At 42.0% G+C, this 144,179-nt stretch overlaps 1 protein-coding gene across 1 annotated transcript; it reads left to right on the forward strand.

Moving 5' to 3' along the window:
• The first annotated feature begins 1,845 nt into the window (after nucleotides 1-1,845).
• Nucleotides 1,846-86,072, forward strand: LOC134612543 (3'-5' RNA helicase YTHDC2-like). The gene is made up of 30 exons (XM_063456925.1): nucleotides 1,846-1,909; nucleotides 3,831-3,921; nucleotides 13,309-13,505; nucleotides 14,594-14,793; nucleotides 15,788-15,954; nucleotides 16,489-16,591; nucleotides 18,824-18,980; nucleotides 21,036-21,143; nucleotides 22,118-22,266; nucleotides 32,513-32,666; nucleotides 34,297-34,423; nucleotides 38,515-38,580; nucleotides 43,148-43,326; nucleotides 43,808-43,904; nucleotides 49,450-49,537; nucleotides 49,621-49,701; nucleotides 50,029-50,111; nucleotides 52,335-52,440; nucleotides 52,976-53,095; nucleotides 55,221-55,493; nucleotides 58,872-58,998; nucleotides 60,084-60,289; nucleotides 62,126-62,337; nucleotides 63,762-63,870; nucleotides 69,254-69,543; nucleotides 71,914-72,082; nucleotides 76,694-76,897; nucleotides 81,529-81,711; nucleotides 82,022-82,121; nucleotides 86,013-86,072. The coding sequence occupies exons 1-29, from the start codon at nucleotides 1,861-1,863 to the stop codon at nucleotides 82,106-82,108; spliced, it is 4,182 nt and encodes a 1,393-aa protein (XP_063312995.1). The 5' UTR covers nucleotides 1,846-1,860; the 3' UTR covers nucleotides 82,109-82,121; nucleotides 86,013-86,072.
• Nucleotides 86,073-144,179: the final 58,107 nt, after the last annotated feature.

The following is a 144,179-nucleotide window of genomic DNA, read 5'->3' on the forward strand; positions in this document are numbered from 1 at the left end:
GCCTACTCATGGTCTGAGAGAAAATGGGAGTATTGCATACTGGGTTTTTGGACCAGTACATTCGGATGCTGGGCTTTTTTATAATTCCCATCAGCATGGTTAGTGCCCAGAACTGTTTTAACTCTGGCACACTAGTGGGGTACCAGCTCCCTTTTTTGGCAAGGTGACTTGTTGCATTTTGTGCCAGATACTGCGCTGCATAAATATTTGTTTGTGTAACTATCTGCCCTAAAAAATCATCCCCAAGGAACAGCTCCATAAAATCCTGGGAGTTATAGCTGGTCACGTCTCCCTGAATACCAGGAGTCGCAGTGAACAGAGGGATGTCGGGGACAAAATTGTTAGGGGGCACCCAAATATCAGCGCCAGGAGCAGTGCCAGGGGTATCTTCACTCTCTTCATCTGTGTCTGGCACATAGTCACCCTCTACACTCTCTGAGGCAGTGTCGGTTGCCTCTGAGTCGGCTGCTAATATATTATATGCCTCCTCGGCACTAAACCTTCTAAGCATGGTCAAAGCTTAAAATTAACTTTAACTAAATAATGTATTTTTTTTTGTTTTTTTTAACTTTTTTTTTATACTTTTTTTGTTTTCTGAACTTTTTTTAATACTTTTTTTTAACTTTTTTAAAACTCTTAAAAACTTCTAAAAACTTAAAAAAAAATTAACCCCTGTGGGTAAAAACAGAAATCAGATCACCGCTAAACACAGTGCTTACACCTAGCAAAGCAGAAATGCTTTGACTTAAAATAAACTACTTTTTTTTCCTCTTTTTTCCTTTTTTCACTTTTTTTTATGATTTTATAAACTTTTACAAACTTTTACAAACTTTTAATAACTTTTAATAACTTTCTAAAACTTTTCAGCTTCCTAGCTACACTAATGCTAGATTCCCCAATTCCCCCTAGCTTCAATCCACCCCAGCTGACTAATTAACTGAAAATAATAGTACAAAAAATAAATTAAATATATTTAACCCCTGAGGGTTTAAAATAAAATAAAGTTAACCCCTGAGGGTTACAAAAAAAAAACTGATCTCAGTAAAGTACTGTGATCAGTATTGTGATCACTGCTGCCAGTGATCAAAGGGTTAAACCCTTGTTAATTTTTACAGGGAAAGGAAGTAAAGGGATTTTTTAAACTTTTAAATACTTTGTGTCTGTCAGGGACACAAAATTTCAACCGATCCGTCTCTCTCCACTTCTAAACACACACAGAGGTGGAGGGAGGAGGATCAGGAAATCCCAGCAGCACTGTGATCGCTGTGACTGGCTGTCACAGCGATCACATGTGCTGGGACAGCGCTATTGGCTGATGCTGGGCTTCCTCAAACGCCGAGGCACCCAGCAACAGCGTTAACCCCACGATCGCCGCGATTGCGGCGATCTGGCGTTAACTTTAGTAAATGACGGAAATTTTCCGTCAAGCGTCCTTAAGGGTAGGTCTGCCTTGACGGAAAATTTCCGTCCAGCGTCGTTAAGGGGTTAAATCTGTCAGGAGTTGTATACACCTTGAGCTGAGTAGTTTGGGAGATCTCTCAAAATATCTTTGTAAGTATACCAGGTGCCGAGTTATTCTGTGTTTAGTACTTGCTTTACAGTGCTGTGGGTTGTGTTGGTGCCCTGTACATAGCAATAATTGTAAAACAATAAACTGTAAATAATATTAATTCATTTTATTTGTTTTTAATGTGAACTCTAGTACACTGTGAATGTTTGTATTAAAGTGAGTTTGTTTTTGTTAAGAAAAAAATGGCTTACAGTATGTCAGCATTAGCTCGTGCTGTACACCAGTCAGGATCGTCGAAGTCTGGTCGAACAAAGAGATTAGAAGACATGCAAGTAGTTAAAGAAGTCAAAATGGGTATTAACGCTGCTTTGGAGAGATTTCGCTATAGTGATGAAAAAGGTGAGATATTTTTGAAAATTCACAAAATTAACCCCTGTACTCAAACTCCCATTACTCTTTGGTAGCGGCAATGACTATAGTATTCAAGAGCCCAAACACCGTACAAAACTAAAAACAAACAAAAAAAAGTTACCTGCACACTATCCCAAATGCTTATAAACATTTCCAGAACTGGAAGCTTCTTAGTATCACTCCAGTGCCCATTCAAGTGTCAGCTTGCCTGCCTTCTCAAGGGGAAACCTCTTAGCTGAGTCCTAAACTAACAATTCACATTGCTACTTCCAGCTAAAAGGCCATATCTGTGAGACAGAAAAGCATATTCTTATGAACCCCTATGCACATGTTAACCCATAAAAGGATGCTCATAGGGTGGGAAATAGCACATGTGTAGTATCATGACTGTGTACTACAGAAACAAAAAATACAAACACACAAAATTAAGCCCTGTGTTCAAACTCCGACTAATCTTGGTTGGCAGCAATTCATCAACCAAAAGACATAGTAAAAATGTTACTTGCACACTACCCCAAATCCCTATTCACAATGAAGCCTTTTGCTCAAACTCCCACGACTCTTGGACAGCAGAGTAGTGAGAGTTTGAATGCAGAGCTTAATTTTGCGTTTCAATGCATCAAGGTAAATTGTTAGTGTTAAACTCATCTAAGTGGTATGCCTTGACAGGGCAGGTGAGCTTACACTTTAATGACTATTAAAGTGGTACAAAATAAGCACCTGTTATTTAAATGTGCATAGGGATAGTGGGCAGGTAACTTTTTTTTTGCTTGTATTTTTGAAATAGATTGTGTGGTAGATGTGGAACAAGCTCCGCTAGTGGTGTGATTGCACCCTGGATATAGAGATCTTTTACCCTGCATGGGGTCGGTAGATCTATACTTTCATCATGTGGGCCCAACCATTACTGGCCACTACATGTAAAACGTAGGCTGGAATGTATGTTTTTATATCTGATTGTCACAATTACAACGATTAGATCCTGTGAAATTTTGAGTCATTCGTAACATATAAAATATAAAAATTGAGGATTTACTTGTCCCATATTCAGTGGACAAAGATTAATGGTCTATCAACCACATTAACAGTATGCAAATGTATATTGTACTTTCTAATATCTAAAATGTACATAAAGTATTTATGTATTTATATATAAAGTAGTCATTTGTATGCTGCAGAGAATTTCACACACCATGATGACATCAATTAGGTGGAAAGAAAGGAGGTTGCATTATTTTGAGCACTTACAGAATGCACAAGGAAGAAATTGATTTGATAGGTCAGCTTTAATTAAACCTGAAGCCAAGTTTATAAACAGGACATAAGTGTTAATCACACTGGAATAAATAAATCCGAGTCATAGATTGTAGAAAGATTACACTGCGCATAAATACAGCCTTGTACACATTAAAATATAACTTTTATTATAGTTGCCTTAAAAAGGGGGGGGGGGGGGGGGGCATCTAATCCAATATCATAGATAGGATATCTAGCCTTTATAATCTAAATAAATATATGAAGATAAATCATAATGTACAATATTTCAAGTTTAAACATATTAAGTTTAAACTTGAAATATTTTATTTTATGATTTATCTTCATCTTTTTATTTAGATTATAAAGGCTACATATCCTATCTATGATATTGGATTATATCCCCCCTTTTTAAGGCAATTATAATAAAAGTTATATTTTAATGTTTACAAGGCTGTATTTTTGCACTGTTTAATCTTTCTACACTCTATCCACTGGGTTCGTACCCTGTTGTTTTCAGCCTCTTTTTAAATGAATATCTCCCCTTCAAATGTATCTTTCTAATCGAGTCATAGATTGCCTTCATATCGATTAATTGCATGTTGGATATACATATTTGTGGAATTTGTCTGAAGTTTATGTTTCCTTATTGTAGAGATGGAATTTCCTTCTTCCTTTACTGGTACTGAAAGAGCTTTCATTCACCTGCTAGCCCAGTCACTTGGGCTAATGACAAAGAGCACAGGGTGAGTCAGTCTTGTTCTATAGTTATACTTTGATGGAAGTTATTTACAGTAAGCCAAAATTGAAAAAGCAGATTCGTTTGACCCCATATTCAGTGGACAGAGGGTTACTATATGCCTAACCAATTGTACTATTGAATTAAAGATGTATTCATTAAATGGCATCACAGAACAAGCATTGAAGACAACCTTCAGGACTCCAGATGTTGTGGACTATGTATCCCATAATCCTTTGTCTGCATTATGCCTATAAGAACCTTATGGGAGATGTAATCTGCAACATCTGAAATGCCTATCCATAAACTAGTAATTGCAGTCAAGAGTGATTCCTAACACCATATACCTCATTGCACATTGGTGATTAAGGTAAGGGAAGAGCTTATGCTGTTCTTTGTGTAGTGGGAGATATGAATGGTCCTCCCAAAAACCTCAAAGCAGAGATCAGGGCCTAGATTGTGTGGGTAAAACTACATTAGATTCATTTTGTAGTATTAAAGGAACACACCAATCCCTGCCATTATAGTCTGAGCACTGAGGATTCACCTTCACTGATTCTTAAAAGCCCGTTTTGGTGCAAAAAAAAAAACACCAAACACCTGGCACTGTTTTTGAAGGGATGGATTAGAAATCATCCATGTAAAGCAGGCTTCCGCAAACTCCGGCCCTCCAGATGTTGCTGAACTACAACTCCCATGAGCCTCAGCCTGAGTTTGGGGAAGCCTAATGTAGATAGCTCAGACAGAGAGCTCCTGGCTATTTAAAGGCTGTAGTGGATGCAGAGAGTGATTTCTGGCAGCTTCAGTAAGTCAAACTATTCTAAAAAGTTTTGACTTATGACATTAGTGGGTCACCTCAGGCAGCATAACTAATACAGCTCTCTACTGATAAAGGTCACTGGAGTGTTCCTTTTAATAGCTATTTTTTTTAGCAACTGCAAATTAGTATTGTGGAAAAGTTCCAATATTGCAGCTTTTGACTTCTGTCGAATTTGTAAATGTAAAATAAAAAAAAGTTGTTATTTTTTTCCAGTGCTAAAACACACATTCCATTGCCAGTATTGCATTTTTGATAAGTTAAAGAGCAAGAGATCACATGCAAATAATTGGATGCTATTACTGTCCTCTGTGCGTGCACATTTTTTTGCTTAAGTGAATATTTTTTTGATATGCATATAAACTTGATTTTCATTAATTACTATTAATTCTATACAACTCCTAGGATTTGCGGGCTGTTTTACTTTATATTTATTTCACTTATGATTTGAGCACCTTTTTGATTTACTAGATTCGTTGCTGATGGGGTATCCCCTTGGTAAAATTTAAGGAAGGTTGAGGGTCACCCCAATTCATAATGAATGGATTTTTCTGGGGCAGACTAACTAACCACCTTTCTAGTCCCTCTTTCTTATGCTCATATCTGGACTGTTTGTTAATCTAATATTGTTGTAGCAGATTCTCAAAGCGGTCTTTTTGGTATTATGTCTAATAATTGATTTCTGGACATCTAGTCTTATATCAGGCAGGATTTATTTTAAACTACTTTGGGGATATATTATCTAATTATGTTTATTGGGGACCGGTTTCTATCTCTTTAATGGAGAATCTGCTATTCTACACATTATTGTGGTTATACATTACACACAAGAGGTTTGTTATTTTATATATTTTATCACTCCACCATTTACACCTGGTATATCATCAGTAGAGCGGTCTCTAGTGGAAATTTTTCAAATAAGTTTAAAATCCATTTTTTTGTGAGACCCTTTGTCTGGCTCTTTGTAGCATCAGGGCATATCCCTGTCTAAGACCATGGTGAATTTCTCCTACTGTGAAATGGTTAGTTTATATGTACCTTCTTAAATATAAACCCAGTGTTTTACCCCCATCATGCACAATAGCCTCGTGGCTTTTTAATGTGCATATATAATGTCTGTTACTCTAATTTTTCTAGTCATTGCATATTCTTTTTTTTGAATTTGACAATTTTTATTTTGCAATAAAGAGGTAGGAGGGGGTGGGTACAGAAGTCAAAGGGAGGTTAGGTAAGGTTATATAAATCGTCACGAGTTATCACGGTTACAGTAGATAATCATGGTCACAATGTGGATTCGAGGTGATGCAATATGCGTAAAACATTCATGGTGCCACAACATCTGAACTCTAACGTGCAATCGTGGGTCTCGTTTGTTTACATCGGGTCGGACGTGGCTTGAGTGTACGATTCAATATTACTTGCGTGGTAGGCAGTTTTTAGGTGGAGGGTAAGGGGGGGATCTGGCTAGGATAGGGTGGTGAGTGTGTATGTCATGTGGGTTGGTATGCGGTATATGTGTATTGGGTTGTATATGAGGTGTAGGTGCGTAGGTGCGGGCCAGCGTGGGCTATGCATTTCCTCCAGTCGGGGAGGTGTGTCCCTTGATCAGGTAGCGTTTTATTGGCGATTCAGCACGGTTTGCTTCTATCCCATATGTCCCATGCCACAGTCCAATAGGGGTTGGTTTGTGTTGATTTCCTTGCTATGGTTTCATAAGTTTTAGTGGTTTCTATAGCTGTGATGCACTGGTTGATCGTAGGGGCAGTGGTTTGTTTCCATTTCCTACTTATGACGGTGAGGGCTGCTATACAGATGTGGTATAACAAATATCTAGTATGTGTGGGAGGAGTTCGGGGGAGTAGTAGTAGCAGGAACGTTTCAGGTAGCAGGGTGATGTGCATTTGGGTGCAGCATATCGCTAGGTCTAGGACCTGTGACCAGAACTGTTTCAATAGTGGGCATTGCCACCATATGTGTAGCAGGGTGCCTCGGTCTCCCTGGCATCGCCAGCAGGTATCTGGCATGTTTGGATAGCTATGTTTAAGTCTCGTAGGAACAAGATACCACCGGTATAGTAGTTTACGGGAGAGTTCTGTGTGGGATGTGCAGAGGGTTAGCTTTTTATTGGCACGAAAGATGTCAATCCATTGGTCGTTCATGAGCTTGTGCCCTATGTCATGTTCCCATGCCACTCTAAAGGAAGGTGTTTTTTCCTGGGTGTCCGTTTTTTCGGAAGTGTAGATTGTCGAGATAAGTTTTGTTGCCGGCTTCGTTTTAGTGCCTATCTCTATCAGTTTGAGCCAGTGTGGGTCAGGTGAGCGCACGGTTTGATGCGGTTTATGGAGGTTTATCCATGATTGTAGCTGGATGTAGGAGAAGGTCACAGTCGTTGGCATTTTGAATTCTTCACGTAGGTCAGTGAGTTGCTTGAGGCCGTCGCCCTGCAGCACTTGCGACAGTGTGAAAATGCCATGCCTCTGCCAGAGCTTGTGGTTGAAATCTGGAATAAGGTGTCAGATCGCTTCTATTGGGGTCGCTGGTGACAGAGATGTTGTTGTCCCCTTCTTTTTGCGGTAGTCGTCCCATACGGAGAGGGTCAGTGTGGTTGTCGGTAGCATTTCCGACGCTTTAGGTCTGTGGTTCAGCGGTAGCCACGCCATAGTGGGGAGTGAGAGACCTCTGGCACCATGTTTCTCCAATACGACCCATGTCATGGGGGTCATACGGTGAGAAGCCGCAATAAGTGGGGCAATCTGCACCGCTCGGTAATATCCTTTCACATCCGGCAAGCCCTGGCAAGCCCTTGGTCACATGCTTTAAACATCGTGGTTAGTGCCACTCTTGTTTTTTTATAGTCCCATACATAATCGTTTATGGTACGTTGCAGATCCTTTAAATATTTACTGGAGAGCTTAAGTGGGAGCGTACGGAACAAGTATTGAATTTTTGGTAGAATCACCATTTTTACTGAAGCTATCCGGCCTGTCCAGGATATATATTTGCCCCCCCAACTGTGCAGCAGAGTTCTGATTTCCGTGAGGAGTTTGACATAATTAGCTTTGTATAGTGAGTTCGTGGATGGTGTAAAGAGGATACCTAAGAATTTGATATGATCACGCCTCCAGTCGTAGTGAAAGTTAGCTTTGAGGGTTGACATTTCTTGGTTTGGGATGTTAATACCTAGGGCGAGTGTTTTTGAGATATTCAGTTTGTAGTAAGAACAGGCACTTTACAATTGGGAGAGAATTTGGTGGAAGTTGGGCAGGGATATAAGCGGTTGTTCCAAGGTGAGTAGGATATCATCTGCAAAGAGGGATAGTTTATATTCTCGATTCTTGGTCTTAATTCCATGTATATTGGGGTTGTCTCTTATCAATTGGGTAAGGGGTTCCAGTGCTAGAATATAGAGAAGTGGGGAGAGGGGGCAGCCCTGTCTGGAACCATTAGAGATGTGAAACCGTTTTGATATGAAGCCCCCATTCACAACCTTGGCTGTTGGTGAGGAGTAAAATGCCGCGACAAGTGATAGAAATTGCGGGGGGAATTCGAATTTTCGGAGAACTGCCATTAAGAAAGGCCAAGGAAGCCTGTCAAAGTCTTTCTCAGCGTCCAGGGATAATAGGACGCTAGGGGTTTTATTCCGTTGTATCTCGTAAAGTAGATCTAGGGTTTTCCTTGTGCCGTCAGCCCCCTGCCTGCCTCCCACAAATCCCACCTGGTCTTCCTGTATCAGTGAAGGTATTATATGTGCTAATCTATTGGAGAAGATCTTTGCTATGACTTTCACATCTGTGTTCAGTAGGGAGATGGGGCGGAGATTCTGGCATCTATTAGGGGGTTTCCCTGGCTTGGGGAGAGTGGCAACATGGGCCATTAACATCTCGTTTGGCAGTTGTCCCGTCTGTATGGCGTGATGGTATACCCTTTGTAGGTAAGGGGCTAAAAGTGGTGCAAATTGTTTGTAATAAGCATTGGTCATGCCGTCTGGGCCTGGTGATTTCCCAGGAGGCAAGGAGCTAATGGTGTCTAATATTTCCTGTGTGGTGACCTGAAGTTGTATGACATTTGTGTGTGTGTGTTAGTAAGAGTGGGAAGCTGCATCTTCGCAAGAAATTCCTCAATTTCTGTTGGGGTTGGTTGGTGTAGTGTAGGGTCTGTGCGGAGGTTATATAGTGTCAGGATCGGGACAGGGATCCAACACGCAGAGTACAAACAGGTGGTAGGTACGTATACCGGACCTTAGAATGGCCGGACTTAACGTAAGGAGTAAGTAGAGAATGGTCTAGGAACAGGTCGAGGGAACGAGAGGACAGGTAAGCGAGAGACAAGCCGAGTCAAAGGGTAACAGAGATAAACAGGGTAGTACAGACAAGCCGGGTCAGAACCAAAGAGACAACTAGAATACAAGAGCACTGAGTGACTAGACAGGCTAGAACCACGACAGGGCAATGAGCAGATGCCGAAAGCCTTACTTTATACCTTGATTCTAGGGGGTAATCACGCCCCCGACGAGTCCTGATTAGTGCTCGGGACTTGACTGACAGGTCGACCCGGGTTGACGTCATGACGTCGACTACTGAGCGTCGCGTCATATAAGGAAGTGGATCCCTCGCGGTCGGCTTGTAAATGGCCGAGAGAACCGCGAGGAACGGAAGAAACAACCCCTCTGGGAGGATAAACGTCTAAGTCTCTCACCTCCTCTGAGGTAGAGACTACAGGTACCCTGACAGTACCCCCCCTCTCAGAAATGCCCACCGGGCGGAAGGAACCGGGACGAGATGGAAAACGGGAGTGAAAAGCCCTGCGGAGGCGAGGAGCATGTACATCCTCCTGAGGTACCCAAGTCCTCTCCTTAGGACCATATCCCTTCCAGTCAATAAGATATTGTAACTTCCCCCGGGAGATTCGAGAATCGATGATGGAGTTGATTTCATACTCCTCCTGACCCTCAACCTGAACAGAGCGAGGAGAGGATATAGTGGAGGAAAATCTGTTACAGACTAGCGGTTTCAGTAAAGAAACATGAAAGGAGTTAGGAATGCGTAAGGCAGCTGGAAGAGCTAGGCGATACGCAACTGGGTTAATTCGAGTCAGAACCCTGTAAGGACCAATGTAACGAGGAGCGAATTTCATAGAAGGAACCTTCAAACGAAAGTTTCTAGTACTCAACCATACCCTATCACCTGGAACAAAAACCGGAGCCGCCCTTCTGTGCTTATCAGCGTGTTTCTTGAACAACATGGAATTATGTAGGAGAATTTGTCGAGTCTGATCCCACAACTTCCTCAAATTGGCAACATGAACATCAACCGACGGTACCCTTTGGGAAGGAGAAACCGAGGGAAGAATGGAAGGATGAAAGCCATAATTCATGAAGAAGGGACTGGAACGAGTAGAATCACAAACGAGATTATTGTGTGCAAACTCCGCCCAAGGAATCAAACCGACCCAATCGTCCTGGTGTTCAGAAACAAAACAACGCAAATATTGTTCAATCTTTTGATTGGTACGTTCAGCAGCTCCGTTAGACTGAGGGTGATAGGCAGAAGAAAAATTCAATTTGATGCCTAGTTGAGAACAGAAGGATCTCCAAAAACGTGAAACAAATTGGGAACCTCTATCGGAAACAATTTCGGAAGGTATCCCATGTAAGCGAAAAATCTCTCTCGCGAATATCTCCGCCAATTCAGGAGAAGTCGGGAGTTTAGTTAAGGGCACGAAATGAGCCATCTTAGTAAACCTATCAACCACCGTGAGGATCACAGTCTGTTTTTTAGAAACAGGCAAATCTACAATGAAGTCCATGGCCAAACAGGACCATGGTCTCTCTGGAATGTTCAAGGGATGTAACAACCCACATGGAAGCGTATGAGGTTGCTTAGTCTTCATACAGACCTCACATGCTCCGATGAAATCCCTAATATCCTTCCGTAAAGAAGGCCACCAGAAATCTTTAGAGATCAAGGAACATGTCTTGCGAATACCCGGATGCCCAGCCGCCTTACAGTTGTGAAAACACTGTAAGAGTTCCAGTTGGAGTTCAGGAGGAACGAAATGCCTTGCCCCAGGAGTCTGTCTAGGCGCCAGATGCTGCAACTTCATGATCTGACCAAGCAACGGAGAGTGAATCTTAAGACTCGTGTTGGCGATAATATTGCACCTGGGTACTATAGAAGACAAAACCGGCTCAGATATCGCAGAAGGTTCATATTGTCGAGACAAAGCATCGGCTTTAGAATTCTTAGAACCAAGTCTATAAGTGAGCACGTAATTGAAATGCGTGAGGAATAAAGACCAACGAGCTTGCCTGGAGGACAAGCGCTTGGCCTCCCCAATATAGGACAGGTTCTTGTGGTCTGTCAAAATAGTAACAGGATGTAAGGTTCCCTCCAATAAATGTCTCCACTCCTTTAACCCCTTAAGGACCAAACTTCTGGAATAAAAGGGAATCATGACATGTCCCACATGTCATGTGTCCTTAAGGGGTTAAAGCCATGATAACTGCTAGTAGTTCCCTGTCACCAATGTCATATCTGCTCTCAGGGCCTGATAGTTTCTTGGAAAAAAAACCACATGGATGTAAGGGCTTATCCACACCTAACCTTTGGGACAGGATAGCACCTATACCTGTCTCTGAGGCGTCTACCTCGAGTAGGAAAGGCAGAGTCGTATCAGGGTGAACTAAAATTGGTGCAGAAGCAAACAGTTCCTTGAGTGTTTTGAAGGCAAGAAGGGCTTCAGTAGACCAGTTCTTAGTGTCAGCCCCCTGTCTGGTCATATTGGTAATAGGAGCTATAATTGAAGAGTAACCCTTAATGAAGCGCCTATAATAGTTGGAGAATCCAATAAACCTCTGAATGGCCTTGAGGCCCCTGGGTAAAGGCCAATCCAAAATGGACTGGAGCTTATCCGGGTCCATCTTAAACCCTTCCCCAGAAATCACATAACCAAGAAAGTTTATCTGGGATTGGTCAAAGCTGCATTTCTCCAATTTGCAGTACAGGCCATGTTGAAGAAGCTTGCGCAATACCCTTCTGACTTGTCTGTGGTGAGTCTCAATCTCTCTAGAGTGTATAAGTATATCATCCAGATATACAATAACGCAGTCATGTTGAAATTACCTAAGAACTTCATTGATCAGGTCCTGAAATACTGCCGGTGCATTACAGAGGCCAAAAGGCATTACTGTGTATTCATAGTGCCCATAACGGGTATTGAACGCCGTCATCCACTCGTGTCCCTGCTGAATTCTCACCAAGTTATACGCCCCTCTGAGATCTAACTTGGTGAAAATCTTGGAGCCTTTTAGACGATCAAAGAGCTCGGTAATCAAAGGAATTGGGTAGGCATTTCTAATGGTTATTTTGTTCAAACCTCGATAATCAATGCAAGGTCTTAGTGTACCATCCTTCTTTTTAACAAAAAAAACCCCAGCCCCGGCAGGAGAGGAGGATCTCCTAATGAATCCTTTGTCTAGGTTCTCACGGATATACTCCTCTAAGACTAAGTTCTCTTTAGTGGACAAAGGATATACATTACCCCTGGGGGGCATAGTACCAGGTAGTAGATTAATCTTACAATCAAAAGACCTGTGTGGAGGTAAAGTATCAGCATTCTTTTTGTCAAATACTGCCTTTAAATCCAGGTACAGGGGCGGTATTTGTACCTCTGTAGAGTAGGTAGAATTAATCGGTGTGTTAACTGCGCAAAGCGGTGACACTGTCCGTAAGCACCTGTCCTGACAACCCTGACCCCATGAGATTATCTCCCCTAATTCCCAATCAATAATAGGGTTTTGTTTTTTTAACCAAGGGTACCCCAGGACTATGGGAACAGAAGGAGAAGAAATAAGCAATAAAGATATGTCTTCCTCGTGTAAGATACCAACAGTTAATTTAACGGGTATGGTTTCACGGAAAATAACAGGCTCAACTAAAGGTCTACCATCTATGGCCTCAACGGCCAAGGGTGTCTCCCTTAACTGGGATGGGATAGCGTGTTTGGTAACAAAAACTTGGTCGATAAAGCTCTCAGCAGCTCCGGAATCTATCAATGCCATAGTTTCTAGTACTCCCTTCTCCCAAGTTAAAGAAACGGGTAGCAGAAGCCTGTGATCTTTATAATTAAGATTAGAGGACAAAATAGAAACACCCAAGGCCTGTCCTCTAGAGAAACTTAGGTGCGAGCGTTTCCCGAGCGATTAGGACAATTTAGGCGTAAATGACCTCTGACTCCACAGTACATACACAACCCCTCCCTTCTCCTGTACTGTCTCTCCTCTTCTGAGAGGCGAGTATTGCCTATCTGCATAGGTTCTGGAAAAAGTGAGGTTGTGGATTCAGAACTTAGAAATTAAGGAGCTAGTTTAAAGGAAGGTCTACGGTTTCTCTCTCGAGTGTTCTGCCTCTCTCTTAAACGTTCGTCAATGCAAAAAAAAATTACAGTTTTACTGTAACTCTGTAAAATACTGTTTTATGATGGAATGTTTTAAATAATAAATTTCTCATCTTCTATTTTTGGTCATCATCTGATAGAGGAGAGTAGGTAGTAATGTCAATTTCTTACATATACATCCAGGAAAGGAACACATAGATACTTAACTTTAAGAAAGAAGGATGGATCTGAGGCAGTAAGTGCTATGATGACGTGCAGTCTAACTCACAACACCAAACATGTCATGTGGAGTCTCCTCCAGAGGTTTCCAGTCATTAACAAGGAAAGGTCAGACCTGCTGCCGAAGACCAAACGTGGAAATGTGTTTGCAGTGGAAGCAGGTGAGTTCCTTTATGGCATGGTCTTTTTTTGGTTTTAATAGCAGCATTTGAAGGCCTCCAGGAAGTCAGATATCTTGAAAATGGATAGGCAATTATAACATGCAAATGATGCCAATTCAAACAAGATACAAGATCCAGCTCACTCATTCATTCACTAAACAGCAACTTTCTGTGAGCTTTGAAATTGCTGTTTAGTTAATGAGTGAGTGCGCTGGATCTTGTATGTTAATTCTGTTAAATGACGCTCTAGAAACCAAAATCACTTAAAGGGTTAATCTGTAAGAATTCAAAGTAAATTTCATGGATTGTGGAGTCATAAAGTATGGCATTGATTTAATTTGATTTAACCAGAATCAGAAATTATTTCAGTCTTTTAGAAAAAAACTTTTCAAATGATTGATCTGAAAATATTGCTACAGATATTATGGTGATTTCTGTAGATAAATCATTTTAAAAGTTTTCCGTAACAGAATGGAATAATAATTTCTGATTCAAATTAATTGACTCTTTTCTCCATGTTTGGAGAGAGACAGAGACAGATTTATGGAATGGCCCTAGTAACGCCTGAAGAGGATTTAAGGGACTTCTTAAAGTATTGAAAACTGGGGGCGAATCTGATGGGGGGGGGGGGGGGGGGGATTCAGGCTGTTCCTTAGAAATGGATCTACACGTGAGAAATATTGTATGTGATTTAGCAGCACAGGCACGAGCAGGGGACAAGAGAGGTCACTGGCAGAGTAGGGTAGCTGGGAAGTGTATGAAAAAGGGAAGAAATGTGATAGGGTGTAGAGCTCTTAAGAGTTTTGTAGATAAGTGTTAGGAATAATTGGTGGGCTAATAAAACCGTATGTAACAGTAAAACAGAATGTGTTTCAGTGGTCCGTGGACTATTGCCATCTTACGAGAATTGCAGCTGTAATAGATCTGAAGAGTCACAAGGGGACTGGGCTGTTCTTTTTGTCTGTTACTCACTTTATATAAAATATTTCCTTGTCTGTGCAATATTGGATTTTGTAATACATGTTGTCTTTGTTACTATTTGCCAAACATGTGCCGTCCTATATAAATCGTTTTTGTGCTGTCTGAAGAGAATCGTAAAATGAGCAAGACCAGTGGGCGTTTAAACAACGGAATTCCACAAGTCCCGGAAAAGCGCAGAAATTCTGAGTTTGATTCCTTCCGTTGTTCTCTGCCGGTTTTCGAAAAACAAGAGGAAATTGTCAGAATCATTAAGGAAAATAAGGTTGTACTGATTATAGGTGAAAGTGGATCAGGAAAGACAACACAGGTAAATTTCTGTGACTTTGAAATTAATTCGCATTTCCTAATGCAATAACGATTGTTCGTCAATTTTCCCTAATGTACAAATAAAGGCAGTGTTATTTTTATAATATTTGTAACCATAAAAAATGACAAGCGATTAGGGACTGTATAGTCACCATAACCACTACAGCGTGCTGTAGTAGTAATTGTGGCAGGAATCTCTGGAGCTGTCCCCTGAGTAAGAGTCAAACCATTTAAGATTGGTTTGATATTTTCCTGAGTACTTATGGTCCATCCCTCTACTCTGATATAATGTATGGAGAAGCTGCCATATTGCGTACAAGAATTTCTTTTTTATTCAGACCGAATTCAATAGCTGAGAGTGTTAACTGATGTTCTTAGGCATAATATTACATCCAACCATGGCAGAATTAATGTCACTGTTGCAGAATTAGAAAAGACAGCATTTAGAGAGATTAGATTGTATAGAACACAATACAGAGGAGTTATCCAGTCTAATGACTTTTGTCTATGAATGATACCTTTTACAAAACATTTTGTTGTGTGATAAAGAAAACAGTTACTTAACGTTTCAATAGACCTTCTGTACAACATTGTAGAATGAGATTTGAGAGTGTCTTATCATCATAATAAAGATTGTAATGTTATGATTTGATAATTTTTTATATTTGCGTAGTGAACTAGCAATAAACACCTTCCCAGCTGGTGTCCTGTCTCCATGTAAGAAGCTCACTTGGTGCTAATATTTACAATGTTATTGCCATGTAGAGTTATAAACTAAGTGTGAATTGTCAGGAAAACCACGTGAATTTCTAATTATAGGCATAAATAGAAAAATTGCTCATTTATTTTTAAACAATAATATAAAACTGTCACTTTTCAGACTACCTTGTAAACTTACGGTATGTGTGATTTTGTTTTTTTTTCAATGTATTCATTTTATTAGCATTTTCTTTGTAATGGCCAATGGTGTCTAATTTTCTGCATATATTTTACAGATTCCTCAGTTCCTCCTTGATGATTGCTGCAAAAATGGTGTCCCTTGTCGTATATTTTGTACCCAGCCAAGCCGTTTGGCTGTGATTTCAGTTGCAGAGAGGATTGCAGCTGAGCGGGGAGAGGAAATAGGACAGACTATTGGCTATCAGATCCGATTCGAAAGCCGGTAATAAACAGTATTAACCCCTTAACCATTTAAGGATGGAGGTAATTGCCAACATCTGAACCAAAACAAAACCTAGAATTTTCACTATGTGTTTGTTCCACCGTAAGTTGAGGGTTTCTCTTTAAGTGCACCCATACATATTATAGATAGGATATTTAAAGACAGCCCTTTCTGTCTTTTAAAAACCAATGAGTATAACTGACACACTATTAAAAGGGTATTCCAACCACCAAGACGTCAGTGATTTGTAATGGCCATGGTGGTAGGAGTCTGTATGTGCAGTGTTTCTGCTTGAAGCATTCCTCATATCGAGATATATTAACTTTTGTGCTGGGGCCTAGTTACACTCCCGGCACACGTGACCTTGGCAGCCCAGAACTCTGTTACCCAAGCTTCAATTACAGATATTCAGTAGATCGGAGGGGCTTTAAATCATATGCTTATTTTCAAATATCTGACTCCTGGTCTGTTTATTCTGCATTGTACAATGGCAAAAAACAATGTATTGATTTATTTTATTTTTTTTAAAACTAGATTTTCTCCTATCACACTTCTCACATTTTCCACTCATGATGTCCTTTTACGGACCCTAATGTCTGGAGACAGCACACTTGCAACAGTCACTCATGTCATTGTGGTAAGTATTTGCAACGATAAATTGAAATAGTAATTCCATGTCCTATGCCAGTTATCTTAGAGGGTTAATTATTGTATTTCACACTTTTAGGCAAATTATTAGAAATGTAAAGATTTTCCAGATAGCCTGTGTTTCCAGCTCTTTTCTACAATTTGCAATTGCCTTGTCAGTTCTCCACAATTAGTGGTTTAGTGGAAAAACCTGATTGAGTCAAAAAGACACTCCCACCCCCATAACAACTTAAACTCATTTAAGTTGTTATAGTTGTTAAAGTGACAGACTTACTTTTCCATAGGTTTAACCATGAAGTTAGGGTTACAGAACCCGGCAACTCTACCTCCTGACTTTTTCTTTTTCTGTACAGTATGAGGAAAGTTTAGCCGGGTGGCCACTCTTGTAGTTACCTTAAACGAATACTATAGGTTCCAAAACAATATTAGGAAGCAGTTTTAGTGTATAGACCATGCTCATGCAGGCCCTTACACAATTATCTACCATTTAGGAGGTAAATCTATTTGTTTTTGCAGCCTTAGTCACACCTCCCTGCATGTGACTTGCACATCCTTCCAAAACACTTCCTGAAAATGAACCTAGATATTTAGGTTATTTTATTGCCCAGCTGGTTTAATCTAGAGTTTCTTATCTCCTGCTCTGGTAACAGCCTAGAGACTGAAAGAGCCTCCTGTGTGTGATTAAAGTTAAATTTACAGAGCAGGAGATAAAAACCTCTAAAATAAAGCAAGGTAACAACTGATTGAAAATTAAACCATTTTTTTCATGCAGGCTGAGTGAGTCAGCGGTGTGTGGCTAATGCTGCATAAACCGAAACAAAAGCCAGAGGCAAGTCACTGGACCACTAGCCAAACTATTGCTTAACAACTTGCCCTATTCCCGGAGGAACCGGACTAAATTTGTTTGTCTGATTTCACTTTGCAATGCATTCTATTGTTTCACTGCAGATTATCTAGTTTGGAGTTCTTGATTGGAGTGTTAACTGATTAATAGTGGATTAAAAATGGAATTCCAAAATTCTCTTCTAAAGTTGTGACTATATATAGAGTTGAGATCTTTTTTTAATCATCTATTTTGTACTCCATCTTAAAATTTTGATTTTAAATCCAGGTCAATACAGAGTTCAGTAAATCAACCTTATGCTTTCTTATGGTGAAGTCAGTAGACCCCTTAGCATTTTCTCCATCCTAAAATTAAAGTACATCTGAGATTCAAGTGTGTTTACACGCTGACAAGCAGCATAGTCATTGTGCCTTTTGTGCACGTTCTAGTACATAAAAACTGGTTAAATGACAAGGCAATATAACTAGAGCAGGTATTAGAAATTATGCCAAAGGTCACCTCCAACTTTATATTTATTTGTTCATGATATAGTGACTTATGTTCCTACTGTGGTGTAATCGATTGCCGTATATCTAATAATTAAAATGTCACTTTCACGTTACATGGCGATCTTATTTATCAGGGTTGTGTATTACTCTCATTTTTACATAGTAAATAAACAAGGATTTGTTTGAAGTTTGCTGTGGGCAGTGAAATGATGTAATCACAAATCATGCGTGCATGGTGACAAACCAATTAATTATGGACCTTGCTGCCAGAATACATTATCAAATCCACGTTTACTATGCCATTTATGAAACCGATAAATTATCCTTTCTAGCTTTTACATTGGAGCTTTGAAGGGTCGCTCCAACCGAAAATAGTGTTTTTGGTTAAAGTGAAGGCTCCTATGAACCTCCCCTAAACCCTTGATAAAGTCTCTCCATCTTCCTCCTTGCCCATATCAGTCAGGGCAATGTTTGCGATCTTAGCCTCGATGTTAAACATAATGGCTTTCCTCAACTCTATTACTATGAAGGTGTTCATGTTACCCGCAGTACATATCGCTCTCACCCACTTGCTGAGGGTATGGAAGTTTAACAGGCTGGTTATATATTACCGGTTCATTTAATGTGCCTTGCATTGTTCAGCTTGGGGGGCTACTACTTTTCTACCCATGTTGTAAAGTACAGGTTGGAAATGAGCCTGAAAAATTAAAGTGGGCATGACAATCAAAGAGCCTTATTGACAATTACTCATAATGCAGTGACACTTATTTGATACAATTTTGTCCATGACTGGTAAGCAGATTTAAGACCTGTTGGTTGTATTGTGCCATGTAACTGAAACATGCTAAATGTATGCTATACATCATCATGTCGTTTGCTTATGTAAAAGGATGAAGTTCACGAGAGAGATCGCTTCAGCGACTTCCTGCTGACCAAACTGAGAGATGTGATGCAGAAGCACCCATCTGTAACACTCATTCTTTTCAGTGCTGCCTTAGATGTTAATCTGTTCGTACGCTATTTTGGAGGTTGTCCTGTTATATATAGTAAGTCCATTTTGTTGAATACTCTTCAAGTGAGTCATAACCAGTGCAGCTCATAGTAGTGTTTATGTTTCATAAGTACAACAATACCCCACAGATTTTATGGGGTTCTAAAAAGTTACAGGGTCAAATATAGGGCTTACAAATTAAATTATCTGGTATTTCTGCCTGGGTTGTCTGGCAGGTCCCTCAATATAAAATTATATATAAATAACATATAAATACACTTAGAATAAAATATTATATACACAAACACACACTTTTATTCTAAGTGTATTCATTCTAAGTCTATTTTGATACCCAGGACATACTTGAAAACGAGAGAAATCTCAATGAATCCATCCTGGTAAAATATTTAATAAATAAATATATATATATTTATTATATATATATATATATATATATATATATATATATATATATATATATATATATAATCTTTTTTTAGTTCTAAGTGTGTATGATTCGGATTGGTGGGATTGGCTGTGGGTGATGTCAGGTAGTCTCCCCGATTGGGTCCAGGGAGTTAAATATAATTCAGAGGACCACACGGGCACCGACGTTAGGACTTGTTAGTCCATGCTGTTCAGGATGTAATGTCATGTCCTACCATCGGCATCTAGTTAATATCAAACTGCCACATGTGAATTGCATTAGAAATACAAATATTAATCTTATTCCTAGACTGTTATCCCACCATACATTTAAAAAAGATTTTTTTACCTTATTTGCCCTGGCGTTGTAGTCTTGCTATAGCTGCCACACCTCTGCTGGCTGAGATCACCATAGGGAGGAATTGGGAGGCTAGTGCATATATGGGGCAAATGCAGTGCAGCTCCCTTCTGCCCCACCTCATAGAGTTAATTGAATCAATGCATCACTATGGGGAGCCTCTATGCAGAGCGTGGACATGATGAACATCAGTCCTGCGATTTTTGCATGACTTCACCAGAAAGTCCCTCTAGTGGTTATCTGAGTGACGGATATTAGAGGTCTCACTGCCTTTTCTCAGAACAAGCTGGATTTAGACTGCTCATCCTGCAGGGGCAGGCTCTTTGTACATAAGGCTGTAGTGGTTCTGATGCATAGTGTCCCTTTAAGAAAAACTATATATGTTGTCAGGGCTCAACATGTCCACTCACTCACAGAAGCAGAGTGGAAATTGACAAGTTTATTCACTAAACACAGAATATTTTAAAATTAAATCTAAATGGAAAAGTGAAGCAAAAATAGGAATTCTAGAAAATTCTTTACTTTGGTCACAACTTTTCTACAGTAAAAATTCAAAGGGATTTTCAAATTTAAAGTCAGAGTAACCAAACTGAAACAAATGCAGATTTTTCTTCCCCCCTAATTGCACTCTTTTGACCTTAAATTTGAAATTTACTTTGAATTCTTACTTTAACAAATAAGCCTATTGCTTTTGCCTCAGTTTTACCATTTGGATTTGATTTTCAAAAATTCAGGTCAGTGAAGAACCCTGCGAGTGTCATTCAAGCTGTATTCAATTTGTTTAGCAGGAGTGGTGTACTTTTCCCACTGTGTCCACCAGTCTCCTTGCTCATATTCAGAACAATGTGAGTAACACACTGTAATATCATACCTAGTATCATACAAGTGACAAGGGAGCATGGAAACCAGTATGTACAGTGGGAAAAGCACACTTTGATCATGCTTATTAGCCAAGTATTGGCCACAGTAGGAGGCTCAGGGAACCTAGGACCCTGTCAGTCTGGGGATAGAGTGGAACTCTGGCAGGTCTCGTGGTGATTTCACACATTTTTGACTGTGTGAGTGAAGGAGTGCATTTGTAGAGGATCTGAATGGCTATTTATCTGTGAGTGTATGCACCATGGATATAATTAAATAGATAAACTGTAGATGTATGTAGAACAGGCTTTTAGCTTATTTTAAACCTGGTATGCCATTAGGATGTATAAAGCACTCGTAGCAAACCACAGTACTCTGAATTGTAGAGATCCAAATCAGTCACTTCTATAGTTTAATCTGTTCTTATTCATGCTGATGAACATTTCCCAACTGTACCACATGTTTTAGTTCCAGGAAAGCCTTATGAAGTAAAAGAAATGTACTTAGAAGATATATTACGGACCACTGGCTACACTAATAAGGAAATGATTCATTACAATACAGAAAAACAGTGTGGTAGGTGAAAGGCTTTTTGTCAATAATCAGTGTCACTATGACTATTACTAAAATATACCAATTTGTTAAGCACGTTTCCGCTGCTTTGACTCAGAATACGAAGCAGTTTAAATCTTCGTAGAAGTTCACATAAATTAACTTTACAGTATGATCATCTTATTGTTAGGGTTATTCACTAACATGAGAATTCACAGTTAATGTCAAATTTAAGGCCAGAGTAGCTGAACTGAAAACAGAGAATGTTTCCATTTCTGCTACTTTTACCTTAAATTTGAAATTCATTTGAATTCTCAATTTAGGGAATAACCCTGTATGAATTCTCAGTACCATGTGTGTTGAATAGTGCAATAATATATTCAATTCAGTAATTCGCCATAGTTTAAGTTAAGTCTTATTAATGGAACACTATGGGATCATCAACAGAAACATGTATTTCTGACCCTATAGGGTTAAAACCACCGTTTAGGTGGCTTGCCCCTCCTTAGCCCCCTTAGAAAGGGGTTAACACTCACCTTATTTCTGGCCTTGTTCAGCTTTTTCTTGCAGAAATATTTCAGCCTATAAGGTTAACCCATGCCATCCATGCTGTTATTACATTTTACATACTTTGTTAAATGTTGGAAACATTGTGAATGCATTTTAATTTTTGATGCAATTGAAATCTTATGTCACTGAATCTGTGCCTGCCACAGGAGTAGCTAAAATGCTTTTCTTTGATCAAACAATAACTATTCCTTGATTTTTGGATGCACTAACCGCTCTTTTGAGTTTATTTTATGGTTCATAGAGAGCAAGCACCATTTTCACAATTGCCAATGTTTCTTCCCCTACTTGGAGCAGAGTATTGCAGGGGGATTTGCTGCTATAAAATCATATTACATGTTAGGGTTAATATGACTAGTTCTCAACAATCCATTTGTAGAAGTAGTTGTTGTTGAATAAATTCTGAGTTTCCTTTTTTATTTCATCCCCAGACGAGGAGCAGAAGACTAGTCTCAGAGAATGGTTCTCTGCAAAAGAGAATAGCACAAAAAGCAAAACCCAGCGGCAAAGAACTATCCATCACATTACGGAGGAGTGTGACTTAACGGATTATGGGGCGGACACTGCATTCAATCAGCTGGTATAGTGTTTAATGTAATGTATAAAAACCTTCTACTGCAAGTCACTAAAAAAATGTTCATCAGGATTCCCAAGAAGTGGTATGGGATAACCCTTTAATATAACTTAAGAGCAAAAACAGACAAACAAAAAGAAGGACCCCATACTAAAGGAATCCACAGGGACACAAGTCTATTAAATATTTTATTGCATGAAAATACGTACACAAAAAATGCCAACCACACATAGCTGCACTTTGCTTGCAGTTCTAGCAGAGGGATCCCTTGTGTCTAAGTAATATTTACATGCTTGGAAGACAAACCTTACAGGCCGGGGGGGGGGGGGGGGTGGGGGGGTTTGGGCCTGATGTCCAACATGGCAGAACGTGTTTCTCACTAACTTTTGCTGATTCAAGCAAAAAGCGAAGCTTATACTGATGAAAAATCTTGCTAGTGGAGATCCCGACCCACATACTGATTACTAAGCATATCCAACACCAATTACTGAGCCCGGATCGGACTCGCCTGGTGAACAAGGACTTTGTTTTCATTTGAGGCCTACTTGGAATGGAGCGCAGGCCAAGACGAGAAGCGGACGATATCCCGAAGCCGTGCGAGCCACAGGTTGCCTCAGTCCCGGAGCCCCGTTACCCCCTCCCCCCCCCTTTGGACTGGCGGGGGTTATCCCAGTCCCCACTGGGAAGATCAAACCTAGCACTCACGGGTGACTATCCTGCAACCTATGAAGTCACATGGCGCAGCCATCATGGCCGACGCTATTTGCCAAGAGTTCTGGTACCGCATCTGTACTCACCCCTTCACCTGCTTTTAGCCGCCTGTCCCTCTTCTGGGTAGGGAAACCCACTCAGAGCTGTCTCCAGTCCCCCATCCACTCACCCGAGGGCCAATCCAACGTGTCATGCTGATTAGACCACAAGATGAGAACCGTGGGAATCACGAACAGGAGGTGAGCGGGGCCCCTCCGGACACAGGACTGCCACAGCCACCTGTATCCCGCAAGGTGCACTCAGCTAGGCTGAAGGCCTTCACATTTAACCTCCCAAAGGATCGTCCACGTTGAGGGAAGACTATTCGCCACAGGCGGCAACAAACGATCACAGTCTCCTGTCACCTCCATTGTGGGAAGGACCTGGACTCCAAGAGACACAGAGTCCGTGGTACCAAGATGCCGGCCTCCGTGCAGGCCTGGGGTTGGAAGGTACCCCTGCCTCACCCCCTCAGAGTTGGCAGACACTGCCTACCTACTATAAGCCTGCCTGTGGCAGGCACAGACTAAATCTTGACATTGCAACCCAGATCCTGAGATCCTGGAGGAATCCAGACACACAGAATGTTATCACACAGCTCTTAGTGCAGAGGACTAGTGTCCCACATGTATGGCTTTATAACTCATTAACCTCATGTTGTCCCTTACCACACTTTTCTCCTACACCCAGTGGTATTATACTCACCCGCACAGTCAGTATATGTACACAATAGTGTTTTATGTTCTTTATCATTTTGATTTCTGTGTTAACCCTTTATTGGCTCTCACCTATTATAAAAAGTTACTTTCTGCATTGTCTATTATTTAGAGCTATTGTTTTGGTTAAACGCTAGTTTAGACAAACTTAATTAATATTTTTTTTTTTTTTTTAATTCTTTATTTTTGTTGCGCAAAGGTGAACATACAATTATGTCATGCCACGACAGCTGTTGACACAAGCAGTTTAGTACATAGTTGACATATGAAGTGGTTGACAGATAAAACTTGCACAATTTTTTAAAAGGTGTAGTGTGGAACAAGGGGAAACATCGTACAATTATACAGTATGTAGGTAGTAGAGTAGCTTCGGCAGTCACCGCTGTTCAGTATGAACTGAACGCAGTAGGGTAATAGATCCTTAGCTAGGTAGGCTATTAGAGGAGCTCGTTACTGTATGTCAAACTAAGGTTTGTCTAAGTTAAAGCATTGCTTATATTCATTCTGCATACAAGGACCATAGCAAATGAGCTACCGCCATAACAGTTAAGCAGACATTTTGTGTAGCGTTCATGGCAGTTTAGGTGGAAAATAAGCAAGAGTATGCATATTCAAGTGTGGCAAAGAAGGGTAACAGTAAAACTATATGTTTTGTTTAAAACAAGTTAACATGAGTTGAGACCTTAATAGTTTGTTGGTCGAATATTGTTACATGAGATAACTATATGCTAGGTGAACACGACGTGTGGCAAGCAGTTATTTGTTAGGCCAACTTTGCCAGCTTAAGATAGTTATGCTAGATTGATAGATCACGCTGAGAGCAGTTATATGCTAGGCTGACATATCCTGATGTACACAGTTATATGCTAGTCAGATGTATCCTGATATAAACAGTTATATGCTAGGCAGACACAACCTGATATAAACCGTAACATACTAGGCAGACATATCCCGGTGAGAGCAGTTACATGGGGAAAAAAAAAAAAAAAAACGTTATATGCTAGGCAGGCATGACATGTTGAAAGCAGTCAAATGCTATGCAGGCAAATCATGTTAAAAGCACTCATATGCTAGGCAGACCTAATGTGCTGGGGACGCTTATATGTAAAGCAAGAGTATGATGATGAACTAGTGTTGGTACAGCTTATTGCCAAACTATGTGCATCGCGGCTATGGCATGTGTCAAGCTTGTAGTTATGGGCTGTGAGCTCATGCCGTGCTAGGCTGTACCATGGTTTACGTGTTAGCATGTTATGTGAGGGTAATGTAGGTGATGTCTGTGGAACTACTAAGTGCCACTCTTTGGTAAAGCATTTACAAACACATTTGCGTATAGTAAGGGGGTAAGTGGATGAGTGCTAAAGTAGGTAAGTAATCCTAGTCTAAACAAGCTGGGTGAGGCCATTAACAGGTATGGCTAAGTAAAGCAAAATGAGTTATGTCGGTCACAGTTCAGTAAGGAACTCAATTGCGAGGTGAGTGTCTGGGCTGCAGGTTGTTACCAGCGGTTTCAAAGTCCCGAAAGGTGCATAATGCAGAGGCTGGAGCCCAGTGCCGCCTGCATTGCAAGTAGACTCCCTCAGCCTATGCCCACCGGGTGTACAGACCTGTCCAGCATGGGGGTGCCCTGTCCGAGGGCTGCATGCTCGCTCAGTGAGGTGCGGGTGGGCTGGCTCTCCATCCTTGTGCCGGCCTGTGTGTGCTGTGCACCAGTTCGGTGAATCCCTCCGTTGCAGGCTGTAGCTCGGAAGTTGGTAAGTTTGACATGAGGGTCGGAAGTCTCTGGATTCTTAGAGTGGCTGAGAGGTCGGGTGTATTGGCTGGTCTCGCGGGGGTATGAATACCGGAGGGTGAAGTCACCCACGGGCCATTGCGGCTGTCCCGGCCATCTCGTTTTTCGGCGCCGTGTAAGTTTGGAGGTCGCTTTGATGGTTCTCGGCGGGAGTCCGCCCAAGTGTCGCCGGACCGCTGGGCGAATCCAGGATGCTGCCGCTTGTCTCGCCATCATGAAGGCTCGGCGCCCGGTCCCGTGTTCCGTCCAGAGGCCCGTGCAGAGCCGCTCGAAGAATAACCAAGTATGTTTGGGTGGCGTGATATGTGTGCGCCGTGTTGCAGGCCGTGCTTGTGCCGCCATCTTGACTGCGCCCTGATAGTTTCGCTTCATCGTAGGTTTTGTCGCCTGTTTGCATTGCTGTGCGGGGGTAGTCGCCCCCATCGAGGACCGGGATATCCCCCGCCGGTCCAGAGGGGGGGGTAGCAGGGCATCGTGTGCTACTAGCTTGTGAGCGGTTCCTGTGCCGGGCGATCGGCCGTCTCCCCCAGGCACTCGTCTCCGCTCCCGTGTAGGCCTCATGGCCGGTTCAAGCACTCGTGTTGCGGTCTGTTGCAAGGCAGGTATCATTGCGTTCCGCCGGGTGTCCTGCTTAATTTTCCGAGCACCAGGTACTGCATTCATGGTTTGGTCGGCTAATATTGCTGATATAATGCTCGCTGGTGCCGGAGCAGTTAGAGAGCGCGTCCGGCCATCTTGGCAGTCAGGCCCCGCCCCCCAAACTTAATTAATATAATCTGATAATTAATTGTTTGGGTTATAGGCTAAAAGAACTGTTGTGAGCTGAATTGGAAGACCAGGTGGAAGTACTAGACATGTAATTGATCCCTAAATTGTATAGTGTTGAGATTCCTCATCAACTATAGCTATCTGCTTTTTACTCCATCTGATTTTGTTATTAGCTATTCTTTCCAAACAAAGCCTTTTTATACCTTCAGTCCATAGATGAAATCCTGTCTTCCAGGTATAAATTCATTGTCTCAGTAGAATGGCCAGACTTAACGCTACGTAGAATAGTACAGGACTAGCAGAGGTTGGGATTAGAGAAGACAGGATAAATTAGAGAATAGCCAACAGAAGATAGTGTAGTCCAGAAATGCAAAGGTCACGTAAGCCGGAAATAACAAAAGGATACGCGGTCTCTGATTTTACCAAACAAATGGAAACTACGAAAGGGCACCATAGAAAAGATAGTGAGGTTAAATAGCCATAGGAGGGCAAGGATTGGTCAGAATTGATCATGTGACACCAAAACATGCATGTGCCCTTATGACGATGACATTTGGTGATTAAGGCATTTGTTATTCGGATAAATTGCTGCAGTTTAGTCTGAATCATGGTTTGTATGAATACACAACTCTAGTATTAATTGAGTTAATGTATTTATTTGTAGGCTAATAGGTTACCAATATTTGAGACTCCTGCGAGCTGAAGTGGCAGAGTGGCTCAAGTGGGAGTACCACACGCAGGCCTGTATTTACCACAAGGCAAACAAGGCATTTGCATAGGGCGGCACTTTCAGGGGGGCGGCAAAAAATGCCACCTCAAGCACCTAGGCTAATGCCTTGTTTGCCTTGTGTCCTGGTGGGCCCAAGAGCTGGCTGGCTACCTTAGCCTCCCTTCCCCTTGTGGTGTTAAACTACTAATATTCTACCAGGGGGGTGAGGGAGCGCTATCCTCCGCTCTTCTTGCTCCCTTCTGTGATGCCGGGAGCCAGAATATGATGTCACTCTGGCCCCGGCATCACTAAGCAGTGCAGAGGAAGCTGAGCAATAAAAGCTCAGTTCCCTCACCGCCTCCATTGAGCGCCAGCAAAGCCAGCAACCCCAGCAGAGCCAGCCCAACCAGCAGTCCCATTAGAGCAAGCAGCCCCAGCAGAGCCAGCCCAGTCAGCAGACCCAGTAGAGCCAACAAGGAGCCTGCCGAGCCAGCCCAGCAGCTGTCGGACAGCATCCACTCCAGCTTTCCCAAAGGTAGGGAGGCTGGGTGGATTTAAATTTAAAAAAATAATAATAATTTGTGAGTGTGATAAGTGTATGAGAAAATGTGTGTGTGTGTGTGTTTGTCTGTCAGTGAGTCTGAAATGTGTGGGTGCCTGTCAGTAAATGTGTCTGTGTACCTGTCAGTGAATGTGTATTTGTGTCTGTCATTGTAAGTCTGTGTGTCTGTCAGTGAGTATGAGTGTCATTGTGAGTGTCTGTCTGTGTGTGTCTGTCAGTGAGTGCATGTAGCTGTCAGTGTGTCAAATCAGTGAGGATGTGTATGTGTATCTGAGAGTATGCGTCTGTCAGTGAGCGGGTGTGTCAGTGTGTGTCTCAGTGAAAGTGTGTGTGCATATGTGTGCCAATGACTGTGTATCTGTCAGTGAGTGTATGTCAGTGCATGTATCAATGAGGGCGTGTGTCTGTCAGGCAGAAAAGTGGCTCTGACATAAATTGGTGAGGCAAATTTAGATTAGGGGGTGCCCGAATTTAGTCATGCCTAGGGCAGCACAATTCCAAAATACACCACTGACCACACATCCCCTATCCACACATTTTAGAGTAGTCGTTCTTCACCAGCTGTAGCTTTCTGCCTTTTACTCCATGTGATTTTTCTTATTAGCTATGCACTGTTTCCTGTTCTCTATTCCTAAGTGGTATGAATAGCCATTGTATGAGTGCATTTTTACAATGTTGTTACAATCGAGATCCTTTCTTCTGTTTTTGTTACAGTTGACATTGACATTATTATGCAATAAGCTACCTGTTAAAGCGGCACTGTCATGCCGAACTTACCTTTCCTCAATCTCTTCCTCTTCTCCCCCTCTCTCAGGATCTGTTCTCCGTTTCTTCCTGTCTTCTTTAGTTTTCTTTAAAATCATAAGACAAAGTAGGGACTCTTTACCTTATGTAGGATTCCTCCGCTTGACCAGCTCTGACCAGCGGAAGAGCAAAGTGTGCTTCATTTCCGCTGGTCAGAGCAATTTTCCCATGATCCCTAGCTTTCCTCTCTGTTCCCACAATGCTTCCTGTCAGTATTGCTGAACGTCCTGTCACTTAGACAGAACGCCGGCAAAACTGCCGAATTGCATCCTAACAGAATGAGAAGAGTTTCTCCATTCGTGTTAGGATGCAATTCGGCACTTTGTTCGGATCGCAATTTCATTCGAATGAATGAAACTCCGATCCTATTCGTGCTGTGGCTGCATCTTGCAGCCGCTTAGTAGATAGCTCCCTAATTCCCACGGTATCAGGGAGTTATCTACTAAAAGGCTGAAAGACCTAAATTAGTCTTTCAGCCAAAGCCTAAAGATTACTTAGTATTAGTAAATTCAGCCCCTACTCGCTATACCGCGAGTAGGGGCATGTCTAGTAAGCAGTGAGCAGCCTGGGGCTGCTCACTGTAAAAAAAAAAAAACACAAAAAAAAAAAAAACTACTAACCGCCCCCCCTCCCCCTCTGCTCGACGGGTGGGCGCCCTAAATGACAATTGGGGGGGCTACTGTCCTCCCCTCCCCCGGCCCCCACCCCTGCGCGGTGGGTGGGGGCTATAAATCACAATGGGGGGGACCTATTGTCCGCCCCCACCCCTGCGCTTCGGGTGGGGGCCCTAAATAAGGATAAGGACCTACTGTCCTTCCCCCGGCCCCCAACCCTGAGTGGTGGGTGGGGGCCATAAAAAACAATAAGGGGGGGGACCTACTGTCCTCCCCCCCCTGGCCCCCACCCCTGAGCGGTGGGTGGGTGCCCTAGAAAAACAATAAGGGGGGGACCTACTGTCCTCCCCCGGCACCCACCCCTGAGCGGCAGGTGGGGGCCCTAAATAAGAAATCACCCTCCTCCCAATCAAGGTGACTAGGGGTCCCAAGCCCCTAGTCACCCCCCTCCCAAATAAAACTATCCCCTACCTACCCCCCTCACCCTAAAAATAGTGAGGGGGGAATAAAATAGCTAACCTGTAAACAAAAATTAAACTTACCATTTGACGTCTTCTTTTTTCTAAAATCTTCATTTTTCAGCCCCAAAAAAGCCCAAATAAAAAGCCATCATACCCGTCAAATTTAAAATAAAATAAAAAACCCGAGCGCCAAAAAAAAACACCGCCGAAAAAAAAACCCTACGCTAAAAAAAATTAATCCATCTTCACCCATGGAGGGTTCCGTGCAGACTGACCTCTGCATGGTGGGCAAAGGCTTATAAAGCCTTGCCCCGCCCTGCAATTAGGCTAAGAACACTCTAATTGGTTGGTTTAAGCCAATCAGAGTGCTCTTTGTCATTTTACAGAGCGTGGAAAAATTCCAAAGAATTTTCCCACGCTGTGTAAAATGACACAGAGCACTCTGATTGGGTGGCTTGAAATCCATCCAATCACAGTGCTCTGTGTCATTTTACACGTGGGAAAGTTCTTTGGAATTTCCCCACGCTGTGTAAAATGACAAAGAGCACTAAAATGACAGTGAGCCACAGGCTGCTCACTGCTTACTAGACATGCCCCTACTCGCGGTATAGCGAGTAGGGGCTGAATTTACTAATACTAAGTAATCTTTACTTAGTATTAGTAAATTTAGCTGAAAGACCAATTTAGGTCTTTCAGCCTTTTGGGAGATAACTCCCTGATACCGTGGGAATTAGGGAATTATCTACTAAGCGGCTGCAAGATGCAGCCACAGCACGAATAGGATCGGAGTTTCATTCATTCGAATGAAATTGCGATCCGAACAAAGTACCAAATTGCATCCTAAAACGAATGGAGAAACTCTTCTCATTCTGTTAGGATGCAATTCGGCAGTTTTGCCGGCGTTCTGTCTAAGTGACAATACTGACAGGCAATACTGACAGGGCAATACTGACAGGAAGCATTGTGGGAACAGAGAGGAAAGCTAGGGATCATGGGAAAATTGCTCTGACCAGCGGAAATGAAGCACACTTTGCTCCTCCGCTGGTCAGAGCTGGTCAAGCGGAGGAATCTTCCATAAGGCAAAGAGTCCCTACTTTGTCTTATGATTTCAAGAAAACTAAAGAAGACAGGAAGAAACGGAGAACAGATCCTGAGAGAGGGAGAGAAGAGGAAGAGATTGAGGAAAGGTAAGTTCGGCATGACAGTGCCGCTTTAACTCCTACTTCCAAAATACAGCATGCTGTTTACTTCTGTCACCCTGTTTCAATTGTTTTAAACAAGCTGCAATTTTTTTTTTTTTGTAAATTGAAAAAAAACAAAAAAAAATCAAACTTACTGTACGTCTAATGAAATAGACAGCATGCACATGATTTAGAGTAACAATTTATGTTAATTTGCTACTCTTATCATTTGCCATTCTTTGTTCTTCTCAACATGAATTTCTTTAAACCTTTTTGGCATCTGAATAGTTAGCATTACAGGAACATTGTTTTATTCTCTTTTAAGCAAGGGTTCATATATTGTGGTCTGTCCCTTTAGAAGAGAAAAGGCAAAGCCACAGTACTCCCATGAGCTGTGCTTGGCAGGTCAGAAAATATTTTCTGGTCTCCCAATCTGGCTCATAGCTTCATATGGAGCAAATCCTAAAGCTGGTGGTATGTGCCAGGACTCCAGTCGTGGCAGAACAAAGGCAAATATATTTATTTTTTAGTATCCTCTGGAGAAACCTAATTTCGGTATTCCATGCAGGAGGTAGGCTTTTTGACACTCTGTAAAATATTGAAAGACACGTTAAACTTCTATAACACGTAGCTTTTTACATTTTACTGCTCACTGTAATTTTTTTATTTTATTTTTATACTTAATTTTACCATAGCACAGAGCAGTTGTAATATATAATGCAGCTCAATTCTTGCAAGGCCTGCTTTGCACCATGTAGTACTGCTGGTGGCTGTGTAGTGTATTTAAAGGAACACTATAGGGTCAGAAACACCAACATGTACTCCTGACCCTATTGTGTTAAAAACACCATCTAGCCCCCCCCGTTCCCTTAAATAAAGCAAAATCTTACCTTTACTGCAGTCTGCTGTTGCTGGCTCTGCCCCTGATCTGCCTGCTTGGCTGACATCATCCAAAGTTGTGTTCTGAGACAATCACAATGCTTTCCCATTGGATTGGCTGGGGTTGTCAAGAAGGCAGATCTGGGTCAGAGTCAGCACAAACCAAACACAGACCTGGCCAATCAGCATCTCCTCATAGAGATACATTGAATTATGGCATCTCTAAGAGGAAAGTTCAGTGTCTCCATGCAGAGGGTGAACATACTGAATGCCAGTGTTGCACACCGTGCAGCACTGCCCCAGGAAGCACGTCTATAAGCCATCTGAGGAGTGGCCAATGTAGTTATCCCTAGGCCTTAATTTAAACACTGCATTTTCTCTGAAAAGACAGTGTTTATTGCAAAATGCCAGAAAGGAATGATTGTACTCACTAGAACAAATACAATAAGCTGTAGTTGTCCTGGTGACCTTAGTGGATCTGTAAATGTACAAGATAATTAAAGGCAAAAGGTGTTCTAGGACCCTCTAAAACTAGAGTAGAGCATGTATGTGCTCCCACTTTTCCCCATTAATACATGGCGATGGGGCTGGAATACTTATTTTCTACCCTTCTCAAGTTTTATATCTGATTAAGAATGTCAACCTTGTATTACCATTGGTAGATAGGAAATTAGAAGAAAATGCTTGCTGGGTCCTTTCTAGTTTATGGTAGTTTTTAGACCATCAATTCTTTAGTATATGTATATAGTTGTTACATTTTTATGTTAGTAAAAGAGGATATAAAAGAAGTATATAGCCCTGACTCAAAATTTCTACTAGGTATTGGCTAGTGGAAATTCTGCCCTGGTAAGTATATAGTCAACACTGGTGAGTGGGTGTTGGGCCCTCCAGACTTACAGTGGCAAATAACTTGTAAGGCCTGGCTAGCAGTGTAGGACTTGTAAGCCCTAATATAGTGATCATTCACAAACAACAACAAAATGAAAATGACTTCTGATTTGTTTATTTATTTAAAGACGGAAAAAGATGTGAATTGCCTAGAGCCGTGGATTATAAAGGAAATGGATGACTGTCTCTCTGATATATGGCAGCATAAAGGTATCTGGCTCCATAAAGGCATAGATGCATTTGCTCAGCTTTTTCATCTAATATTAACTGAAAATGTCAGTGGTAAGTTTGCTTTTGACTACAGGTGTTTTTTTTTTTTTTGTTTGTTTTTCATGAACTATTATGTATTAACTAGCATATAATTTACTGCAACTTTATAAATATAACTTTGCAAAAATGAAAATATGCCACAAGACTTTATGAACAAGTAGTGATTTAAAGAGACACTATGGGCACCCAGACAACTTCATGTGGGATATTTAAAGGCTAGTTTGCACTGATGGCATTATTCAGTAATTGGCCCTTAAGAGGTTAAACCTTCAGGCATATTTTTGTTTCTAGCACAAACATTGGTCCTCAAACTGAGAAATATTGGCTGCTATAACTCCTTGCAACCTCCCTTGCCATGAGTTATTGTCACATTCTATCCTTGCTCATGAGTAAGGTTACAGACCACTTCTCTATTAAAGGGACACTATAGTCACCAGAACAACTACAGCTTATTGCATTTGTTCTGGTGAGTAGAATCATTACCTTCAGGCTTTTTGCTGTAAACACTGTCTTTTCAGAGAAAATGCAGTGTTTACATTACAGCCTAGTGATAACTTCACTGGCCACTCCTCAGATGGCTGCTAGAGCTGCTTCCTATCTCAGTCTTGCCTAGTGTGCATCACAACATATCAGTATCTCCTCCCTCTGCATGCAGACACTGAACTTTCCTCTTAGATATTCATTAATTCAATTCATCTATATGAGGAGGTGCTGATTGGCCAGGGATGTGTTTTGACTTGTGCTGGCTCTGCCCTCCTCAACAGTCTCCATCCTATGGGGAAGCATTGTGATTCCCTCAGAACAACACTTCTGATGATGTCAGCAAACAGTTTGCTATTCTGAGGCTGACAGGAGCAGAGCCAGCAGCTTCAGGCTTGCATACAAGTAAGATTTTACAATATCCAGGGAGGCAAGAGAGGGCCAGGGGGGCTAGATGGTGGTTTTAACACTATAGGGTCAGAAATATATGTTTGTGTTCCTGACCTCACAGAGCTCCTTTAACGCTAGTAGGATTTCCTTGTATACATCTGAAAAATCTACCTAGGCAACATTAACCTATGCCGTTGACAGTCAGTGATAGACAGTTGGTTTAAGTAGGGAAGGTTAGCAGTGTAAATGTAATTTTGGCCTACAAGCATCAGTTTTAAAAAAATTAATCTTAAAACATAACATTTTTAAAAACATAGGCTAGCAACAGGCAACATTCGGCACTCCAGATGTTTTGGCAGTAAGGGCATTGTGGAAGATGTAGTCCTCAACATCTGGAGAGCCAAAGATTGCCTACCCCGTCTGTCGTAGGTGGATAAGTATACAATTGAAACAAAATTTAAAAAATAGCAAAAAATATATATCGCTGCATTATGTAGCAAATATGACCGGCACTGTATAGGATGAATGATATCTATTAAATGAATTTATTTATGTGTGAGGTGCACTTTAAAAGCTAATTACTGCATCCTTCGTGTTTGGATCCCATTACTTACTTTGGGCTTCTATTTGCTTAATTAAGTAATTTAATTAAATGAAGTAAGTTTTACATGCTTTCATTCAAGATTATTTGTTTAAAATATATTGATCTAACATATCCCTATTAAAATTAAACTTTATTTTAATTTTTTTATTATTTTTTATTTATTTTTAGTTGATTACAGACACAGTAAAACTGGTGCATCTCCTCTAATGGTGGCAGCAAGTAGAGGATTTTTAAACCAGGTAGAACAGCTCATTAGTATGGGGGCCAATATCCACCACAAGGCATCAAATGGATGGTAATTATAATACCTTTAGTTTTAATATGCTTACAATGTACTTGTAACTACCACTTACCATGACTCCCTGAATTCCTCTAATTTTACCAGGAAAATTTACATTTGAAGCATATGTCAAATTTGGGACTGCTTTTAAACTTGATGATTTTGAAATTCTAGCCAGTGAACTGTATATCATCCCAAGCACTCTACTCTCATCCGAAAACCATCTCAAGCATCTACAGTTTGCTAGATAGTACTGGAACTCCAAATGGGATCGGGTCAGATAAAACCAAAATAGAGCTTGGCAATAAACACCAGAGGTCGGTTTGGGGCACACAGAGAGGTAGCCATATGGGGAAATTGCCTTGTGTCCATGGTTAAATGTGGTGGTGGCTCTTTAATGTTTTGGGACTGTTATGCCAGAGGACCTGGACATTTGGTTAGAATACATGACATGACTTAGACCAGGCCCGGACTGGCCATCGGGCAAACCGGGAAAATGCCCGGTGGGCCGCGATGGCCAAGGGCCGAGACCGCCCTGGGAGATCAAAGGATTTCCCCGGCCGTAAACACAAGGCCGACGCTCAGTGATTGCGGCCCAAACATGTAACAAAGTCCCTTGACGGGCCCATTGCATATAGAGGCAGAGCGACGCAGGGAACAGCTGAATTCATCCTGTAACAGCGCGTCTCTGTGCTCTGTTCCCGCGAGAGTCTGTTACTGAGAGCGTTGCTGCCGGTTACCATGGCAACACTCTCAGTAACGTCGGAGGAAGCAGCCAGAGCAGGCACTCAGCCTAATAGACCACCAGGATACCCCTCCTCCCTTGGCAAAAGGTAACAGAAGGGAGGGGGTAACAAATGTAGTGTTTGTTTTTTAAACTTATTATTTAATTTTGCAAATATAATTTAAATGCATTTAATATCCCCCCAGCACCCTGAATCCCCAGTCCCAATACAATCTCTCTACACACACAAAAGCCACACACACACACACACACACACACACACAAAACAACCCCTGTATATACACACTAGAGCACCATACATACACACACACAAATCACTCCCTGTACATACACACTAGAGCTCATATACACACACACACACACACACAACACCCCTGAACATATACACACACAAAACATCCCCTGTACTACACACTAAAGCCACACGTCGTGTACACACACAGTACAGCCTATATTAATATATATGCATGCTACAGCCCATATATATGCATATGAGAGCCCCTAAATACATGTATATGCATACTACAGCCCCTATCAAATATATGCACACTTCAGCTACTAGATGCGCACACACCATCTAGACACACACTACACCCCATAGTTAAATACATACACTACATTTTCCTGACACACAAACACACTTTACAGCCACTGGAAACACATACACACTACAACCACATAGTATATCACAGACAGCCTGCTTTACACACACTACACCACAAACAACTGCCTCTTCGCCCACAGTAGTCACCAGCAAACGCACTGCAATTGTGTGATTAGATTTGCTTGTGCTGTGTAAAACACAGGGCTTTGTTTTCATACAAGAGCTCTTCAGCATGAGATGCCCTGGAGGGACAATAAAGTAACATGTTCACAACCCCTCTCTGTCCCTGCCCCTATGGGGCTGCTCTGCCTTTAAATGCCCGGCCAAATTTTTTTCCCAGTCCGGCCCTGACTTAGACTCTATCAAATATAAACAGATATTAAATGAACACCTGACTGCCTCTGCCAGAAAGCCTAAAGTGGGTCGCGGTTGGATCTTCCAGCAGTCTAATGATCCAAAACATACATCAAAGTCAACACAAAAATGGTTTACTGATTTGAAAAGAAATCCGCTCACTTGCTTCTCCCCTCAATTGTCAAATCCTTTGTCTGGCCTCCTCCTTTACATGTTTATATTCTCTCAGTTATCCTCTCAGTTTCTGAAGAGGAGGTTTCTGCACTTCTGCTTTCTTCCTGCCCTACCAGGTTTCACCTTTATCTCATTCCCTCATACGTTATTCAATCTCTGTCATCTTGGACTATTACCTCTGACTAAAATCTTCTATTTCCTCTGGCATTTTCCCTTGTCCTTCAAATATGCACTGATCAAGCATGTACCAAAAAAACATATTCTTGACCCCGGTGTTTTCCATTGTTCTATCGCTCTTCTTCTTTCCTTTGCCTCCAAGCTACTTGAAAGGCTTGAATTCCAATTTCTTTCTTGACCCACTTCAATCTGGCTTTTGCTTCCAACATTCCACAGAGGCTGCCCCGACCAAAGTAACTGACAACTTAGTGACTGCAAAATCCAAAAGCCATCATACCCTACTTATTCTTCTTGATTGTTCTGCTGCTTTCAACACTGTTGACCACATGCTTCTCCTCGTCCCCAGTCACAATTTTGACCTTAGTCACACTAGTCTGTCCTACCTCTCTTAACCACTCCTTCAGTGTCTCATTCTCTGGTTCTTTGTCCCCTTCAATATATGGTTGGAGTTCTTTAAGGGCCGCTTAATTTTTCAGATTAGATTGTCTCTCTTCATGACCTCATTCTTGGACCTTCAATATAACCTGTATGCTGATGATACACAGAGCTACCTCTCCTCACCTGATTTTTCTCCTCATCTGCTGGATTCTGTTACTGACTAGTTGACTTCACCATTCCTAAAACTCATCCTCTTCAAGGATTGTATTTCGTTCCCCTAAGGCCTTGTTTCCCTTCAGGTCAACTGAGCTTTCATAATCTCTATCCCACAGTCACTTTGTCTTGGTGTGCTCTTTTACTCTGACCTTCCCTTCAAACAGGGCTGGGGCAAGGATTTTTGTTTACACAGGTGAAGATGCATTTTGCCAAAAATCAATCCCCCAGGCTCCCCATGTGTCTCCTTCCCCCAGGTCCCCATGTGTCTCCTTCTCCCAGCCCCCCATGTATCTTAATCCTCCCCAGCCTAGCATGTGTCTCAATCCCCTCAGCCCCCCCCCCATGTGTCTCATTTCCCTGTGTGTCTTAATCCTACCAGCCCCCATCCCCATGTGTCTCATTAGTGTGTTCCTGGCACTATAGCTCCATATGTCCCTCAGCACTGGTTCAGGCTCCACCTCCACTCCTCTTGATGGCAGGGGAGATCTAATGTGCATGCGTGGCGATGTCAGTGCTCGCATTAATACTTCCCCCATAGGAAAGCATTATACAATGCGTTCCTATGGGATTTCGGGTGACGCTAAATGTGCTCATGCACAGCGTGAGGATATACAGGGCCAGTTAGGTGATCAAATAATGCCTAATGACCTGGAAGTCTCTACTGGCTGTCTGGTAGACAGTAGTCAATTTACAGAAAAGGAGATAAAAGCTTACTAAGTTACATTCTGATTGAAAATTAAACCATTTTTTTCCCATGCAGACTGCAGACTGTGAGAGTCACAGCCATTGAGCTGAAGTGGTCTGGGTGCCTATAGTTGTCCTTTAATAATGACTTTTGTAGATACATTTGAAAACAAAACACAAATCGAGGCCTATAGGCATTGTCTGGGACAGTTTGCTTAATGTTTTAATAATAATTAGGGATGTGCAAGGGCAAAAAATTTAGTTCGGTTCAGAAATTCGGGTAAGTCAAATAATTCTGCTATTCAGACCAATGGCGTTCGGTTCCGCACTTTCCAAATTCAGTAATTCTGACCCTACCCCTTACCGTAACCCATAAACCCTAACCCAATTCGGAACTTCAGCAGTTCGGTTCGGCAATTCGAACTTCGGACATTCATAAGCATCCGAATGTCCCAATTGCATGAAATTCGGAACAAAACGAATTGCACATTTCTAATAATAAATATTCACTGAAAAAAAACATGTGTTACTATGTAGTATAAAAGTTATCTGCATAGCTCTTCAAATTGCTGATCTGTTCACATCAACAAAGCAGTAAGATCAGCAATGCATGTTAGTGTTTTTAAAGCAATACGTTTCTGGAACTTGGCTCCTGGTGTTAGCCTATTTAGAAACAAACCACCTCGTATTGGTTAATATAATATATCATGTAAATGAGTGCAATAGTCTGCATTTAACAGTTAATATTTGTTTTTGTTGTTTTGTTTTCTTCAGGGTGGCTTTGGATTGGGCAAAACACTTTGGGCAGATTGAAGTTATAGACCTGTTAGAATCTTACAGGTAAATCACCTTACACCCTTGCTGTGCAAGTACTAGATCACTGTTTAAAAAAAATAAAAATTGAATAGTAAATAACATTTTATTTTTGAGAAATTTGTCACATATTTTGATGCATTAATATATTTGCTAATATATTAATATATTTTTATATATGATATATATATTTTAATATTTGGATTTAAAAAAAAAAAAAAAAGTTTATCCTAAAATATGAAATCTTTCTGAAAGCTTATCAAAAATATAAGTTGAGGTATTAACCTTCATATTTGACCACAAAATCTACATTGCACTTTTACCTTTACAAATACAGTTGACAAGGACTTTGTTAAATAGATGTTCCAATAATACTGAAGACTAATGTAGTATTTACCTCATTAAAACTTTGTTTTGTGGGGCGGAGCCTGGCTTCCAGGCTGCAAAGACGTGCTGAACTAGAGCTCCTGGGCATTATGGCATGATTTGGGGCAAAAACCCCAATAAAACAGCTCGTTCAACGCTTGGAAGGTGACAGCACAACCGGGGACACCCGGGCAAATCGAATGATCCCAGCCGTTCAACAATTGCATGCCGAGAACCGACACCAGCACCAAGAGGCCTACTCGAGGCCCCGTCGGGGAGAGACGGCCGCTCTCCTCGCGGGCGAATCGAAAGGGAAATCCTCCACACGACTTACCTCCTAGCGTTGTGGAGAAAGACCACTGCCGGCGCCCACGAGGCACCCCTAAGATGGCGGATAGTGATACGCCGCCCGCTCCAAATCAACCCCAGCTCACGCTGATCTACCAAGACACCGCACAGCGCCTGGAGGTAATATTCAGCCGCTTCTGGGCAAATCTTAGAAACCGCATGAGAGCAGCACACACTGCTCAAAGTTCAGCACGGTTGACGGGCGGGGGAGGCAGACAGCGGCGGGGAGAGGAGAGCATACCCTTGGGCAAAGCAACAGGCGCTCCACACACTCCCACACCACAGGGCCCACCCGGGTTGGAGGCCAAATGGGAGAAGTCCCAGGCGCATCGTCCACACGCAAGGAGGCTCCACTGCCGAAAGAGGCCAAAAACTACCAGGCCCTCCATTGCCCCCGTCAGGGGAAAAAACTCAGGCTCCAGTAGCTGCAGAGTTAGTGGCACCGTGATGCAGGCCTACACAACAGCCTGGGGCTGGACGGATGTCCCCACACTGCCCACCGCTGCAGCAGCCTCCGACACTACCTCATCCACTGTCCACTGCTTCACAAGAGAAGGCATCGGATGATAGAGACTCTCTATACAAAGCCTCCATACAGGTCAGCGCCAGGCCCATCATCTTTAGCCTAAGCCTATTGTACGGTGTGACCAGGATTGACACCCAGGGAGAAAAGGAGGCATCACAACACACAGCTCCGAGCCTCAGTGTCCCATGAGCGAACAGTCATACTAATTGTTAAGCCAAGTTATCGTTTTTATTCCCTCTACTGTTATGACTTTCTACCATGTAAGCTATATAATGCATAATTAAGCGTAACTATAACCAACGTTGATATAAGCATCATGAATATCTAGCTAGCATGTTTACCACAAGCTACTGAAAACCTATAACCTATCTTATCATGTTATTGTTGCATGCAATCGTACCCTATACCCCCAAAAAATGTGCAAGATATATCAGATACCCCGCTGTTGTTATTGTTTATTTGCATAAGCACGTGAAATGCCGTCGGGGCATCACATGCCTGTATGTTAAACCTTTCTGCACTGCAAAAATAAAAAATTTAAAAAACAAAAACACAAAAAAAAACTTTTTTTTGCTCTATTTCAATTTTGTTCTTCTTTCTTTTTTCTGTTCTTACATTTGGCTGTTTTTGGTGGATGTACATCCTTATTTTTTCTTTTGTACATGAACATGGCTTTTTATATATTCTTGAACTGTGGAATTGTATATTACACTTTTGTCGCCACACTGATAAACTGTTTGCATATTGAGGTGTTTGGACCGGGATCTTTTTAGTTTTGATTTATTTTTGTATTGTTTTGTCTGGGATACGTTGTTGGTGTTTAGCAAATTAGGGATTTTATTGTCTAAAATCATGGTATTTTTGTCTAATTTTTTTTAATTGTCGAACCCTCCAGGGACCATTTGCTCCTCTACAATAATTATTGAATGTTTTTATTTTATTTCTTTTTTATCGAACTTCGGCATCGGTTTGAAACTTTAAATGTCAAGATACCTAATGACCCAAAAGACAGGAATGTGGAACTGCACTCAATCCCCTTGGCGATAAAAATCTGAGTGCAACCAGGCCGCTCCCAGTACCAAGAGACCAATTGCTTGATAGAATAATGTAAAAAAGGTCCAGGCACTCCAGAGTCCAAAAAAAGGCAATTTATTTAACCCACAGCCAAGTCACAACGTTTCGATCTTTACGGTTTTTGTAAAGCTATCAAATACACACACAAACAACAATTGATAGGAATACAAGTGATTAACATAGTTAATCAATCAAAATAATACAATCTAATGTGGCTTACCCAGGTATAAGGGGTGTTAGCTGTATTAAAAGGCATATATCAAATAAAGTAATTATAAAGAAATTAAAAATTAGAGAGAAAAAAACGGGAAAATCCTCCAGAGCTTCCATTTCCGCAGTGTGCGTGACGTCAACGTAATGGCGTCTTAACGCACGTAAGAGGACGTCTAAGTAATGGCGTCTTATTCTTAAAAGAAGCTGCACACGTGCATCAGACCGTCCATCCACACATGTGTAAGCCCACACACCCGCGGCCACGCCAATGCACTTGTGCCGAGACATGACCCAAGCGAACGCGCACCAACGCAACGCCACAAATACCTAGTGACCCAACACGCAGTGAATATGGTAATAGATTAGGTAACATTTACCAGTCCTTAGAATGGCCGGATTATATGTTATGAGAATAGAGAATGGTCAGGGACAAGCCGAGTTAGGGAAGCCAGAAATCAGGGAAGCAAAAAACCAATAGCCGAGTCACAGAACAGAACGGAGAATAGTCAGAATAAAGCCGAGATTAAAATACCAGAAAAGACACAGAATATAACGCACTCTTGGGAACTGTAAACAGAAACCACAACAGGGCAATGATCAATTCCCTGAGTGTTCCTTTTATACCCTATGCATTAAAATTATAGGCAAACTGTCATAAAAGGGGGCGGAGCTATAGCAGCCGGCGTCCTAACAGCTGAAGACCTGAAAGGGGCCGTGGGAAGGGTCCCTCTCCCCTTCCAGAACCTCCCCAGGCTGTGTCACAGCTTGGGGAACATAAGCTAATGTGACAAAATTTGCTAATGGGTGTTTTGGACAGCCCCATTCATGCCCAGCAGGACAATATTCCCAGGCAAGTCTTGAGAGAAGTAAGACTTGTCAGTGGGCGCACTCTGATTGGCTTATAGTTTTATTTATTGACATTTATTTTAAGCCATTGGTTAGCTTGCCTATTTTATTTAACTGATTTTTTTTACTCCCACACACTATTCTTAAAATGAGGGGGTAGGCAGAATTGTAATTAATTGCAGGGTGAGAACTTGGTCACCATTTTTTGTGAGGTGGGCTTGACAATGGTATGTGCACCCCCTTTCCATTGTCATTAATACCTAAGCTCATGTGAAGTAAATATTTTTCATATGGCCTCCAATTGCTGCCAGTAGCCTCCCTCATTTTATTTTTAATAGCCCCCGCCTGCTGGCAGGAGTAAGCCCTCTGGCACTTCAAGTGGGGGCATAAGGGAGATTTAAAACCTCCCTTATACTAATGTGGTGATCATATTAACCCCCATAGGCTTTTTTTCACCATTTGCCTGCTGATTGCTAGTGCTGTCAGTGGGTAAATAGTTTTTTTAACCCCTTAAGGACCAAACTTCTGGAATAAAAGGGAATCATGACATGTCACACATGTCATGTGTCCTTAAGGGGTTAAAGAAAGAGCAATTAGGCCATTTATTGGGAAATTTGAGCCTGATATATGGAATTAAATCATCTCATTTGATATTGTCAATATAAAGTGTAGGTATAGTTTTTTGTAATGGGAACCAATATTCATCAGCTTCCAGTAAGCCTTTAATTTAATCTTTCCACACTATTAAATGGCTTATTTGGAGCTGATAAACTGCAATGCAACTTATTCACACAAAGCAAATCGAAGCTAGTGTCTGCTGTTACTGTACCAGCAATGTTAATCTGTGTTTTTTTTTTTTTTTTAATTCTTTATTTTATTTGTGCATGGATAAATCACATCAGGCTTATAATGTCACACCAGCGAGGGTAAGCAGTGTTTCAAACATATTATTGCGTTAGTTAGGCATTGGATGGTGCTTCACATTTTTTATATATTAATGTTGCTTGCCAAGAAGTTTCTTCTCTTCTGTTTAACATGAAAGAGGAGGTTCACGACTAGACAGAACACTATGACATTGGTTTAGCATTAGATAATCTGTGGGTTTAATCACTATAGATTTGTTTATAGTGATTAAAACCATAGATTTGCATTGCTTAGTTTTGCTTACATCATTTATTTGGAAATTAGCATATTCTATGTTGTGACCTGTGGTGTTTTCAGTTCCTCATTGGAGTCCGAGAATCTGGAGGACACCTCTCTCATGCAGTTTGACAGCAGCAATTTGAGTGCAGAGGACAGAGAGCTGCTGAAAGCATACCACCATAGCTTTCTTGACGAAGAAATAGATCTCGATCTGATCATGCATATCCTATACAACATCTGCCAAAGTCTTGATTCAGGTATAATCTTTGTTTTACTATCTTCTGTGTTCAGGTTAAGACTTTAAATGGAGATGGTGTCTTGGCAACCCATACATTATTTCATAGGTGTACTTTGCCATTGATAATATTATGCATTATAAATTGGAAGCCTTCACTTTTTTTTTTTTTGACCATCTTTATTTTTATTTTTGTCTTTCGCCATTAGTACATTTCGACATTTAATTAACAGAATAGAATACATAGTAATAGCTTTTATGACATGTGGGATCAAACAGCTTTCGTGTAGAAGTTGGTATTGTTAGCAGAAAGTTAACTGGTACTTTATAACGGTATCAGCGTGCACTCGAAGATTCTAATCAATGATATGTTTGTTTGTTTTTTCCTGAAGCATATACATGTTTATTAATATATATCCATGTAAAGTGAGATATGTGTCCTGGCACTACCCAGGGTATGTTTTAAGTAGCTTTCTGCATATCTTGTTTTGTTGCTTCCTTAGGGGCTGTATTAATATTTCTTCCTGGATATGATGAGATGGTTGGTCTGAGAGATCGCATATTGTTTGATGACAAGAGATTTGCTGGAAATTCTAACAGGTAATAAAAGTTTATTTTAATTTGTATTTACAAAATATAAAGATGAACTATTGTTTTAACCTATTTTTTGCTTGTTTTGTAATTAAGGACTTAAGGAATTTAGCATTTTTGCTATGTTACTATGTGTGTGTTCTATCATAATTACCATCTTTCTCAATTAGTGTACCCATACACCCATACATATGTTTTTTTTTTTTAAATATCTATTGAAAATAAAAACATGAAAATTTGTTCAAAATTTTCTTTTTTTTTCTTCATTCATTGTTACATAGAAACATAGAAACATAGAATGTGACGGCAGATAAGAACCATTCGGCCCATCTAGTCTGCCCAGTTCCCGAAGAAGACAAAAACATTTAGCAATACAGTCATGGGAAAAAGATAGTACACCCTTTTTAATTCTATGGTTTTTCATATCAGTGCATAATATCAATCATCTGTTCATTAGCAAGTCTTAAGGACGGAGTCAATTTTATAAATCCTGATCAAAACAAAACCTGGAATTAGAGCCAAATGTCTGTTGAACCGTAATTTGTCTGTTTTATATTAGGTGTACCCACACTTATTATATATCAATTGAAAAAAAAAAGAGATATCCAGGCACACCTGAGGTTTTTTCTAAAAGGCAGTCTTTATTTAAAACAAGGAAGTGGAGACAATGTTTTGGCTCTTCACTGAGCCTTTATCAAGTTTTGCCTTGATAAAGGCTCAGAAAAAAATAAATAAAAAGATTCAGACACAGTTAACTATTTAGAAGCATATAAGTTTATTTTTATTGACAGAACCACAAATAGCATTACAGAAAACAAAATCGCCACATAAAAATAGACATCACAGGTTATTTATATAAGGGCATTTTTACACAGCAATTTAGCCACCATTCTCTACAAAAAAAAGAGCAGTAATATTGTGGTTTTTGTTGTTGTTTTGTTTTTGATACACATATATCAGTGTGGTTTGTTTAACCCTTAAGGACGCATGACGGAAATGTTTCCGTCATGCAGTATTTTTCCAGCAGGGTCTATTACCTTGCTGGAAACTATCATTTGATTCCTGGGGCTCCCCTCTCTCACCTGGGGCCAGAATTAGTGTCCCCAGACTGACTGATGCTCTGTTTGCAGAGCTCAAAGTGAGCGCTGCAAACAAGCATTTAAATGGGGATTTAAATCCCCACTATTACAATTTGGTGTGATCAGGGTTAAATCCCTGCTAACACAAGGGAGTTCCAGGTATCAATGGAAACCTGGGGCTCCCCTCTATCAGCTGGGGACATTTTTAGTGACCCCAGCCTTTTTGATGAGTTACATGCAGTGTATTTAAATGCCTATATCTAGATTGTGGTGTAAGCAGGGTTAAATCCCTGCTCACACCAGGAAACCCAGGTATCATTAGAAACCTGGGTCTCCCCTCTGTCAGTTGGGGTCACAGACTGACAGCTGAGCTGCATGCAGAGCTCAAAGTGAGATCGGCATGCAGCTGTTTAAATGGGGATTTAAATCCCCATAGAGCACAATGCAGTGTGAGCAGGGTTAAATCCCTGCTCACACTAGGAAACCCAGGTATCATTAGAAACCTGGGGGTCTCCTCTGTCAGTTGGGGCCATTTTTAGTGGCCCCAGACTTTTTGATGTGCTGCATGCAGTGCTGAAAATTAGCACTGCAAGTAGCCATTTAAATCCACAAAGAACACTGCAGCTGAGCGATCAAGCTCAGCTACAGTCATTCTCTCAAGTGATCTGGTGCTTGAGAGACCCCCAGGGTCTGAACAAACCCTGGAGGATCACCCTCTATGCCCAAATGCCATTCTGATCAGTGCTGGGCATTTTTAGTTGCCCAGCACAGATCGCATTGCATTGGGAATAATGTCTTCAATGTAAGAGATGGGAGACTGCAATACTGAAAATAGCCAGTAGATGGCAGCAACATACCACTGTGTTTTAGTTTAAAATCCCTTTACTAATATCAGCACTGATATTAGTAGAGGGAAACCTTTGGGATTAAGATTAAATTAAGGATTACAATTAAGGATTATTATTCGGTTTAGCATAAGTACTAGATTTATTATCAGGTTTATTACTGGGTTTATTATTAAGTTTATGTTTGAGATTAGGTTTATAATTAATTGTAGTATTGGGATTATGTTTCAGATTAGGATTCAGATTATGGTTCAGATTAGGATTAGGGTCAGCACGGGCATCCCTTGCTGAATATAGCAATGGAATTCCTCGGCTGACACCAGCAGGGGGAATCATTTTAACACTATTGCTAAAGGTAGGATTGAGATTTGGATTAAGGTTATAATTAGGGTTACACATGGGATTACGTTATGGGTTAGGATTGTGGTAATGGTTTATTATTAGATTGAGGGTTAGATTTAGGATTAGGATTTGGTTTAGAATTAGGGCTTGGTTTGGGATTAGAGATTTAGATTAATATTAAGATCGCTACTTTCCAAAGATATGCATATGGGGTATATTTGTACTGAGAAGATGTTGCTGAGTACAGCTAAGATAATTTTATGACAGTGGGAAACAGGATATTTAAAAAATAATCATCAGAAATACTATGTGTATGTAAAAATGTTAAAATAAAACATTTTGAAACAACATGGTAACAAAACGTCACTTCAATAAAGCTTATAATATTTTATATGAGGGTCCCCATGTTGTCCACTTTTGTAAATGGTATGCATTGGTGGCGTTATTTAAATATATGAGCGACTAAAATGCCCCAAAATGAAACAATGACCATTCGTCAATTTGCCATTTAAAAAAAACTGTAATGGGCCGGGTATGATTTTAGCCCTGTATTTTTTTCACAAAAACCTGGCTAAGGTGTACAAAGGGGTTAATTTTGTACTCAGGAAATATAGCTGAGAATAATTTTGTGATTTAATTTACAGTAACATATATCAAGTTTCCAAAATTAACTACTAAAATACATGTGTGTATAAAAATGCAAAAATAAAACAATATGATAACATTTGAAAGTAATTGGTGCTAACATAACTGTATAATAAAGCTCAAAATATACCATATGACATAGCCCGTGGTGTCTACTTTCACAAATGGTATGCATTTATGGAGTAATGTTAACTGTCAAACTGCTACAATGCCCTAAAATGTGATATAGACACACCAAATCCATTTATCAAAATTCTAATTGTAAAAACTGTAATGGTCAGGACTCGTTTAAGGCACTGTAGCTTCACAGGATAGTGTCAAAGACATACATTGGAGGTATTGTTTTATTCAGAAGAGTTTGCTGAGCATAATTATGGGGTTTTGATCACATTGGCACATACCAGACTTGAAAAATGACCCCAAAAAATGTAATGTGTATGTAAAAAATGCAAAAAAAAATATTTTACCACAAAGTTTGACATAAACTGGTGAAAAAATGGCATCACGCTAAGGCACAATATATACCATATGAGATACACTGTAGTGTCTACTTTCACCAATGGTAGGTCATTGAGGGATAAATTCAACAGTTAAACTGCTACAATGCCCCAAAATGAGACTTGCTCCATCAAATTCATCTATCAAAATTATCACTGTGAAAACTGAAATGGTCAGGTCTCTTTTATGGCACTATAACTTCACAGGATAGTGGCAAGGACATAGATTGGGGGTATCATTTTACTCTGTTGATATGGCTGAAAACAATATGGGGTTTTCTACAGCAGTAGTATATATCAACTTTATGAAATACACATTAAAAATCCTTGTTTTATGTGTGTATGTTAGAAATCTGAAAAAAACACAATTTTACTACACGATTTAGCAGAGATTGGCAGCGAAATGGCTACGTAAAAAGTGTCAGAATACCCTTTGGTAAATAGCCTGTGATGTGTGCTTTATATAAATATATACTTTTGTGCGGCAATTTTGCTTTCTGTGATGGCTAATAAGCTTACAAGACAAACATGCCAAATTCTAAAATTTCTCCACATTAAAAAAAGTTTTTACTCCTTGTATTTTGTGACCTGTAACTTTCAAAATAAGCTGAAATCCTAGACATATTATGTACTCTGAAAATCAGAACAACTAATTGAATATTTTTAAAATTACTTTCCTTAAGCTGCACTTATTATACACACGTTATTATTGCCTAAACTGTGAAAAAAAACCAATGTATTTCATATTTTTTTCATTTTTTTGGATTTTTTTTAATAATAAATAAGAATTTATATATGTATATGTCACATCAGATTAAAGCCCTTTTTGTCCTTTAAAAAAGATATATAACATGTGTTGGTGTAATAAATAAGAAAAATGCAAACAGAGGTTGAACACAAACAGCAAAAAATGCTTGTGTCCTTAAGGGTAAGTCCAGTTTTTGAAGCTGCGTCCTTAAGGGGTTAAATGTGTATTTCATTAACCAGATGTGTACTATTCATGTGCAAAAGCTCTAATTTTGTTCAGCTACACCTGCTGAGCATAACAATATGCCCAATATATGCCTTTGTCACTACCCTGTTCAGTTACAGTGCTATGAACGGGGACCTGACCATTTCTGTTTTTAATGTTAGAATTATGATATATGAACTTGATGGACACATGTCTCATTTTGGCCATTTTAGCTATTTGACAGTTCAAATGACCCTATAAAGCACTACAGGGTAGACAGGGTATCTCGTATGGCATATTTTGAACCTTGTCGTGAGGCTATTTTTAACTAATATACATAGTATAGTGATAATGTGTTTTCTCTCTGCTTTCTCCACACACTTTCAGATTTTGCTGCATTTTTTGTAATCTTTGTGTGTGCTAATGCAGTACAACACATAAAGGAACACTTTAACTTTAGGCACGGCATGGGCACCACTGATTGGCTGAGAGCGGGCAACTGACACTCTCAGCCAATCAGTGATACCCCAGTCACAAAACTGGCTTGGAATGAAACGTACGTTTCTCAGCAATAGCCCCATGTGTTCCTTTGTCAGGTTTACATGGATGCTGAATGGGCAAGTTTGTGATCCACTCATTTCTTATTTTTTGATTTTTGATGCTTGGCTTGTGTCTTATTTCAGCAGCACTTGATTGCACAGAACTCTACATGGCCACATTCATTTTTTAATATTAGCACCTCATCAATCCAAATTATGAACAAAGGCACAACATTTTCAAAAGTAGATACCCTTAGATAATGTTACATTTTAAATCATTCTCTACCATTTTCATTATTTGCCGGTCCTGCTGCTGCTCTATTACGGAATTATTCCATTGTGGGTCTTTAAGAGCTGGACAACCATGACAGATAAAATCCTTAATTGGTCATGGAGGGGTTAAAGGTTTCAAGACACCCAGAAGTCTTTTGGATACATTATACTACCTGGGCTATTATCTATTATATCAATCAGGGGATATTTAACAGCTTGTCTCAATATGTTTGTACTGAATAATATTGCCATTTTATCAATAACTAATTGACATTTAATGATAGCCTCACAGTTTATATATATCTTTATGTTTATATTTGATTTCTTTATCTGGTACCATTACAGATAAATACCAATCTCCTCTTCCCTGCATTTTTTGTAGATATCAGGTTTTTATGCTGCATTCAAACATGCAAATCTCAGACCAGAAGAAAGTTTTAAAGACCACTTCACCAGGTGTTCGGAAAATAGTAAGTACTTCATGTTATGAATCGTGCTATGTAAATTGTTTTTGGAACTCGTACTTCAATAGTTGCTGTTTATCTTTTTACAGATACTTTCAACTAATATTGCAGAGACTAGCATCACTGTCAATGATGTTGTATTCGTGATTGACTGTGGGAAAGTAAAGGAGGTGTAGTATTTACATCATTTTTTTGAGAAGGGATTTTAGAACAGATTCAGATAATAAGTAGTGATTAGCTTTTAAACACCTGGAGATTCTTCCATGCCCTTCAGCTGTGGCCTACTGAGAACTGATGGCTGTCTTATATCCTTAAAGTAATGATGAGTATTGTCATCTTTATTACATTTTACAGTCTTTTGCTTATTATTTTGTATGTGTGTTGGATTAGCGTAGTATACTTTGAAAAACAATCCAGTGCGTGTGAAATTATACTATGTGAAATTGAAAAGTATCAAACTATTATTTTAGGGGTTGTCTTTTATATTTCTTTGCCAGAAATTCTTTGATGCTTTGAACCATGTTACAATGCTGAAAATGACGTGGATTTCAAAAGCCAGTGCAATTCAAAGGAAAGGAAGGTACAGCAAATTTTATATAGACCTTGTTTTGGTAAAATGTCCACCAACATTCATAGAAGCCTGTCTAAATTAATAGATAAATAATTGTAGGATGCTAATTCAGAACTATGAGTATTATCATACTGTGATCGCAATAGGCAACCATTAAAGGCGTCAGGTAATGATTTCAGCAAATGGCCGGCACTCAATGCGGTGTACGGTGGCTGAACAGAAGAGGGAAAAAATCAATACAGGTGGGTGCTCTGAAGCAAGATCCAAAAATGAAAAATAATTTTTAAGCTACGTATGGCTTGGTTCATGAAGTTTTGGCTCTATATATAGGCCTTTTTTCACCAGTAAAATCTATTCAATATAATCCCCCCACAACGTGTTCTGATTGGCCTGTAATCTGATCCCTGTGCCTGGGAGCATCTTGGGTGTTAAACTGTTGGGAAATAGTATATGACTTTAACGTAAGAGACTCCAATCCTCAAACCAACATCATTAAGTTTAAATAGTTTTGAGGGTTTAAAGTCTCTTTAAAAGATGCACTTTAAGCACCATAAACACTACAGCATACTGTAGTGCTTAAGGTGCCAAGAGTCACCTGGCACTGTCCAACAGTAAACTGTAAAAAAACAGTTTGACACTTACATGTGTCTGTCCGTTGCCCATAGTGCGTTTTTTAAATATATCCCAGAATTTACTTTATTATCCTCAATGTATAAACCTTAATTAAAAAATTAAATGGACTCTTTACTAAATCTTGGGATCTTGTTATAAAGTCCATCTAATCGCCTTGAAACCCTTATCACCCTTAAAGGGACTCTGTAGGCACCCAGAGAACTTCAGCTAATTGAAGTTGTCTGGGTGCTGTGTCCCTCTTACTCCTAGTGCTGCAATGTTAAACATTGCAGTCCTATGTGCATTAGACCCCGCTCGTCGCGAGACGGAGGAGCGGAACTTCCTCCCAGCGCCGAGGGACATCGGCGCTGGGATAAGGTAAGTAAACAAAGGGTTTTTAACCCTTTATTTACCTGGTACGAGGGGGGCGAGGTAGGTTGTTGGCAGAGGGATCGGTAGTGCCTGGAATACAGCTCTTTATTCCTGGCACTACAGTATCCCTTTAATAACTGACCAAAACAATTGTCAAAAGAACAAATATTTACTCATTCAAATCATTCCACGTTTCTCAATAAATCTATACTATCCCAAAAGTATATTTTAGAATCTTGGACTTATGGTTGTAATTAAATGTCCACATATTTATGAATGTTAGAGAGACATTATATATAGTTTGAGTTGGGAAATTATTTTGAAAAACTCATTCTCTATTATCAAAAATCCCCACTATCTTACCATAATTTAAAAGTTCAGTTAACTGTTATTTCATTTCCCCAATTGGGTTATAGGATAAAACAGCTATTTCTATCTCTCGGTAATCTCATAGCTTCTTCATCATAAGCATCTGCCTTAGTTTTCCGTTAAAGTATTATGATAAAGCAGAAGTTCTTAATATCATATTATCATGCCAATCAGTTAATGCTATCAGCCAGTGACTAGCATGTCAACTTAGGCCTGATTTAATAGTTTTGGATATGTTTTTTTAAACAATTTAATGTAAATGATTTGTAATTTGTTTTGAGATATTGATTTGTTTATATATACACATATATATTTTCATATTTTAATATTTTTTTAAAATCATTTCAAAAGTTTTATCCAAAAATTAGTAGAAGCCTTGGTATGATAATGTGGAAATATGAACTTCCAATTTAGCATATTAACACATACTGGAAGCAGTATAGGGTCCTGACCATTTTTAAATGGTAGAATAGTTTATCGTTGGACTCCATGCTGTAGTAGTTAGAGTGCCCCGTTTAATTATAATAATATGGAATTATATTTACTCCATCAAACTCTTCCAAAGGCCTTCCTTTCATGATCAAATGAAAAGCGGTTGTTTGCCCTAACTCTTTTTTTTAATTTTTTTTTTTGCTGGTCTCCTTAGAGATTTTGCCATCTCCTGTTTGTGAGAGCATCAACCAAGGTTGTTGAAAATAAATGAGCATGGTGCTACTCTCTGTTTGTGATCACATGAGATGTGGGAAACACTGATTTTTGCCATAGATTGCCCATTATGTACAGATATCTTGATTGAGTTGGAATTGCAATCTAGTTTAAATTTCTAAAATGTAAATTCCATTGCATCTGCTGATATGAAGTTTTTTATTTTAATTGCAGGGCAGGTCGCTGCAGGCCTGGAATTTGTTTCCGTTTGTTTAGTAGGTTTCGCTATCAGAATATGCTGGAATTTCAGACCCCCGAAATGCTGCGGATGCCTCTTCATGTAAGCATTATCATTTCTAAGTGAAATACTGTGTTTGTTGAGAAACATGATGTTTATACTATTCCAAAGCAGCAACTGTGAAAAGACATAGAGGCAGGGCTGTATTTACCACAAGGTAAACAAGGCATTTGCCTAAGGCTGCACTTTCGGGGGGGGATGCCACCCCAAGCATCCAGGCTAATGCCTTGTTTGCCTTGTGTCCTGGTGGGTCCAAGAGCTCGCTGGCTGCCTCCTCCCACTTCCCCCTCCATGGTGTTAAACTACTAATATTCTACCAGGGGGGTGAGGGAGCGCTATCCTCCGCTCTTCTTGCTCCCTTCTGTGATGCCGGGAGCCAGATTATGATATCACTCTGGCCCCGGCATCACTAAGCGGTGCAGAGGGAGCTGAGCAATAAGAGCTCAGTTCCCTCGCCGCCTCCATTGAGTGCCAGCAGCCCCAGCAGAGCCAGCCCAGCCAGCAGCCCCAGCAGAGCCAGCCCAGTCAGCCAGATTAATTGGTATTAAACAGCAATACATGTCTTTCCTGTTTACAGGAACTTTGCTTGCATACAAAACTACTGGCACCGATCAACTGTCCCATTGCAGACTTTCTGATGAAGGCCCCAGAACCACCTGCAGTCTTGGTTGTTCGGAATGCTGTTCAAATGCTTAAGGTAACACGTTTTAGATCACTTTACTAAACATTACAGTTGATGTTAGGCAATTGTTTGTGTTTGTTGATATTTTAGGACAGTCATACACGTCAGATTTTGTTTTACAACATTAGGCCAAATGGGTACACTTATACATAATGGCGCACAGTGACTTTCACGGGGTTATTCACTTTAGTGAGAATTTAAAGGGACTCTCAAATTTAAGTCAAAAATAGCCAAACGGGAAAAATTCCTAGTCAGCTATTCTTCCAGTTCGATTACTGTAGGCTTAAATTTGAAATACACTTTTATTTCTCACCTTGAATAACCCTGTCATTCTCCAAAAGTCCAGATAAGCTGACAATTTGCACTAGTTGTTTTGGAGATAAAGTAAATAACTCTCACTGTATTTGACTCTGCTTGGGTTCAAGCGACGTGGTGCCTGGAGCGAGAGTGGTAGGTTGGTGTGCATTTCCTGCTTCTCACATCTATCTCCCAACTCCCTTGCAAACTAGTACAAGTGGAATAATACACAAAGCACAAAATCTGTGATAACTGCTTCCTAACTTGCATTAAACTGAGAGGAGGCATATCCACTTTTGGAGCAAGCAAAACTTTTCAAATTTAACTTAAGAGAGCTCAGTATTCCGCATGCTATTCACAAGTGATGATTGAACATTTTTAACCCTGGCGAGCTTAACTGTGTTTCAGACAAGCTTGTGAACTTAAGATAGCAAATAAGAGGGGGAAGAGCCTTCGGCCGAACAGACCAGGTGTTTGTAGAGAGCGCTCCCTTGTCTGTCACCGATGATCTGTTGATATCCCCAGCACACTAGTTGGTCCAACTGCAGCCAATTGTCCTTCATTTGTCTTGGGCTTCAATAGTTAAATCTTATGTTTGTTACTTATCGTGGTACTACTCCTGGACATGATGCCCATTACCATACTCTTGATAGATAAAAATTAATACTACAAAGTTTGAAAAGAAATAGCACCTCAATAAAGCCCAAAATATATCAAGTGATAGTCCACATGGTGTCCATTTTTGCAAATGGTATGCATTCATGGAGTACTTTAAATATGTGAGCTATTAAAATGCCCCAAAATGCATTGTGAACCAGTCTTCAATTTCCAATTTTGAGAAAAAAAAACTACAATGGTAAGGTTATAAATCCATCTCGGTATGTTCACAAAAAAATAAATGACTTTATTTTGAATTACTTTTCATAAGCTGCACTATACACAGATTATTATTGCTCAAACGTTTTTTGTTTGTTTTTGCGTTTTTTTTGTGTGTAATGTTTGTATTATAAATGAGAAGAGATATATATGTATGTCACATCAAATTAAAGCCCTTTCTGTCCTTTAATATGTATGGGGCACTGAATGGAACACTATAAGATCTGGAACACAAACGTGTTTTCCTGAACCTATAGTGTTAAAAACCCTCTTGCCTCCCTAAATATAATAAAATCTTACCTTTTGTACCGGTATAAAGGCAGTATCTATCTGCTCGGTTGACATAATCAGAAGTGGTGCTTACAGCTAATCACAGTGCTTCCCCATAGGATTTCCTGAGATTGTCAGAGGCACATCAGGAGCAGAGCCAGCACAAGCCAAGCACAGCCCTGGCCAATAAACATCTTCTCATAGAGATGCAATGAATGAAATCAGAGGGTGGATGCGCACTGAATGGCAGTGCAACACTGTCACAGAAAGCACCTCTAGTAACCATCTGAGGTGTGGCCATTGGACGTGTCCCTTGGCTGTATTCTAAACATTATCTTTTCTCTGAAAAGACAGCGTTTACTGCAAAAAGCCTGCCGAGACTGACTATACGCACCAGAACAATTACATTAAGCTGTAGCTGTTCTGGTGACTATAGTGGAAGAAACCTATAGATCAAATTAAAGGTTATGTTTTGGTTCAAAACATGGACTCTCACCTCCATTCTTAAGGGGTTAATTTATACAATTTGTGTCTACTAGCAAAGTAAAATCCACTTAATCTTAAGCATCTTTACATTTGTGAACATTTTCTTTGTACTTTATCCTTATGCGGACATTTTTGTAGATAAGACTGTCTTGTCTATATTGACCAATACAGATCTGTTTTTATTGATTCACTTATTTTTTCATATTTACAGACTATAGATGCCATGGACACATGGGAAGATCTGACTGAACTTGGTTATCACTTGGCAGATTTGCCAATAGAGCCCCATCTAGGCAAAATGGTGCTTTGTGCTGTAGTTCTGAAGTGCCTGGATCCAATTCTCACGATAGCCTGCACTTTGGCATATCAGGATCCTTTTGTACTGCCTACACAGGCCTCACAGAAACGTGTAGCATTGTTATGCAGAAAGCACTTTTCAGCAGGCACATACAGTGACCATATGGCTCTTCTCAGGGCTTTTCAGGTAAACAGAAAGATGATATTTGCAGCCACCATCTGGAGCCTGAAATTGTAAGATTTTTAATGCAATGTGGGTTAGGAATGAAGAGCAATTGTAGAACAAAATAATATACATTTTGTATCAACCAAAATGTAAATGTTGCTTGCTTCATCTTTTTTCACAGTTGTTCTTACATTAAAAATGATACAGATTCTGTTTAAACATTATTAGTATTACTAGTGACAATTTATCATGGCTCAAAAGAGTGCAGCCCTGGTGGTTAGTTCAGAAGAGTACAACGTTTGTAGGCAGTCTGAGAAAGCGCAATTTTGGTGGGTTGTTTAGGGGAGTGCATCCTGGTTGCAGTCCAGGGAAAATGCAGCTTTTGTGCTCTCTGAGAGTGCAACATTGATGGACAGTGGTCTGGCATAGGGCAAAGTAGTGCAAAACATATCATATATCCGGACACATTAATATAAATGGCTGACTCAAACTCATAAACATAGAGGTGGGGTGTGGCAAGCCATGAAAGTGCTTTTTTGAGGGGGCTTATGTAACAAATTCTTCCCATTAGGATATTTTAGCAATTATACAGTGAAGAAATATCTCTTTTGTATAAATTTCACATATTTCTGACCCAACTGGTCTTTCTTTTACTATCGAAGGGTAGATTGATCAGCAAATTTTCATGTTCCTCAATCTTTACTTGTAATCATGCAGCTGACTGTTTGTTCGGCGTTTAAGAAGTTATCTTTTTTTGGAAGGGATACCAGTGGGGGATTGTATTATGGTACTAAACTATTCACTACACTCCTCCGCCTATGCCTCCCCATGTATCCATCTTACAGAAAGGATTTCTGAGCAATAGTTCATCAACATCAGCTTAATGGCTATTGGGGAATAGTTGGTCCAGCTTCTCATTACTATTTTTTCCATGCCATGAATGAGTACATTAGAATTGATATGCTTTTGTTGACACAGACCCTAACACTTTCTCCAAAAAGCCTATATATGGATCATTACTTGGTCATGCACAGTGTCCCTGGTAGTCACAATAACTAGTTAACCAGATCTCTGTAGAAACTTACAGGACTACTCCAGGCACCATAACAATAACAAGCACTATGACGTTGCTATGATGTGAAGAGGGGTCCCAGTCACCCTCTTTCCTGAAGGGGTTGAGCCAAATTCTGCAAAACCAGAATTTGGTTCAAATAATGCATCTCTATGAGGAAAGTTCAGTGTCTCCATGCAGAGGGAGGATACACTGAATGGCACCTCTAGCAGCCATCTGAGGAGTGGCCAGTGAAGTTATCACTAGGCTGTAATGTAAACACTGCATTTTCTCTGAAAAGACAGTGTTTACAGCAAAAAGCCTGAAGGTAATGATTCTACTCACCAGAACAAATGCAATAAGCTGTAGTTGTTCTGGTGACTATAGTGTCCCTTTAATAGAGACGTGGTCTGTAACCTTACTCATGAGCAAGGATAGAATGTGACAATAACTCATGGCAAGGGAGGTTGCAAGGAGTTATAGCAGCCAATATTTCTCAGTTTGAGGACCAATGTTTGTGCTAGAAACAAAAATATGCCTGAAGGTTTAACCTCTTAAGGGCCAATTACTGAATAATGCCATCAGTGCAAACTAGCCTTTAAATATCCCACATGAAGTTGTCTGGGTGCCCATAGTGTCTCTTTAAATCACTACTTGTTCATAAAGTCTTGTGGCATATTTTCATTTTTGCAAAGTTATATTTATAAAGTTGCAGTAAATTATATGCTAGTTAATACATAATAGTTCATGAAAAACAAACAAACAAAAAAAAAACACCAGTGTTTACAGCAAAAAGCCTGAAGGTAATGATTCTACTCACCAGAACAAATTCAATAAGCTGTAGTTGCTCTGGTGAGTATAGTGTCCCTTTAAGATTTGAAATTCACTTTGAATTCTCACTTTAGTGAATAACCCTGTAGATTTGACATACCGTATATACTCGAGTATAAGCCGAGTTTTTTAGCACATTTTTTGTGCTAAAAAACCCCAACTCGGCTTATACTCGAGTCAGAGTCTGTATTATGGCAATTTGCATTGCCATAATACAGACTGGGGGGACAGGGGGGCTGGCAGAGCTGTACTTACCTTTCCTGCAGCTCCTGTCAGCTCTCTCCTCCTCCGCGCCGTCCGTTCAGCACCTCGGTCAGCTCCCAGTGTAAGTCTCTCGCGAGACTTACACTGGGAGCTGACAGAGGGAGCTGCACAGACCGCGCGGAGGAGGAGAGAGCTGACAGGAGCTGCAGGAAAGGTAAGTACAGCTCTGCCAGCCCCCCTCTTCCCCCCACTGAACTACCAATGACACTGGACCACCAGGGAAGGAGCCCCCCTCCCTGCTATGTATCAAGCAGGGAGGGGGGACGGAAAAAAAAATAGAAAAAAAAAAATAATTATTAATAATTAAATAATAAATAATAATGCAAAAAAAAAAAATAATAATATAAAAAATAATAATAATAATTAATAATATATTAAATGCCCACCCCCACCAACACATACACAAACACACACTGCATCACACACACTCACACTTCATTCATATACACACACTGCACTCACACACACTGCACTCATACACACACTGCACTCATACACACACTGCACTCATACACACACTGCACTCATACACACACTGCATTCATACACACACTGCATCACACACTCACACTTCATTCATACACACACACACTGCACTCACACACACTGCACTCATACACACACTGCACTCATACACACACTGCACTCATACACACACTGCACTCATACACACTGCACTCATACACACACACACACTGCACTCATACACACACACACACACTGTATTCATTATATACACACACTGGAAATAAATATTCAATGAATATATACGCACACACACTGCACTCATACACGCACTGCACTCATACACACACACACACACACACTGCATTCATTATATACACACACTGTAAATAAATATTCAATGAATATATACGCACACACACTGCACTCATACACACACTGCACTCATACACGCACTGCACTCATACACTGCACTGCACTCATACGCACACTCTGCATTCATTATATACACACACTGTAAATAAATATTCAATTAATATAATTTTTTTAGGATCTAATTTTATTTAGAAATTTACCAGTAGCTGCTGCATTTCCCACCCTAGTCTTATACTCGAGTCAATAAGTTTTCCCAGTTTTTTGGGGTAAAATTAGGGGCCTCGGCTTATATTCGGGTCGGCTTATACTCGAGTATATACGGTATATTTATCAATCTCAGTTGCGTTTTCTGTTATTGCACTTCCAAATGTTTTCCATTGTTCTTATTTTAATCTACTGGATGTGTTTTGAAGGCCTGGCAGAAAGCTTGCAGTGATGGCTGGGAAAGAGAATTTTGTGAGAAGAATTTTATTTCTCAGGCTACAATGGAAATTATTGTTGGAATGAGAATGCAGCTGCTTGGCCAAATCAGGGCATCAGGCAAGTAGCCGCCAATAGAACATTATTTTGTTTTAATCTTTGAGTTTGAACAGAAAGTTCTTTTACTTCTGAACAATCATGGTTACAAGAGCAATTAAGATAACACATAACAGTAGTATTCTGCAGTAATTTCTGAATGATTGTTTCAATGACCGTGTATGACATTTGTACTGGCATTCCTCTTTGTTTATCATTGGCTATCTCATCTAACCTGTCTCCTTGCCTTTGCCATGGACTGGGTACTGCATAAATGAGTTAAATCACGTACATTCGGGAACTTAATTGACATACAGGGATATTCACTGAAATGAGAATAACAGGTAAATCAAAGTAAATTTAAAGGGACACAATATACATCTAAACAACTTCAGCTTCATGGAATTTTATTTTTGGGTATAGATCATGCCTCTGCAGTCTCACGCTCAATTCTCTGCCATGTAAGAATTAAATCACTTTTGTTCCTATTTGTGCAGCCTTAGCCACACCTACCCTGACTGTGACTGACACAGCCTGCATGAAAACAAAATGTTTCATATCCAATCATATGCTAACTTGCTCTAGACATTTTTATTATCTGCTCTGTAAATTAAACAAACAGAGACATCTCCTGCAGGCTGGAGCAGGTTATTAACAGAGCAGCAGATCAGAAATTCTAAATTAAACAGAATGTACAATAAAGGGTGTTTAAACATTGGATTTCTCTTTATAGATACACTTTAGGAACTCTGTGCAAGTCACATGCTGGGAGGTGTGACTAGGGCTGCATTAACAAAGTGATTTAACTCATAAATTGCAGAGAATTGAGCAGTGAGACTGCAGGGGTGTGATCTATACACCAAAACTCATTAAGCCAAAGTTGTTTTGGTGACTATAGTGTCCCTTTAATCCCAAAATAGACAAACTGGACATTTTTTTATTTCTTTGACTATTTGGGCCTAAATTTTGAAATTAAATGTGAACTTCCGTCAATCCTAACTTTAGTGAATATCCCTGAGAGTTTTCATTTGTACGTCTGCCCCACATGCAGGCCAGAGGTACTTGTTTTTTATTGCCATAGGAATGTCACATCTACATTTTATTCCTAGGTTTTGTCAGAGCCCATGGAGGTGTAAATATACGGGATGCGAACACTAACTCTGAAAACTGGGCTGTTGTGAAAGCTGCTCTAGTGGCTGGCATGTATCCTAACCTGGTTCACGTAGACAGGGAGAATATGGTTCTGACTGGACCAAAAGAAAAACTAGTGCGCTTCCACCCTACCTCTGTTCTAAGCCAGCCACAGTACAAGAAGGTAACTTATATAACACTTGTATGTCCTGTAGCTATGAATCATGTGCTCTGTTTGACTTTGTCTTGATCTAACTATAAGGGTAAGCCGTGGCACAACTGTTTCCCTGACCACAGAAAGTTGCATTATATTTCTAACTGAGCTCAGGTTACATTTAATTTGTTGGATTTCAATTCTGATATGTCTGCCAAGTTTAACATACTTAAGTTTACTCGCTAAGCTGTACATTTAAAGTCGAATTGCACATATCAGGCTAAAATAGCCGAACATGAAAATGCTTATATATCTGCTCTAGTCAGTTTGGTTATATTTATCACAATTTGCTTTCACCACAATTCCTTTTTTTCTAACACGGAAAAGTTACCACATGCAGGAAGCTGAACGCTCTGTTTACCGCACGATAGCTGTGATGTGATATTGTTGGATAATATTTTCAAATGGTTACATTTTTGAGTTAAACTTTGAAAATTATAATTTTTTTCTTCAAAATGAAATATCAAAAAATATCATATGTAAAAAAAATCAAACTATTACAAACTATTTTTATAATATTAAAAAAAAGTAAAAGTATATTCAAAAATATTAAGTGTCCATTCCACACCGCTAAAACACTTTAGCATACTAAGGTGCTTTAACTGTGACAAGCATGACCTCTTTTTTATTATACAAAAAGTGCAAATTGATTCCTCAATGCTTAGCTGACTAGAGCTAACCCCAATAGTCAGGCAATTGTTTAGAGCACCTGCCTTGCAAAGACTTCTCATTGACCTGCATTGGGATGTCTGTGATTGGACAGCCACAGAAAGTCTAGGCTGGGTTAGAAGGGGAGGGCGTGCAAAGGCGTCAGACAAGATATACTCCCAATGACAAATGCATAATTAAATGTATGCCTGGTTTCATTTGGATAGATCTAACACACAGTGATTTTTATTTGGGCAGTAGATTGTCCCATTTAATAATTTGAAAAGCTTAACCAGAAATATTAAATTAGGGCCCCTGTGGATTTTCTGCATTGTTCCTGCTTGCTGAAGAGGTTATGTCTCTTGCTCGTTTGTTTTGATTTGTTAGATTTTTTTAATGTAATTTATTCAGTGAACTTTGAGAAAATTAAAACCCAGATGAAAAAGTTGAGCTAAAAATAACTGATCTGGAAGCATTCTAAAAGTCAGTTATAAACACAATTTGCTTATTTTAGGCAAAAATTGGGTATTAACATTTTATTTTTATTCAGATTTTAGTGAATAGACCTTTGCCTGTTAGTCAAATGGATACTGTTCTTAATGTAGTGTTTATAATGCAAGGAGTCTTTAGGTGCAGTCCCTGATGTTTCCATCAGATTGTTTTACTAAAATTCTACTAGAACTGTTCAACTAAAATTGCTTTCCAAAAATTCACCTGGCACCCAAATCCCAGCACCCTGCTGCTGAGAAACAAATGCACAAAACTTCAAATTATTCGTAGAAATGCTTCCTGAGTTTCGACAGCTTGTATGGCTATATAGAAAGTTGGACTGTGCACACACAGGTGATGATTATGGATATGTTGGGAATGGTCCATCCTGCTCTGGAGGTATTATGGATGGAAATTGTTTGAGTGCCACTCCACTTTATGCATATTGAATAGCTTGGATGGTTAGATAGAAATATCCAAATATCCGAAGCATTTTGGGTGCCAACAGACCCCCAATTTTCATTAAATGTTCAAATAGTTTGATAACAAATGCAAAAAACAGAGACTTCATATACCATAACTACTAAGATAACATGTAGGTGTTATAGAGCTTACATTGAAGTTTAGTAAAAGTAAAAAAAACAAAAAAAACATTCCTTTCTTCTGCAGATCCACCCTACCAATTGCCAGGCAGCAGCCATTCAAGCATTACCCACAGATTTGCTAATATATGATGAGATGACTCGCAATCGTAGAATTGCTAATATCAGGTGCTGCTCTGCTGTCACACCTGTCACTGCAGCCATATTCTCAGGACCTGCAAGACTGCCAAGTAATGCCTTGGAGGGTCCATCTTTCTCTAGTGGTAAGAGAATCACCATGTTTAGTTCAAGTAATGTGTTTGAAGCATAAAACCAAGATAGTGTGCACACAAGAACACACATTGGAGCACCGTTCACGTGGTGGCCAGTATGCCTATCAGGTATGTAAATCTAATGAGCGTACTGTACATGCGCACGGCATCAGCTGGCCTGTATACCTGTCAGATATAGAAATCTGACAGGTGTGCTGCGACCGCCGCGGTACTGGCCTTTCCAGCCCCTGTTAAAAGAAATAACCATTCTGGATCCCAATAAATAATACCTAAACAAAAAATATATGTGTGCTTTAGTCCCTGTTAATCAAACTCCCTACCCACTGTTAACATCTTCCATGCCAGTAATGGTTAATCAACCAACTGTTAACCCTTCCCCTCCAGCACCTGTGAGCCAACCTCGCTAACCACTGGTAACCCCTTCCCCTCCAGCACCTGTCAGCCAACTTCACTACCCACTGTTAACCCTTTCCCCACCAGCCCCTGTCAACCAACCTCACTACCCATTGTTAATCCCTTTCCAACCATCTCCTTATTAATTACCTCTCCAGCTTTTAAGCAATTGAGGTGTAGATGATTAATATTCTTTATTATTCCCCTTACAAAAAATTGTAGTTAAGAAACTATCTTCTGCAATGTTTTCACTTAACCCTGCCTGGACACATAAACTCTGACATACAGATGCTATTAAATGCACAGTGGTTAAAAACTGATGATATTCAGTAAGTTACATATGCTATAATCTATCAAAAATTAAGTTACTATAACAAAAAATGATTACTCACATGAGGCTACTTTTATATATTACTAATATATGTTAATACAACTATTGTTGTAACATCATGCTAATATTTCTCATACAATAAAAATCTAAATGCATGTTATATGCATATCATACCATGTACAATGTAAGATGTTTCAGACTAAACTTTCACTGTATTAAGATAACATTTTAAACAACCCCCTGTTGTAAAGACATAGAAGACCGAATAATCTTCAAATCCCAAAGTCTAACTGTTTATCTTTAAGTCTGAGGTGTAACTTCCTTAGGTTTTTTGACGCTGTATGGCTTGGTGAATTAATTATTCAAACTGAACTGAATTAATTATTCAAACTTAGGAGAGACTGAACTTAGTTTCACCTTCATCTTACTTATGGCTTCTAGAGTCCATTTTCTTCTCAATCTCATGTATAAATTTAGGCCTTATTGATTTTAATTGAGTTTATATGGCCGACAGATCTAGCACCACTACGTGTAACTTGCCATGTATATTTGTGGAATTAGCCTGGATATTAGATGGCACAGCACATATTAAGGTTGGATTATAAATGCTTTAATTTTTTCATGATTCTGAAGAATTCTCTTTTTGCTGTATTTTTCCTGTAGTTAAATGCCATTATTTTCATTATAGCAGTGCACGATGTTCCCAGTGACAGTAGTGACAGCAGTGATAATGACAGTGACATGGAGGACAAGAGCACAGCTATGATGGCAACACTAAAACTGGATGAGTGGCTTAACTTTAAGCTAGAACCTGAGGTATGTTGTAACTATTTGTGACTGCCTACCTATCTTCCATCATTTTCAAAGAATCTACATTGTAAATAATACTTCCTTTCATTTTCATTTTCACTGTCATTGTCATTGTCATTGTCACTGTCATTTTGATTTTCATTTTATTTGAATTTAATTTTAATTTTATCTTTATCTTTATTTGAATTTATTTTTATTTTTATTTCTATCTATTTTTACTAATATTTTTATTTTATGTCTACCACGATTTCATCCTAACGTGATCCTATATCTATATATATATCTCATTCCCCTTTCTTGATTGCTGTCCCCACGATGGTTTATCTGCCATCTATTGTCATGTCTTACCACTAGAGTTTTGGTAAAAGAATATGTTGGGATAAATTTGGATTGTTTCCAGTTTGTACAGAAGTTCGAAGAACTTATAGTCACTATTTAATTTATGATATTTCTCTCTCCAAAATTTATGTTTCTCTCTAGATTAAGATTGGTCACATATCTTGATCGTAAATTGATATCAATCCAGTGTCCTGCTAATGTTTCGATACAATTGGTAATCCTATTGAAAAATCCCTCTCTACAACGTTCTGCACCCTGATAACATTTGGATGAAGTTCAAACTATATGTTATATACTATGTATTATGCAGACTAAATTCTGTATTCCATATTTTATACTTTATATTGTATTATTTATTTGTATTTACATGGTATCTATTCATTCATGTATTCATATAAACTCTAGAATCAAGATATTAACCCTATAGAGCTATTGTAATCAGCAGTGTTTGAAAATGAATATGTGTTATATCTGGATTCACCCTGCTTTGAAATAATGTGGGTTTGTAGGATTACTGCTCCTTAGTTGTACATCTACATATGGATCGATATTCTGCATTATAGATGTGCATGTTATTTGTGTGTTTTTATATGGCATTATTCTTTTTGCCCCTTTCAATTCATTTAGTATTTTTCCGTTACCCTAACATTGTAAGATCACAGATAAAGTGGCTGACTTGATTAAGACCGTCCACAGCTGTCCGAGATAATCTTGTCAATACGAGCTATAAAAGTACATTAATTGCTCCCCTAGTATTACGTGCCTCTGATGAAGTGACATCATTCAGTCACGAAACGCGTAAGGCAATTTACGGAAGGAGCCGCATCTTTACCGAGATCCATTGGAACGCAGACCAACACAGAGTGAGACGCACGCGAAGATTTTGAATACCAACTTCCCGGCTTTTCTTCCCACTGTTACCTCTTGACCGGTCAGAGGTTCAGTGAGCAACCGCTTAACTTGGATTCTGCTTATCCCAAAGGACTTTGTAAATATACCAATTGATTTTTTTATATTATGTTCCACATTTTTCATTCATTTTTTCTATCATTGATGTTAATTAAATACATTTTATAGATTTTTTTATGGAAAAATACAGGTGTTATTTGAAGGTTTTGTTACAAAGTACTAGAGGACACTAATTTTTATCACTCCGGATCTATGCCAGTGACTTAAGGCATGAGCAGTAGCCCTCACTGCAAGACATTTGATTATATTTCTGTGTTTGTCTATTAACATATAAATACATTATTATAGACACCAACACAGTGCAAGACATTTGATTATATTTTTGTGTTTGTCTATTAACATTGTTATAGACATTAACACAGTGCAGCTGGAGCGTATATACATTGGGTTGCTGGAGTCCATATCCATTGTTTTTATTTTTATTTGCTAGATATTTTTTTCATTTTTAATTTTATATTTATTTTTATTTTTATTTTTACCTATTACAAATTTGAGATTGTGAGACGTGTAGATAGTTTACATACTCCAGTGTGTGTTCTACGTATTGGGTTCATTTCTGGACTAGTACTGCTGTTTCTTTATTTATTTTTTGGTTAGAAGATCTCCTGGTACGTCTAGGGTTAATTCCCCTTATACACAGTTTTATTGTTTCAGAGCTCTAATGGGGAGCTCATTTACCAGTTGAGAACTTCTTCAAACCATAAACTATTTGTATCATTATATTTTGAGACCACAATTAAATCAACCATTTTCTCCACTCACCCAGGGTAGATTTTTCCACCCATATCTATAATACTTCCTGGTGAGCCCACTACCTTCAATGTATTTCTCATAAATCATGTTGATTTGTACAAAAAACGTACACCTTTATGTCTTCTGGTGGTGATTTGAAATATGGAGCATAACTTTTTTTTTTTATCAGCTGTGATATTCATCTTTCTTTTGTATGAAAACAATCTAAATGAATAAAGTGCATTTTAACATATTCTAATGACCCTCAACTGGAATCTTCAACAGGAGAGATAAGCCAAATGGCAAATGATTTAGGTAAACTAGAAAAATGGTCAGAGCTGTGACAGCTGACATTTAATGTGGATAAGTGCAAGATAATGCATCTTGGACGTAAAAACCCAAGGGCAGAGTACAGAATATTTGATTTTGAGTTCTAACCTCAACATCTGAGGAAAGGGATTTATGGGTGATTATTTCTGATGACTTAAAGGTAGGCTGACAATGTAATAGAGCAGCAGGAAATGCTAGCAGAATGCTTGGTTGCATAGGGAGAGGTATTAGCAGTAGAAAATACTGCCATTGTACAGAACACTGGTGAGACCTCACTTGGAGTATTGTACGCAGTACTGGAGACCGTATCTGCAGAAGGTTATTGATACGTTGGAGAACGTTCAGAGAAGGGCTACTAAACTGGTTCATGGATTACAGGATAAAACTTACCAAGAAAGGTTAAAGGATCTTAACATGTATAGCTTGGAGGAAAGATGAGAAGGGGGTATATGATAAAAACATTTAAATACATAAAGGGAATCAACACAGTAAAGGAGGAGACTATATTTAAAAGAAAAACTACCACAACAAGAGGACATAGTCCTCAATTAGAGGGGCAAAGGTTTAAAAATAATATCAGGAAGTATTACTTTACTGAGAAGGTAGTGGATGCATGGAATAGCCTTCCAGCTGAAGCGGTAGAGGTTAACACAGTGAAGGAGTTTAAGCATGTGTGGGATAGGCATAATGCAATCCTAATTATAAGGCCAGGGACTAATGAAAGTATTTAGAAAATTGGGCAGACTAGTTGGGGGCGAATGGTTCTTATCTACCGTCACATTCTATGTTTCTATGAAAAACATTTTTAGTTTACTGTACAAAACACTTGTCACTTACTAAAAAAATGAATCCATGTCTGAAGAAAATTGTTGGCAGTTATATTATGGGGTCATTCCATCTCAATTGGTCCAGTAATTGTAAGTTGGTTGTTTGACCATTTTTAAAATTTACAATGCATTTTTTTATAGTGATTACTGGTGAGTGATGTGTTGGTATTGCAAACCAGCAGTTTTGTATTTATATTTTAGTTTGTTTAACCATGGCAGCCATCTTTGTCTAATGGTTATACAGTTGTTTATGGAAACCGCAATATCCCAACGTGGGCTAGAAGCAAATCTCTAGAGCACATTACATTGTAGATGTCTATATGTAAACATTTTGCACATTCTTGTTCCTAGGACTTAACCCCTTAAGGACGGAGCCAAATGTACAAGTTGTGAACGAAACAAAATGTAAACAAAACCTGGCATTTGCGCCATATGTCTGTCCAACTGTAATTCACCTCATTCATATTAAATGCACCCCCCCCCCCTTATTATATATCATTTTATTCAGGGGAAACAGGGATTTAATTTAATATCAAATATTTAGCTATGAAACATAATTTAATATGAAAAAATGGGAGAAAATAAGATTTATTTTTTTAGTTCTACATGACATTTTAATTGTCAATGTCATACGTAAGCAATCTGGCGAATTTTAATGTGAAAAAAATGAAACACAAGCCTTATATTTGACGCTGTGATTTTTTAAAACACCATAAAACCTGTACATGAGGGGTACTGTTGTACTCGGGAGACTTCGCTGAACACAAATATTTGTGTTTCAAAACAGTAAAAAAGTATTGCAGCAATAATATCGTCTGTGTAAGTGCTGTTTGTGCGTGAAAAATGCAAAAAACTTCACTTTTACTGGCGATATCATCGTTGTAATACATTTTACTGAAACACTAATATTTGTGTTCAGCGAAGTCTCCCGAGTAAAACAGTACCCCCCATGTACAGGTTTTATGGTGTCTTGGAAAGTTACAGGGTTAAATATATTGCTAGCAAATGAAATTCCCTATACTTTCGGCATGGGTTGTCAGGCAGGTCCCGCTAATTGTAATTAATTAGGATACCTAATTATGTAAAAATATTACATAAATATATGTGTAGAATTAATATATATATATATGTATTAAGGCCGTTTGGCCTGTATTTGTGGGAGGGGCTTAAATTAATTCACTCCCCTATATAAGGGACACCCCTTACCTGACTCATATCACTTGAGGTCAGCATCAGAATGATATATATATATATATATTTTTTTTGTGTAAATATTTGTATTTATATATAGGTATATATAGTGATATATACGTATATATTTATGTATATAGATATATATTATTTCGTTCTACGTGTATTTTGATATAAATATATATATATTAATATCACAATACAGTTAGAACGAAATAAAACACATCTATATATTTTTTAATATTTTATTTTTAATTATTTTATTTTATTTTTTTACGTATTTACATTTTTTTTATATTATATATAAATATATATATAACAATAATTATATATATATTTAATCGGTATCAGTCTACGTGTAATTTGATATTAATATATATATATATATATATATATAATTATATATATATAAATATTAAAATACACCTAGACAGTGTATGTGTGTGTGTGTATATGTGTATATATATACTTAGATCATATATATATATATATATATGATCTAAGTATATATATATATTTTTTTTTTACACTTATTTTCATTTATTTTAATTTGATTTCCAGCCAGCAGGGTAAGTAACTAAAAACCGGAGGGCGTACAATTACGTCCTGCGGCGTTTAGAGCCGCTTTAAAACGGACGTAATTGTATGCCCTCCGGTTTTAAGGGGTTAAATTAAGACAAAATGTCCTTTTATTTTGGCCAGCCTAAGGCACACCTGTGCAATAATCATGCTGTCCAATCAGTATCTTGGTATGCCACACCTGTGAGGTGGATGGATTATCTCGGCGAAGGAGAAGTGCTCACTAACACAGATTTCTGAACAATATTTGAGAGAAATGGGCCTTTTGTGTACATAGAAAAAGTCTTAGATCTTTAAGTTCGGCTCATGAAAAATGGGGGCAAAAACAAAAGTATAATTTTGTTCAGTGTACCTAGAAGCATGCATTTAATGTAAGCAAGATCATTTCTGTACAAATTAATTTCTGTTCCTTTTACTTTTAGGCTGCTGGTCTTTTATTTCAACTTCGACAGAAGTGGCACAGCTTATTTTTAAGAAGGATGCGTTCTCCTTCCAAACCTTGGTCTCAGGTTGATGAGGCCACTCTAAGGGCCATCATAGCGGTCCTTACTACCGAAGAACAATCTGCAGGTTTACAGCAGCCTTCTGGAATTGGACAAAGACCTAGGCCAGTGCCTCCTGAAGAGCTTCCATTTGCTTCATCATGGAGAACAAATAGCCAGAAGATTTCTGCAGAAACAGAGTTCTCAGAAGATCCTCTTAATGTGGATAGGTATTGTATTTTTTTCTTAAGGTATTGTATTGTGTTTGTATTTCGATATGTTTAGACTTTTTCACTCAGTATCGAATTTATAATTGCATTTTCTTTAATAAAAGGTACAGAGATGCAGGTTTGTTGTGTATTTTTTGGTGTGTGCTAAAATACATTTCCCATAGTGCTTTACCAGTTTTGAAAGTTTTTTGCATTAGGAAAACTATTTCTGGTGGAACAAACAGGAAGCCCAGAGAAATGTCATTCATACTGCCTGATTGACAGTTCTGGTCTTATAGCTGCGGCTATTTTTTATAAATTGCTGCATTTATAAGCCACTTTCATATGTGAGAGTCACACTCTTCACTATAAACTATAAAACAATGCACTCCGAATTAGTTTTGTGGAAGTGTTCAAATCTAGCAGACCCACCTCTTTAACCCCTTAAGGACCAAACCTCTGGAATAAAAGGGAATCATGACGTCACACATGCCATGTGTCCTTAAGGGGTTAAAGAAGGCGCTAAAACAGGGAGATGGGAAGGAACATATGAAATTAAAAGCTGAGTATGTGGCGAAGACCTTAGCTATTCAATACTAGATAGTGTTGTACATATCAAGCAACACATAATGCTGGATCATTCGAAAAATAGCGGTAAAAGACTGACTGCTTATTAGATTAAGACTTGTGAATGACGAAAAAGAAACCCCTTAAGAGGAAAAAGAGATGGCATTAACATTGAAAGCTTAAACGTTAAAAACATGACAAAAATACTTCAGACATAAGAAAACAATTAATTTTGCAGATAAGTGGCAAAAAGAGGAGTGTTATCTGGCAAATCTCTGAGAAAAGAAACTACTACAAGTATTCCCAAGTGTCAAGAACCCCTGAATTCATCCATGCTACCAACTGAAACTGGTCCCTGAAAGTGAGGAGATTAGAGTTCCCTAGTGGATCTCTGAGAAGAGATGGGAATGAGGGAAGATGGATGGAACCCATGGGTAAGATCTCCATAATGGTGTGTTGAGAGGCACAGAGGTTCTCTGAGCACTAATGGTCTAAAGTACAGGTGAAATGAGGGCCAAAGGGGGAAATGTATGCCCCCCAACCCTTGCCACCTCTGAAAAAAAGCATACACTGGGTATCGGCCTATATGTGCAAGCATCTTAAAGCCAGAAGACAGAAAAATCCATCCGCTACCTGGTTGCAGGAGCCAGGTCCATCACAGAAATATTCCTGTCCAGACAAAATTCGTACAGCTTCTTGGTCAGCTCCCAAAGGAGTTTGTAACGTGGACCACCCAACTGGTTCACATATCGAACCTCTGACAAATTGTTTGAAGAAGACAACAGTCATGTAAGCTTTGGAGAAATGGCGTATTGCAAAAGACCCCGCAATCAATTCTAGACAGTTGGTTTCCTTCTGTGGAAAAACCGGCACATGTAGCACCTCAAGCCAAAAGGCTGGCATCCGACTCAAGAAAAAATTCCACCTGGGATCCGAAAACGGTTCATCAATTCCAGGCGTACATGTGGGAAAGTCACCAAAGAATTTCCAGGCGTACCGCCGTAGAATGAAAACCAGTGGTAAGAGGTCTTCAATTGTTGCACGGCACGATAAATTTGAAAGATCGCCTGGATCAAAGCAGATAACAGACTCAGAACTCTGCCCAGGAGAAAACACTGCATGAGGAGAAGTTTTCAAAGTTATTTTTTGGTACAAGGGATCTTTGACTGAGGTTGCCGTAGCAAAGCATTTACTGAGTTAAAGTTAAACCCCAGGAACTGAATAGACTGAGATTGTGATGATTTTTTGAAAGTTCACAATGAAGCCGAAGCTGTGGAGAAGGTTAACAATGAACCTCGCCTGTTTGCATAGCAGAATTGTATGCTCGCCCTGCAGAAGAGTACCCCAACATCTCAGACACACAGAATAGTAAACAAGACTGAGAGTAAGAATAACCCACCAAACTTGAATAAACTCACCTGCTGAGTCAGCAGAGAAAGAGGACTGTGGGAGATTCTACCCTATATTATATTAATAAATTCACTTGTTGAGGCAGGACTATTGGAGGGGCAACCTTCTGTTATACCTCTTGCCTGCATCTGATTGTTTATTTGTTTTCATGGAAATTAGTTTTTTTCTTTGCTGCTGAGGTGTCTGTTAAGAAATGGTTAAGCTAAATATTAATTCATATGAGGCCTCCGGTCTTCCAGGAAAAATATTCTTTCTTTTCCTCGTCCATATTGCATTATAGGTCCTGTATACTGTAGAAATAGTAGAATATATTAATAAGATCCAAATATTTCATGTTTCACTGATTTTTATTTATCACTCCTCCCTATTCAAATTTGAACCAACTGATTAAATGAGTTTGTTTTATTATTGCAGAACAGTGCTGAAGTCTCCATCCCTAGCTATTCATCAACAAGCTAAAGACGAAGGGATTTCACATTTAAAGCACCCTGAAGATCAAACAGATCAGTTCTCTTTAATATCATCAGAAATGAGCATTTATCAAAGTCCCTGTGAAATAGCGTCTCCACCATCCTCTGCAAAGGTATCTTCCATCTATTCCACTGTCATGACAATCTGCTTCCTAGAATGTTACAAGAGATGGGTGTCTCTTTTATTAACATAATCAGGGGCTCATTCAAACTGCTGAAAATTTTACACTGACATGAAATGTTGGTCCATAGTGTAATGACCATAGTGTAGTGATAACAATAATGATCATTAGCCTATGAGCTGTTAGAACTTCTAATGCCAAAAAACATCCTGCATCATGCAGCTTTCTCAAGAATATTCTCTTTAGAAGTAGTACCAGTTTTGTTTTTCTACATGTGGTGTAAAATTGACATATGCATACTAACATGCTAGTCTATGTGCTTTGGTGGTAATGCTGGACTATTTATTTAGTAAATAGCACCTGACTATTTACACATAAATCAGGCAAATACGGAATCAGAGTAACGTTATCTTCCTTGCAAGTTGTGGGATGCAATTTTGTCTCTGCTTGCCTTAGATCAGTGCTGTCCATTTTCTTAGGTGTAACACGGGCACTGTTTTTATTGGATCAACATTTAAGTAAGAATAGCAAATAACCATGCGATTTTATCTTGCTTAGAAAACATGCCAGTTTCACCAGTTAACCATACAACATGTCATATCCTTTACTATGCAACTATACATCACAATTTTACTTACACCACAGATTTATTTACCTCACACAAGCTATTGGTGGATTCTACTGACAGACACAACTGGTTAAGCAGTTACTACAATCAAAAAACAGCATTTTGGGCATCTCTTCTGGGGACGAATCCCACAATTGGGTAACATACAGCAAACAAGCTCATACACCCCAGAGGACACATCTCACTCTCAGGGGACAATATAAATCCCTCTTCTTACACAAACCTCCTCTCTTTCCTACCTCTAATTCTCCCTTTCTACTTATGTTCATACGGTTCATTCTACTTTATCTAATGAAACGAAAAAGTACTGGATAGCATGTTCTCGAATACGTGCCTGAAGGCACAATCAATGTAACACCCGACATCTATTTTGCACCTGAAAGAACATAATGTCATATCTTACACTGCAATGACCTGTTATTGCCTTGTGAGCAATGTCAAACCATTTCATATGCTGTCAGTACAAAAATAAAAGAGTTTAAAAGAAAAATACAGCATTTTGGGAAAACATTGTTGGTGGTCAGAGTCCCCTTCCCCCTCCCCCCACACAAAAAAATAAATAGAAATAAAAAGAGAGCAACTCACCCCTGTTCTAGCTCCAACACCAGGATTCTTCTCCGCTGACATCACTCTCGTTCTCTTGAGAGGGGAGGATGAGTGGGTTGAGTAGAGGACATGGGCGGCACGGGGAGTGGGGATGTGCTGTATCTCCATGTGTCACAACTGTGGTGACACCACTCAAGTGTATTAAGAAAGTACTGCACTACTGCTTAAATAATACACCTTGAACAGTGTATAAAACTCTTCAGAACATGGATGTAGCCAGCTCAGAGCCATAGAGAGGATACATGTAAATCATTCTTCACATTGGAGGCCTTAAACAGTATGTAATGTTTTTTTTCAAAGTTATGGATATGGTAGACCCACTTTAATATATCGAGAGATATGCCAGGAGAACTGCCAGGAGAGAGCAAGAAATAACTGTATCGCTGGTGGAGTGGCAAATATCAACCAATTAGGCTAGGTATTTCTAAAAATAAAATTTTACTTTTAATATAGCGATTAAGAGGTGAGATAAGTCACCACAACAAAAAGAAAAGGAAAACAAAATTCAAACAGAAATAATAATGTACATATCTACAAAACAATTATCCTGAGTGTAGCTATAATGTCTGTATATGAAAATCTGGTAGTTCTACCCAAAAATAGGGATAATGAATACAGAGTAAGGTAGTACAGGCTATAGCTCTGTGAGTTCAGGATAATAAAAAAACATCTGTAGCAGACCAGCAGTATAAGGAGAATAGAAAAAAAATCTAAATCTAAAATCCAAACAAAGGGATAAGGGGACATCTCCCTCCCTTTTAGAAAAAAGAAAAGTAGTATTTCATAATGTGCAGTGCTGCAATAGGAATACCAGGCATGTGCATGGGAAAATTGTTCGGTTCGGCATTCGGAACTTCGACACTTCGGAAATTCGGTAATTTTTGGAAATTCAGTAATTTTCAGAACTTTGGGACCTCGGCACTTCGGAATTTCGGAACCTCTCTTGCAGCCGCTTGGTAGATAACTCCCTAATTCCCACGGTATTAGGGAGTTATCTACCAAAAGGCTGAAAGACCTAAATTGGTCTTTCAGCCAAATTTACTAATACTAAGTAAAAATTACTTAGTATTAGTAAATTGTGCCCCTACTCGCTATACCGCGAGTAGGGGCATGTCTATTAAACAGTGAGCAGCCAGTGGCTGCTCACTGTTATAAAAAAAAATGGGTCCCCCCTCCCAAGTCCCCACCCGCGATGCGCGGGGGGTGGGGGCCCTAAAGTAAAATAATGGGGGGGGGCTTATTTCCCCCACCCATGAGTGGCGGGTGTGGGCCCTAAAGTAAAATAATGGGGGGGACCTATTGTCCTCCCCCCCCGGCCCCCACCCCTGAGCGGCGGGTTGGGGCCATAAAGTAAAATAATAGTGGGGGGGGAGACATATTGTCCTCCCCCGGCCCCCACCCCTGAGCGGTGGGTGGGGGCCCTAAATTAGAATGAGGGGGGGGACCTAATGTCCTCACCCCTGAGCGGTGGGTGAGGGCCCTAAAAACTAATTAGGGAGGGGGGGACCTAATGTCCTCCGCCCTGGCCCCCACCCCTGAGCGGTGGGTGGGGGCCCTAAATAAAAAAAATAAAAAAACCTCCCCAGGTGACTAGGGGTCCCCAAACCCCTAGTCACCCCCGTCCCCCCAAAAATTAACCCCTACCTACCCCCTCACCCTAAAAATAATGAGGGGGGACCATTTAACTAAGTACCGGGGAAAAAAATAAATAAAAACTTACCATTTGATGTTTTCTTTCTTCTAAAATCTTCTTTTTTCAGCCCTAAAAAAGGGCAAATAAAAAGCTATAATAACCAACGCACTTGAGCGAAAAAAACTGAGCGAAAAAAATAAATAATCCATCTTCACCCGGCGAGGGCTCCGCCCAGACTGAGCTCTGCAGGGCGGGGGCAGGCTTATTGGTGGGTTTAAGCCATCCAATCAGAGTGCTCTGACAGGTAAATGAAGAGACTGACAGGTAAGTCTCTACATTTACCTGTCACAGCACTCTGATTGGTTGGTGTGAAATCCACCAATCAGAGTGCTCTGTGTCATTTTACACAGCCTGGGGAAGTTCTTTGGAATTTTCCCACGCTGTGTAATTTGACTCATAACACTCTGATTGGTTACTTAATCCACCAATCAGAGTGTTATGAATCAAATTACACAGCCTGTCAGTCTCTTCATTTATCTGTCAGAGCACTCTGATTGGATGGCTTAAACCCACCAATCAGAGTGCTCTGAGCCTAATTGCAGGGCGGGGCAAGGCTTTATAAGCCTTCCCCCTCCTGCAGAGCTCAGTCTGTGCGGAGCCCTCGCCGGGTGAAGATGGATTTTTTTATTTTTTTTTTAAAGTGCGTCTGTTATTATGGCTTTTTATTTGCCCTTTTTGGGGGCTGAAAAAAGAAGATTTTAGAAGAAAGAAAACATCAAATGGTAAGTTTTTTTTTTATTTATTTTTTCAGGTACTTAGTTAAATGGTCCCCCCTCATTATTTTTAGGGTGAGGGGGGTAAGTAGGGGTTACTTTTTGGGGGGAGGGAGGTGACTAGGGGTTTGGGGACCCCTAGTCACCTGGGGGATCAGGTTTAGGGGCCAGGGGGGGAGGACATTAGGTGTGTTCCCCCCTAATTAGTATTTTAGGGCCCCCACCCACCGCTCAGGGGAGATTGTAATCATAGACGTTTTTTTTCCCCACTAATATATGGGGACAGGTATTAGTGAATTTCTGTAAACACCATTACACCATAAGCCGAACATAAGCTCACTCGTGATACAGTGGCTATGAAGTGTGCTTGTCAGAACCCCTTAATCGCTATATTAAAAGTTACGTTTTATTTTTAGAAATACCTAGCCCAATTGGTTGATATTTGCCACTCCACCAGCGATGGTTATTATTTCTCGCTCTCTCCTGGCTGTTCTCTTTTTTTTTTTTTTTCACTTACTCTCTATAAAGGGTGCACATTCTTTCTCGCCTCATAGATAAAAGCAAGACACTCTAGTCAAGTGCGCACTGCAGACTGACACTTCACAAACAGATATATCCAACTCCCTTCTTTACAGATGTATGACAGGTATACAGAGCTGTCACTGTTGAACTAAGATTGCCATCAACCTGAGCGGGATATTCTTTATGGGTGTCCTTCTCACTCCGCACAACAGCTTTCAATGGTGCCTGTTACTTGGCCAGCCAAGACGAAAAGGGGTAGAAACATAGTTTTGCAATATTGCTTTCAGCCAGTGAGGTGATGAGCTGCAAAATAATCACCTGGTGGACCACTAGTTGGACATCCCTGTCCTGGATAGTTATTACAAATTATTAATCACGAGTTAATGCTGTATTTTCTTTATAAGAGGGCTGTCATTTTTTACCAAATTTCTGTCCATTAGGGTTCTAAATCTCCATCGCTACGACCAAATGCATCGGTGCAATACTTTATAGTGAAGAGCAGCAACCTGAGAAACCTGGAGATATCTCAGCAAAAAGGAATTTGGTCTACGACGCCAAGTAATGAGCGCAAACTAAACAGAGCCTTTTGGAAGAGCAGTGTGGTCTACTTGGTGTTTTCAGTTAAAGGCTCAGGCCACTTTCAGGTGACGTTTATTAATACGCTGTCTAATGATTAAGACAAGACCAAACCAAAGTATGAAAGAAAAAGTGGTCCTAGCTTCTCCTGTTGTAAAACTAATGATATTTTATCTCTTGCTCTATTAATAGCCAAGTTAATTCTTCTATAAAGGTTTATTCAGCAAAATCTACAAACATTCTGGATGCATATTGTCTTTTACTAGTATTAACATGTGTGACTGCATTTTTTTTTTCCTTAGTTGCATTTGGCTCTATTTGTCTCTCAGACAAAGCTTATTTGTCTATTGCAATATGGCTACTCTGTGACATCTAGGAAGACGTATCAATCATTAAAGTATAATACATGATTCTCCTTTCTTCTTATCTCTGGAATGCATACAGTTACGTATAAATGGTGTTTTCTATGTTATTCCTTTATGGAAAGTTTTCAATTTAAAAGGTTCCTCGGACCACCATGACCACTTCAGTGGTTTGAAGTGGTAATGGTGGTAAGAGTATATATGTGCATTGTGCAATTTTCTTGAAACACTGCTCATACTGAGTTATCTGCGCTTGTGTGCTGGGGTGTAGTTGCACCTGGTATATGTACCTCAGAACTCCATTATCAAATCTGTGCATTTTTTGCGTTTGTCATCAGTGCGCACTGCATGCAGACAACAGACATAAAAATCTTCCCCTGCAGGCAGCAACTGCCAGGAGAAGATAACTTTTCTCATCCCACCCACTTCGTGTAAGCTGCAGCCTCCCTCCGTTGCACACAGTATGTTTTAAAATAACAACAAACTCTCCCTACCACCTCTTGCTGGCGCAGTTAATGCACATGCGCCCTGAGCAAGCAAACGGTTCCAATACCTGCAATTTGATCTTACAAGGCCCATGCGACATCAGACATCAGAGCTTCGCCCAGCGCTGGATTCCAGGTAGGTAAATCTTTCTCTTTTTTTTTTTGCAGGACTTATTGCAAATTGATTGCAATATTATCCATAGTGCCCAATATTGCATATTAGACTGTAAAGGCTTCCCCTCCCCCCCCCTCTTATAAGGCTTTGAGTAACCCTTTAAGGATATAAAGTTGTTACTGTATCATATCTTGTTTTTATTGCTGCATCTTATGTTAAAGCAGCTCTGTCATCCCCATATTCAAAAGATATATTGAAACAAAGTAGGGACTACTTTTCCTCAGTATTTTTCCTCTGCTTAACAAAGCTTGACAAAAAGCGGGGCTTTCCCCAGCTGCCACCATTGCGATCCTCCATCGACCTCAATGCTGTACTCTCACTCATGAGTACAGTGCTTATGTTGGTTCCTTGCAGCTAAAGGGCCACTAGCTGAAGAGGACCAGAGAGATGATCATGGCGAAGGACAGGTTCGGGTAAGTATAGCCTACCTTCCAGAACAGCAATGTCACCGTTGGGGATCTTTGCAGTAGGTGACAGAGCCACTTTGAGCAAATTTAAAATTTAGAAGACTTCAGAATAATAATTAAACAATCCAATAAAATAAAATAAAAAATAATGCCTGTTTAATAAAATAAAAAAAGTCTCTTGAAGTTCCATCAGGTAATAAGAATTTTGAGTTTCTCCCTGGAAATAACAATTTTGAAATATTTGCAACTCTGGAGGCATAACCAAGCAGATGGGGTTTCTTTTTTAGGAGCTTCACACTTGGCAAGAGTAGAATTAGGAGTAGGGGCGGGGTCAAGCATCCACGCAGTTCAGACGCCATTTCACATCACTCTCGGCTCACCATAAGTACTCTGTCTACTCTCTGGGAGCACGCGGATGCCCTTTTTATTTGGCTTGCCTGTCAAATCTTCCCGCATGACCCGAAAGAACTCTAGGCCGCAAAGCCTGCAGATCCCGGCGGAGTTCGCTGACTGGTCCCTATACTCCTCTCCTTACGAGACGTACCTGAAATCATTTGAGATGGGCCTCACAATGCCCAAACAGCCGGCAACGTCTCAAGAGACGCAAGATATTGGCAAGCTGCTTAGGTGTACAACAAGATTAAAGGTTGCAGACCCGATTGCAAGGTAGGCCTCCACAGTCCCATCGGAAGATGAGGCTAGTATGCCTTCTGAAGGACCTGATGACAACCTCCCCCGGACCTTGGGCATGCCCCCGAAGACGCAGATATCCAACCTAGCCACCAAGGACGATATAACCAACCTCTATGAGCAAATCCGAAAGCGCTTTGACACTGATATAGCTCTGGTAAAGGGGGAAGTCCAAGCGGTCACGGACCAATTGCAGGCCACTGATGACGAGGCTTCTGATCTCAAACAGGGCATAGCGGTTCTAGGTGGGAAAGTACACAAGTACAATGTTGCAAACACATTGTCCCAGATTGACATCGTCTTATCTAAGTCGCTTTCTGGAGTAGCCTTAGTCTGGTGTCTATCTGAGCTGTCCGTTGCTGTGGTGCTCGTGTGTGTACTTGGTTTTGGGGTCTTCAGGCGGTCAGGTCTTTTCCGTTGCGGGCAAGGCCCTGCTTAGGTCTTTGGTCCCGTGTATTGCCTTTGGACTGTGTTCAAGCGTATTTGCATGTTGTCTGGTGGTTTCTCTAATTGCTTGTCCCTACTAGGGGGTGTTTGGGCGTTTCTAGAGACTAAGGTGCTCTCCTGATTTGTTTGTTGTGTGTCGATGTTTCTGAGTTCCTATATGTTGTCTCATTTGTTCCGGGGTGGTCTCTTTCAGGGTTGTTGGGGAGTGAGCAGTGAAGTGGGAGGGGGGGAAGGGAATGGTCGGGGTGTGATGGGTGTCGTTGGTCGGTGTCTTCAGTGGGTGTAATTCAGGTCTGATACCCTCTCCTTTACTGGTCTGTTTCTTTTCTTGGTTGCCCTTGTTATGGATGGGGGTTTCGGTGTTGGTCGTGAGCAATTGTTTTGTGTTGTCGTTTGGGGTGTGCTGTTGCTTTTGTGTCCTTGTGTAGTGTTTACGCTGGTGTGGGTTTGTGTGTGTGTTCTTCCCTCTTTGCCCTTTCTAATACTAACCTCAGAGTGGATTCCCTCGAAGACAGTCACCGAAGGAAGAATATGAATATCAGAGGCGTAGTGGACACAGTGGCCCCTGAAGAGCTCCCACATTTGCTGAGATTAATGGTCTTAAGCTAGCAAAATCATTCGGTATAGATGGAATATATCGAATCGTCCACTTTCAATTTCTTGCTTACAAACACAAGCTGCTAGCTGCCCTCCGTAACAAAACTCCTTTGAACTTTCAATCTCATTGCCTAACCTTCTATCAAGACCGTACTTGCTTCACCCTGCAATGGAGGTAGTCCATGCGACCCATTACACAAAAGTTACTAGAAGCAGGCATCCCATACTGTTGGTCCAGCTTTAGGGCCCTAGTGGCACACCTGGCAGAGAAGACCTATAAAGCCACGTCACCCATCGAAGCTACAGGGTTCCTGGCAACACTTGGTCTAGTGGAATCACCCCAAGCGGATTTAGGGCCTGTATCCAGCCATACTTGGGACGTCTCAAACGTGAAACCTTTTGTCCCCAATAGAGGACAGGACTCCATTACTTATTTCTACATCTACTATAAAATAGACACCAGTTTGTTTGTTACTTTTGTTGTTTCTTGCTTTACCTCCTTTGCCGTTGCTTTGTTTGCCACTGATGACTCACTTTACTGTGGCCCCGAGGCGTCTGAATCGCCTTCTGAAATTTAAGCCCAAGCTCTCATGCATTGGGCCTCTAAGCCCTATTTCCTATACAATACAGCTACTAACTCATTTTCAACTCTCTTCATAGTCACCAACCCCCCTCCCCGCTTCCCCCTTGGTTAGGGGTACTCTCACATAGTGGTACTGCGCTGATAATCGGCTGCTTCGACTAAGACGATTAGCCACATCTTCCACAACAGGCAGTGATGTACGAACAGGCTAGTCTCTTATACCCTTACATCATTTACCAGCAGACGCAGTTAACCTCGAGTCCAAAGGTGCAACCAGTTTAGTTTGAACCTAAGGTAGTGGCTATCCACCATAATCTGACCACTGCTAGCCCAACAACCCAAGCTATGTCAGGAACAAAAAGCCTTGCCCACCTTTTACCCGGTTATAATCCTTGATGTGGAATGTTCCTATAGCTTGAATATCGGGCAACACTACCTAAGCTACATTTATACCAGTATGTTGTTGTATTTAAAAATTTTGTAGCTTTTTCTCCTTTGTGTGCCATCACCTCTACCACGGTTTATCCGATAGTATAGTCTAAAAGACCTCTCTAACTCTAGCTGTATTTGCCTATAAGCTCTTTACTCATTCCTATCCAGACATGTAAAGCTAGCCAACCTAAGCAAATGTCAGGTTATGTTCTCATGTCTAACTGACCCTTTCGGTTTCCTAATCACCAATATTTCTGGTGAATCACAGCCTCAAGGACGTATTTGTCCTGCTTGATATTACCTTTCATAAAATTGTGCCATAGCTATGGATGCCATGCCATTATGTCATTATGTTTATTTTCTGAGCTGAACAATGCTGTTGTAGCATAGTCGGCCTGCATGTTACATTGTGCACAACAAAAATAAAGAATTATATTTAAAAAAAATGTTTTTTTTTTTTAAAAAGACTATAATTAGTTCACATTTGTTGAGAATGTTTATAACCGTTGATTCTGTTGCAGGGTTTTGCCCGGATGTCTTCTGAGATTGGTTGTCAGAAAAGCCAGGAGTGGGGCTCAACAAGTCTTGGGGGAGTGTTTAAAGTGGAGTGGATAAGGAAGGACAGCCTTTCATTTCAGTATGCTCATCACCTGCTTAATCCATGGAATGATAATAAGAAAGTGCAAATAAGCCGAGATGGCCAGGTACCACTTCCTCCACCAACAATGCTTTAAGGGATGGACGTCTGTGGGTGTTATTAAAATGCTTTAAAATACATTGCACGTAATGTAATAAAATAAATGTATGGTACAGTGCTTAATTTAGAAATAGGAAACATACACTATTACACAAATAACCCCTATAAGTGTGTTATTCAAAGATACAAATAATGTGGTGTTGTGAGAAGATAATGTAAAGTCTAGCAATGTTGCTAGTAGCAGTCTTTCCAGCTGTTGGATGCTGTTCTGTGAGTAAAATCCCATTGTATTGTTTACCTTACTGTGATCTTTCCAGGAGCTAGAGCCCCAGGTTGGAGAGCAGTTACTGCAACTTTGGGACAGAATTCCATTGGGAGATACAAGCATAACACATTGTGTGTGATTGGAGATCTGCAGTAAGTACCATCATTTTGTATGTAATCTTTTCATCTTAAGTGTAGATTATACCATAAATGTTAAATTTAATTAGCCAGTCTAGCACTTATGATCTCTACAATATATGTATGCTCTTTTTTTTTTTTATTATTTTTTTTTTTTTAGGATAGTTTCAGTGAAATGTGATGGATGCTGTTGTTTCAAACATTAGTATACCTTGCTCTCCTTAATTTGACAGGTAGCCACACAATATAAATCACCATCAATTTTAACCCCTTAAGGACACATGACGCATGTCATGATTCCCTTTTATTCCAGCAGTTTGGTCCTTAAGTGGTTAAACTCATCTGGTATAATTTGATATGTAAAATCATGTTTTGCTGTAAATAGCTCACAATTATATTATTATTATTTGCTTGATTTGTTTCACTAATCATTACTTTTTATTTCCATAGTTTTTCTGGACATTATTTCATTTATTTTTCCATTTATCATTGCTTATCTTTGTTTTTCATTAACGCAATTTTTTTCCAACTTTACTATTCTATTTTCCACATCTTTTTTATTTCTATCCTATTGTTTTTTTCTCTTTTGAGATTTTTTATTAACATTTGCTGGTTATTTTGTTGGTGCACGCGCCTAAGGCTGCTGCCATCTTCCCCTAACTGCTGCAAATCAATACATGTGTGATTTTATTATTAGGTTTCCATATACTACAAGACCTTGCATGGTCTGTTTTTTCCTCTCAGCTGATAATCTGAATAGCTGGAAAAAACACTAATTCTCTGAGGAGATTTTCAAGTGCTTTGTACCTCAGTTGATTGGATTTGACCCGTGGTCACCATAGGGTCTTTCTGTTTCAGTGCCCCCCTTTTCAGTTTTAGATCACTGTTTTAAATTGCCTTTTTTTCTTTTTTTTATAAATTCTTTATTTGGTAAGTTTTCAATTTTGGCATGGTACGGGTTGTGGGTACAGAAGAAAAAAAGGGGAAGGGGCAGGGAGGGGTAACATGTTGCAAACACATTCTCCCAGATTGACATCGTCTTATCCAAGTCGCTTTCTGGAGTAGCCTTAGTCTGGTGTCTATCTGAGCTGTCTGTTGCTGTGGTGCTCGTGTGTTTGCTTGGTTTTGGGGTCTTCGGGCGGTCAGGTCTTTTCGTTGCGGGCAAGGCCCTGCTTAGGTCTTTGGTCCCGTGTATTGCCTTTGGACTGTGTTCAAGCGTATTTGCATGTTGTCTGGTGGTTCCTCTAATTGCTTGTCCCTACTAGGGGGTGTTTGGGCGTTCCTAGAGACTAAGGTGCTCTCCTGATTTGTTTGTTGTGTGTCGATGTTTCTGAGTTCCTATATGTTGTCTCATTTGTTCCGGGGTGGTCTCTTTCAGGGTTGTTGGGGAGTGAGCGGTGAAGTGGGAAGGGGATGGTCGGGGTGTGATGGGGGTCTGTGGTCGGTGTCTTCAGTGGGTGTAATTCAGGTCTGATACCCTCTCCTTTACTGGTCTGTTTCTTTTCTTGGTTGCCCTTGTTATGGATGGGGGTTTCGGTGTTGGTCGTGAGCAATTGTTTTGTGTTGTCGTTTGGGGTGTGCTGTTGCTTTTGTGTCCTTGTGTAGTGTTTACGCTGGTGTGGGTTTGTGTGTGTCTCCTTCCCTCTTTGCCCTTTCTCGTCTCTCTGTTTCTTGTTCTCCCTTTGAGGGACCCGAAGGAGTGGTGTGTGGTTGGGGGTCCCGCCCCGTGTCTTCGCGTCCACCCCAGCCGGGCATTTAGGGTGGGGAGAGGGGCCGAGAGGGCTCTCTGGTTGAAATGTCCTTTTCTTTAGCTGTCGGGGAGGAAGGATGCAGATGGGGGGGCGGGAGGGATTGTGTGTCGTAGGGCTCGTGTGGGCTGTGTTATTTGTGGTCAGGTCATTCTGGCCTTTTCATGGCGCTTTCGTGCGGGTTCATCAGTCTTTTGTACGCCTGTGATGTCAGGGTGTGGTTGGCCATCTGGGTTAAAGTTCCCCTCGTCTGGGGAGCGGGGGGGAGGGGGGAGTTGTCAGGAGGGTGTCTCAGGTGGGTCTGGTTGTATTTGTCGGTATCACTATGGGTAGTGTTATGCCCAGGTTCTGGTAGTTTGTATCCCAGAGGTCCCATGTCCGGTGAAACGCTTTGTACGCATCATGTATTTGCGCTGTTAGTTCATCTAAGTCGCGTGTTTCTCTTATTTTGATGATGGTCGTTAGCTCGGGGATCCGTTGATCCGCCCATAGTTCTGCGATTGCTCTGCGTGTAGCTAGGGTTATGCGGGCCAGCGGTTTGTTTTCTTGTCTCGTGAAGGTGTCCAGTGGTTTGTTGAGTAGCATTGTCCATGGCTGTGCTAAGATGGGTTTTCCGACCACCTGTTCGATGAGGCTCTGTAGCTCTGTCCAGAGCTGTTTGAGTTTGGGGCATGTCCATTTTCAATTGCCTTTTAACATTAGTTATTTAATTTTAACACTTAACATTTTAAGACAGGAGGCAACTTTAGCTTAATGAAGCAGTTTCTGTGTATAGATGTATTCCCTGCAGTCTCACTTCCTCAATTCTCTGCCATTTAGGAGTTAAATCCCTTTGTTTATGCAGCCCTAGTCACACCTCCCTGCATGTGACTTGCACAGCCTACCTAACACTTCCTGTAAAGAGTAATTTAATGTTTACACTTCCTTTATTGGAAATACTGTTTAATTTAGAATTGCTTATCTGCTGCTCCGTTAAAAGCTTGCTAGACCCTGCTTTGATTGAAAGTGAAACCATTGTTTTCATGCAGGCTGTGCTCCTAAATGGCAGTGAACTGAACAGTGAGACCACAGAGGCATAATCTATACCCTAACGTCATAACGTCAAAGTTGTTTTGGTGACTATTATATCCCTTTAATTTCGGTTTTCTTTCCTTTATTCCCTGATAATCCAAAATTCTGTGTTTTTTAATTTGTATAAAAATTTGAACAAAGTCACTTCATTATAACTGTTCAATTTATTTCTGTAAACTGTATTAATCTGTCGCTAGTGCCTCAATTGCTAGATGGTTTAGATCTGTTATCGATTTGTCGGGTATTGGTGCTTTTATATTTGGAGTGTTTTACTCCAGATCTGCTTTGGCTGCTAAAACTTTTATTACTGGTAGAAATCTTTATTATATTAACACGTCAAGTGACAGGGCTCTAATTTACATTTAGAATGATTTATTTATTTTACATATATTGATAATGTTGCTGTGTATATTTTTTTATTATTATTTTTTTTCTTAGCTTTAAACTAGCATAATAAAGCTAGCACTTGTCTTGAATAAATAAGAGGTTAAACCTTAAGTGGGAGGTTCTCCGTGGAATTAATTGGTTTGCTATATAAAGGAATGATTCAGATCGACACTATACAACCCTGAGTTGTTCAGATTTCTGAATGAAACGCATTGGTGGTAGATTGGGACTTTGTGAGTCCTCGCGGTATACTGCTTTTTGTGTTTTATATGCGATATGTTTGACTCCAGGTGAGGAAGGAGACTTTGCTTTTGAGTTGCTTTAATTGTGCAATCCTTTGGTGTATTGTACAATATTGCCATATGACATCTGTTTTTATGTTTGTTTTTTATTATTATTAATATATTTATGCTACTTTTTTGACAGTGTCATTTTCCACTGATATTTGCGGATGTCCTTGTGCAATGTTCCGTTTTTCTATGTTCACTATTTAGGAGAGATTAATTGCTTTTTAGACTCTTTTTTATTTATTTTTTATTTTTTTGCTGCATTACACTAAATAGTGTATTATAATAATGCTCACCTTTCTTTTGTATTTGATTTAGGGAATTTTATTAAAGACAGAAGGCACGTATTACCACACCACTTATTACATTGTATTGATTGTTTGCTATTCTCCTGTTTTTTCTTTTTCATTCAGCTCAATTTGAAGATTTTACACTTCTCAATGGATATCATCCTACGTTTTTCTATATTATCATCATATACTGTTTTTTCTTCGGTTCCAGTTCTTTTTCATCTCATCGTTCGTGTATTTTTAAGATTGATTAGAGGACAATGAAACTTCAATAAAACATTGAAAATCACATATAACTTGTGGTAAATCTTTTTGCGTAATGCTCTGTTTTCTTTTAAATTTGTATTAAAGATTTAGCAATAGAATTTTAATTTTAGTCCTGGCACTGACAGGAGGAGAAAGAGAAATATTTACAATATTCAGTGTTAGAAAAGGGCAGAGATTATAAAAAATTATGGACAAGGAACCAAGAGGGTGGCACTTAAGAATAGAATTAAATGCTGTATGTGTGGGGGGCGGGGCCTGACAGCCAAGATGGCCGGACGTGCTCTCTGAGAGCTCTGACAACAATGGGCACAAAAACAACTATAACGACCACCATGCACATGCTAGCGATACCAATTGCCCACAAAACGACACAGGATCATGCGGGGAACAGAAAGATACCTGTCACGCACCGGCACACAGAGAGTGCCACGAGGCCTACACTGAAGCGGAGCCTGAGGCCTGGGGGAGGCAGCCGACCCTCCGGCACGGGATCCGCTAGAAAACGTGCATTGGAAGCTGCCCCGCAACCCCCCCCCCCCCCTTTGGACCGGTGGGGAACATCCCGGTCCTCATCGGGGGTGAACACCCCTGCAAAGCGACTCATGCCAGCTACCAACCCAGCCAACAAACGGGAAGACAGGGGCCTACACAAAATGGCGGCAAAACGTAGTCTCCTCAAACCACCCGGGCAGACCCTGGAATTCTTCGATAGGCTGGGTGCATTCATATGGTCAACACTCCACATCAAGGGTCCACACTACAGCCTGGTGACACGATGGGCGGCAGCATGGATCCGACCATCCACCCAGCGCCTCCTGAACCGATGCCCACCCCGTGCACCCAGGGGGGCCTCTAGACGGGGCCTACTGCAGAGCGCCAGAAAGAAGGACCCGATGACTTACCCTCACATGTATCAGCGGGAGAAAATAGTGTTCGCCCGACTCCAACGCTGCTCAGCAATGCCAGACATCTGTGGTAAAAGCAGCGTAACGCTGGAACCACGAACCCGAGCCGACGGCCGCAAGACTCACCGGAGTGGAACTTACCGTCTTATCGTTACAAGACGCGGTCGTAGATCCCATAGAGATAGGTCACGCGACGGAAGATGGCTGCAGCAGCGACCCCACTGGCGCCCGGGATTCAACTGTCGGGCCTCCAGGAAAGGCATCGGATGAACCAGACGGGTGGCGCTGGAGAAGGACTATGATCTCACAAGGAGTCAGCTCATGGCCCTCCCCACAAAGATCTCAATTGCGGACTAGCACCCCATACAGTATTACATGTATTAGCCACTGTAGAATGTCATGTAAGAACATCCCACGGGTAATCACTGATGAGACTGTGCTGTATTCTGGTTTTGTCTACCAAACTTTTAAGCCTAGCCAGCAAATCTAACACTAGAACTGCCTATTTAGTATGTCATCCCTTTTTTTTCCCTTTTTTATAATGTGATGTCAACCAAACTGACTTAACTCTTAAAGCCCTAAAAGGTTTCTAACACTACTATTACTTGGTTACATTCATGGCATGGATCGTAGAATTGTTATTGCGCTGACCCCACTGGAATTTATGCTCAAAATTATTTTATTATATGCCTTACTAGCGCTTTCCTTTCCTGTCTAGCGCCTAAAAGCATCATGTGTACTCCACATGACAGCTAATACAGAGAGCTACTTACACACCAATTCTCTACTACTCACTGATTCTTGTCCGCGCACTGGCATACTACGCTCTATGCACAAGGGGTAAAATGCCCATACAATTAATTGCGACCCAGTGGTTTTCTACAATATGCAACTTAAATCTAAACGTTAAGCAATGCCGGTTTGTCTAGTTCCAACTACTGGCTAAGACATATTTGCCTGTCTAATCACCACTCCTGGAAAATGTGCTGATCCTCTAAATGCCATGTAGTTGCTATGTTGACTTACCGTATATACTCGTGTATAAGTCGATCTCATGTATAAGTCGAGTGCAGTTTTGTGACCAACAATTGTGAAATATGCTATGCCTCGTGGATAAGTCGAGGGTAAAACTTGGGGCTATGAAATTCTGTGATTTTTATAATTATATACACACACACTCATACAAACACACACTCTGCATTATATACACACACACACATACAAACACACACTCTGCATTATATACACACACACACACACATACAAACACACACACACACACTCTGCATTATATAAACACACTCTGTGTGTTTGTATGAGTGTGTATATAATGCAGAGTGTGTGTGTGTGTGTGTAGTGTGTGGGGGAGGGCATTTTTATTATTTTTTATTTTTTTATTTAAATATTCCAATTTTTTTATTTTAATATTGTAATTATTTTTAATTTTAATATTTTTTTATTACATTTATTTTATTTTATTATTATTTTTTTATTATTTACATTTTTTTTTGTCCCTGGTGGTCCAGTGGTGTGTACTGTGCAGGAGAGGGGCTGGCAGGAAGCGTTTACTTATCTTTCCTGCAGCTCCTGTCAGCTCCCTTCTCCTGCGTTCCGGTCAGCTCCCCTGTAAGTCTCGCGGTCTGCGTGCCACGCGGAGCGTTGCCACGGTAACCCGTGGCAACGCTCTGACGCCGCGGCTCTTGCGAGATTTACAAGGGAGCTGACCAGAACGCAGGAGAAGGGAGCTGCAGGAAAGGTAAGTAAACGCTTCCTGCCAGCCCCCAACAGGACCGCCGGGCTTGTAATGAGCCCGGCGGTCCTGGTCTGTATTATGGCAATGTAAGTTGCCATAATACAGACATTGACTCAAGTATAAGTCGAGTGGGGGTTTTTCAGCACAAAAAATGTGCGGAAAAACTAGACTTATACTCGAGTATATATGGTAGACTTGCTTGCTACTGCTGTCATGGCATTGCCGGCTTCACTGCACCAATCTGCACGACTAACCTAGATACTAGCATTGCATGTTAAGCCTTATTTGCATTTACGTTACCAATTTAAGCTATAATTTTTGATATTACTATGTCTAAGACCCGGGTACCTCACCATTACGGGACCAACCAAGTGTTAACTATAGGGCACTAATCTTACACTCCCACATATCCTAAGCCGTTACTATAGTCTAACTAAGTCCTTCATTATCTACAATGTGCCTATAACCTACTGCTCTACCGCACCAGTATAGTACTGTTCCTCCTGGCACGTAAATGTTAAACTTCTACTCGATATTACGCGTATGTCTAATTATGTTTTAATGTTATCTTGTTAAACTCGTTAGTAACACTATGAAACTCCAAATTACCAAAAATGTGCAAGTTATCTATGTACCACATACTATATAGCGTGATTTAAGCGTGATCATATACATATAAAAAATAGTGCACCGTACTACCATACCCCACTGCCCTCTAAGCTTTTGTTTTGCAATATGCATGTGGATTGCCTTCGGGGTACCATGTGCCTGTATGTTACCCTCATATGCACTACAAAAATAAAGAATAAAAAAAAAAAAAAAATGCTGTATGTGTGGATTTCTAAATTTCATTTTATTTTTCAGATGTAACAAATACATATCTGTTAAATATCGGTGACATGTGAATGCTATATAAAAAAAATTGGAGAGTGACAATTCTCCTTGAAATTATGCGGTGTTTTTGAGTAAAATAGATTGTGCTCTAGTATGTACAGGCAAGCATGTCTGTATCTTTATTTATTAGTAAATAACAAACTACTTTAGAGTCAGTGACTCCCCATTGACAAAACTGGCTTGGAAACGGCACATTTTGTGAATGGGGAGTCACTGATTTTCTGATAGCATCAGCTGACCACTCTCAGCCAATTAGCGGCGCAACAGCCCAGCAGCTCTTTACACTTCCTGAAACTGACTTTTCAGAAGCTGGGTGCCACCAGTGGGGGAGTTAAGTTCTGATCTAAGGCAACTTTGGGATTATACTGTTCTAGAATGGTTTAAACCCTGAAAGTAAGAGTGTGTCTGAGGGCACCCTGGTACTGTAATAACTGTATTTAGATAAAGTTGTTTTGGTGCCAAGAGTGCCCCTTTAACGGTGGCTCAATGCACATCAACTTTGCAATTATAGAGTTTTGTTGCTGTTTTAAATGATCCTTTATGTTGTATTGCAACTTTCAATAGACTTTCTATTGAATCAGAACTCAGATGCCCCCTCCCTTTAGTGAATAGATCCCTAAATAAATCTACCCCTCCAAGACACTTAAATTGATGTGGCATATGCCATATAAAATTATTCATGGTGTCTGTTATTAAATCTGTAGTTTTGTAAGGGTAATTTCATATGATGGCCTAATGTACACCAAATGTCTGATTGTAAATAACAATTTATCATTAGAATAACAAGTGCTTTATTAAAGGTGTGTTGCGGTAAGACCCCTGATGCCATTCCAGAGTAATATGTCTAACTGTTTTAGAATGTTCTGACAGCAACTCGTTGCTCAGGGGCAACAGTGCTGCCTCCTGCTTCTCTAAATTGAGCTGAAGCAGGTCCAATATAGGTCTACGCCAACAACAGTGACCCTGCTTACCTCAGTGGAGATAACCAGATTATGTTGCAAGAAGAATCCATACGGAGCACTGAGGTTGTAGGACCCATGTAGGTTGGCAAGTGAGTGAGTTGTAATTCTGCCTCAAAAAATTATTTAAAAAATAAATAAAAATAGAAACATATGAGGTGTGCAGATTCAAAAATAATACTTTGGCTTCATTCTTAGTTAATCTGAAATGTAGTAACATTATCAGTAGCAAAGGAGATATTTACTATGGCAATAAAGTTAAAAGGGGACAGATGATTATTTCAGTTTGACATTTAAAGACTGCAGAGAAAGAAAACCTGAATCATCAAAGGACAGACTACAAAAAATTGGAGTACCCGTAAAACAAATATAACTTAAAAACACAGGGCAATACAGTTTGTTCTATTGGTATAAAAACAATCAATTAAAATGTAAAATCCCATTTTTGTCTTGTTGTCTAGTAGGGATTAGCAACCTGGGTTAACCTGTTATTCCCAATACACAATGAAAAGGTTGGCATAGCTAGGTGCACACCTGGTTCCCATCACATTACCACATATTTGTAAATAAAATTCTTCCTTCCTGGTGACAAAACTGTAATTGCAGAAACCCTCTCCCTGTTCCAGTTCAGCAAATTCACAGCTTTGGCTCTGAAATTGGATGTGTAGTCTTCCCAGAGTCCCTTTGGGAATTAGTTTTGGAAGATTTAGTGAATATTTGAAGAATGTTTTACCATCTACAACTTGGTCTGGCTAAACTACAGTTAGGAATGAGTGGTACATATATTTGAAATCAAAATATGTTTTTATCCATACAAAGTGTATTCCTGCTTGCCTTATCTTGTCAGACATTGTTCTGCATTTAACACAGCTAGGAAATAATGCAGGGCTTTGGAACTCACTAGAAAGAAGATCAATCTCGCCATGTCAAGATGAATGTTTTTGTTTCATGGTTTAGTTATCATCATGCAGAATTGGAAGATGTTGTTGAAGTTTAACGAAGGGCTTTTTGACTCTGTTTGGGTACACCTTTCTCCAACCAGTAATCATATTTTGAGTATGGGCTATATGTAAGGCTGTGATGTTGGCGACTGAAATAAATGATTATTATTTTATTATTTATATTGCGCCATCAGATTCCGAAGTGCTGTATCATTTTTAATTACTTATTCCGGCTGTTGGAGTGAGGTTCACTCTTTTTGTGGTCAGATTTTTATAGCTGATTAACTTGGTAGCTTATATTTATTATCTTAATTTAAGTTAAATGTTATTTATGTTGTTTAAACCCTTAATAACATCACCACGGCCTTATTATATTTGGTGTCTTGTGTTTCTTCTTTATTCAATTTATAGTATGCTCTGCATATGACTTGGGAGCACCCACAAGTAATAGGTCTCATGATTTGTCTTATTGTTACTACAAACAGCAAATAATGATCCTTCGTTGGATAATCAGCAATATTTCCTAGTGCATTACAGGCAGACCTGCCAATTTCTTTGCAGGGGTCTGTAGTTTGGCCCACAAACCAGCAGAGGGAGCCGTTTGCAGGACCAAAGTGATTGACAGCCAGTGGGTGTAACAAGGTTAATTTTTATTGAAATGCTCACATTTGTAAAATAAAAAAGAGGACTCATGGGGGGCGGGGCCGGGCCACCGAGCTGAGCGGTCGCAGGACAGATCAGCTCCTGCTAAGTATGACCTTTTAAGCCTGTAAACCGTGCTTTTGGAGGGAGTGAATAGCCCACAACTGCGACCCCAGATGTCTACAAGCTACCAGAGCTGAGAAGAGGCTTGCTCTTGGAGTTTTAGTCCCTCAGGGGAGAGGTCCCTGCGGCAACAGGCGAGACATTACCTGGCGGTGAGTGGAGTGGATGGCCGCCGCACCACTATCCTGCCCACTGGAGCCCGACAAGCACAGATACCATCTGCAGACCCGGTCCCAATTCCCCCCCCCCCCTCCCCCCCCCTCTGGACCGGGCGGGTGATCCCGGTCCTCACCCTAAAGCTGCACTCGGAGACACCACCGCGCACACCCCAGGCCTAGATCCAAGATGGCGGAGGCCATGTGCGCAGGCACAGAGCTGCAGAGACTGAAGCCCCGCACAAGCACACGCTGCAGCCTGAATCTTACCACCTCAGGCAACCTAGGAGGCATTCTGGCGGAAGCTAGAGGAGAAGCAACAATCTGCAAACTCACAGCCGATTTGGGTTAGAGAGGGAGAGGAAGAGCGATGAAGGAATATGGAGCCGCGCACACAACATCGCCCCATCTCACAGCACCCTCACGGCACCACATACCAGTGGAACTACAGCGGCTAGAGGACAGCAGCTGCCATGGGAACGACCCCACACAGAATCATCACACATGCTTCACTCACTGCATGCTGACATATACACACGAGCATGCTATCATCGTTTCAGCTATGGACAGTGCCTTCCTGGCTTACTCTCAGTCAGCTACACACCCAGCTCGACAATTAATACACAGCCCGCACAGCAGATGCAGGGGTGAGGAGATTAACGCTTACGAGCAACGGACAGACACAGAGCGATGACCCAGCAGACAATTAATCTTAAACATTCAGCGTAAATAATAGCATCTCTCCTGCAAAATCTGTGTGCCTTTACTTTCCATGACCTGCTGTCACTCTTCTCAAATATCACACTGTCTCTCCCTGACATAGGTTTAGACTTACTGCAGCTCCATTCTACACTTAACTGTTTAATACTACATAGTACTCTCGGATGTTATCTCTATCTCACACACTGAACATGGGCTAATCCTTTAGACTACAGCTGTATGATCTCTATGTTCTCAATGCATGCAGGACTCGATGTTTAAGAAGCTAGTCTATTCACAGACACACCTGCCTAGCAAATTGTAGTCTGATGTCACTTGTCTGAATAGTCTAACAAAAAAGCCATAAAAGTCTAATTAACCACTTAGACACGAGTATAAGATAGATGAATGTGTACCTTACTGACACTATAGCTAATTAGCCAAACCACACTAGCCTGTTTAACTGACAAGTATACTATGCCTACACTACATATACTGTCACCAGAATAACCTAAATATAACCTCGACAATTAATCGCATCATACTTAAAAATGTGCTTTATAATCGAATGCCTCTAAATTTTACGCTTTGTATAATCGTATGTTTGTCACTACTGTTGGGGCATTGACAAAACGACTGTAACTCACATGCACGCAAAAATAAAGAATAAAAAAAAAAGAGGACTCACCCTTCATATATAATGTTCCTCAGCAAGCTGAAGTTCTTTAAGTGTTTGGAGTGTTCATTTACCTTTTAACCCGCAGGTAGTGTGGTATTGATTACTTTCAGGACAGGGTTAGACAAATCCTGACATGATCACAGTCCTGGCATGTAATATGTCAAGAAGTGGTTAAAAGCTAATTTTTTTTCTTAATACATCATTTATTTTTTATTTTTATGGATTTCTGACTAGTGATGCACCGAACTGTTCCCTGGCGAATAGTTCCCGGCGAACATAGCATGTTCGCGTTCGCCACGGCGGGCGAACACTTGCGCGGTTCGATCCGCCCCCTATTCGTCATCATTGACTAAACTTTGACCCTGTGCCTCACAGTCAGCAGACACATTCCAGCCAATCAGCAGCAGACCCTCCCACCTCCTGTACAGCATCCATTTTAGATTAATTCTAAAGCTGCATTCTTAGATAGAGGAGGGAAAGTGTAGCTGCTGCTCATTTGATAGGGAAATGTATAGCTAGGCTAGTGTATTCAGTGTCCACTACAGTCCTGAAGGACTCATCTGATCTCTGCTGTAAGGACAGCACCCCAAAAAGCCATTTTTAGGGCTAGAACATCAGTCTGCTTTTTTTGTGTGTGTGTAATCTAATTGCAGTTGCCTGCCTGCCTGCCAGCTTCTGTGTCAGGCTCACAGTGGATACTGTGCCCACTTGCCCAGTGCCACCACTTATATCTGGTGTCACAATAGCTTGTATTTAAAAACAAATTTTTTTTTTTTCACTGTAATAGATTCATTAGCAGTTAGTTGTCTGCAAGCGTCTGTGTGTCAGGCCAACAGCGTGTACTCTGCCAGTGTGCACAGTGCCACTCATATCTGGTGGCACAATAACGTGCATTTAAAAACCCACAAACTTTTTTTTCACTGTAATAGATTGAATAGCAGTTAGTTGTCTGCAAGCGTCTGTGTGTCAGGCTCACAGTTGATACTGTGCCCACTTGCCCAGTGCCACCACTCATATCTGGTGTCACAATAGCGTGCATTTAAAAACCCACAAACTTTTTTTCACTGTTATAGATTGAATAGCAGTTAGTTGTCTGTAAGCGTCTGTGTGTCAGGCCAACAGAGTGTACTCTGCCAACCTCTGCCAGTGCACATTACCACTCATATCTGGTGTTACAATAGCGTGCATTTAAAAACAAAAAACTTTTTTCACTGTTATATATTGAATAGCAGTTAGTTGTCTTCAAGCAGGTGTGTCAGGCCTACAGCGTGTACTCTGCCAACCTCTACCAGTGCACATTGCCACTCATATCTGGTGTTACAATAGCGTGCATTTAAAAACAAAAAACTTTTTTCACTGTTATATATTGAATAGCAGTTAGTTGTCTTCAAGCGGGTGTGTCAGGCCTACAGCGTGTACTCTGCCAACCTCTGCCACTGCACAGTGCCACTCATATCTGGTCTCACAGTAGCTTGCACGCATAGTACCACTAATCCCCCAAAAAATGACAGGCAGAGGCAGGCCACCCCGCAGGGGCCATCGTGGTCGTGGTGCTGGGATTCCCTTTGGCCCTAGAATAATGCCCAGTTTTCACAGGCCACGTACCCTGAACTTGAAAAGTTCTGAGGACATAGTTTACTGGCTAACACAGGACACCCAATCTTCTACAGCTTCCGCTCGGAACCTTGACGCACCATCCTCCTCCAGCTTAGCTTCGGGCACCTCTCAAGATACCACTCACCCGCCTGCCGCCACCACCAACACTAGCACCACAGCCGCTTCACTTGGTATGTCAGAGGAGTTATTTACACATCCGTTTGAAGAAATGAGTGATGCGCAACCATTATTGCCAGAGGATGTAGATAACAGGGATATGTCTCAGGCAGGCAGCATTACACACATGGACGTACGGTGTGATGATGATGTTGTACCCGCTGCTGCTCCCTTTGCTGAGTTGTCAGATACAAGTGAAGCGGTTGATGATGACGATGCGTCCATGGATGTCACGTGGGTGCCTGCTCGGCAAGAGGAAGAACAGGGCGAAAGTTCAGATGGGGAGACAGAGAGGAGGAGGAGACGAGTTGGAAGCAGGGGGAGGTCGTCGCAAGGAGCTAGTGGCACAGTCAGACAGCATGCATCGGCACCTGGGGTCAGCCCGACAGCACGCCAATCAACGCATGCTGTGTCCACCACCAGAATGCCGTCATTGCAGAGCTCAGCAGTGTGGCATTTTTTTTGTGTGTCTGCCTCTGACAACAGTGATGCCTTTTGCAACCTGTGCCAAAAGAAACTGAGTCGTGGGAAGTCCAACACCCACCTAGGTACAACTGCTTTGCGTAGGCACATGATCGCACATCACAAACGCCTATGGGATCAACACTTGAGTACAAGCAGCACACAAACTCAAAGCCGCCATCCTCCTCCTGGTCCAGCATCTTCAGCCACGTCAACCACTGCTGTCCTCCTTGTCCCCTCTCAACCATCCGCCACTCCGTCTCTCACCTTGAGCAGTTCCCGCTCATCTGCCCACAGTCATGTGTCTGTCAAGGACATGTTTGAGTGTAAGAAGCCAATGTCAGAAAGTCACCCCCTTGCCCAGCGTCTGACAGCTTGCTTGTCTGAACTATTAGCCCGCCAGCTTTTACCATACAAGCTGGTGGAGTCTGAGAAGGTACCCGGACGAAATTTCTTTGCACAAAAGGCAATCCCCAACCTGTACTTGATTGTGCAAAAGGAAGTAATGGCATGTCTGACACACAGTGTTGGGGCAAGGGTCCATCTGACCACTGATACCTGGTCTGCAAAGCATGGTCAGGGCAGGTATATCACCTACACTGCGCATTGGGTAAACCTGCTGACAGCTGCCAAGCATGGAATGCGTGGCTCTGCAGAGGAGTTGGTGACACCGCCACGACTTGCAGGCAGGCCTGCTGCCACCTCCTCTACTCCTCCTACTCCATCCTCTTCCATAACCTCCTCGGCTGACTCCTCTTCTGCTGCTGCGTCTTGCTCCACATCAACGGCACCCCCCCAGCTCCCCAGGTACTATTCCACATCCCGTATACGGCAGTGTCACGCCGTCTTGGGTTTGACTTGCTTGAAAACAGAAAGTCACACCGGACAAGCACTCCAGTCCACACTGAACGCACAGGTGGAAAAGTGGCTGACTCCGCAGCAACTGGATATCGGCAAAGTGGTTTGTGACAACGGAACAAATTTGTTGGCCGCATTGAAGTTGGGCAAGTTGACACATGTGCCGTGCATGGCACATGTATGTAATCTGATCGTACAACGCTTTGTGCATAAGTACACAGGCTTACAAGACGTCCTGAAGCAGGCGAGGAAGGTGTGTGGCCATTTCAGGCGTTCCTACACGGCCATGGCGCACTTTGCAGATATCCAGCGGCGAAACAACATGCCAGTGAGGCGCTGGATTTGCGACAGCCCGACACATTGGAATTCAACACTCCTAATGTTCGACCACCTGCTCCAACAAGAAAAAGCAGTTAATGAATATTTTTATGACCCGGGTGCTAGGACAGCCTCTGGGGAGCTGGGAATTTTTTTTGCCACGTTACTGGACGCTCATGCACAATGCCTGTAGGCTCATGCGTCTTTTTGAGGAGGTGACAAACCTAGTCAGTTGCACCGAAGGCACCATCAGCGACATCATACCATTTGTTTTCTTTCTGGAGCGTGCCCTGCGAAGAGTGCTGGATCAGGCCGTAGATGAGCGTGCAGAGGAAGAGGAAGAGTTGTGGTCACCATCAGAAACAGCCTTATCAGCATCGCTTGCTGGACCTGCGGCAACGCTGGAAGAGGATTGTGAGGAAGAGGAGTCAGAGGAGGAATGTGGCTTTGAGGAGGAGGAGGAAGACCAACCACAACAGGCATCCCAGGGCCCAGGGCTTGACCTGTGGCCTGAGCTATCCCAATTTGCGTTTGAACTTCTGGCCTGCCCCGCTTCAAGTGTCCTGTCAGAAAGGACCTTCAGTGCAGCAGGAGGTATTGTCACTGAGAAGAGAAGTCGCCTAGGTCAAAAAAGTCTAGATTACCTCACCTTTATTAAGATGGATGAGGGATGGATCCCGAAGGGACTGACATTAGACTAAAAAAGGCCTGATGAGATGAGCTACCTTGGGCTAAAAATAGTGACCCTATGTAGGAGGAACAGTCCCTATTCTGCTCTGTGTCTGTGTGTATCAGGGTCCCTGAGGACAGGTGTCAATCCATATCTGCCAAGTGACCCTATGTAGAGGGAACAGTCCCTATTCTGCTCTGTGTCAGTGTGTATCAGGGTCCCTGAGGACAGGTGTCAATCCATATCTGCCAAGTGACCCTATGTAGGGGGAACAGTCCCTATTCTGCTCTGTGTCTGTGTGTATCAGGGATCCTTAGGATAGGTGTCAATCTATATCTGCCAAGTGACCCTATGTAGGGAGAACAGTCCCTATTCTGCTCTGTGTCAGTGTGTATCAGGGGTTTTGAGGACAGGTGTCAATCCATATCTGCCAAGTGACCCTATGTAGGGGGAACAGTCCCTATTCTTCTCTGTGTCAGTGTGTATCAGGGTCCCTGAGGACAGGTGTCAATCCATATCTGCCAAGTGACCCTATGTAGGGGGAATAGTCCCTATTCTGCTCTGTGTCAGTGTGTATCAGGGTCTCTGAGGACAGGTGTCAATCCATATGTCATATGTCAGGTGTCAATCCATATCCATTGTGATTTAGGAATGTTAGGTGATTTATGCCCTTTATGGATTAAAACCAGACTCTGCATCAACTGTGTAATTCTCCATGGGAGTTTTGCCATTTATTCCCCTCCGGCATGCCACAGTCCAGGTGTTAGTCCCCTTGAAACAACTTTTCCATCACTATTTTGGCCAGAAAGAGTCCCTGTGGGTTTTAAAATTTGCCTGCCCATTGAAGTCTATGGCGGTTCGCCCGGTTCGTTTTATGTTCGTGACATCACTATTTCTGACAAAGAAAATTCTGTGTAAAAAACTGGGCAATCTGAACCAGGGCAAAAATTTGGTACAAATGATTAGGATTAACAATTTGTTTTCCACAATGCACAAGTGCAATTACTATACATTATTGAAAGGTTATTGCAACCAAGCTTCACTAGAGGGGGATATGTTCCTGTAGATTATGGTGAACTGTACTTCTCTAAAGCCAACAAAATCCTAAAGTTACCTGCAGAGGGATTCTATAGCGTTAGGAATACAGTTTTGTATTACTAACGCTATAGTGTTCTTTTAAATTCAATACATGTTAATATCCTTGTCAGCTTAAAATCTTTCAAAACAGACATCAGGTAAAATAGCAAGAACAAAAAGTCGATAACAACAAGTACTAAAACTGAGTACTGCAAAATAACATTGTATATGATGTGCAACATTGAGCATCTATAAATACATATATTATGCAAATTAAAACATTACCTGTAACAGCTTCCATAGAGCCTCCCTGACCGCCGGACCAAGGCAATGCCAAGTTTAGACAGAGTGAGCTCCCCAAAGGGGAAGTAGTCGATCCCCTGAAGCAGAAAGCCACTCCAGGGAGGGGAAGTAGTCGACCTCCCTCCCCAACAGCAGCAGAACTCCAGAGAGAAGAAGTAGCAGAGCTCTCTCCCCAGCAGCAGGAGATGCTCCAGGGGGAAGAGGTAGTTGGCCTTCCTCCCCAGCGACAGATGAGACTCTCCATACCAGAGCAGGATAATGCTCTGGGTGACGTAAGTAGGAAATCATCCTCCATTTATACTCATTACCTGTAGATACTATACCATTGTGTTTTCTATTTTTCTCCATATATATCTATTTCATCTTGGAAAAGTTCTAAAGACCCTCCACTTATATCCATAGACGGGGATTATTCCTCCCAGGCTTCCATAATAGAGCTAAGATAGCTCTAAAAAGTGTGAGTGTGCACTTTGTACGTTTCTACCCTTTCATTAATACCAACTGTACTGCACCATAATCTGTTTTTGCTCTGTACTTATAGATTCATGTACTAAGAACAACACCTGTATCGTATGTATATACAATTTTGAGCGCCGATCACCTCTTATTTATATTTTTCATGGAAAGGAGGTAGTCTGCCTCCCTCCCCAGTAGCGAATTGCAACCAAGCAAGAGGAGGAAGAAGTAGCTGACTTCTCCCACTAATGGCAGATGAGATTCTAGGGAGAGGAGATAGTTGGCCTCCCTACCCAGTGGCAGATTGGACTCCAAAGAGAGTAGGTAGTCAGCCTTCCTCCCCAGCAGCAGATTGCAACCCAGCAATGGGAAGTACAAGTAGCTGACCTCCCTCCCCAGTGGCAGATTGAGTTCCAGGGAGCGGAACTCCAGGGAAAGAAGTTATGGGTAACCAGTCTCCATCCCTAGCAGCAGATTGAGCACCCCAAAGGGGAGGTAGTCGACCTCCCTACCGAGCAGCAGAAGGAACTCCAGGGACGGGAGGTAGTCAATCTCCAGCAGCAGAAGGAACTCCAGAGAGAAGAAGTAGTTAACCTTCCTCTCTAGTGGCAGGAGATATGCCAGGGAGAGGAAGTAGATGTATCCTTCCTCCGTCTCCAGCGGCAGATTACAATCCAGGTAGAGCAGGTAGTCGCCCTGCCCAGCTTCAGTAGAAGGTTCCGGAAGAAAGAGGAATAGGTAGCCAACCTACCTCCCCAGCTGCAGATTGTAACCTGGAGAGAGAGGAAGTAGTCAACCTTCCTCCCAGGTGGCAGATTGCAAACCTGTGAGGCAAGGTGGAGATAGGCAGTCTCCCTCCCCAGCTGCAGAAGCTCCAGGGAGAGTAAGTAGATGTAGCCAACCCAGAATATTGCAACTTAGGGAGAAGAGGTAGACAGCTTCCTCCCCCCCCCCCCCCCCAGCAGATTAAGCCTCAGGGAGCGGCGGTATGTTGCCTCCCTCCCACCAGCAGGTTGGCTTCCATGGAGAGGAGGTAGAGGTAGCCATCCTTCCTCCCCAGCAGCAGTTTGCAACCCAGGCTGACAAGGTGGAGGTAGCCAGCCTCCCTCCCCAGCAGCAGATTGAGCTCCCTCTCTAGCAGCAGATGGAACTCCATGGAGGTAGTTGACCTCTCTACCCAGCTGCAGGAGAAGCTCAAGGGAGAAGAGGTAGAGGTAGCCAGACTTCCTACTCAGCAGCAGATTGCAAGCTTTCGGTTATCCCCCCAAACTGAAGGACATGATTGGAGATTCCCCAAACTGAAGGACATGATTGAGATTCCCCAAACCGAATGGTGCGAATAGATCTTTGCCAAATCCAGCGATATGATTGGAGATTAACCAAAACCGAATGAAACTAGATTTCTGAAAGACATTTAAGGAAAATTGTTCTCATTTATTGTTATGCAACTTGATGAAGAAAACAATTCACATATTAGGTTATCCATCAAGCAATAGGAACAAATGCACTTTTTTTTTCTTTTTTTTTTTTAAATAGGAATGAAGACAAAATTAGTGCAATGCATAGAGGTTGTCATAAAGAAAGCAGGTAGATCATAACATTTGCATTGCATACTTAAATAGGTAAAATAGTGCTAAACAGGTAATGTAAGCTTAGAATTCCAAAGAATGGAAGTACATCCACGAGGCCCCAGCAATAAGCAAATGGGAAGCAAGACCCCAGATAGTCAAGGCAGCAGACTAAGAAAGATATAACAGAATAAGCAAAAACAATTGGCTTAAAACAGAAGTAACATCACAAGATATGAAAGAATCTGAACAGGGATGAGACTGCCATCAAGAGTCTCTGATCTTCATCAACCTTTGCTCCTCTGGGGAAGGCCATAGCCTTGCTGTGGTGGAATGAACATGAGATGTAATGTTCCACTTGGAGGCCAATGTAACAGGTGACAGTAGTATGGAAGTGGGCTGAGTGGCTGACACATTCGCCCCTCTGGTACAGCGAATATAAGAGTATAGCCTTCTTGAGTGTGAGGGATGAGTGCACACAATCTTCACCACTCAGACACTGTTGGCAGCCCCTCCGTGTTCCGTCCAGACACTGAAGTATTTAAACTAGGAGGGGGGGACAAAAGGGTGATAAAACATCAATCCAATTGTAAGAAATTATGACCCTCTTACAAGGATATTATTTTAGGGAATGTGTGACAAATAAAACACAAACACAAGTGTATAATATAATGTATTGTTAATATTGATTTAGGATACTGTTACAGATTTTAGAAGAATATACACATTACACATTATAACCATACCCAGTACATAATTAAAAGATATATCGTAAAAGGGCAATACTTTAAATGAAGATCTTCTCCTTGCGCTTTTATCTTTGGTAGTCTGGGACAGTCTCTCGCAGTTCACCATGGCACCTCTGCTTTGCTGCCCTGTCCTCCCCAAAAAGAGATGAAGAGATGAAGAGAGAAAAAGACAAAAGAGCAACCTCCTTGGCTGTTGTCCTTTTTAAAGACTGATTCTTGCAGTCTTTAACTACATATCCCAGAATCCATTTTCCCTCCCAAAAGTGGTTTATCCAGCCCCCTTTTCCAGAGAGTTCTGTCTTTACACAAGTCTTTCCCTTTGATCTCTTCCCTCCAGCTATACTGTAACATTGTTGGTTTTTGGGTAGTTTGGGAGCAGGCCTGGACTTCTTTTAGAGACAGGATAGCTTGGGAATACACACACTCCCATGGTTACACCTAGATGTTCATTACTCTGATATTCTAATAACATGCATGAAAAACTGGTTGTCAGGAGAACTGCTGGAAGGATGTAAGCTTTTGTTTTAGCTGGATGTTGTAACATGCAACTGAACGCTTTCATCGTTATCACACTGTTATCAAATAGATGACCCCAAGTTGTGAAACCAGTCACATGCACAGAGCGTTACATACAATATAAAGATATTATATATACAATGTTTTGCATATCATTTTCTTACACGATTGCCCCCCAAAACAAGGACAGAAAGTAACTGTAACGAGTGTGTTAAAAAATGATAAGCTTAGAGTCATGTCTACAAATGCTCGCAGTTTAGGGAATAAGATCCATGAACTTGTGGCAATAATGGCAACTGATAATGTCAATTTAGTCGCTGTTACTGAGACATGGTAAGTTTGATAAAAATGACTGGGATATAGCAGTACCAGGGTACTCTTTATATAGAAAAGACAGAAAACGCAAAAAAGGGGGAGGGGTGGCCCTGTATGTAAAGGATAGCATAAAATCTAGCCTAATAAAAGATAGTCGAACATAGAGTCCGTTTGGGTTACGTTAGAATTTGGAAATTACACAATAACTTGTGTAGGTGTGATTTATAGGCCCCCAGGACAAATAGAAGAGTTAGATAATCTACTAGCTGAGGAAGTAGCTAAAATGACAATGAAGGGCAAAGTTATTATCATGGGTGACTTTAATCTTCCGGATGTGAACTAGAAAACCAAAACAGCTGCGTGTGCCAGGAGCACACATATTCTAAACTCTCTACCGGGATTATATCTAAAACAAGTTGTTGAGGAACCAACTTGTAAGAAGGCCATACTAGATTTAGTGTTAACAAATGGAGATTTAGTATCAGATATTACTGTAGGTGAAAGTATAGGATCCAGTGATCGCCAGTCAGTGTGGTTTAATATAAGAAAAGTGACTGATTCACACCACACAAAAACAAAAGTTTTGGATTTTAGAAAAAAAATTCTAAAATTAGAATATGCGTAAAGGAGTCCTTGTCAGACTGGAGCAGTTTAAATGGAGTCCAGGAGAAATGGGATTATCAAAAAGTTGCACTACTGAAAGCAACAACAAATTCCATTAGGCTTGTCAGGAAGAGCAGAAAAATTATGAAGCCACTGTGGTATTCCGCAGAAGTGGCCAAAATAGTAAAAAACAAAAAGTTAGCATTTAGTAATAATAAAAAAAAAAAACAGAGTGAGGAAGACAGACAGATCTATAAGATTAAGCAGAAAGACGCTAGGCAAGTTATAAGAGTCTCCAAAACACACACAGAAGAGAAAATAGCACAGTCAGTAAAAAAAAAGGGGGGGGGGATAAAACATTTTTTAGATACATAAATGAGAAAAGGAAAGTAAAATAAGGATTAGTTAGATTAACCCCTTAAGGACCAAACTTCTGGAATAAAAGGGAATTATGACATGTCACACATGTCATGTGTCCTTAAGGGGTTAAAAACAAAAGAAGGAAGGTATGTAGAAGAGGATAAATGTCTATGGGTGGGGCATTGTGATATCACATGGTGGGCACTGGGCAGAGCATATGGGAGGGGGGGGGACGGCAAATATTTGTTTGCCTAGGGCAGCAAAAACCCTTGCACCGGCCCTGGAGTTAAACATGCAATTCCGTCACTTGCGGACTCTCCTTCCTTTTTCAAAGCTCTGGGGTGACAACGGCTGACTCTAGCCTAATCCCACGAGCTCCAACTGGGACATGGGATCCTGCCAACATCATACCCTTTGTCCCAAAGGACAGAGGTTCAACCTCTTCAGGGACCTGCCTAACTTGGATGCCTGCATTGATCCTGACAACACCCTGGGAAGGAATACCCAGAACTGTAGATTGGTACTTCATGCCTATGGTGCCTCGGTTTACACTCTACCTAATGTTTTTCTATTTTTGTTTTGTCCTTGGTTTACTTTTTGTTGCTCTTATTTAGAATATGTTGTTCTGGTACTGGGCCTGGTAGTCAGACAGAAGGTTGAGTTATGCCATGGGTAAGCCTGGATATCCGATGGCTTAACTGGCAATTTCCAAAATAAATATTATTTTTTTTGGTGAGATATAACTCTCCCCCTCCCCCCATGCCGAGACCCCTTAGGATAAGGATAACTTCTTTAGTGGCATAGCTGACTATGTATTTCCTCCCCTGTATGTGTAGTTTGCCTTATGTATTAACCTTGCACACTTTACCACGGCACATTTAATTCTTACAGTCTCTAGTTATCATTAGCTATGCACACGTCCCTCGTATATGACTACACATGTAAGATTTAACACCATTATGCAATAACCTCATGCGTTGCACACTCATAGACTAACCACTCTTGCATATTTTGAAGCTAACCCCTAAGTTCCCTCTGTGCCCCTACTGCAATTTGAATTATCATCCTGTCATTTTCTCCTCAGAGCTACTAAGTGAGATGCAATCTTGGCTAAATACAAAAGAAAATTATGGCATAAGATCTGTCTTGTATTGCTACTATTTGTTATATTCTTTTTATTGCTCTAGTCCAGTGGTTCCCAACCTTTTTTGACTTGAGTACCCCTTGGCAGACCATTTCTAAAAATTGTACCCCCGTATTAGCAAAATGTTTGTAATTATTTCAAATGTATAAGTTTTTCTCTGCCCAATTTCCCCTTTTTTCTGCCTGCTCTTCCTCTGACAGTGTGGCAGCATGACAGTGGGAAGATAGGCAGTGTCAGTGTGGAGGGGGGCAGTGGGGAGGGGAGCAGTGACAGAATTGGAGGGGGACAGTGTCAGTGTGGAAGCATGACAGTGGGAAGATGGGCAGTGTCAGTGTGGAGGGGGGCAGTGGGGAGGGGAGCAGTGACAGAATTGGAGGGGGCAGTGTCAGTGTGGCAGCATGACAGTGGGAAGATGGGCAGTGTCAGTGTGGAGGGGGGCAGTGGGGAGGGGAGCAGTGACAGAATTGGAGGGGGACAGTGGGAAGGGGGGCAGTGACAGTGTGGGAGAGGGACAGTGGCAGTGTGGGAGGGGGACAGTAGCAGTGAGGAGGGGGGGGACAGTGGCAGTGTGGGAGGGGGCAGTGGCTCTGTAGGAGGGGGGTAGTGGCGGTGTTGGAGGGAGACAGTGGGGAGGAGGGCAGTGGCTGTGTAGGAGGGGGCAGTGGTGGTGTTGGAGGGAGACAGTGGGTAGGGTGGCAGTGGGGAGGGTGCACAAGAAGGAGATCTCTTTCCCAACATGTGTTCACAGATCCTGTGTCTCCTGTAGCTCTGTGCCGCGCCCTCCCACATGGTGATGTCAGTCCCAGCCTCTCACTGCTCTGCACTCCAATGAGGCAGCAAGGGGGCAGAGCCGCAGCAAGCAGAGCGTGACAGCACATAGCCACCTATCAAACTGCCCTGAGTGAGGACTTACTTTGAGCGGCAGGACTGAGAGCTGTGAGGTTGCTGCATCTTACTGACAGGATGGAGAAGCAGTGTAAGGCTCCCCATCCTGTCACTCCAGTAATAAAGCATGTTAGATACCAATCCAGAGCACACCAGTCTGGGGGAAATGTACCCTGGATCGGCCCTGCGGAACTCAGTTTGGCCATTACGCAAATTCTTTCGCGTATCCCCAGGGGAGCTGAATTGTACCCCTGTAGGTACGCGTACCACAGGTTGGGAACCCCTGCTCTAGACTGACAAATGCTCATAATTTCTAATTCATGCACTCCAAAAATAAATTTAATAAAAAAATATTTTGCAAACCTTAAAAAAAATGTAAAACAAAAATTACATTAATTCTGAATGCACTCTGAATTTCCACTTTAGTGAATAATGGTTAGTGTCCTTTTAAAGTTTCTCATCAGCAAGGCAGCTGTTCATGTCATCAGTAAACACAGTAAAAGTTTCCATAGGTATATGTATCTGATAACTCACTTACAACTTCTAGACACTGGGGCTTAAGCCTTTACAGGAAATCACAAGCAATGGATTTTTAGGTTTGTACATTTTCTGGAAAATGTCAAATAACATATGAGGAAAGCCATAGGCAAATTAGAATATTCAGTAATATAAATGCCTAATATAAAATTATTTTCCATAACCTTAACAAATATGAGAAAACATGTCATGGCTATTTCAAACTTGCCAAACTTGGAAATCTGCGGTCTGGAGAGGGAGGAATGTTCCATGGCTGGTGAGGGAGCATGCGTGTGGTGCAAATGGCTAGAGTACCTAAACCAAGAGACCATGGAATAAGTCCTGATAGTCCCAAGAGATCTACTTTGTTGTAAGATACATACAGTTGTACTCGAAAGTTTGCACACCTTTGGAGAATTGGTAATATATGTACCATTTAACATGAGTGAGCAGGCAAAACACATTTCTTTTATTTCTTATGGGATTCTATTTAACTGTAGGTTATAACAGAATACCCTAACAGAATACTAATACTGTGTATTGCACCCTTTAGCAGCAATGATAGCCTGCAGTCTTTTGTAATAGTTGTCTATGCCGCCCATAATTCTTGCCTCCAAGTCATGCAAAGTCTTTGGTTGTCGTGCATTACCGGACGTGAGATCTCCCTAGAATGGCTCAATGATATTAAGGTCAGGAGACCACGACGGGCACTCCAGAACCTTCACCTTTTTCTGCTGTAACCACTGGAGGGTCAACTTGGCCTTGTGCTTAGAGTCATTGTCATGCTGGAAGGTCCAAGAACGTCTCATACGTAGCCTTCGTGCAGAAGAATACAAATTGTCTGCCAGTATTTTCTGATAACATGCTGCATTCATCTTGCCATCAATTTTCACAAGCCTTTAGAGCTCACCCTCCCATCCCCCACCCCCTCCCAAAACATCAGTGAGCCAGCCCCAATGCTTTACAGTGGGGGTGGTATTCTTTTCACTATAGGCCTTGTTGACCCCTCTCCAAACTCTTGGTCTTGTCACTCCAAATTACAGTGTGCCAGAAGCTGTGAGCCGTGTCAAGGTGTTGTCGGGCATATTGTTTAACGGGGCTTTTTTTGTGTCATTGGCACAGTAAAAGCTTCTTTCTGGCAACCTGACATGCAGCTCATTTTGGTTCAAGTATCGTCGTATTGATCTCCTTGAAACAATCATTCTGTCTTTTTACAGAGCAGTCTGTATTTCTCCTGAGGCTACCTGTGGGTTTTTCATTGTATCCCGAACAATTCTTCTGGCAGTTGTGGCTGAAATCTTTCTTGGTTTACCTGACCTTGACTTGGTATCAAAAGATCCCGGAATTTTCCACTTCCTAAGAAGTGATTTTGACTGGCATTTTCAAAGCTTTGGATATCTTTTTATATCTTTTTCCATTTCTATAAAGTTCCATTACCTTGTTACGCAGGTCTTTTGACAGTTCTTTTCTGCTCCCCATGGATCAGTATCTAGCCTTCTCAGTGCATCCACGTGAGAGCTAAAAAACTCATTGACTATTTATACACATACACTAATTGCAATTTAAAAAGCCACTTTCAACTTTTAATTGCCATTTTAAGCTATGTGTGTCACCTTGGATGTCTGTAACCAGGGACTGACCGGTCGGGCACTTCGGACATGGTCCAAGGGCCTGGCCGAGGTAGGGGGCCCGCCACCCAGCCACTTTGTATGTTTCTTTGGCAGAGACACACAACAAAATTTGCGCCGACCGCTGAGTTCAGCACCTCCCTCGGGCCCTGCAGTGCTTACCAGAGGAGAATTTCATCCCTGTGCGCGTGGGCACGAAAATGTCGTCGTCACGCACGCCCATCGCGTGCGCCGCCTGCATGGGCTACCCGCAATGCTTCACTGATCAGGAGCCCTGTGTAATGCCGCTGTGCAGGGAGTTTCCCCCTCCCTCCTTACCAACACGCTGAGAGAGGAGGGAGCCAGACACCCATCACACTCAGCCAGATGCCACCCTGCTGAACCAAAAAGGTATGTAAGCAGGGGGGTGGTTAAAATATGTAATGTGATCTGTGTATCTGCATCTGTATGTATGTTAGTGTGTATGTGTTAGTCTGTATGTGTGTTAGTGTGTGTATATCTGTGTATGTGTTAGTGTGTGTCTGTGTATCTGCATGTATGTTAGTGTGTCTTTGTATCCGTATCAGTGTGTTTGTGTATCTGTATGTGTGTGCGTGTGTGTGTATATCTTTATGCATGTTACTGTGTGTCTGTGTATCTGTATGCTTGTTAGTGTGTCTGTATCTGTATGTGTTAGTATGTGTCTGTGTATCTGTATGTGTGTTAGTGTGTGTATATCTGTGTATGTGTTAGTGTGTGTCTGTGTATCTGTATGTATGATAGTGTGTGTATATCTGTATGTGTGTTAGTGTGTCTGTATCTGTATGTGTTAGTATGTGTCTGTGTATCTGCATGTATGTAAGTGTGTCTGTGTATCCATATCAGTGTGTTTGTGTATCTGTATGTGTGTGTGTGTGTATCTTTATGCATGTTACTGTGTGTCTGTGTATCTGTACATCTGTATGTGTGTTAGTGTGTCTGTATCTGTATGTGTTAGTATGTGTCTGTGTATCTGCATGTATGTTAGTGTGTTTGTGTATCTGTATCAGTGTGTTTGTGTATCTGTATGTGTGTGCGTGTGTGTGTATTTTTATGCATGTTACTGTGTGTCTGTGTATCTGTATATCTGTATGTGTGTTAGTGTGTTTGTAAATTTATTTGTATGTCAATGTGTTTGTCTGTGTATCTGTAAATGTGTTGGTGAGTGTGTATGTATCTGCGAGTCTGCACCTGTGTATTTGTACAAGTAAATACATCCCTGCATTCAAATATCAACACTACATACAGACACACCCCTACATTCAAAGGCAAACAGTACACACAAATACACCCCTGCATTCACACACACATACTCCATTCAAAACATGATTACAGTCAAACATACAAACACTGCTCGGGGCTAAGTTCAACCCTGCAAGGATTGGAAAATGGTAGATACCCATCTTGCAAAGTATTATGGTAGTTGTATGAAAGATGGGGATCTACCTTTTTTTCCATCCTAATGATAGGTGGACCGAAAAAAAAATATTGCACCAGCACCCACTCTATTTTAGGTCAAAAATGTGAATAAAAAACCTTTTTAATGGTAGGAAAGGGGGGCTGGGGACCTAAAAACTACCCAACTACAGCCCCTGCCCCCCCCACAACCACCCAACACTACAGTCTGCAATTAGAACCCCTATGCCCCCTCTATAGCGCCTTTCCACCCATTAGAGCCCCTGTTGCCCATTAGAGCCCTTATCTTCCCACTACAGCCCCAGTCCCACACACTACAACTCCTGTCCCCTACTGAAGCCCCCCCTTCCCCCTCTCCCCCCCACATTACAACTCTTTCTGTAACACATGTGTTAGTGATGTATATTTGTGTCTCTTGCAAGTTGATGGGTACACGGGGGCCCCGTAATCTCCTATTGCCCGAGGGCCCCATGAGTTGTCAGTCCGCCCCTGTCTGTAACAAGGCCAAACATTCAAGGGTATGTAAACCTTTGATCAGGGCCATTCGGGTGATTTCTGTTATCATTATGATTTAAAAAGGAGCCAAGCAACTATGTGATGATAAATGAATTCATATGATCACTATCCTTCAATAATATATATATATTTTTTTTTTGCATGATCAACCATATTTTTAAAATCAATTCCAAAATGTCAAAATTTCTGCCAGGGTATGCAAACTTTTCAGCACAAATGTATATTACAGGTAGTGACAGTAGAAGTAGGAACACTGCAAGCACCATAACCACTACAGTGCTCTGTAGTGGTTATGGTGCCAAGAGGGCTCTGGCACCCCTCATTGTAGGTAATCAAACTCTAGCACTTCATTGCAGGTGAACTAACAGGAGCTCCTGCTTAGGAGCCAGGGGGTGAGGGATAAAGGAGTATAGTATAAGTGAAAGTGATATAAGATGAGGATTGGAAGATGGAATGAGGAGACATATGATCAAATAAGGAAAGGAGGAGCACAATTAATGAAAAGGAAAGATGTAAAATTACAATTATTTATATACCGCCAACATATCCAGCATTGCTGTATAATAACTTAAACAAGACCAATAATTCTAACCAAATGGGTTTGACATATGGGAACAGTGCCCACACAAGCTTACAATCTAAAAGCATGAGGGATAAATACACAGACAGAAGTGAGGGAATGAAACAACCTGAAAATAGGATGCTTTGTTTGGAAGGAGATTGGAGATGGCAGAGGGAGGTAGAAAGGGGTCAGGAGTTAAGGGGCGAACTGGTAGGCTTCTCTAAAGAAGTGTGTTTTAAAGGATTTTTTGTAGGAATGCAGAGATAAGTAGAGTCAAACGTCGCATGGGGTGGCATTCCATATGAAAGGGAAAGCCATAGAAATGTCTTCCAGGTGATAGATTGGGATTCGGGTTAATAACAGATCATTGGCGGAGAGAAGAGGCCATGTTGGCACACATTTACTAATGAGGGAAGAAATAAAACAGGGACATCGTTATAGAGACACTGGCAGATCCGGAGGGGGGGCAATGCGGCAATTGCCCCCCCCCGAAGGCTTTCCCCTGACGGCCAATGCAGGACTAGTGCTATCCAAGTGCCAGCCCTGCAATGTGCCATCTCGGACCGGAAGGGAGATCAGAGATAGCTCAGCCTGCAGCTCCTCCGGGTCCTTCTCTCACGAGCACGGAGCGTTGCTGCTAGAGTTCACTCTCACCACTGGGACCACCAGGGATTCCCCATGGACCACCAGGGATCGAGAAATGTCCGCCCTCCTCCCTCAGTAAAGGTAAGAAGGGAGGGGGGACATACATTTTTTTATTTTTATTTATTTTATTTTTTTTAAAAGCCCCCCTACCCTCCTCACCACACATTCACACACTACCACCCCCTACACACACTGCTCCACATACACATACACTGCCCCCATACACACACACGGCCCCCCCATACACACACTGCCCCCACACACACACACAGCCCCACATACACACATTGCCCCACACACACATACACAGCCCCCATACACACACTGCCCTCACACACACACTGCCCCCGCACACACACATACACTGCCTGCATACACACACTGCCTGCATACACACACTGCCCCCACACACAGCCCCCCATACACACACTGCCCCCACACACCATACACATTCACACACTGCCCCCATACACACATTTCCCTACATACACTGCCCCCTCCATACACACACACGGCCCCCCCATTCACACACTGCCCCACACACACATACACAGCCCCACATAAACACATTGCCCCACGCACACACATACACAGCCCCCCATACACAGGAGGGGGCCCGGCGGCATTAAGGGCAAGCACACACATACACAGCCCCCATACACACACTGCCCCCACACACCATACACATTCACACACTGCCCCCATACACACATTTCCCCACATACACTGCCCCCTCCATACACACACACGGCCCCCCCATTCACACACTGCCCCACACACACATACACAGCCCCACATAAACACATTGCCCCACGCACACACATACACAGCCCCCCATACACAGGAGGGGGCCCGGCGGCATTAAGGGCAAGCACACACATACACAGCCCCCCCATACCCACATTGCCCCACACCCCCTACCCTCCTCACCACACATTCACACACTACCACCCCCTACACACACTGCTCCACATACACATACACTGCCCCATACACACACACGGCCCCCCATACACACACTGCCCCCACACACACATACACAGCCCCACATACACACATTGCCCCCCACACACATACACAGCCCTCACACACACACTGCCCCCATACACACACTGCCCCCGCACACACACATACACTGCCCGCATACACACACTGCCTGCATACACACACAGCCCCCATACACACACTGCCCCACACACCATGCACATTCACACACTGCCCCATACACACATTTCTCCACATACACTGCCCCCCCATACACACACACGGCCCCCCATACACACACTGCCCCACACACACATACACAGCCACACATACACACATTGCCCCACACAAACATACACAGCCCCCATACACACACTGCCCTCATACACACACTGCCCCCGCGCACACACATACACTGCCCGCATACACACACTGCCCCCACACACAGCCCCCCATACACACACTGCCCCCACACACCATACACATTCACACACTGCCCCTATATACACATTTCCCCCCACACACATACACTGCCCCCCATACACACACACAGCCCCCCATACACACATTGCCCCACACACATTGCCCCATACACACATTGCCCCACACACACACCATACACATTCACACACTGCCCCCCATTCACACATTGCCCCACACACAGAACACTGTCCCCATACACACAGACACACAGCCCCCCATACACACATTGCCCCACATACACACACACTGCCCCTACATACACACACTGCCCCCACACACACATACACAGAACCCCATACACACATTGCCCCCCCCCACACACACACACTGCCCCCACACACACCATACACATTCACACACTTCCCCCCCATACACACATTGCCCCCCACACACATACACTGCCCCCACACACACCATACACATTCACACACTGCCCCCCAATCACACATTGCCCCCACACACACACAGCCCCCCATACACACATTGCCCCACACATACACACAGCCCCCCATACACAGGAGGGGGCCCGGCGGCATTAAGGGCAAGCACACACATACACAGCCCCCCATACACACATTGCCCCACACACCCTACACATTCATACACTACACCCCCCCCCCCCCCCACACACACACACACACACACTGAACCTTTCACACACATTGCACCCAGAGGCGGCTCTCTAATTAGGCAATTTAAGCGGCCGCCTAAGGCCTCGCGCTGATGGTGGCCTCGCGGCCGCCTAAATCGCCTTAGGGCAGTGTGACAGATCGGGTCCTCGGACCCAACACAGGAGGGGGCCCGGCGGCTTGCCCTTAATGCCGCCTGGTGCGAGGCCCCTCCTATGCCTGCCCGGGAGAGAGCCAGCCTGTCTGCAGCTCCGCCGAGCGCAGAGCTGCAGACTGAGGATGTCTCTCGATCTCACCCAATCAGAGCCTTGCCGCGGGTTACACCGGCATGCTCTGACTGGCTGAGATCGCGAGACTAAACTTACCACGTGGTCTGCAGCTCTGCACCCGGCGGAGCTGCAGACCGTAAAGGGAGCCCACCGGACCACCAGGGAAACAGCCTGGCCTCCTACCACCCTCTGCCCCAGCCACCCCACCACCACTGCCCCAGTCACCCACTGCCCCAGCCACCCCACCACCACTGCCCCAGACACCCCACCACCACTGCCCCAGCCACCCACTGCCCCAGTCACCCCACCACCACTGCCTTAGCCACCCACTGCCCCAGCCACCCCACCACCACTGCCCCAGTCACCCACTGCCCCAGCCACCCCACTGCCCCAGCCACCCCGCCACCCACTGCCCCAGCCACCCCACAACCACTGCCCCAGCCACTCTCTGCCCTCCTACTACCCTGTCACTGTCCTCCTACCACCCCTTGCCCTGTCATAGACCCCCCCCCTACCACCCCAGCCACCCTCTGCCCTCCTACCACCCCCTGGCCCAGCCACCTTCTGCCCTCTTACCACCACTGCCCCAGCCACCCCACAACCCTCTGCCCCAGCCACCCCACCACCCTCTGCCCCAGCCACCCCACCACCCTCTGCTCCAGCCACCCCACCACCACTGCCCCAGCCACCCTCTGCCCCAGCCACACACTGCCCCAGCCACCCCACCACCACTGCTCCAGCCATCCTCTGCCCCAGCCGCCCCACCACCCTCTGCCCCAGCCACCCTCTGCCCCAGCCACTCTCTGCCCTCCTACTACCCTGTCACTGTCCTCCTACCACCCCCTGCCCTGTCATAGCGCCCCTACTGCCCCAGCCACCCTCTGCCCTCCTACCACCCCCTGGCCCAGCCACCCTCTGCCCTCTTACCACCCCCTGCCCCAGCCACCCTACCACCCTCTGCCCCAGCCACCCTCTGCCCTCCTACCATCCTATGCCCCCTACCATCCCCTGCCCTGTCACAGCCACCCTACCACCCTCTGCTCCCTACTACCCCATACCCTGTCACTGCCCTCCTACCACCCAAGCCACCCTACCACCCTCTGCCCTAGCCACTCTCTGCCCTCCTACCACCCCACTACCCTGTCACTGTACTCCTACCACCCTCTGCCCCAGCCACCCTCTGCCCTCCTACCATCCTATGCCCCCTACCATACCCTGCCCTGTCACAGTCACCCTACCACCTTCTGCTCCCTACCACCCTGTACCCTGTCACTGCCCTCTTGCAACCTCCTGTCACAGCCACCCTACCACCCTGTACCCTGTCACTGCCGTCCTACCACCCCGTGCTTTGTCATAACCCCCCACCCCTAGGGGAACCCTACCACCCTCTGCCCCAGCCACCCTCCTACTGTCCTCCTACCACCCCACTACCCTGTCACAGCCCCCCTACCACCACCTGCCCCACCACCCCCTGCTCCAGCCCCCCACTACCCCTTGTCCTGTCAAAGTTTCCTACCCTGTCACAGTCCCCCACCACCTCCTACCCTGTCAAAGCCCCCCTATCACCCCCTACCCTGTCAAAGCCCCCTACCACCCCCGCTCTCTCACAGCCCCCCGCTCTCTCACAGCCCCCTGCTCTCTCACAGCCCCCCACCCTCTCACAGCTCCCCTACCCTGTCACCCCACACCCACCCAATCACAGCCTTCCCACACACACGCACTGTCACGGCCTTCCACTGCACACCTTATAATTCCCCACCCGTACCCTATCATTACCACACACACTGACACCCCCTTCACATACACTATCACTATTCCCAAACACTTTCAGACCCCACACACTGTCGCCCCCTACACCCAGCCAAACTTACATAACCCCTCCTAATCCTGTCACTCTCACCCACTGCAACCATACAATACTTCTTGCTTTGCCACACCTACCCTATTGCATTAACCTCCCCCCATCAACCCTGTCAGACTCACCTTCTCTTGCACTGTCACACTCACCCCGACCCTGTCACTCATCCTCTATCAGTCTATCCCACTCACCCCCTTCACCCTGCCACACTCACCCTATTACATAAACCCTTACAATCCTGTACTCCAACTGTGCAACACTCACCCCAAACCCTGTCACACATAGGTAGACAATGCCAGATACACTCATATATACATACACCGGCACTTATGTATACACGACTGCAAGGCTATGTAACCATACTCCTCAGTCATGTATAAACGATTGGCATAATTGCTTATTAAATTTGTTTATTAAATTAAGTTAGTTTGCATATTATGCCATAACTGCAAGCTCGTCCTTAAATACAACAACAGCACCTTATACACACAATGCAACCCCTATTTTTAACTTTAGGTGTTAGTGGGGGCCTCGTGTTTGAGTTTCGCCTAAGGCCTCACAAAGTCTAGAGCCGCCACTGATTGCACCACTCACACACCACTGCTCCTATGCCCTACTTCAGCCCCATATCCCAGCAGACCCCAGGTAAGTTGTCAAACTGTTCCTAAACGGTTTGACTACTTACTCTGGGAGGGGGCCCCGGCACTCCTGGCACCATAACCACTACAGCTCAGAGAGATGATGAGAAAAACATGAGGAAAAAAATGACATATATGATCCACCACATCAATACAGTGAGACAACTCTAGTATAGATAGTTAGTAAAGGCATGTTTTCTGATGACAACACCAGATATTTCAGTTATAATGAATAACTGTTTGTTATTCAATTTTTCCTTTCAACCTGGAAGGATTGTGCTCTGGAAATGTGCTCTATTTATGGCCAAATAGACTGTTTTGATTGTTATAAAGTGTAAGGAGGGAATCTTGGCATGTTTAGGATCTTTGATTCTGATTTTTAATTTTGGTATTTCAGTTATTACACTTTTGTACAAATCATCTTTGGGCACAAGCGAGTAAAATAATGTGAGTATCAGCTTTTTTTAACTTAAATCATAGTAATTATAATACTGCTTTTTTATTTTTTCCTGGTTTTCTTATTTGTTAGTATTGCTCTATATTTATTTAAAGGAAACTACAGTTTACTCAGCTCTACGTGTTGTATGGGTATCTCTGTAGTCTACCAAGCTTGGTGTATTGCATCTCTATTTTCTTCTCAGCCAGTTTGGTTTGGTTATCTCTGTATTGTACTGTATTGCACTCAACTTTATGATTTGATATCTTTATGTTGTGCCCAGCTTCTTTTTTTTGTATAAATATCTCTGTATTACGCTCAGCCCTCTGTGTTGTGTGCATGAGTATTTCTGTACTGTATAATGAGGAGTAAGACTCTGGGGGAGGCATCTGGCACCCCCCATTTTAAAAATTCACCAGCCATCACCTGTCACTATGTCACTAGATGTCACTAGACTAGTGACACGATGTCACTAGATGTCTACAGCATGTCGGGGTGGCATTTATCAAAGTGTTCTATTCTAAAAAGTAGGCAAAATTGAAAATAAGTCAACAATGGAATGTTATTATTAAAATTATTCAACCCAATTGAAAATCAGGTTTATTGTCAAAATTTACAGACTTTCACCTGTTTGCACTGAACAAAAAAAAAATTGAAATAGCTCAATAGAACAAATGCTTCAAGTAGTTTCCCAAAATGTAACTGAAAATGACTTCTCCAGTCTCAAAATTATTCAACCCCCTGAATAGAATCCCTAACAATAGCACCAATATGCAAAACAGGTGTTATCTCAAGCACACCTGATTCAACTAATCAAGGGCTTCATTAGTTGCACCAGTTGTGCTTGAGCTGGAACACTTGAAATACCTGAACTGGCTAGGGGTTTTATGAGGATCACATTTGACTGCATGTTAGAAATATGATTTAGTAAAAAGAAAGGGCCCTCAGAGTTAAGAGAACAGCTCATCGCCCTTCACAAACAAGGAACAGCTGAAAGCCTGCAAATATTTACAATAAACCTGATTTTTAATGAGGTTGAATAATTTTGATTACAACTGTAGTTATCATGTTCTTCACACCTTGATTTATAAAGCCCTTTCATAGCTCTTTTCCATTAATAAACACAAGGAAACAATCAGCTGGGTTTATTCACTTATCTTACTACTACAAAGCTATCTAATGGAAGTAGACCGACTTTAGAACATGATCCATTTTGTCCTTCTGGCACTTCACATTTAAATGGTTGCTCCAACCACCATGACCACGTATGTGATTTGAAGTGGTTATGGTGGTAGGAGTCTGTATGTGCAACGGTTTTGCTTGAAACACTGCATATACACAGAAATCTGCACTTCTATGCCATGGTTAGTTATACCTCTTGCACACATAACATCTGTTCCGGGAGCCTCAAATGGCGCTGGCTTCCAGGTAAGCAAAACATTTTAATTTTTTTTTTTGCTGAGTGCCCAACAGTGCATTGTACATAGATAAAGGTACTCCCAAGAAAGAGTAATAATTATTAATACTGATATAAAAGAATTGCCTTCAATTCAACATCTGTAGCTCCATTAAGGTGCTATGGGAGACAGCTGTGGGTATGTACAGTGGTTGTTACAGCTGTGTGCCAGACACATACTTGTGGATTGAAACCACTACAATACTCTGTCAATCGAATGCATTTTAAAAGTTGCAGTACATTTGCAGCTTGCTGTCTTCCCAGCTGCTGTAATCTGAAACCCACACCAATAGCTAGTCAATATTTGGCTGAAAGAGCATGGTGGACATTTGTGTGTAAAGCAGCTGCAGTAGCCCTCACTGGGCAATAGTATTTCCAGGTTGGCTGAGGGTAGTGAGAGTTGAAGGTGGTAGCCTGGCAGTTGGGAGATTTCTGTTGCTCATCTCTGATTTAAATAGCATGACTTATATACCAAGTATGTCAATGGTTTCCCGCAAGTCAGCATTACGGAATATTCTCAAATGTTCCTTCAGCTAAGCTCACAGACAAAGCAAACAAGCCGGTTCAGTGAGGGTTGCCAATGCTACATCACAGCAGACCTTGTTTATCACAAGCTTTTGTGAACGCCACGCAGAAACTGTTTCATTGGCTATTGAGAACATGCTAAGAGGCAGGGCTGGGGAGAGGCCTCCGCAGCAAATCAGTTCCATCAAGAGGAGAACAAAAAGGAAAATAAATTATATGTTAGACTGATTCTGGTTTGACCGCTTTACCTAATTATGCAGGACTGCTTTAAATACATAATCAGTAACCCTTAGAAATGTGTAGATACTATTCACTGTGTCCCATGAAATGCTTTTTTATATACCCACTCAATATAGAAATCAATAAAGCTGTGCTTTCTGTTCAGACACTGAAATTTGAAATTCACTTTGAATTCTCACGTTAGTAAATAACCCTGATAATAAATCTGATCCTGAGACAAACATTTCAAGCATTACCACCCTTGTCTAGAACAGCTCACTGGATTCTCGTCAATCTCTGGGACAGAATTATGAGTCCCTTCCAAAATGCCTGAAGCTCACTGTTTGAGTTGATAGAATCTGGCGTATCTACATATCAACAGTGAGGCTCCTAATTTATCATCTGTGTTTGGAGCTAGTGTTGGTGGGTTGTGTGCTGCTTTTAATAAGTCTCTTAAAATGAATGATAAAACTTCATCAGTACAGTAATTCTTTTTTCACTTGGAAAAAACAACAAAATTAAAAAAGGATTTATTTCTGCTTTAGTTTACCCCCAAATCACTTAAAGGAAAGTCTGCGCACATGGTAATATTTCTTGGTATAACATAGAAGATCTAAGCGCAAAATTTAAACTATTAAAGTCCTAGCTAAACCTTGAATTTGCTTATAATCACAAATGCAATTAAAGGGACACTATAGTCACCCAGAACAGTTCATCTCACCGACTTGGTCTGGGTGCAGTTGTCCAGTCCCACTGGAAATCATTTTTGAGAAACTGCAATAATTACATTGCAGGACTAATACTACCTCTAGTGGCTGTCACTCAGACAGCAACTAGATACACTTCCTGGTGGCTAAACAACTTTTGGTCATCTCCCATAGGAGAAATGCTTTCCTATGGAGAGGGCCTAATGCGTTCGCTGCTTGTCGAGGACGGATTACATAGAAGGAGGAGGAGCTCTGACCCAGCACCGAGGGACATCAGCGGTGGAATCGGGTAAGTGTAAAAAGTTTTTTATAACCATTTATGAGCCGGGTGAAGGGGGCAAGCGAAGGGGTCCAGAGGGCTCTGTAGTGTATAGAATACAACTTTGTTTTCCTTACACTATAGAATCCCTTTAAAAACGTTTTTTTTTTTTATTACATGTTATCGGCAGCATGATGGGTCATAATCTGTGTGATTGCCTGGTTGTATTTATGTGAAGGTATGTGTGAATTCAGGAATGTTTGAATAGAGTGTTAATAGTTGTTCAATGTAGTGATTATGGTGAGAGAACCCCCCCTTTTGTAAGTAGTTCAATTGTTTTAGAACAGTTTGATTACTTACCTGGTGACCAATGGGCTGCTTAGGAGCTTCCGTTCTGTGAGCTAACCCTATGTAGTACAAGGCCCACCCATTGGTTGAGTGCATCAGCTAATCACTCTTAGCCAATACCCTAAACCCTGCACTGCCAGTCTCAACTCAGGCAGAGGGCTTCCCCAGGTAAGGAGTGAAACTGTTATCGGATGGTTTGACTACTTAATCCTGGGGAGACACCAGGGCTCACCTTGCATCATAACTACTATAGTGCTCTACAAAATAAAAATAAAAACTTTAACTGTCAGAGCACCACTCCAAAATAAAATCACCTAAAAGGAATTCCAAGAAATAGCAATAGTTGTAAAATGTGATTCCTCCTCAATGAACATGCACTTGTGTATCTAGAAAAAACAATAACATACACTAATGCAATACAGGATAATAAACTTCACTGATTAGAATCTTAACATGTTTTAATGCACACACATGATTACAAACTCAAAATGAGGGTAAGTAAAGTTTGATTCTGACAAACTGACATAGAAGCATAACAAGAAGCAGAATGTTCCACGTACAGTGGAGTTAAGTGGCACACTGTATTAATTAGGCTGGGTTCTTTAACCTTTCACTATATTGCCTACACACTGTCTACCACAAACACAGCTCTTGTCTTCTCTGTCTATCCATGCCCCTTTAGTCCACCCCAGAGCGATATGTTTAGTCCACCCCAGCGCAATCTTGATAATCTTTATCGAGATTCGTGACGCCAGTTTCTTACACAATCAATGATATATACCTTGGTTTATGTATCAATGGTACATGAATCAATGACAGAGCACCATTCACTATTTGATAGATTGTGTAAGGATATAGTGTCAAGCAACGTGAAGAAAACTGATTAGTGAAACATGATGCACTGGAGTAAAGGGACGTGGATCAACAGTAGGACAGGACACTGGAGACTGTCTTTTAATGTGTCCCTCTAAACTCCACTGTACTGTTAATATTTATTTTTGTTTGTTTATGAGAATAGAACGTTACTTACCATAATTTCATGTGGGTTCATTGAAGGAACACTCCAAGCAACATAAGCACTACAGCGCACTGTTTTGGTACGGTATGACAACTTACCTGGAGCCTGAGTGGCACTCACACTGCTTCAGGAGAAGCTAGATTGTTCTATAAAGCAAAGTGAGGCAATGCAAGACCATGCATATTGGCTCAGCTTGTTCAGATGATGCTCTCAGAAGACTGGATGAGGCATGAAGGCCTGGCAGGACCTAGATAAGTTAGCAAACTGTACTAAAATGGTTTGATATCCTACCATTGGAAGGTGCCATGGTCCTCCTGGAACCATAAGTAGTACGATGTAGTGGCCATGGTGCTTGGAATATTCGTTTGATAAATGTTAGTATAATAATGTTTAAGATACTGTTCAATGAAGGATCTTGTCCTGTGTCCTGAAAATCCTTTCTCCATGGATTAAGGTCGTTTATATTGAACAAAATCTTGGCTCTGGGCCTTGTGAGTTTAGAAATGAAAAAGAATGGGGGCGGGGCCAAGCCAGCAAGCAGAGAAGTCGCATGAAAGCTGGGCTCCCGCTGTATATGCCGTTTTTTGATGAAAACCACTTACAATCAAGACATAACGATACCAGGATGAGCCACCTATGTCAGAGGCGACCTGGTGACAAACCTGACACCCATATTGAGAGCTCGAAAGAACGGATGCCCAGGGTGGAAAGCCGAGGCCTGCGGGGGACGGGAATGGGGAGAGGCGGACGCTCTCCTCGCCTGGACCCTGGAGGTGCAGCCCCACAGATGCCCTGATCCCGGTCCAGCTTGGAACAGCAACCTTTCCACAATTGCCCCGGCGGAGACGCCTTGTGAGCAGCGGGGAGAAGCGAAGCGAGGCAGCATGGCTGCCGCCACGTGCACCCAGCCCGCGGACAAATCGGATCTTGAGATTAGGCTGGACGAATTGTTCGCCAAGTTCTGGATGGAGCTGGCGTCCAGGGAGCGACAGGCGGGTGCAAATACACCTGCCGCAAAGCAGCAGACACACACACGGACGAAGCCGGTGCCACCACGAACCCCGAGACACACTGGGTGAGCCGCAGACGGCAGACATGTAGAACCGGCTGGCCGAAGCGGCAGCAACCGCAGGCAGCAGCGGCAAAGCACAGAATCTGCCCGACAAACACCTACCCACGACTAGAGCACACAATGGCGACTCTGAGGAGGTCACACACCTCCACAAATGGGAATTGGAAGCGGCGGAAGAAGCCTGCACGGGCCTCACCAAACCCTATATGCCGACACAGAGCAGAGGCCTTATCCGGGCGCACTCCTGACAACATCCAAAACCAACCACCCGACACACCTCACCACACAAGGGGAAGATGTCGATACTAGGACCGTACAATCGTCTTCCGAGCTGGGGGCTCACCCGGAGATAACCCTCCCATGCCTTCCATATACCCGAGGACAAGGCCACACGCCGGCAAATCCTTGGGCCCCCGACTCTGTTGATGGGGTCAATGGACACGTGGCAAGGGCCCCTACTAAGGCCTCGGGCCGAAGACACACGGCACCTGGGCGACAAACACCCAGGAAACACAGAGAGTCACCCACAGCACGGGGAGCTGGGAACCGGGAGGATCCAGGCAGTCACAACATGAAGACCACCACGCAATGCCACGGAGAAGCCTGCCTCATTAAGCACACTAGTGGCCTCGGGTGAGGTGTCCCAGCGGCCCACAACCCGGCTACCGGTCCAGACACAGAGGAGGACATGGGACGCTTTCACACCTCAGTAACTGTATGACCGCATAGAGACACAAACGTTTTACATTTCATTTGGCATAGTCATTTATTTAGTTTTGCTAGCTGTACTGCATGTCGACAGCCTCATGGGGTTTTTTTCTAATGTCCTGAGTAATGCGGGTCACTACCCTCGTTGCCTAGCTTAGTGCTGCCTAAACTGGCAAATAACCGACCCTGTATGCACAAACCTGTCTAGTATCCTGGAGGCACAGTGCATCCACATGCCCCATCGTATACGCACGACCTACTACTATAGTATAACTTGTTTCAGACACAGTAGTGCAGATAACACTTACCGTAATAGCATGAGATAGTAAGCTTTTTCCCAGACTGTCCATACCATAAAGAATGTACTGCATTTTTGACCTGCAAGCAATATTAGCACTACATATAACCCTGTTGAGCCTGTTTAATTTGAATCAGTTTGGTTTTCGCATGCCAGCATTAGTTTGTAATGCTCAACCCGTTTGCTCTTATTTAATCTTATATATGGGAAAGGTCGCACTCGTCATATAACATCCTAACTTAGCCTGTTTCAGACAAGTTTACGTTAAGCGATTTACAAAATAAAATAAAAAACGAGGCATTGATAATATGGAAATGTAACTAACAATGTTTTCGCTATCGTAACCCTATCCTATGTATATTCATGCATTTCCCTTCCTTTCTATTCTGTACCCTTCACATGTGCCTCAATAAAAGAAAGATGACAAAAAAAAAAAAAAAATGAAAAAGAATAATTACATATTGCATTAAAAAGTACTACCATGCATCGATTCTAGCCTCGACCCTCCCCCATCTCCTAAACAAATCTCTACCGCAGTGGGTATCCCTAGAAAGGAGCTTACTATATCCGTATGAGTTATTCAGCTAATTGTGACTCCCTAAACAGTTTTGACCTGTAACCAGAATAACCTCTGCCCAAACAGAACTAGCCATACGTACATGGGATATATAGAAAGATAAGCGCATCTGCCCATTTATCTCTGGCAACACCACTGACAGCTCTTCCTCTCTGCATCCCCACGTTCTATTACAAGCCCTAGTCAGATTGTGTAAAAAAAATCCTACATCAACTCTATTCCAATATGAAACTCTTAGAGTTTAACTTGTTGCAAACCACATATGGTCTTCCTGCAGCTTCATATTACTCCTATATTCAATTAAAATCCTTTCTAGCACAAAATACCACACGCAACCCAATCTTGGTCTCGAACAGGCATAAGCTTACATTCTGGGATTCGTTATGTATAAATGGCAAATTGCTACCCTCTTGTAAACCGATCTCCATGTGCTACAAATAGTTGAATTTCTACCTTTAGCAAACTCAATACCAGCACAACAATGGTCCAGAGATTTAGACCAATAGTTCCCACAAAACAGATGGAAAGAGATCCTTTCGACTTATAAAAAAAACTCATCAAATCTGCCCCTTTTCTGGAGCAGCAGCGGAAGATGATTTGTAGATGGTACATGGTACCAACTCGCACACATAAAATGTTCTCGACCACCTGATCAATATGCTGGAGATGTACACTACAGAGAGGCACAGTAATGCATATATGGTGGGAGTGCGAGAACATATTACCATTTTGGATCTCGATTAGTGATGTCCTGAACTGTTCGCTGGCGAATAGTTCCCGGCGAACATCGCTTGTTCGCGTTCGCCACGGATGGCGAACACATGCGCTGTTCGGTCCGCCCCCTATTCGTCATCATTGAGTAAACTTTGACCCTTCCTGTACCTCACAGTCAGCAGACACATTCCAGCCAATCAGCAGCAGACCCTCCCTCCCAGACCCTCCCACCTCCTGGACAGCATCCATTTTACATACATTGTGAAGCTGCATTCTTAGTGAGAGTAGGGACAGTGTAGTTGCTGCTGATTTGATAGGGAAATTGATAGCTAGGCTAGTGTATTCAGTATCCACTACAGTCCTGAAGGACTCATCTGATCTCTGCTGTAAGGACAGCACCCCAAAAAGCCCTTTTTAGGGCTAGAACATCAGTCTGCTTTTTTTTTTTCTGTGTAATGTAATTGCAGTTGCCTGCCTGCCAGCCTGTGTGTCAGGCTCAAAGCATATACTGTGCCCACTTGCCCAGTGCCACCACTCACTCACTGGTGTCACAATAGTTTGCATTTTAAAAAAAACAAAAAACTTTTTTGACTGTAATATAATAGCAGTCAGTTTCCTTCACTAGTGTGCGTTTTAGGGCCTGCCCAGTGCCACCACTCACTCATATCTGGTGTCCCAACAGCTTGCATTTAAAAAAAACTAAACTTTTTGGTCTGTAATATAATAGCAATCAGTTTCCTTCACGAGTGTGCGTTTCAGGGCCTGCCCAGTGCCACCACTCACTCATATCTGGTGTCCCAATAGCTTGCATTTAAAAAAAATAAACTTTTTGGACTGTAATATAATAGCAGTCAGTTTCCTTCACTAGTGTGCGTTTTAGGGCCTGCCCAGTGCCACCACTCACTCATATCTGGTGTCCCAACAGCTTGCATTTAAAAAAAACTAAACTTTTTGGTCTGTAATATAATAGCAGTCAGTTTCCTTCACGAGTGTGCGTTTCAGGGCCTGCCCAGTGCCACCACTCACTCATATCTGGTGTCCCAATAGCTTGCATTTAAAAAAAATAAACCTTTTGGACTGTAATATAATAGCAGTCAGTTTCCTTCACGAGTGTGCGTTTCAGGGCCTGCCAGGGCACAGTGTCACACCAACGCCACTCATATCTGTTGTCACAGTAGCTTGCACGCATAGTACCACTTATCGGAAAAAAAATGACAGGCAGAGGCAGGCCACCCCTAGGGGCCGTCGTGGTCATGGTACTGTGATTCCCTTTGGCCCTAGAATAATGCCCAGTGTTCAGAGGCCACGTACCCTGGACTTGAAAAGTTCTGAGGACATAGTTGACTGGCTAACACAGGACACCCAATCTTCTACAGCTTCTGCTCGGAACCTCGACGCACCATCCTCCTCCAGCCTAGCTTCGGGCACCTCTCAAGTTACCACTCGCCTGCCTGCCGCCACCACCAACACTAGCACCACAGCCGCTTCACTTGGTATGTCAGAGGAGTTATTTACACATCAGTTGGAAGAAATGAGTGATGCGCAACCATTATTGCCAGAGGATGTAGATAACAGGGATATGTCTCAGTCAGGCAGCATTACACACGTACGGTGTGATGATGATGATGTTGTACCCACTGCTGCTTCCTTTGCTGAGTTGTCAGATACAAGTGAAGCGGTTGATGAGGACGATGCGTCCGTGGATGTCACGTGGGTGCCCGCTAGAAGAGAAGAAGAACAGGGGGAAAGTTTAGATGGGGAGACAGAGTGGAGGAGGAGACGAATTGGAAGCAGGGGGAGGTGGTCGCAAGGAGCTAGTGGCACAGTCAGACAGCATGCATCGGCACCCGGGGTCAGCCAGACAACACGCCAATCAACGCATGCTGTTGCCACCACCAGAATGCCGTCATTGCAGAGCTCAGCAGTGTGGCATTTTTTTGGGTGTGTCTGCCTCTGACAACAGCGATACAATTTGCAACCTGTGCAAAAAGAAACTGAGTCGTGGGAAGTCCAACACCCACCTAGGTACAACTGCTTTGCGAAGGCACATGATCGCACATCACAAACGCCTATGGGATCAACACATGAGTACAAGCAGCACACAAACTCAAAGCCGCCATCCTCCTCCTGGTCCAGCATCTTCAGCCACGTTAACCACTGCTGTCCTCCTTGCCCCCTCTCAACCATCCGCCCCTCCGTCTCTCGCCTTGAGCAGTTCCTGCTCATCTGCCCACAGTCAGGTGTCTGTCAAGGACATGTTTGAGCGTAAGAAGCCAATGTCACAAAGTCACCCCCTTGCCCGGCGTCTGACAGCTGGCTTGACTGAACTCTTAGCCCGCCAGCTTTTACCATACAAGCTGGTGGAGTCTGAGGCGTTCAAAAAATTTGTAGCTATTGGGACACCGCAGTGGAAGGTACCCGGCCTAAATTTCTTTGCACAAAAGGCAATCCCCAACCTGTACTCGATTGTGCAAAAGGAAGTAATGGCATGTCTGGCACACAGTGTTGGGGCAAGGGTCCATCTGACCACTGATACCTGGTCAAAGCATGGTCAGGGCAGGTATATCACCTACATTGCGCATTGGGTAAACCTGCTGACGGCTGCCAAGCATGGAATGCGTGGCTCTGCAGAGGAGTTGGTGACACCGCCACGACTTGCAGGCAGGCCTGCTGCCACCTCCTCTACTCCTCCTACTCCATCCTCCATAACCTCCTCAGCTGAGTCCTCTTCTGCTGCTGCGTCTTGCTCCACATTAACGGCACCCCCCCAGCTCCCCAGGTACTGTTCCACATCCCGGATACGGCAGTGTCACGCCGTCTTGGGGTTGACTTGCCTGAAAGCAGAGAGTAACACCGGACCAGCACTCTTGTCCGCCCTGAACGCACAGGTGGATCAGTGGCTGACTCCGCACCAACTGGAGATCGGCAAAGTGGTTTGTGACAATGGAAGAAATTTGTTGGCGGCATTGCATTTGGGCAAGTTGACACGTGCCGTGCATGGCACATGTGTGTAATCTGATCGTACAACGCGTTGTGCATAAGTACCCAGGCTTACAGGACGTCCTTAAGCAGGCCAGGAAGGTGTGTGGCCATTTCAGGCGTTCCTACACTGCCATGGCGCACTTTTCCGATATCCAGCGGCGAAACAACATGCCAGTGAGGCGCTTGATTTGCAACAGCCCGACACGTTGGAATTCAACACTCCTAATGTTCGACCGCCTGCTCCAACAAAAAAAAGCCATTAACGAGTATTTGTATGACCGGGGTGCTAGGACAGCCTCAGCTGGGAATTTTTTTGCCACGTTACTGGACGCTCATGCGCAATGCCTGTAGGCTCATGCGTCCTTTTGAGGAGGTGACAAACCTAGTCAGTCGCACCGAAGGCACCATCGGCGACATCATACCATTTGTTTTCTTCCTGGAGCGTGCCCTGCGAAAAGTGCTGGATCAGGCCATAGATGAGCGTGAAGAGGAAGAGTTGTGGTCACCATCACCACGAGAAACAGCCTTATCAGCATCGCTTGCTGGACCTGCGGCAACGCTGGAAGAGGATTGTGAGGAAGAGGAGTCAGAGGAGGAATGTGGCTTTGAGGAGGAGGAGGAAGACCAACCACAACAGGCATCCCAGGGTGCTCGTTGTCACCTATCTGGTACCCGTGGTGTTGTACGTGGCTGGGGGGAAGAACATACCTTCAGAGAGATCACTGAGGACGAGGAACAGGACATGAGTATCTCGGCTTGTGCAAATGGGGTCTTTCATGCTGTCGTGCCTGTTGAGGGACCCTTGTATAAAAAGGCTGAAGGAGAATGACCTGTACTGGGTGTCCACGCTACTAGACCCCCGGTATAAGAAGAAAGTGCCTGAAATGTTACCAAATTACGGCAAGTAGGAAAGGATGCAGCAGTTCCAAAATCAATGAAAAGGTATGCTTTACACAGCGTATAACGGTGATGTCACAGCACAACGGGAATCTAACAGGGGAAGGGGTGAAAGTAATCCTCCTCCTCCAACGACCACGCCGGCAAGGACAGGACGCTTTACAGACGTGTTGTTGATGGAGGACATGCAGAGCTTTTTAAGTCCTACGCATCGCCACAGCCCTTCGGGGTCCACCCTCAGAGAATGACTCGACCGACAGGTAGCAGACTTCCTCGCCTTAACTGCAGATATCGACACTCTGAGGAGCGATGAACCCCTTGACTACTGGGTGTGCAGGCTTGACCTGTGGCCTGAGCTATCCCAATTTGCGATAGAACTTCTGGCCTGCCCCGCTTCAAGTGTCCTTTCAGAAAGGACCTTCAGTGCAGCAGGAGGTATTTTCACTGAGAAGAGAAGTCGCCTAGGTCAAAAAAATCTAGATTACCTTACCTTTATTAAGATGAATGAGGGATGGATCCCAAATGGACTGACAGTGGGCGATACATTCGACTAAAAAAGGCCTGATGAGGGGGACTACTTAACACACCACTCCTATCTGGTGGCACATTAGATTGCACGCGCAGTGCCCCAAATTTGAAGTAGGAGGACCGACCAAGCATCTTTTTCCATCTCCCGCTTCCTAAAATCGATGCCTTATATACACGTCCCCTGATAGGGGACGTAACAGGGATTAAACTGATAGGAATAGTACTACTTAACACTACTCTTATCTGGTGGCACATTAGATTGCACGTGCAGTGCCCCAAATTTGAAGTAGGAGGATCGACCAAGCATCTTTTTCCATCTCCCGCTTCCTATAATCGATGCCTTATATACACGTCCCCTGATAGGGGACGTAACAGGGATTAAACTGATAGGAGTGGTGTGTTAAGTAGTACTATTCCTATCTGGTGGCACATTAGATTGCACGCGCAGTGCCCCAAATTTGAAGTAGGAGGACCGACCAAGCATCTTTTTCCATCTCCCACTTCCTGGGTGGAGGAAGAGAGACCTTCAATGACATCAGTGAGGACAAGGAACGGGACATGGCTAGCTTGGTATCCAACTTTGTGCAAATGGGGAGTTTGCGGTTGTGCAAATGGACTGTTTGCAGTTGTTTGCGGTGCGTTAAATGGGGAGTTTGGTCTGTCACTGTGAAGCGGGCATAACCCTTACACTTATACAAAATGAAGAAAATGTGATTGCGCAACTTTTGCAGATGGAACTCTTAGATTATATAAATAATCTCTAGGATCTGTAAATATAAAAAAACCAACATAGCGTAGTAAATTCAAACAAAAGGTATTAAAGATTGAACAATTGGAAAACTCACAATATTTAGAGCATTTCTGAGTTTGCTCTAAACTTTGCAGGCAGGATACATCAATCAGATGTGAATTTGCAGGTTTTAGGTCCCCCAGAAGGTATGGATAATCCTCTGTTTAGTAAATCAGGAACCAGGTACCGAGATGAATATATAGTAAATACTTTTATTTGTACAATAAAGACTAAAAAACAATAAACAGCATAACGCATTTCGACCTAATATGATAGGTCTTCCTCAGGTGCATATATATTTGCAAATACAAAAGCTTTCTTATATATGGCATAAAACACTTAACAATTATTTAAAACATTAATACAGGTGTGTATCCATTACTTTCCCTCCTTCTCCATATAAGGAATGTTTCCGGCCGTTTTGAGATGCTTCCACCTCTTCCAATATGTCCGCTGACTTGCTTTATCCTTCAGGTATAGATGTAGCCACACACATCATGGCCACGCGTGTCTGACACTTAAGCTCCATATAAATTGCACTCGTCATATCCGTTACGTCACTTCCGGTTGCCGTCACATGCGTCGTCTTACGGCGGGCGGGCGTGCACGGATAAACAGTCCAATTGTTGTAATTCATTAAGGTAGAAGGGGCGGACTTGGAAGTGTGATATTGTTCATTCAGAGGCCATATTGGAGAAGGGAAAGGATGAGGGCAATATTGCAAATGGGGAAAATTAATTAAAATAAATTTAAAAATTGTATTAATACAGATGAATTAAGCATATAGTTTATAATATAATGAAATGTTTTAAATGATAACTTCAATAGTGATACAAATGACATATAAAATAAAATCCTCAAATAAAAACAGTAAAAATATATAAATAAAAAAGGAATTTATAGGAAAATATCATAAAATGGGTCCTATCTCAAAATCAATGTTTAACCCCCTGGGGCATAAAGTTTGTAATTCAAAAATCCAGCTGGACTCTTTTTTACTCAAATTAAAGGCAGTATTACGCCTTCTCCAGTGGGTTTTAATCTGTTGGATTGCTGTAAATTCAATTTTTCCTGGATTTGAGTTATCTAAAAAATGATTAGATACACTGTGATTAATAAACCTGTTTCTGATGTTTCTAATGTGTTCATACATTCTTATTTTTAAAGGTCTCGAGGTTTTGCCTACATATTGTAAACCACATGTGCATTGTAATAAATAAATAACATTACTAGACTCACATGTCATAAATGAAGTAATATTAAAAGGATTTTTGGTCGTATTTGATATGAAATTATCTTTCTTTTTTTTTGTTATATTAGTATTTTTACAAGCGTGGCAATTACCACAGTGATGAAACCCTTTTGCTGTTTTTGACCAATTAGTTAAAAAAATGCTACTTTCTTTTTATACATAATTGGACGTTAAAATTTGTTTAAAATTCTTTGCCCCTCTGAAGATAAATTTAGGATTATCTCCGATATATTCATGCATGTCATAGTCTTGTTTTAAAATATTCCAGTTTTTATTTATAATTCTTTTTAAAATCCCAATATTGCTGCAATAATTAAAGATAAGCGGAATTTGTTTCGCTTGTGTATCGTAGTCTCTTTTTTATCTTTATAATTCAACAATTGTAGCCTATCTAAATCTTTAATATTATCAATATCCTTCTGTAAGTTATCCTCACGATAACCCTTCTGTAAAAACTGTTCTTTTATAAAAGACGATTGAGCAATAAAATCAACTTGGTCCGAACAATTTCTTTTCATTCGTAGAAATTGGCCCTTAGGAATATTTTGAAGCCATGGGTCATGGTGGCAACTGCTGGTTTCAATAAAACTGTTGACATCTACTTGTTTGAAGAAAGATTGGGTTTTTAAATTTTGTTCTAAAATATAAATATTAAGATCTAACAAATCAATAGTTTTAGCACTCACAGTTTTGGTTAATTTTATGCCCCAATCATTGAAATTGATGTGGTTAAAAAATAAGTTATAATCAGTTTCGGACCCTTTCCAGATAATTAAAATGTCATCTATGTATCGTCTATATAGAACCAGGTTTGCTCCCCAGTCGTGCGCATGGTGTATACAAGATTCTTCCCAATAGGACATGAACAAGGATTTCGATATGTTATCTGAAAAAGTAAAGAAAAATTTAGATAGATTGGAAAGCTCCATAATAGGGAATAAGAAAAAGAAATATAAAAGAGACATCGAGGATTATGCTAATGATAGGGTAAGAAAAATCCCAGGAAAAAACATAAAAAGAGACCAGAATAAGATAACAAACTCTTACAGAACAGGTAGTAAGAGTCAATATGAGAAGGAAGCCTATGCAAATAGAAATATTATCTATTCTAATCGCAAACCTGAATTGAGAACTCCACCCCAAGCCCAGTTCAGGAGAAAAACTCTCCCCAATATAGAGTATAATCACTGGAGGAGTCCCCCAAAGGAGAGGCGAAATAGACAAAATGATACATATAGATCACCCCGACCAACTCCACCAAAAATGAGGAGAGAGATACACAAAAAAGGAGATAATCATGACAGATACTTCCAAATCCCGTTAAAAAATAGATTCGAAAGTTTGAGGAGTGAAAAAGGAGAGGAGTTTTTTTTAGAACCAGGGTGGAGGAAGAGAGAAGAGTACCACAGAACTCCAAAAAGATACAGGATGTCAGAAGAGGAAGTAGAGGAGGGAGAAATAAACCAAGAAAGGAAAAAAGTAACGATAATGAAATAAAGATTTTTAACCTATCCAAAAAAATGCTTTTACCAATGGAAGAACATTTTTTAAGAAAAGGTTTTAAATATGCCCCTAGCTGCCCGATCAATAAATTCGAGGTTTTTATTGACATAAATAGATTCACAAGAAAATTATGTTTAAAAAAGTTCTGGCCTGCCCCGCTTCAAGTGTCCTGTCAGAAAGGACCTTCAGTGCAGCAGGAGGTATTTTCACTGAGAAGAGAAGTCGCCTAGGTCAAAAAAGTCTAGATTACCTTACCTTTATTAAGATGAATGAGGGATGGATCCCAAAGGGACTGACAGTGGGCGATACATTCGACTAAAAAAGGCCTGATGAGGGGGACTACTTAACACACCACTCCTATCTGGTGGCACATTAGATTGCACGTGCAGTGCCCCAAATTTGAAGTAGGAGGATCGACCAAGCATCTTTTTCCATCTCCCGCTTCCTAAAATCGATGCCCTATATACACGTCCCCTGATAGGGGACGTAACAGGGATTAAACTGATAGGAATAGTACTACTTAACACACTACTCTTATCTGGTGGCACATTAGATTGCACGTGCAGTGCCCCAAATTTGAAGTAGGAGGATCGACCAAGCATCTTTTTCCATCTCCCGCTTCCTAAAATCGATGCCTTATATACACGTCCCCTGATAGGGGACGTAACAGGGATTAAACTGATAGGAGTGGTGTGTTAAGTAGTACTATTCCTATCTGGTGGCACATTAGAATGCACGCGCAGTGCCCCAAATTTGAAGTAGGAGGACCGACCAAGCATCTTTTTCCATCTCCCGCTTCCTGGGTGGAGGAAGAGAGACCTTCAATTACATCAGTGAGGACAAGGAACGGGACATGGCTAGCTTGGTATCCAACTTTGTGCAAATTGGGAGTTTGCGGTTGTGCAAATGGACTGTTTGCGGTTGTTTGCGGTGCGTTAAATGGGGAGTTTGGTCTGTCACTGTGAAGCGGGTGTAACCAGGGCCGTTTGAAGGAATTTGGGGGCCCCAAGCAAAATAGACATGGAGGCCCCCCCCTCCACGCCCTCCCCACCTTACGCACGCAAAGCCTACAGGAACCACAATTTATACAAGACAAGTAGAGCTATTTTATCTAGTGTATGTAATTTATCACTTACCACTATCTTGTTTTTTCTTATCCTCCTCTTCCTTTCTCTTCTTTCTTTTCTGGCTTCCTGAAGCATAATTCCGCTTCATGATGACTGCCGACTTCGAGGAGGTTTTCTTTTTTGCCGGCAGCCGAGATCACGTGGTTGGCTGGCTGCTGAGAGAGGGGACCCCTTGAGGAGGGATAAAAGTGTCACTTTACTGATGCATTATGTGTGTGTGCGCGGCGGTGTAGTGTGAAAGAGCTCCCTGTCCTGCCCCCTTTCCTATAGAGCTCTCTCTTTCGTCCCATAGAGCTCTGCACCTGCCCCCTCTCTGTGTTCTCCTCACACCCCTTCCCTGTGTTCTCATCTCCTCCCCCCCTCGCTTTGTCCTTCTTACTCCCCCTCCTCCTCCCTGTGTCCTTCTTATTCCCCCCTTCCCCTGTCCTTCTTACTCCCCCTCCCCCTCCCTGTGTCCTTCTTACTCCCCCTCCCCCTCCCTGTGTCCTTCTTATTCCCCTCCCCGTGTGCTTCTTACTCCCCCCTCCCTTCTTATCCACTGTCTACCCCATGTCCTTCTTAGTCCCCCCTCCCCTCCCTGTGTCCTTCTTATTCCCCCACCCCATGTCCTTCTTACTCCCCCTTCCCCTGTCCTTCTTACTCCCCCCTTCCCCTGTCCTTCTTACTCCCCACTTCCCCTGTCCTTCTTACTCCCCCTCCCCCTCCCTGTGTCCTTCTTATTCCCCTCCCCGTGTGCTTCTTACTCCCCCTCCCCCTCCCCTTATTCCACTACCCCATGTCCTTCTTAGTCCCCCCTCCCCCTCCCTGTGTCCTTCTTATTCCCCCACCCGATGTCCTTCTTACTCCCCCGCTCCCTTCTTATGTTATTCCACTACCCCATGTCCTTCTTAGTCCCCCCTCCCCCTGTCCTTCTTACTCCCCCCTCCCTGTGTCCTTCTTATTCCCCCACCCCATGTCCTTCTTACTTCCCCCCTCCCTTCTTATTCCACTACCCCATGTCCTTCTTAGTCCCCCCTCCCCCTGTCCTTCTTACTCCCCCCTCCCTGTGTCCTTCTTATTCCCCCACCCCATGTCCTTCTTACTTCCCCCCTCCCTTCTTATTCCATTACCCCATGTCCTTCTTAGTCCCCCCTCCCCGTGTCCTTCTTAGTTCCCCCTCCCTGTGTCCTACTTACTCTCCCCCTCCCTGTTTTTTTTTTTTACTCCGACCCTACCCTACCTTAGGTAATTCAGTCCTCCTCCCTTCCCTGGACCCTGTACCTTGGCCGAGCTCCTCGCTCTCTACCTCCAGTCCTGGCTGTCACTCAGTGCGGCCGGGGACCGCGTGGTACAGGTCAGGAGATTCAGACAGTTTCCTGTTCCCGGCCGCGGCCGGACTAAAAGGAAGTGAGCACTCAGTGTACACTTCATGTCAGTCCGGCCGGGAACAGGAAACTGAATCCCCTGTTCCTGTACCGCACGGTACCCGGCCAGACTGAGTGACAGGCAGGAGGTAGAGGAGGAGAGGTAACCAGGAGTGCTGCAGCCGCCTGAGGCTCTCTATAGAGCGCTCAGGCGGCTGCAGCCTTAAAGGAAGCAAAACAAGCACCGGCTCTGCTTGGGGCCCCGGGCCAGCTCGGGGCCCCAAGCAATTGCTTGTTTTGCCTGTCTGTTAGCGACGGGCCTGGGTGTAACCCTTACACTTATACAAAATGAAGAAAATGTGATTGCGCAACTTTTGCAGATGGTACTCTTAGATTATATCAATAATCTCTAGGATCTGTAAATATAAAAAAACAACATAGCGTAGTAAATTCAAACAAAAGGTATTAAAGATTGAACAATTGGAAAACTCACAATATTTAGAGCATTTCTGAGTTTGCTCTAAACTTTGCAGGCAGGATACATCAATCAGATGTGAATTTGCAGGTTTTAGGTCCCCCAGAAGGTATGGATAATCCTCTGTTTAGTAAATCAGGAACCAGGTACCGAGATGAATATATAGTAAATACTTTTATTTGTACAATAAAGACTAAAAAACAATAAACAGCACAACGCATTTCGACCTAATATGATAGGTCTTCCTCAGGTGCATATATATTTGCAAATACAAAAGCTTTCTTATATATGGCATAAAACACTTAACAATTATTTAAAACATTAATACAGGTGTGTAGCAATTACTTTCCCTCCTTCTCCATATAAGGAATGTTTCCGGCCGTTTTGAGATGCTTCCACCTCTTCCAATATGTCCGCTGACTTGCTTTATCCTTCAGGTATAGATGTAGCCACACACATCATGGCCACGCGTGTCTGACACTTAAGCTCCATATAAATTGCACTCGTCATATCCGTTACGTCACTTCCGGTTGCCGTCACATGCGTCGTCTTACGGCGGGCGGGCGTGCACGGATAAACAGTCCAATTGTTGTAATTCATTAACGTAGAAGGGGCGGACTTGGAAGTGTGATATTGTTCATTCAGAGGCCATATTGGAGAAGGGAAAGGATGAGGGCAATATTGCAAATGGGGAAAATTAATTAAAATAGATTTAAAAATTGTATTAATACAGATGAATTAAGCATATAGTTTATAATATAATGAAATGTTTTAAATGATAACTTCAATAGTGATGCAAATGACATATAAAATAAAATCCTCAAATAAAAACAGTAAAAATATATAAATAAAAAAGGAATTTATAGGAAAATATCATAAAATGGGTCCTATCTCAAAATCAATGTTTAACCCCCTGGGGCATAAAGTTTGTAATTCAAAAATCCAGCTGGACTCTTTTTTACTCAAATTAAAGGCAGTATTCCCCCTCTCCAGTGGGTTTTAATCTGTTGGATTGCTGTAAATTCCATTTCTCCTGGATTTGAGTTATCTAAAAAATGATTAGATACACTGTGATTAATAAACCTGTTTCTGATGTTTCTAATGTGTTCATACATTCTTATTTTTAAAGGTCTCAAGGTTTTGCCTACATATTGTAAACCACATGTGCATTGTAATAAATAAATAACATTACTAGACTCACATGTGATAAATGAAGTAATATTAAAATAATTTTTGAGAAACAAACATTAAGGGACTTAAAACAAGATCCCTCTATAATAATCAAATCGGCGGATAAAGGGGGTGGAGTAGTAATCATGGATAGGGAAGCCTATCTAAATGAAATTTGAAAACAACTCCAGGATACTACAACCTATAAAAAGCTGAAGAAAAATCCTACCGCTGAAATTAAAATAAAATATGAGAATTTTCTACAAGAGGGACTTGAAAATGAAGTATTGGACTAAAACGAGTTTTCATTCCTCCAAACGAAATATCCTAAAATTCCAGTAATATATGTATTGCCGAAAATTCACAAGAGTTTAGACAACCCGCCGGGCAGGCCAATTGTTTCAGGGATAGACTCTATTTTATCTGCTTTATCCCAACAGGGATATCTAACAGGGGAAGAGGTGAAAGTAATCCTCCTCCTCCAACGACCACGCCGGCAAGGACAGGATGCTTTACAGACGTGTTGTTGATGGAGGACATGCAGAGCTTTTTAAGTCCTACGCATCGCCACAACCCTTCGGGGTCCACCCTCAGAGAATGACTCGACCGAGAGGTAGCAGACTTCCTCGCCTTAACTGCAGATATCGACACTCTGAGGAGCGATGAACCCCTTGACTACTGGGTGTGCAGACTTGACCTGTGGCCTGAGCTATCCCAATTTGCGATAGAACTTCTGGCCTGCCCCGCTTCAAGTGTCCTGTCAGAAAGGACCTTCAGTGCAGCAGGAGGTATTTTCACTGAGAAGAGAAGTCGCCTAGGTCAAAAAAGGCTAGATTACCTTTATTAAGATGAATGAGGGATGGATCCCAAAGGGACTGACAGTGGGCGATACATTCGACTAAAAAAGGCCTGATGAGGGGGACTACTTAACACACCACACCTATCTGGTGGCACATTAGATTGCACGTGCAGTGCCCCAAATTTTAAGTAGGAGGACCGACCAAGCATCTTTTTCCATCTCCCGCTTCCTAAAATCGATGCCTTATATACACGTCCCCTGATAGGGGACGTAACAGGGATTAAACTGATAGGAATAGTACTACTTAACACACTACTCTTATCTGGTGGCACATTAGATTGCACGTGCAGTGCCCCAAATTTGAAGTAGGAGGATCAACCAAGCATCTTTTTCCATCTCCCGCTTCCTAAAATCGATGCCTTATATACACGTCCCCTGATAGGGGACGTAACAGGGATCAAACTGATAGGAATAGTACTACTTAGCACACCACTCCTATCTGGTGGCACATTAGATTGCACACGCAGTGCCCCAAATTTGAAGTAGGAGGACCGACCAAGCATCTTTTTCCATCTCCCGCTTCCTGGGTGGAGGAAGAGAGACCTTCAATGACATCAGTGAGGACAAGGAACGGGACATGGCTAGCTTGGTATCCAACTTTGTGCAAATGGGGAGTTTGCGGTTGTGCAAATGGACTGTTTGCAGTTGTTTGCGGTGCGTTAAATGGGGAGTTTGGTCTGTCACTGTGATGCGGGCGTAACCCTTACACTTATACAAAATGAAGAAAATGTGATTGCGCAACTTTTGCAGATGGAACTCTTAGATTATATAAATAATCTCTAGGATCTGTAAATATAAAAAAACAACATAGCGTAGTAAATTCAAACAAAAGGTATTAAAGATTGAACAATTGGAAAACTCACAATATTTAGAGCATTTCTGAGTTTGCTCTAAACTTTGCAGGCAGGATACATCAATCAGATGTGAATTTGCAGGTTTTAGGTCCCCCAGAAGGTATGGATAATCCTCTGTTTAGTAAATCAGGAACCAGGTACCGAGATGAATATATAGTAAATACTTTTATTTGTACAATAAAGACTAAAAAACAATAAACAGCACAACGCATTTCGACCTAATATGATAGGTCTTCCTCAGGTGCATATATATTTGCAAATACAAAAGCTTTCTTATATATGGCATAAAACACTTAACAATTATTTAAAACATTAATACAGGCAGGGCCGTCTTTAACATTGACTGGACCCTGGGCAAGCATTTGCTTGGGCCCCCTGGATCCTGCCCTCCCCCCACACTTTCACTCTCTGGCATGCAATCACGCCCTCCACCCCAACACAGTGGCAGAACTAATGTAGACAGGGCCCTGGTGCAAGACATTGTTTTGAGCCTCCCCTCTAGCGCAAGAGCAGAGAAAAGATAAATCCTCATCTGTTGTACAATTCCCACGATGCTATGCCAGCTGGGGATCTACCATTTGGCCATTCTTGCAGGGCTGTATTTGTGAGCAGTGTTTGTGCATTTGAATGTGAGCATGTTGTTGTATACAGTATGTGTGTGCATGTAGGGTGTAGTATTGGTGTTTAAGTGTAGGGATGTGTTTCTATATACTTTTTGAGTTTGAATTCAGGGGTGTGTTTGTATGTAATGTTTGCAGGGGTGTGTTTGCATGTTGTGTTTGATTGCCGTGTTGTATGACACGCATTCACAGATATACATACACATTAGCACACTGATACATACACACATCTGGGCACATGCACACACTGACAAAGACTGGCGTATACACACACAGACACATACATAAATACACATCCACACACGGAGATACACACTTACACACACTGACACAGATATGTACACACACAAACACAGGTACACATGCAGGGGTGTATTTGTGTGCAGTGTTGGCATAGGAATGCTGGAATGTATGCATTGTCACACAGATGCACACTTACACAAACACTGAGATACACACAGGAACACAGTGTATTTGTGTGCATTGTTAATGTTGGAATGCAGGGGTTTATTTGTGTGCAATGTTAGATGGGATGTATGCATTGCCACATGCATAGATACACACACTGACACTCATATACACACACAGGTAAATATACACTGACACACAGGTACACATACAAACTGACACACAGGTACACATACACACAGATACACACACACACACACACACACAGTGAGATACACACAGTGAGATACACACACAGTCAGATACACACACACAGTCAGATACACACACACAGTCGGATATACACACACACAGTCAGACACACACACACAGTCAGATATACACATACAGTCAGATACACATACACACACACACATACAGTCAGATACACACACACAGTCAGATGCACACAAAGTCAGATACATATACACACACAGTGAGATACACACACACACAGTGAGATACACACACACACACATAGTCAGACACACACAGTCAGATATACACACATACAGTCAGATACACATGCACACATACAGTCAGGTACACACACACACATACAGTCAGATACACACACACATACAGTCAGCTACACACACAGTCAGATACACACACACACACACAGTCAGATACACACACAGTCACACACACAGTCACACACACAGTCAGACACACAAACAGTCAGATATACACATACAGCCAGATATACACACACACAGTCAGATATACACACACACAGTCAGATATACACACATACAGTCAAATACACATACACACATACAGTCAGATACACACACACATACAGTCAGATACACACACACATACAGTCAGCTACACACACACACAGTCAGATACACACACAGTCACACACACACACAGTCACACACACACAGTCAGATATACACATACAGTCAGATACACATACACAGACACAGTCAGATACACACACACATAGTGAGATACACACACACAGTCAGATACACACACACACAGTCAGATACACACACACACAGTCAGATACACACACACACAGTCAGATATACACACACACACACAGTCAGATACACACACACACACAGTCAGGCACACAGTCAGATATACACATACAGTCAGATACACATACACACATGCAGTCAGATACACACACAGTCAGATACACACACACAGTCAGATACACACACACAGTCAGATACACACACACACAGTCAGATACACACACACACACACACAGTCAGGCACACAGTCAGATATACACATACAGTCAGATACACATACACACACGCAGTCAGATACACACACAGTCAGATACACACACAGTCAGATACACACACAGTCAGATACTCACACAGTCAGATACACACACACACACAGTGAGATACACACACACAGTCACACACACACACACATAGTCAGACACACAGTCAGATACACATTCACACATACAGTCAGATACACATACACACAAACAGTCAGATATACATACACACATACAGTCAGATACACACACACAGTCAGATATACACACAGTCAGATATAATGACATACAGTCAGATACACATACACACATACAGTCAGATACACATACACACACACACACACACACACACAGTCAGATACATACACACAGTCAGATACACACACACACAGTCATATCAATTTACATAGTTTAGCCACCCTCCTAACCTTTACAGAAGTGTGGCTTCCCTGGAGTCCAGTGGGAGCTGGATGGCTGAGATTGATGGGAGTCTTCTTCTTCTTGGCCTGTACCTCCTCCTTCTCTCCATGTATGCTGCCTCCTCCCCAGCGGCACTCTGTTAATTGGGAGGAAGTGACCTCACAACACTTCCTCCCAGCAGGCAGGAAGACAGAGGCCCGGTCTGGAGCTCTCTTAAAGGGCGGCGGGGGGGGGCCCTGATTACCTCACCTGCTGCAGCCCACCGGAATATTTCTTGGTATCCCGGTGGGCTGTTCAGACCTGGCTGCAGGCAGGGGGCCCACAGGGCAGCTGCTTTGGGCCCCCCAGGAGCAACAGGGCCCGGGGCAGCTGCCCCGTTTGCCCCTTGTTAAAGACGGCCCTGAATACAGGTGTGTATCCATTACTTTCCCTCCTTCTCCATATAAGGAATGTTTCCGGCCGTTTTGAGATGCTTCCGCCTCTTCCAATATGTCCGCCGACTTGCTTTATCCTTCAGGTATAGATGTAGCCACACACATCATGGCCACGCGTGTCTGACACTTAAGCTCCATATAAATTGGACTCGTCATATCCGTTACGTCACTTCCGGTTGCCGTCACATGCGTCGTCTTACGGCAGGCGGGCGTGCACGGATAAACAGTCCAATTGTTGTAATTTATTAACGTAGGAGGGGCGATGTTCTATCAAAAAACCCTACCCCGTGAAAATTCCCTACCCTCGTCACTTCCGGTGACGCGGCCGCACCGGAAGTGACCCTCATCCAATGGAGGAGGAGGGTGTGCGCCGCCGCGCAGGCGCACAACAAGTAGGCTAGGTAGGGATTTTTCACGGGGTAGGGGAAATTAACGCCACAGTGCGCACGCGCGGCAAAGTACTCCCGTCGGAGGTACAGCGCGCGTGCGCACTAGTGGCAAGGGAGAGAGGCTTTAATCCGACGATCAGAGTTCGCGCGTGCGCAGTATAGGGGTAGGGAATTTTGATGGCTATTAGCCCTGTGAGATCTCCCTGAGATCTGAAGTATGGTGGGACGGTGGGTGTTTATGTGCATTATATTGGGGGGTCTGCGCAGAATTGGGGGGTCTGTGCAGAATTGGGGGTTCTGCGCAGACCCCCCCAATATAATGCACATAAACACCCACCGTCCCACCATACTTCACCCTCAATCTTGGATGGCTGAGAGTGTTGGGAGCAGGGAGAGACTTTAATCCGACGATCAGAGTTCGCGCATGCGCAATATAGGGGTAGGGAGATCTCACAGGGCTAATAGCCATCAAAATTCCCTACCCCTATACTGCGCACGCGCGAACTCTGATCGTCGGATTAAAGCCTCTCTCCCTTGCCACTAGTGCGCACGCGCGCTGTAGCTCCGACGGGAGTACTTTGCCGCGCGTGCGCACTGTGGCGTTAATTTCCCCTACCCCGTGAAAAATCCCTACCTAGCCTAGTTGTTGTGCGCCTGCGCGGCGGCGCACACCCTCCTCCTCCATTAGATGAGGGTCACTTCCGGTGCGGCCGCGTCACCGGAAGTGACGAGGGTAGGGAATTTTCACGGGGTAGGGTTTTTTGATAGAACAGCGGACTTGGAAGTGTGATATTGTTCATTCAGAGGCCATTTTGGAGAAGGGAAAGGATGAGGGCAATATTGCAAATGGGGAACATTAATTAAAATAGATTTAAAAATTGTATTAATACAGATGAATTAAGCATATAGTTTATAATATAATGAAATGTTTTATAATAAAAAAGGAATTTATAGGAAAATATCATAAAATGGGTCCTATCTCAAAATCAATGTTTAACCCCCTGGGGCATAAAGTTTGTAATTCAAAAATCCAGCTGGACTCTTTTTTACTCAAATTAAAGGCAGTATTACCCCCTCTCCAGTGGGTTTTAATCTGTTGGATTGCTGTAAATTCAATTTCTCCTGGATTTGAGTTATCTAAAAAATGATTAGATACACTGTGATTAATAAACCTGTTTCTGATGTTTCTAATGTGTTCATACATTCTTATTTGGGCATGACTGGGGAGCAAACCTGGTTCTATATAGACTATACATAGATGACATTTTTATTATCTGTAAAGGGTCCGAAACTGATTTTAACTTATTTTTTAACCACATCAATTTCAATGATTGGGGCATAAAATTAACCAAAACTGTGAGTGCTAAAACTATTGATTTGTTAGATCTTAATATTTATATTTTAGAACAAAATTTAAAAACCCGATCTTTCTTCAAACAAGTAGATGTCAACAGTTTTATTGAAACCAGCAGTTGCCACCATGACCCATGGCTTCAAAATATTCCTAAGGGCCAATTTCTACGAATGAAAAGAAATTGTTCGGACCAAGTTGATTTTATCGTCTTTTTTAAAAGAACAGTTTTTACAGAAGGGTTATCGTGAGGATAACTTACAGAAGGATATTGATAATATTAAAGATTTAGATAGGCTACAATTGTTGAATTATAAAGATAAAAAAAGAGACTACGATACACAAGCGAAACAAATTCCGCTTATCTTTAATTATTGCAGCAATATTGGGATTTTAAAAAGAATTATAAATAAAAACTGGAATATTTTAAAACAAGACTATGACATGCATGAATTTATCGGAGATAATCCTAAATTTTATCTTCAGAGGGGCAAAGAATTTTAAACAAATTTTAACGTCCAATTATGTAGAAAAATAAAGTAGCAATTTTTTAACTAATTGGTCAAAAACAGCAAAATGGTTTCATCACTGTGGTAATTGCCACGCTTGTAAAAATACTAATATAACCAAAAAAAAAAAGATAATTTCATATCAAATACGACCAAAAATTATTTTAATATTACTTCATTTATCACATGTGAGTCTAGTAATGTTATTTATTTATTACAATGAACATGTGGTTTACAATATGTAGGCAAAACCTCGAGACCTTTAAAAATAAGAATGTATGAACACATTAGAAACATCAGAAACAGGTTTATTAATCACAGTGTATCTAATCATTTTTTAGAAAAGCATAACTCAAATCCAGGAGAAATGGAATTTACAGCAATCCAACAGATTAAAACCCACTGGAGAAGGCGTAATACTGCCTTTAATTTGAGTAAAAAAGAGTCCAGCTGGATTTTTGAATTACAAACTTTATGCCCCAGGGGGTTAAACATTGATTTTGAGATAGGAC

This window comes from Pelobates fuscus, chromosome 5, assembly GCF_036172605.1.
Source record: "Pelobates fuscus isolate aPelFus1 chromosome 5, aPelFus1.pri, whole genome shotgun sequence".
Taxonomy (NCBI): Eukaryota; Metazoa; Chordata; class Amphibia; order Anura; family Pelobatidae; genus Pelobates; species Pelobates fuscus.

Coding starts and splice junctions, on each gene's coding strand:
- LOC134612543 (XM_063456925.1), top strand. CDS start 1,861: ATGGGTATTAACGCTGCTTTGGAGAGATTTCGCTATAGTGATGAAAAA. Junction 1,910..3,830: donor TCGCTATAGTGATGAAAAAG/GTGAGATATTTT, acceptor TCCTTATTGTAG/AGATGGAATTTCCTTCTTCC. Junction 43,905..49,449: donor TTTGCTGGAAATTCTAACAG/GTAATAAAAGTT, acceptor CATTTTTTGTAG/ATATCAGGTTTTTATGCTGC.